This window comes from Bufo gargarizans, chromosome 3 (assembly GCF_014858855.1).
Source record: "Bufo gargarizans isolate SCDJY-AF-19 chromosome 3, ASM1485885v1, whole genome shotgun sequence".
Taxonomy (NCBI): Eukaryota; Metazoa; Chordata; class Amphibia; order Anura; family Bufonidae; genus Bufo; species Bufo gargarizans.
In genome coordinates, this window is record NC_058082.1 from 109,882,988 (window position 1) to 110,027,166 (window position 144,179).

Here is a 144,179-nt window from a genome sequence, read left to right on the forward strand (position 1 = left end):
ATTTTTTTTTAAATATAATGCAGACGGATCCGTTCTGAACGGATCCCATCGTCTGCATTATATGAACGGATTCGTCTGGGCAGACCCCAGACGGATCCGCTCTGAACGCAAGTGTGAAAGTAGCCTTAGTTGTACCAAATGCACATATTGGTGAGGATATGCCAGAGTGGTATAGTAATAAATAGCATGTGGCAAATACAATAAATACGTAACATAATAATCCGTATTAGGGGTGGGACCACAGAGCAAGCTAATATAGCGCTCACTGAATGAGGCAAAGCAGTAGGACATAGTGTCAAAAAGTGTATATATACAGGTGAAACTCGAAAAATTTGAATATCGTGCAAAGTTCATTTATTTCAGTAATGCAAGTAATTTTTCAAGTTTCACCTGTATACCAAGCCCCCGCCCTAATTAAATGGCAGCAAGAAAAACAAGTACATACGGTAATAATCCCCGGGGGGGATGTTTGTGAATTCCAGTCCATGAATGCGCACTGACTGTTCTCTTTTTTATAGGTCTCCCCAGACGACTGTTGGCTGTTCACCAATCAGCTTCATCTTCATCTCGAGCCAAGCAGCAGGATTCAGCAGAAAATGTTCACCTATTACGGGTAATATCAATAATATATGTAAGAAAAAACGTGCAAAATATAATGTAGGAAATTATGCCACTGTGCATCCCCCTCATTGCATTTTGCATTAATAGGGTCTTTTCAAGGTGGTGGACCCTCACGTGCAACAGCACTGCCATCGCTGCACCAAGGTGCTAATTAGCAGAAAATTAAAACGCAGATTTCTACACAATGGCGCCACATATTGAAATAGGACCAAGACCATTAGGGCTCATGCACACAAACGTATTTTCTTTGCTTGTCCGTTTTATTTGTGGACTGTATACGGGCCCATTCACTCAATAGGTCCACAAAAAAAACTGAAGATATTCCATGTGCATTCCGTTTCCGTATTTCCGTTCCGCAAAAAAATAGAACATGTCCTATTTGGGGCACATTACGGACAAGGATATGACTGTTCTATTAGGGGCCAGCTGTTCCATTCCGCAAAATTTCGGAATGCACACGGACGTCATCCTTATTTTTTGCGGACCGCAAAATACATACGGTCATGTGCATGAGCCCTTAAAAAGGTACTGACGAGGGTAAATTGGATTGCTAATAATGTATCTGATGACAGATTCTCTTAAGGCCCCTTTCACACGAGTGAGTTTTTTTGAGTGGGTACGATGCGTGACGTGAACACATAGCACCCGCACTGAATCCTGACCCATTCATTTCATTGGGTCCGTGTACATGAGCGTTGTTTTTCACGCATCATTTCTGCGTTGCGTGAGAATCGCAGCATGTTCTATATTCTGTAGTTTTCACGCAGCCCTGGCCCCATAGAAGTGAACGGGGCTTCAATGAAAAACGCATTGTATCCGGCTGTAACCTGGATGTAGTCCGGGTGCAATGCATTTTGCACTGATGGTTTCTAGGAGATGTTGTTCTTCAGTTTTTTTTTTACGCGTGTGAAAAACACATCAAAACTGATTGCATCGGCGTAGAAAAAACTGAAACACTGAACGCAACTGCAGACAAAACTGACTGAACTTTACTGAACGCACCCTGAACCAATCTGTATTGTTCGCGTGAAAGAGGCTTTAAATTGAAACAGTTACATTTTAAGTAGGAATGAAGGAGATATATATATATATATATATATATATATATATATATATATATATATATATACATATACATATACACACACACATATACAGTACAGACCAAAAGTTTGGACACACATTCTCAAGAGTTTTCTTTAACACATGAGTAATTATATACATAACAAAAAAGTGTGAAACAGCTGAAAATATATGTCATATTCTAGGTTCTTCAAAGTAGTCACCTTTTGCTTTGATTACTGCTTTGCACTCTCTTGGCATTCTCTTGATGAGCTTCAAGAGGTAGTCACCTGAAATGGTTTTCACTTCACAGGTGTGCCCTGTCAGGTTTAATAAGTGGGATTTCTTGCCTTATAAATGGGGTTGGGACCATCAGTTGCGTTGTGGAGAAGTCAGGTGGATACACAGCTGATAGTCCTACTGAATAGACTGTTAGAATTTGTATTATGGCAAGAAAAAAGCAGCTAAGTAAAGAAAAAAACGAGTGGCCATCGTTACTTTAAGAAATGAAGGTCAGTCCGTCCGAAAAATTGGGAAAACTTTTGAAAGTGTCCCCAAGTGCAGTCACAAAAACCATCAAGCGCTACAAAGAAACTGGCTCACATGCGGACCGCCCCAGGAAAGGAAGACCAAGAGTCACCTCTGCTGCGGAGGATAAGTTTATCAGAGTCACCAGCCTCAGAAATCGCAGGCTAACAGCAGCTGAGATTAGAGATCAGGTCAATGCCACACAGAGTTCTAGCAGCAGACACATCTCTAGAACAACTGTTAAGAGGAGACTGTGTGAATCAGGCCTTCATGGTAGAATATCTGCTAGGAAACCACTGCTAAGGACAGGCAACAAGCAGAAGAGACTTGTTTGGGCTAAAGAACACAAGGAATGGACATTAGACCAGTGGAAATCTGTGCTTTGGTCTGAGGAGTCCAAATTTGAGATCTTTGGTTTCAACCACCGTGTCTTTGTGTGACGCAGAAAAGGTGAACGGATGGACTCTACATGCCTGGTTCCCACCGTGAAGCATGGAGGAGGAGGTGTGATGGTGTGGGGGTGCTTAGCTGGTGACACTGTTGGGAATTATTCAAAATTGAAGGCATACTGAACCAGCATGGCTACCACAGCATCTTGCAGCGGCATGCTATTCCATCCGGTTTGCGTTTAGTTGGACCATAATTTATTTTTCAACAGGACAATGACCCCAAACACACCTCCAGGCTGTGTAAAGGCTATTTGACCATGAAGGAGAGTGATGGGGTGCTGCGCCAGATGACCTGGCCTCCACAGTCACCGACCCTTAACCCAATCGAGATGGTTTGGGGTGAGCTGGACCGCAGAGTGAAGGCAAAAGGGCCAACAAGTGCTAAGCAGGGAAGGGAACTCCTTCAAGACCGTTGGAAGACCATTTCAGGTGACTACCTCTTGAAGCTCATCAAGAGAATGCCAAGAGTGTGCAAAGCAGTAATCAAAGCAAAAGGTGGCTACTTTGAAGAACCTAGAATATGACATATTTTCAGTTGTTTCACACTTTTTTGTTATGTATAGAATTACTCATGTGTTAATTCATAGTTTTGATGCCTTTAGTGGGAATCTACAATTTTCATAGTCATGAAAATAAAGAAAACTCTTTGAATGAGAAGGTGTGTCCAAACTTTTGGTGTGTGTGTGTGTGTGTGTATATATATATATATATATATACACACACACACACACACACACACACGTGAACCTTGAAAAATTTGAATATTGTGCAAAAGTCCATTTATTTCAGTAATGCAAATTAAAAGGAATTAAGGTAATGCAGCTTAAAATTTGAATTTTGTGAAAAGGTTCCATATTCTAGGCTCAAAGTGTCACACTTTAGTCAGCTAATTAATCCATACCCCCTGAGCAAAGGGTACCTGAGATTGTGACTTTGGGGATTCATAAGCTGTAAGGGTACTTTTACACTAGCGTTTTTCTTTTCCGGCATTGAGTTCCATCATAGGGGCTCAATACCGGAAAATAACTGATCAGTTTCATCCCTATGCTTTCTGAATGGAGAGAAATCCATTCAGGATGCCTTCAGTTCAGTCACTGAGCGGTTTTTTGATGGAGCATGCTGCGGTTTTATCTCCGTCTAGAATTCCGGAACACTAAACAAAAACCGCAATGCCGGATTTGTCCTTCAGGTCTGCGCATGGGCAGACTGGAAAAAATGTGAAAAAAAAATATTTATATATAACGGATCAGTTTCTCCGGATGACATCCGGAGAGACGGATCCGTTCTTGCAATGCATTTGTAAAAAGGATCAGTCTACAAATGCTTTCCATTTCCGGTGACGGAACTGCTTGCTGGATCACTCTGTTGCAAATGTGAAAGTACCCTAAGCCATAGGCCTCTTTCACACGGGAGATATTTCCGCACAGGTGCAATGCGTGAGGTGAACGCATTGCATCCGCACTGAATCCAGAACCGTTCACTTCTATGGGGATGTGCACATGAGCAGTAATTTTCACGCATCACTTGTGCGTTGCGTGAAAATCGCAGCGTGCTCTACTTTGTGTGTTTTTCACGCAACGCAGGCCCCATAGAAATGAATGGGGCTGCGTGAAAATCGCAAGCAAGTGCGGATGCGATTTTCACGCATAGTTGCTAGGAGATGATCGGGATGGGGACCAGATTATAATATTATTTTCCCTTATAACATGGTTATAAGGGAAAATAATAGCATTCCTAATACAGAATGCTTACTAAAATAGGACTGAAGGGGTTAAAAATAAAATTAAAAATAATTTAACTCGCCTTAATCCCCTTGTTTGCGCAGCCCGGCTTCTCTTATTTTTTTTCTGGACCTGGGTAAAAGACCTTTGATGACATCACTGTGCTCATCACATGGTCCATCACCATGGTGATAGATCATGTGATGGACCATGTGATGAGCGCAGTGACGTCTCCACAGGTCCTTTACCCAGGTCCTGAAGAAAGAAGAGAAGCCATGTTATAAGGGAAAATAATTACATCTACACAACCTTGAACTTAAACCTGAACTTCAGTTTAGAAGTCCGGGTTCGGGTTCGGGTCCGGGTCTGGGTACCACATTCAGTTTTTTATCACGCGCGTGCAAAACACATTGCACCCGCGCGATAAAAACTGAACAACGGAATGCAATCGCAGTCAAAACTGACTGCAATTGCGTACCTACTCGCGCGGGTTTGCCGCAATGCACCAGGGACGCATCTGGAGCCAAAACGTGAGACAGAGGCCATAGTCATCCAAATTATAACAACTAAGGGCTCTTTCACACCTGCGTTCTTTTCTTCCGGCATAGAGTTCCGTCGTCGGGGCTCTATGCCGGAAGAATCCTGATCAGTTTTATCCTAATGCATTCTGAATGGAGAGAAATCCGTTCAGGATGCATCAGGGTGTCTTCAGTTCAGGACCGGAAAGTTTTTTGGCCGGAGAAAATTCCGCAGCATGCTGCGCTTTTTGCTCCGGCCAAAAATCCTGAACACTTGCCGCAAGGCCGGATCCGGAATTAATGCCCATTGAAAGGCATTAATCCGGATCCGGCCTTAAGCTAAACGTCGTTTCGGCGCATTGCCGGATCCGACGTTTAGCTTTTTATGAATGGTTACCATGGCTGCCGGGACGCTAAAGTCCTGGCAGCCATGCTAAAGTGTAGTGGGGAGCGGGGGAGCAGTATACTTACCGTCCGTGCGGCTCCCGGGGCGCTCCAGAGTGACGTCGGGGCGCCCCACGCGCATGGATGACGTGATCGCATGGACACGTCATCCATGCGCATGGGGCGCTCTGACGTCATTCTGGAGCGCCCCGGGAGCCACACGGACTGTAAGTATACTGCTCCCCCGCTCCCCACTACTACTATGGCAACCAGGACTTTAATAGCGTCCTGGCTGCCATAGTAACACTGAACGCATTTAGAAGACGGATCAGTCTTCAAATGCTTTCAGTTCACTTGCGTTTTTCCGGATCCGGTGTATAATTCCGGCAAATGGAGTACACGCCGGATCCGGACAACGCAAGTGTGAAAGAGCCCTAAAGGCTTGAAATATCTCGCTTTGCATGTAATGGTGAAACTAATATATGAGTCAAATCTCATATTAGTTTCACCTTTTAAGTTACATTACTGAAATAAATGAACTTTGCCCGATATTCAAATTTTTCAAGTTTCACCCGCACGTGTGTGTGTGTATGTATATATATTTATATATACATACATACACACGTTACCTGCTTTGCCTCATTCAGTAAACACTGGGAAACATATACTAAAATATTTGCACCTGTTTTTAGTCCAAAAAATTCTGTTTTAGGGCTCGTGCACACGAACGTATTTTCTTTCCGCTTCTGTTCAGTTTTTTTGCGGACCGTATGCGGAACCATTCACTTCGATGGGTCAAAAACAACGGAAGGTACTCAGTGTGCATTCCGTTTCCATATTTCCATTCCGCAAAAAAGTACTGCCTGTCCTATTATTGTCCGCAAATCACGGTCCAAGGTCCCATTCAAGTCAATGGGTCCGCAAAAAATATGGAATGCACATGGAACACATCCGTATGTCTTCCGTATTTTGCGGATCCATACTGTAGAAATGTTATCCCCTCCCATATTGCTTATGTGTTTGGTGATTAATAAAGTTACTGCTTCCGTTTCCAATCCGCAAAAAGACAGATCGCATACGAAAACCATACGGATATGTTTTGCAGAAAAACGGAACGTAAGAGGACTAAAATAAATAAAAAAAAAAAAAAAAGCTCAGATACGAAAAAAAGGACCGCAAAACAAATGTGTCTTTTGTGCCTTATTCAACCATTTTGATTTTTTAGACTAATTAAGAAGATTTCTAACTTTTGCAATGTTTTTGTGACCTATTTATGTGGGTGCTCTTTTTTGCCACTGAATTTATTGCAAAAACAGTCTAGTTTCTACACCACCTCAAGATACCGTTCTTTGTCCGTTTTCAGTGGAGAATTGTGACTTTTTGTGCATTAAAAGTCATAGTTTACAGGAGACATGCAACTTTTCTCCACAAAGATGTGACTTTTTTCACGTGCAAATAAATTGGACCAGTCTAAGTGAATATGAACCTGTCTAACCAAAAACAACCATCAGGGGTCAGACTAATAATACACCTGGTCTAAACTGCGGTGCGACTTTTAATAAAAAGAAAGACAAGTGAAATACCCCGTCTAATTTTGTGGCTATTTATGTATTTATTGTATTTGCCACATTATTACATTTATTGTAATATACCACTCTGGCATGTCCTCGCGAGCGATTCCACCTTTTTCTGCATACTTATTCTTTATTGTGTGTTTCTGGTACAATAAAGATCATTTTGTGTTTATTATATGGTTTGAATTGGCTTAGTTTTTTGTAGGTGTATACCAATGTAGTGTCAGAGACACACACTCTTACATTCCCTGGCTAACATTGGTACACTGGTAGATATTGGTACTATACATGGAGGAGACATTATGTGTGTGTACTTTTAACTCTTTGGCTTTTAGGTATCATCATCGTCTTGTATTGGCTGTGTCTGTGTGAATACCAACTCACTGTAGGGGAGATTTATCAGAATTGGTGCCAAGGAACACTGGCTTAGTTGACAATAACCAGTTTCCACCTTTCATTTTTCAGAGCTTCGGGCAACTAAACCAGTTTTCCTTTGCACCAGTTTTAATAAATCTCACCCACACACTTTTGACTTGGACTACCTTCATAATAGGGCTGACAAGTAGAAGTTTCTTTTCAGTAACACAAACAGATAAGCATTTAAAAGAGTCCAGGAAAAAAAAAAAACATGGCCCAACTCTTGTCTGTGGATTGTCTGGTATCTTCACTAAGCTCCATTGAAGTTTAATACCCCATTCAACCTGTGGACAGATATGGCACGGCTTTTCTAACCCTAAAAGCAGTCAAATATGAAAATCTAACTATTCATTACAAAAATTCCAATCAAACTATATTACTATGAACATTTAAATTTTATTTTTTTGACATTTCAGAAATTAAGAGGCAAATAAATTGTATGTTTTATTATGTTTGAGCTTTGAGTGGTGAAGTGTGACTATTTTTGCATTAAACGTTCCATGTCCTGGTAGACGTGAGGCTTTTCACAGCACATTGGCATCTTATAATGCGCATACTAATTAGACCTGGGAAATATGGCCCGCTCATCAGTTGTGTGCAAGGGCCCTAAGGCTACATGCACATGACTATGTATTTTGCAGTCCGCAAAAAAAAAGATTACGGATGACGTCCTTGTGACATCAGTTTTTTTTTGCAGATCCATTGTAACAATGCCTATACTTGTCCACAAAACGAACAAGAATAGGACATGCTCTATATTTTTTGCAGTGCTAAGGAAAAGACATAGGGATGCAGGCATTTTTGGTGGACCCATTAAAATGAAAAGGTCCACATCCTAGCCACAAAAAAACACAGCAGACACTGAAACACAGTACGTTCGTGTGTATGAGGCATAACTGAAATTTTAACCAGAGACCTGATACAAAGACACCTTGCCTCATTCTCCAACTGCTGTGTGACTTTTAATAAGTAGTCTGCAAAATGTGCCTCAAGGGGTCCAGATTACCAATTATTATTTACTACTCCAGCCCATTCCCCTGCAGTCTGCTGTAGACATGAATGGAAGCCAATGTATTTCAGTACAGGATTAAATTTGTTGGGGGAAGGGGGGGGGGGGGTTTGAGGGGATCAGTAGAAAAATAAAGTCAATCTGGACTCCTTATCTGCAGTGTTACTCATTTATTACTGCAGATAAAGGTGGATTTACGCAGCCCGATTGTCGGCTCCTGAGCAGCAGATCATGCTGTCTAAACAGTGATCTGCCGCCTAGAAACCAACCAGCTGTATGAGGATGAAGGATCATTATAGCGACCGCTCGTCCTCATACTGTGGTGGTGATCGCTGCATATACAGGTGAAACTCGAAAAATTTGAATATCGGGCAAAGTTCATTTATTTCAGTAATGCAACTTAAAAGGTGAAGCTAACATATGAGAGAGACTCATTACATGCAAAGTGAGATATTTCAAGCCTTTATTAGTTAATTTGGATGATTATGGCTTACAGCTTATGAAACCCCAAAGTCACGATCTCAGGTACCCTTTGCTCAGGGGATACGGATTCATTAGCTGACTAGAGTGTGACACTTTGAGCCTTGAATATGGAACCTTTTCACAATAAGTAAATTTTTGGTGAAACTCACCTGTAAAACTTTTTCTCGTCTTTTCCATTGGGGGACACAGACCATGGGTATAGCTTAGAGGTATTAGTAGGAGGGACACTATGCAAATACAAAAGAGAGCTCCTCCTCCCCGGGCTATACCCCCAGGCTCCACCAGGAGGAAGTCAGGTGTTGCAAAAACAATGGAAGCCATCGGACCAAAGGCTCAACCACAAACAGAACTGAACTGAACCCCTCCTGCAACAGGCAGAATGGGTGGGAGCTGTGTCCCCCAATGGAAAAGACGAGCGAAAAAGATTTTTACCAAAAATCTCATTTTCTCGTACATTCCATTGGGGGACACAGACCATGGGACGTCCTAAAGCAGTCCATGGGGTGGGAAAAAACCTCAGCACCGCCAGGAGAAACGTCCATTGGTCAAACAGGGACCACAGCCTGCAAAACCCTGCGGCCAAAGACAGCATCAGCCGAAGCCAGCGAATGCAACTGATAAAACTTCGTAAAAGTATGTAAGGACGACCAGGTGGCCGCCTTACACAGCTGAGACGCAGAGTCACGATTGCGCCTAGCCCAGGAAGCTTCCACCGCCCTAGTGGAGTGAGCGGTAATCCGAGCCAGGGGAACCCTACCACGAGCGCGCTAAGCCGCGGAGATAGTCGAGCGGATCCATCACACCAGTGACCTTGGGAGGCCGCCAGACCCCTACGAGGTCCCTCGGGAATCACAAAGAGGGAGTCTGCACGGCGGACGGATGCTGTAGCCGTTAGATACACCTTCAGGGCCTGGACGACATCCAGGGAATGGAAAGCGCGTTCCTTGGGGTTTGCTGGAGAAGGACAAAAGGAAGGCAGGACAAGATCCTCGTTAAGGTGGAAGGGGGAAACCACCTTGGGCAAAAAGGAGGGAACCGGACGGAGCACCACCATATCCTGGTGAAAAAACAGAAAAGGCTCCTGGCAGGAGAGTGCGGCCAGCTCCGATACCCGCCTGATGGAAGTTATGGCCACAAGGAAAACCACCTTCCAGGTGATAAAGGTCAGGGAGACCTCCCTCAGAGGCTCGAAGGGGGCCATCTGGAGGGCGCGCAAGACCAAGTTGAGATCCCAGGGAGGTAAAGGGGGGACTACGGAGGGACCGAATGCGCCACCCCCTGAAGAAAAGCCCTCACAGGACCCAGGAGAGCAAGGGACCTCTGAAAAAAGACAGCCAGAGACGAAACTTGATCCTTCAGGGAGCTCAGCGACAGTCCCATCTCGAGTCCGGACTGAAGAAACGAGAGGACCATCGGGATGGAAAAACGGAGGGGAGGGAAACCAGATTTCCCACAAAAGGCAAGGAAGGCCTTCCAGGTACAATAGTAAATCTGGGAGGAAGCCGGCTTCCTCGCTCTGATCATGGTTCTAACCACCGAATCCGAGAACCCCCTCTTCTTCAGGATGGCGGTTTCAACAGCCACGACGTTAAACAAAGTGACTGTAAATTCAGGTGGAAGAGCGGGCCCTGAGACAGTAGATCTTCTGTCGGGAAGAGGCCATGGGGCGTCCGCCAGCATCCGAGCCACGTCCGAGAACCATGCGCGACGAGGCCAATCCGGGGCGATGAGAACGGTCGGAATCCCTTCCGCCTTGATCCTGCGTAGAACCTTCGGCAGCAGAGGAAGTGGAGGGAATACATAGAGGAGGCTGAAGTCCTGACACGGAGACACCAGTGCTTCCACCCCGTACGCCCTTGGATCCCGGGCGCGAGCTAGGAACACCGGGAGCTTGTTGTTGAGCCTGGACGCCATCAAGTCCACATCCGGACTGCCCCACCGGCGGCAGCAGTCTTCGAAAACATCCGGATGCAGAGACCACTCGCCTGGATCCACCTTGTTGCGGCTTAGAAAGTCCGCTGTCCAGTTGTCTACTCCAGGAATGTATACCGCTGCCAACAACAGAACGTGAGACTCCGCCCACAGCAGAATTCTCCTCACCTCCTGCATCACCGCCCAGCTGCGGGTCCTGCCTTGATGGTTGATGTAAGCCACAGCCGTGGCATTGTCCGACTGAATCCTCACTGGGCGGCCGGCAAGGAGAGGAGTCCAATGGGAGAGGGAGTGGAAAATCGCTCTCAGCTCCAGGACGTTGATCGTGAGGCGAGATTCTGCCACCGACCAAACCCCCTGAACCGCGCGGGACAGGAGAACGCCTCCCCAACCCAGGAGGCTGGCATCGGTGGTGACGATCGTCCAGGAGAACGGGAGGAAAGATCTTCCCGACGTCAGGTGCATAGGGGACAGCCACCAAAAAGAGCAGCCCAAACCCGCTGAGACAGGCGGATGCAAGCGTCCAGACCACGAGAGGTCTTGTCCCAGAGGGAAAGGATCTCCTGTTGCAGTGAACGTGTGAAACTGGGCATATGGTACGGCCTCGAAAGAGGCTACCATAAGACCCAGGACCCGCATGCACTCCCAGATGGAGAGACACGGGGAGCGCAGCAGGTGCGACACTGCCCCCTGGTTCTGGGAGGACTTGGAGACTAGAAGAAACACTTTGGTATCCAAAACCATCCCCAGGAAGGAGAGCCTCTGGGACGGGAGGAGAGAGGACTTCTGGGAGTTGATCAGCCAGTCGAACTGTTCCAGAGTCTGAACAGTGATTCGGACACTGTCCTCGGCCTGCGGAAGCGAGGGGGCCTTTATCAGGATGTCGTCTAGGTAGGGCAGCAAAGGAATGCCCCTGGTGCGAAAAAGCGCCATGAGCTGCGCTAGGATCTTGGTAAAGACCCGAGGGGCGGTCGCTAGCCCGAAAGAAAGGGCGACAAACTGATAGTGCCGCCCACCAATGGCAAAGCACAGAAATCATTGGTGAGATTCTGCGATAGGGACATGCAGATAGGCGTCCTGGATGTCTATGGACGTGAGGAACTCCCCTGGAAGAAGAGAAACAATAACGGAGCGGAGGGATTCCATTCGAAACCTCCGCACCCGCAGAAACTTGTTGAGCCGCTTCAGATCCAGGATCGGACGCACCGACCCCTCCTTCTTTAGGACCACGAACAGATTTGAATAGAAATCTGTGCCCTGTTCCTCTCGGGGAACAACACCCCGGTCCAGAAGGGAGGAAACTGCCATCAAGAGGTCCGAGGCTCGGGCCGGATCCCCGGAACGCGAGAAGGGAAAAAACGTTCCGGCGGTCTGGACGCGAATTCTATCTTGTAACCTGATGTTACAATTTCTAGAGCCCATGCGTCCTGAACATGAGCCCTCCAAATCTGCTGAAGAGAGCAGGTGGCCCCCCCACCACGAGGGGTGGGGGCGCCCCTTCATGCGGAAGACTGCTTGGGAGCAGCAGGTCAGACCGACTGTGCCCTCTGGCGCCAGGAAGGCTGGAGCTTGAAGGAGGGCTTTTTGCGGGAGTCCTGAGACCCCCCAGCGGAGGAAGCAGACGACGTCCTACTAGAAGAGAAGCAGCGAAAGGACTGGTACCGGGAACTGGAAGACCTGGTCCGAAAGGGGCGCTTGGACCTGGGTTGGGGAAGATAAGTGCTCTTGCCCACAGTAGCGGCAGAGATGAACTCATCCAGCTGAGCCCCAAAAAGTCTGGAACACCCAAAGGGGAGATTAGCAAGGGAACGTTTGGAAGAGGCGTTGGCGTCCCACACCTTTAACCAGACCTCCCTGCGCTGAATGACCGAGAGGGCTGAAATGCGGGCAAAGAGGGAAGCAATGTCCATGGAAGCCTCGCAAAGAACCTTGGAAGCCTGAGACATCTGGAGAACCAAATCCAGTGTGTCAGCAGACGCATCTTGTTCCGCCAGGTCTTGGTCGTCCGAACGCGCCTCTAGGCGAGGGGGGGAAACAGTCATCCGAGGAGGGATGCTGCCGCTCACACTGCCTCTTAGTAGTCAGGCGTCCTCTGCGGGAACCACTGAGAGGAGATGGAGTGGTTGGCGCCACAGGATTGGAAACTGCCAAACGTTCCATAAAGGACATGGCTGCCTTGGTGACTAAGGCCAAATCAGCGGCCGCGCCGGACATGGCAGATGCCCAAGCGGTTACCGCAGGCTCAGCAGGGGGGACTGGGCTGGGCAAGAGAAGGAGGCGGAAGGATGATCCTGTCCAGGGGCAGGGAAGGAGGCACAGATACCAGTGACAGAAAGTGGCAGAAGACACTTCATACAGGACCCTATTGGGATCTGAGAAGAGGTCTTGGCAGACTTAAGGGAGGCCCCAGGCTTAGGCATGATGGCAACCACAACCAAAAAGGGCTAAAAAAGTCCTACCACCCAGGCAACAGCACAGACGTCCACCGGAGGAGCAGCCAGGAGCTTCTCAGGAAGCGAAGGAAGAAGCCAGAGCGAAGCGCTGAGGCTCCGCCCCCAGTACGCGTCATAGAAGCGCACGCTTTATGAAAAAATGCCGCCCAGCGCCGAAAAGCGGGGGTGGCGGGGGTTAATGAAGGCTGGTGCTTGTCCCCTAGGGTCGGAGGCCCTCAGAATAAGCGGGGGGCGAATCGCTGGTCGGGAGCTGCCGTGGTGCTGGCACCGGCGGAGTGCTCTATAAGAGTCCCAGCAGGAAAGATACTATCCTGGTATAGTGCCTCCAGATGCCCCTTTCAGAACGGACACCCCCCATTTCCCAGCTCACCCAGGCGCCCCATCCATTCCACAAGGTATCAGTGTCAGAAAGTTGATCAACCAGCCGCCACCGGGGGTCCCATGGGGGGGGGGGGGCGGGCGCAGAGGGGAAGCCATACTTATCTGCTTCTGCAGTCTTCTCCTTCTGTTCTGTACCAGCAGGGCTCACCTCTTCAGACATCTGACTCACCAAAGTACAGTGCTCTGGATGGAGGGCAGCAGCAGGTGACCCAGGAGCTGGTGGGATGCCGGAGCCAACAGGTCGAGCCCGGATCCGCTTGTCTTCTTGGGGGAAAATGGAGGCAGCCAGGCAGCGTCCAAAAGACGCTATGCTGACCTGTGTCCCCATCTAGAAAGAAAATAACAAACCGGAGTAGCATCACTAAAGTGTCATCCTCCATCACTGGACACTAAGCAAAGACTGACTTCCTCCTGGTGGAGCCTAGGGGTATAGCCCGAGGAGGAGGAGCTCTCTTTTGTATTTGCATAGTGTCCCTCCTACTAATACCTCTAAGCTATACCCATGGTCTGTGTCCCCCAATGGAATGTACGGAAAAACAAGATTTTTGTGAACTCACCTGTAAAATCTCTCTCGCTTTATTCATTGGGGGACACAGGACCGTGGGTATAGCTTGCTGCTGCCACTAGGAGGCAACACTAGGCTGAAAGCTGTTAGCTCCTCCCCTGCAGGCTATACCCCCTCCAGCCTGGAGAGAGCATATCAGTTTGTGCTTCAGCAGTAGGAGAAAACAGTACCGAAACAAAAACATAACTAGTAAGGACCACTGCCCGACAAAAAAACTAAAAACGAACCGGACACCAGTCCCAACCGGCAACTCTGACCCACAGGCCTCAGAACAACGAGAAAAAATGGGTGGGTGCCAGTGTCCCCCAATGAATAAAGCGAGAAAGAGATTTTACAGGTGAGTTCACAAAAATCTCGTTTTCTCGCTCATATCATTGGGGGACACAGGACCGTGGGACGTCCCAAAGCAGTCCCCGGGGCGGGAATACAAGAACAGGCCCCAACTCCCACATGGAAGACACTACACTGCGGCCTGTAAAACTCTGCGACCGAGAGCAGCATCCGCCGAGGCGAAAGAATGCACCCGGTAAAATTTTGTGAAGGTGTGCAAAGAAGACCAAGTCGCTGCCTTACACAATTGAGACGCCAAAGCGTGGTGAAGGTGAGCCCAAGAAGCCCCGATCGCCCTGGTAGAGTGAGCCGTGATACCGGGAGGAGGAACCCTGCCCTTGGAGCGGTAGGCCTCGGCAATGGCCGATCTAATCCACCGAGCAATAGTCACCTTGGAGACTGCCAAAACTTTGCGAGGACCCTCCGAGATCACGAACAGGGAGTCCGTGCGGCCACCACAGACAGGTAGATCCGCAAGGCCCGTACCACATCCAGACGGTGGAGAGCCACCTCCCTAGGATGGGAAGGCTCAGGGCAAAAAGAGGGCAGAACAATGTCCTCATTAACATGAAACGCCGACACCACCTTCGGAAGGAATGACGGCACTGTCCGGAGAACCACCTTGTCTTGATGGAACACCAAGAAGGGTTCTTTGCACGAGAGCGCCGCCAGTTCCGACACCCGACGGATGGAGGTAATGGCGACCAGAAACGCGACCTTCCGCGAGAGTATGCGGAGGGAAACTTCCCGCAGAGGCTCAAATGGCTCAGACTGGAGCGCCACCAGCACCAAATTCAGGTCCCAGGAATGCAACGGTGGCCGATAAGGGGGCTGCGGTGTGAGCCACTCCCTGTATGAAGGTCTTGACCGGGCCCAGCCCCGCCAGTGTACGCTGGAACAAAATGGAAAGAGCCGAAACCTGTCCCTTCAGCGAACTCAGAGCTAGCCCTAGCTCCAACCCCGCCTGAAGAAAGGCCAGCACCATAGGGAGAGAAAACTTCCTGGAAGGGAGATCTCTGTCCTCACGGAATTTAATGAAAGACTTCCACGTGCGATAATAGATCTTGGCGGAGGAGGGCTTCCTAGCCCTAATCATCGTGCGAACGACCGCATCCGAGAAACCCCTCTGCTTCAACAGGAAGCGCCTGAATGCCCTCCAACCATATCCTGCGAAGGATTCGCGGCAGGAGCGGCAACGGAGGGAACACGTACAGAAACGTGAAGTTGTCCCACGGTGCCACGAGAGCGTCTACTGTCGCACACCATCGGATCTCGTGCGAGACAGGAAGCACGGGAGCTTGCGATTCAGCCTGGATGCCATCGGATCCACTTCCGGGCGACCCCACCGGATACAAAGGTCCTCGAACACCTCCGGGTGTAGAGACCACTCCCCCGAGTCCACCGTCGTTCGACTGAGGAAATCCGCTGTCCAATTGTCTACCCCCGGGATGAATATTGCCGAGATCACCGGGACATGGGCCTCCGCCCACTGCAGGATCCTTGCAGCCTCGTTCATCACCGTCCCGCTGCGAGTCCCCCCTCCCCAGCCGCGGAGGCTGGCGTCGGTCGTAACCACCGTCCAAGACACTGGGAGGAAAGACTTCCCTGAGGACAGGTGGTCCGGTACCATCCACCAGCCAAGAGCCGCACGCACGGGCTGAGACAGCGAGATCCTGAGGTCCAGCGAATCCCGGGACTTGTCCCAGGAGGACAAAATGAGCCGCTGAAACTCCCTGGTGTGGAATTGGGCGAATGGTGTCGCTTCGAATGAGGCTACCATCAGACCCAGTACTCGCATACAGCTGCGAATCGACACCCTGCGTCGCTGGAGAAGCAGACGCACCGCATCCTGAATGCCTGACCTCTTGTCCAGTGGCAGACGCACCACAGCAGAACCTGATCTGAGTGGTGGGAGACGGGCACGACTTCCTCAGGTTGACAATCCACCCGAAGCGAGTGAGGGTGCTCATCGTGATCCGGAGACTCTCTTCGCATTACGACGCTGTAGGGGCCTTGACCAAGATGTCGTCCAGATACGGGAGAAGGGTAATGCCCCTGGATCGCAGAATCCCCAGAAAGGGGGCAAGAACCTTCGTAAATACCCACGGGGCCGTCGCCAGACCGAACGGCAGAGCGACGAACTGGTAGTGATCCGACTGGATGGCAAATCGGAGGAACCGCTGGTGGGCCGTGGCGATGGGGATGTGGAGGTATGCGTCCTGTATGTCCAATGACGCCATGAACTCCCCTTTCACCAGTGAAGCAACCACGGAGCGGAGGGACTCCATTCTGAACCTTTGAACCCTTAGATAACGGTTCAGAAGTTTGAGGTCCAGCACCGGCCTCACATCGCCCTCCTTTTTGGGGACCACAAGCAGGTTGGAATAAAAACTTGTAAACCGCTCCTCCGAGGGAACGGGAGAAATCACCCCCCGGGAGAGCAGTGCCTGGACCGCGTGCAAAAACGCCGCGGCCCTGACGGGATCCCTGGACCTGGGCCGGGAGAGGAAAAAAACGGTTGGGGGGGAAGGGACCTGAACTCTATCTTGTAGCCTGAGGAGACGACCTCGAGCGCCCATGCGTCCGGGATGTGGGCGTGCCAAATCTCCTGGAACAGGAGAAGACGCCCCCCCACCTGAGAGGGTGGGGACAAACCTTCATGCTGAAGGCTGCTTACCTGGGGCTGTGCGGGGCTGCTGAGCACGCAGACGCCAGGCCTGTTGGGGCTTAAAGGACGGGCCTTTTTGCCGATCCTGACTGGGCGGTCCCGCCGCTGAGGTGGGTGCTGAACGGGTGCCCGAAAAACGGCGAAAGGACTGGAAGCGAGAGGACGCAGTTCTGGACTGAAAAGGCTGCTTTGCCTTGGGTTGGGGCAGATGGGTGCTCTTCCCACCCGTGGCTTCTGAAATAATCTCATCTAGTTTGGTCCCAAACAGCCGAGACCCAGAAAACGGAAGTCTCAGCAGGGAGCGTTTAGATGAAGAATCAGCCTTCCATGCCTTGAGCCACAACTCTCTGCGTACCGAAGTGGCGAGCGCCGAAGAACCCACGGTCCTGTGTCCCCCAATGATATGAGCGAGAAATTCTAATTTTAAGCTGCATTAATGCAATTCCTTTTAATTTGCATTACTGACATAAATGGACTTTTACACGATATTCAAATTTTTCGAGTTTCACCTGTAAATGCAGAGTCTCCTTCACTGAATGAGCAGCCGACTGTCGGGAAGGAACGCTACCTTCCCGACAATCGTCCTTTTGGTTGCTGCGTGTAAACCCGCCTTAATAGTCCTAGATTGTGATGACATATTCCCTTTAAGCTCAACATCCTCAAAAAGTCTTTATTTTTGAGCTGTGGGGATTTTCGAGAAGAACATTTGTGAGGTCAGACGTGAGGAACTGGCTCACAGTATCCATTCTAGTTTATCCAAAGGTGTCTGATGGGGGTGAGGTCAGAACTGTCCCAATGTGTAGTAGTCCCAATACATGTCCAAAAAGCGTATGTATGCTAGTTTGTTTTAAAGCCAGACAATACATTTCTCTCTACCTCTACATCTTTTTGTACAGAACAGGTATCACACAGAATGAAGTTTCACACTAGCGTTTCCCAGATTCCAGTAGTGAACAGCCTGCCCGATCTCTCTGTCTCTGGCATTGCCGGAAACTACAGGGATTAACTATAATGGGGAACCCGGCAATATGCAGAGTCAGCCAGAGGGCATTGCCGGAAACTACAGGGATTAACTATAATGGGGAACCCGGCAATATGCAGAGTCAGCCAGAGGGGAAAAAAAAAAAAAAAAAAGGAATGTATATGTAAAAGCATTTTATTGTAATAAATATTTCTATATGGGGCACAAAATTATCACAAATTATTGAATCACAACCTTAAAAAAAAAAAAAAAACTCTTTCAATGAAAAAAAATAAAAAAATAAAACACACACACTTGCAAAATTGCACATTGCAGAAGAGCAGCTGAATCTCCTGTAAGCATACTACACCCAAGACAATTAACGGTTCTCCAATCACACGCCCATGGTCTTCAGTGTGGACTACACCAAGGGGGAGATTTATTAACACTGGTGCACCTAGCAACCAATCAGATTCCACCTTTCATTTTTCAGAGCTCCTTTGGTAAATGAAAGGTGGAATCCGATTGGTTGCTATGGGCAACTAAGCCATTTACACCAGTTTTGATTAAAAAAAAAGTCTCACCCCCCAAGTCTTTTTAAACCATAGAAAATATCTGAAATAATTCCTGAGCTATACAGTAGCAATACTTACATTCTTCATTGATAAAATTTAAAGGGGTTTACTGGTACTTCGATATTGATGGCCTCTCATCAGGATAGGTGAACCCCCACTGATCAGCTGTTTTAGGCAGCCACCGATGCCAGAAACCATACAGCACTGGCTGTACCGGGATACTGCAGCTCAGCAAGCGAATGGGAGCTTGGCCGCATTACACCATCACCAGAAACTACACAGCGGACGGCGGCCTTCTGTCCACTGTATAGTTTGAGGCAACGGAAGCCACCGGCAGTATAAGTCATATTTAAGGGTGTTTTCAAGCAGACTGCCCAGATCTGCGGAGGGCATGATCCTTGCTGCTGGGTTTCCGCACCTTCGCCACTGCTGCAGATCTCTGGTCTCCATGCATCAACATTCGGCTTGGTCAGCAGCGGTGGCTGACTGCATGTGTCATATCACTGGGTTAAGTGGGAAAAGTCACAGATGTAACGCATCATTGGTTGCAGCAGCCACATGACCTGCAGCAAACCGAATGTTGACGTGGGGAGACCCGAGATCCACACTAGTGGCAGGAACCCAGCAGCATGGATCTGGTTAGTAGGATTCCAGGCCACTCTAGGGGGTCAGCCCGAAAGGCCCTGGGCATGAACAACCCATTTAAGGAATGCAATTTCTATGGATAAAAGGATTCTTCCATGATAAGGTTTCTCAATCGGACATCAATGTTATTCACAATAATGGAAAAGTCGTAAAAACTAGTACAAAAAAAAAAAAAAGAATATGGCCATAGAGACCAGTCACAAATTCCAATCTGGCTTAGGGCCCTTTTATGTCTATAATGAGCGACCATAAAACAAGTCAAATGGCACTCATTTTAAAAGGCATTTTACATGTGCCAATGCAAACCATATGGGGGACGAAAGATCACTACTGCAATCACTCGCCCCAATACAGTTTGCTATTATCGACAGCACATCCCCTGTTTACATGGGGAGATGTGCTACCAACAACTATGACTTTAAGGCCTGAATACAAGATGCGACATGTAAAACCAGGGTTCTTGCGAATGCTCGTTAAGCCCTTAATCTGAAAAAAAGGGCATTTAGGAAAATAAAAGCTATAATGTGACTGGTTGCTGTAGACGACAACTCTGGTTTTCATTTACACTAGTTTTCATAAATCTTAACGTTTATTGCTATAAAACCCACTATTCCAATGAAAAGGTCTGTCCGGTTTTATGTTATGCTTAATCATTGCATAATCTAAAGTCCTGCAACCTTGTTATATACTTTGGGCCAGAGTCACCATTAGCTCAAGTCAGAATAATGGAGTGAAAAAGTCGCAAATTTTTGCGCAATCGCCTAAACCGTGCAAAAATTTGCAACTTTTATTGGCTCTGCGCTAGGCTCGCCAGTTTTCTGAAAGTGGGCGTGTTTTCTTATGCAAATTAATCTCTAGACAGATTTACTATTGAGACAATTTAAAAAGCCGCAAAAAAATGCGCACAATCACTCCAGTGCAGACCATGCTTATCTTATGCGACTTTTTAAAAGAACATGCAACTTTTTCGGAAAGACATGCGACTTTTGTAAAGCCGCTTACTGACGGATAAACTGCTACCGTCACACCACATTAATCGCAGTCTTAAAGGGCCGTCATAAATCTACCATATGTGAAAGTGCAGTGAGCCGTCAGAGTAATGATAAATCTGGCCCATTGTGTTTTATATTTTCAACTTTTGTATGGTTCTCCGCTTGCTGTTATTGAATAGAAACAGTTTACATTCGGGGGCTGAGAAACTGTGCAGAGCTTTTATTTCTCCCAAATGAATCTAGGCAACCATCAATGGGCTATATGCGGGCAAATTTGCCTCTTTTGCCATTAGTTTGCTACCATATATTTCGTGCAGCCGATTCTCAGATGGGATTGATTTGCAGAGAGTCAGCCAGTGAGCAATCTTAAGGGGAAATACTCCCTGGGCACTAGACTGACTTTTTGTCTTCCTTCTGGAGTATGCAAGTTAGATCCAGAAGAGAATTGTGTTTCTAGCGCCACCTAGAGGTAGCCAACAGGTAAGGCAATGTCTGACCTTTGAGAGGGAACTGGAGATTACAACCAAACCAAATCTGCATGATTTTTCTCCAGTAACATTTTCTACACCCTCTGGATCTCCACCAGGAGACCCTGTACCTTAGAAGAGTTTTTCAGATTTCACATATCAGTGTAGCCTAAATGGAGTCCAGACTGTTTAGAGGGATCGTGCAGTGCAAAGATATTGATGATGCATCCTCAGGACAGGTCATCAATAGGGATGAGCGAATGGAACATCCAAAGTCGATTCGCATAAAACTGCATAAATTATTTCTACTGTACAAAAAACATTTCCCAAATGGTAGCACATCTCCCCGTGTAAACAGCGGATGTGCTGCCAATAATAGCAAACTGTATTGGGGCGAATGATTGCAGCAGTGATCTTTCATCCCCCATACGGTTTGCATTGGCACATGTAAAACGCCTTTAAACTTAGCGCCATTTGACTCGTTTTATGGTCGCTCATTATAGACTGAAAATGGCCGGTGTAATTGAAACAAAAGTTTTATGCGAATTGACTTCGGATGTTTCATCCGAAGTAGATTCGCTCATTCCGTGTCATCAATATCAGATTGGCTGGGGTCCGAAACCCAGCACCCCCCGCCGATCAGCTGTTTGAAGAGATAGCTGCCCTTGTGTGAGCTATGCTTCCACCTCCTAATTACCTGTGCACGGTCTCATTCGCACTAGCGGAGCAGTGTAATTATAACTGCTCAGTTCCATTCACTTAAATGAGACGAACAGGCGAAGTGCAGGTAATTTTGAAGTGGAAGCAGAGCTCGCACAAAGGTCGCTATCTATTCAAATAGCCGATTGGTGGGGGTGCTGGGTGTCGACCCCCAGCCAATCTGGTACTGGTGACCTGTCCTTAGGATGCATCATCCATATTTTAGCACTGCACAATCCCTTTATCTCACACCAGACTTTCTAGACCAGGGGTGCACAACCTTTTCAGGGCCACATTTTCATATTGAACAAGTCCCAAGGAGCACAATAAAAAATTATAGATTTATAGCATAGAAAAATATATGCCAAAAATGTTGGACAGGTGCAGATATTCTGCTTCAAGGACTCTCACCAATTGGGAGAATGGGGGTTCTAAGCCTTCTAGAGAGGAGGAGATCTTGCAAGCATGTCTCTCTCTCTCTCTCTCTCTCTATTAGAGATGATGGGTGTTGTGGTCACGGCCTAGCACTTCACAATGCCTATAAACTGCAATGGAGAGAACCGCATTCAGACAGGCACTTCTAACTTCTATACTCCTTTTCTGGTGTGCCAAACAAGATCAGGAATCCCATTCTCCTAAAATATGTGGGATCCAGAGGTGGCTACATAGCGGACCATTAGTACTTGCTCGTCGTCTCTATGGAAACTAAATATGAGCAGGCATTTCTATGGCCAGATGATTGGGGGCGCACATTACGGGTTCTGCACCCCTGGTCTACACTGAACACATCCATCGTAAACATAAGCTGTGCACATAAACAGGCCTTCAGCATCTGGATTTCATACACCGACAGCAAACAGATATTAAAAGTATATGAATAGGCTGCACATAATAAAATAAATTAAGATTTAGTTACATAAAACCCCCCTAAAGGACACGATTCCCTCAGTGGGTGAGGAGTATGTAGTCAGTCACTTTTCTAATCTTTATCTTCAGCGGAGCTAAAGGAAGGAAACTAAAATCTATAAATACACATTTTCTTTTATTCTCCTAGTTGAGCTTTGCACGCATCCAGCAAGTCATCTAACACTGCTTTAAACTATTGCCGGCGAAGCGGAGGCCTCTGCAGATCCATCCAGGCTCGCAAACCACCATTTTCTTGAAGCATCATTCATCCCAAAAGATTTGTTAGCAGGCTCGAGTCCACGGGGCAAGATTCGAAGTCTCATTTGGATGTCCGTTCTTGTTAGAAGTCAACATCATCAGAGTCTGTGGAGGTGCTGGTGGTCTTCGAATCGTCATTATTCTGGTTCCAGACAAACCGATAATTGTCCTCAAGCTGTTGTTGTCGCTTCTGTTCTTTGTGAGCATCTTCTGATCCCTGTATCTAGGGAAAACAAACAAAAACAGTAAGGTAGATCTACTCTAGAACGCTTATAAGAGCTTCTCTTTATGTTACACATGGGACAGAGGTGTTGTATAGTTTCTGCTGCGGAATGGTTGGAGGAAAAAAACGCTGCATTTACAGTAGCATCAGAGTGAATGGGATTTTATGAAATATCATCCATGTGCTGCAGAAAGATTGAGATCCCTATGCATGTTAGGGCTCGTTCACACGACCATTGGTGACCCGTTCCCGTACTGCGGACCGCATTTGCGGATCCCCAATACACGGGCACCGCTCCGTTGTCATTCCGCATCATGGATGCGGACCCATTCATTTCAATGGGTCCACAAATCCGGAGATGCTGAACGGAAGCTCGGAACACTAAGGAGTGCTTTCTGGGGTTCCGTTCATGCTCTATCTTTTTGCGGAACGGAGGGATCGCGGACCCAGTCAAGTGCATGGGTCTGCGATCCCCATGCGCCCGCTCCACGGAAGGTGCCCGTGCATTGCGGACCGCAATTTGTGGTTCACAGCAGGGACACGGGCCACCAACGGCCGAGTGAACGAGCCCTTAGGTTCCTGCATAGTCGTCTCACATGGCCCTGTCAAACGAGGAGAGGAAGGGACTGGCCGAGCAAGCAGGAGGAGTAAGGTTGCACAGAATGACTTGGGCCCGCCCCCAGTGCACTTAACTGCTCATTTACATATGGATTAAGAGTGCTTTCTTTCTCCAGAATGAAGCAACAGATCACAAAGAGAAAGGTAGTATTACATTCAGCTGAGCTAGCCCCACATGGCATTCTTCTTATTTTAACAAACCCTTTAAGAAATCCTAAGGCAGGCATGTCCAAAGTGCGGCCCTCCAGCTGCTGCAAAACTACAACTCCCAGCATGCCTGGATAGCTTACAGCTATTAGGGCATGCTGGGAGTTGTAGTTTTGCAACAGCTGGAGGGCCGCACTTTGGACATGCCTGTCCTAAGGGAAACAATCCAGAACTTATTCAGATACAGAATGAATTACAAGGCCGGCTCAGGTCCACCAGAACTGGTGCCACTCTTACAGAGTGTTGAAGCTCAGAGGGTGTGACCATGTGTTGTCTTCATGATACCACCCCTTTAAGACCTTAGACCAGGTGACTACCAAGTGCTATAGCATAGGTCTATGAGAAGGGGGTCTAACATGTGAAAAGTGTCCCGCTAATCATTACTGGATATCTTATGCTCTGCAATAAATTTCCCTCTAGAGTGACATACATACCAATATATTGAAAAAAATATCTTTCAGGTTCCTTGTGTCCTCTTCTGAAAGCCAGTGTCCATCATCATCATCACCAAAACCACCGGTAAGTATCTTAATCTCTATTTTACCTGTTTGGAAAAAGAAAAGAACACAATCAGGACTATAACTTCTATTTAGACATTGGGAAAGGGAAGTCGGAGATTTATTTTTTTTTGCCTATATTTTCAGCAACTCCCAGGGCAGTATATCTATAGCGGACACCAGACCATGTGTTCAGTACAGTGTAATACATAATCACATGAACACTGTGGCAGGTGCCCTAGATCAGTGGTTCTCAACCTGTGGTCCACGCCACACGGTGAGGGGGTATGTGGGACTGCCCTAGCACCCAGCAATGTTTCATTCGGGGGACTATGAGGAACATTATTGCTACTATGGGCACTATAACGGCATTATTACGTATGGCACAAAAGGGGACATTACTACTATTGAGGGCATTATACTGCTAAGAGCACTCTGGGAGAGAATTATTACTATTGGTGGGACTTTTGGGAGCATTATTATTATTATTTTTGGGCGGGCGGGGGGCACCCTGGCACAGTATCAGATTAGCACAATTTTTTTTTGGGGGGGGCACTAAGTTTACGGCACCATTAATGTCAGGGTTACTATTTGCTGGGGGCAATTAATTTTGAGGGCACTGAAGGGACCCCTAGCTGTGTGGTACTAGTGTTTTCAGACTCTCTTTCTGCAGTCTAATATTAGGGGTGGCAAGATAAAGTGTTCAGTAGGTGGGGAGGATGATGGAAAAGTGTCTGTGTGACAGACTCTGCAGAGATGAGACATGGCTGAACGTTATTACTGTGGTCTGGTCCAAGAGGGGAGATAAGGAAAGAAAATAGAGGAGAAAATCACTGCATGTGAGGTATGTAGTACCGCATTCTCCTGTATGTTTGATAACGCAGAAAGTAATTTAAATAGTAAGTCATCCAAAGTAAGTCGAAATGTGCCGCCTTTTGTTTTGCTGCTGTATTCTTTCTGTCAAATGTAAAGGAACTGCTGACAGAGGCTTAGAACAGAGCCTATGACAGTGAAGTGAGAACAGCCTTATTTTGCTAAAGCGGTTATCTGGTAATTTATATTGATGATCTGTCCTTTGGATAGGTCAATATCAGATGGGCGGGGGTCCAACATCCAGGAGCCTCACCAATAAGCTGTTAGATGAGGTCTCTGGGCGCCGTGCCTTCTACCTAGGCCATGTGATGTCACCATACATCGTAAATGGAACTGAGCTGCAATACCAAGCACAGCCACTATACAACGTACAGCGCTGTACTAATCACAGCTCCGGTGAGCGGCTCCCTGAAACAGCTAAATCGGTCATCATTTTCTTTATCTGAATAACAACATTAATCACTGTTCACTTCCTTGGGGGTACTCTGTTCAAATCGCTAATCACTAGGTAATACTTGACATAAACCAAAGGAAAGGCCGCACATTGAAGAGGCACACCTCACCAAATACAAAAAATAACTAGAATAATGATTCTTTATTAAAGCAGATGATATGGACAATTAAAAACCATCTAAAAACTAGAAGACATCTCTCAAAAGACAATGAATATGGACATGTCCCAGTACATGGCATCACCCCAAATAAAGTGAAAATTTCATATGTCAAAAAGCATTAAAGACTTAGGACACCTTCGGGGCCAATTTTTTCTTTTACCGTTGCATTTGACCAATTTTGGGCTAAAAATCTTTTCTTCAACTGGTCTTTATTAAAAATACTCAACCATTGTGTCACAAAGGGTTAACTGTTTAATAGAGATAAACCTCATCTCTAATTACTAAAAGGTCATAAACACCTATTTAGGCCACATTCTTATCAGTAAGATAAGAATTGAGCTATAATGAGTGTTTACAGCAGGGATCAGCAACCTTCGGCACTCCAGCTGTGGTGAAACTACAACTCCCAGCATACACACTTGTGGAGCATGCTGGGAGTTGTAGTTTCACAACAACTGGAGTGGCGGAGGTTGCTGACCCCTGGTTTAGGGGGTCAGAGATCAGAAACCCTCAGCTGATCTGCCTGACGGAACAAAGTACAAATTCAAAGCCTGATACTAAAGAATCTCAACTTGGGAGTGCTGATCTTTTACCTCTCTCAGTCCTGAGGATAGATCATCAATAGTTAAATCCCAGAAAACCCCTTTAAAAAGTATAATGAGCAACCTAGTTTTTCTCAATAACAAGAAAAACAAACAAAAAAAACAAAAAACAAAAAGGGAAAAAATCCCTACGGATAGAAAGGCTAAACTGAGAACTGTCACCAGCAGCAACAGCATGAGACCAGGCGCAATTGCTGGTAGGGCTGCCTGAGCTGATCGGTACTGGTTTTATACTGATCCACTACACCACTCCAAAGTTACATTGCTTTTTGTAAATATTCATATTAGGTCTTCAGGACAGGTCATCAATATCAGATCAGCGGCTTTGAAAAAGGTAGTGGCGCTCCTAAAGCACCGCTTCCGCTTTAATACTGCCCACTCCTCCTCTTGCTTGTAGAGGCAGTGCAGTGTAATTACAATTTTAAGTCAAGACCGGAGACTTCATTATGCTTGATCTTTCGTTTTACTCCCAGCTGCAAAATAGTTACTACAAACCGAGAACCCCAAAAAAAAATATAATTTTTTTTTTGAATCAGCATTCAGGAGTATTCAATGAGCAGGCAGCGTAGGTTATATAAGGTTTAATCCAACATAGTAACGTCCTTCTTTCTTGCTGCTGAATGTTCCATACACATATATATATATACATACATATACATACACATATATACATACACACACACACACACACATATATATACATACACACATATTATTATGCCTGTTTACTTGGCATTTGCCCGCTTCATAATCCTGTGAAGCGCTAATTAAATTAGTAATTGTTTTCCTATGTTTCTCATATTATATGTATTTGGTCCCACATCCTGTTCTCCCCTATTAATGGCTTAATCGTTTATCTTTTTCACCGCATTTCCTCTGTTACCTTACCCTTCTTATTGCCATCACTGCTCACTTTCAGTTTACCTCACCGCTCCATCTGCAGTGCGCACACGCGGCTGGTCCTCAGCCTGCGCACCAGGCTTTATTCTAACCAGTTAGGTTTCCCGTCAGCTTCAGCGCTACAAGCTGCTTCCAACTAGGCTCATTCTCTATACTTGACTGCCACCTTGTGGTATTTCTTCATAATATCCTTTACATGTATTTCCTATTACTGTGGGCAAATTCATGACCTCTCGGTATTATATATTTTACAAACTCCCTTTTCAATATATTCCTTAAGTGTGTGTGTGTGTAATATATATATATATATATATATATATATATATATATATATATATATATATATATATATATATATATATATATATATATATATATATATATATATATATATATCTATCTATCTCCATAACAATGGTCAGGCAGCACTCCTTAATATGCAGCTGAAGCTGTAACGGTGCCCGCAGTGATCCCTCGATCCAGGACCAGTAATATAACACAGAAAAATCCGCGGCACTCCTTAAAGTAGAAAAATGTGCAATTTATTCACACATGTCAGCAAAGACAACGTTTCGGTTCTCTCACAAAACTTTTTTCAAGTCAAGTGAACATTAAAAGTGCATATGTGCATATATAAATACATCATCACATGGTGACTAATTAATTCAACAGCCAATGCAATAGCAGTGCACTCCCCTTAGGGGTAAGCTACAATTCATGTGGTCAATTCCAAAAGTTAACATGGATACCAATCTATCCTAAATACATGTAGGTGAGATTTTAAAAACATATAATTCATTGAAATCCTCATCAATGCGTACAGGTGCATATAATAAAGTGAACAGTGCAATTAAAATCATGACTGTAATACCTTCTCAGAGCAAGTTATGGAGAGAAATATAGGAAAAGGCGTCTTTGCTTGTATGGAGGCTCGCGCCACTCTTCCGCGTCTGCTACTCCCCACTGCGCATGTGTCAATCCTTCTTCCCTCGTGACGCCGTACATAACCACCCTGCGTCACGTCTGGGCGGAGTCTCATATGATGACGCTCGATCGGCCGCGTCAGCACCATCCCCGCACGCGCTGCGTGCGACATTGAGCTGCGCCAGTCGCACCGAGCCCCATCACTGGTCTGTAGCCGCCATTTTAAATTAGGGCACTCATCTGGGCAAAATATTACACCTCTGTTTTTCCATAGTTCTTCTCCAAACTTATAATCCGATATGGGCAACAGTCAAAATAACAATTTAAACAATGCCTACAAGCAATTAAGCCACATGTTTAACATGAACATATCCGTAGCTTCTATTAATTCACTATATACAGCATGCAATGCACATCAAATCACAGGACTGTGAACTTGAGATTAACTGACCATTTCTCCTGTTACCCTAAATTCAACGTTTAACCCTTTTGGTTTCAAAGTATCTAACCGAAAGATCCACCTGAGCTCGGTTTTCTTTAATATATTTAATCGATCCCCTCCTCTCACCAAAGGTTTAACGTGGTCAATGACCATAAATCTCAAGTCACTCTCCTTGTGATTTTTTTCCACAAAATGTTTCGATACAGGCAAATCAGTTCTTTTACTCCTGATGGACTGTCTATGGTTATTCAACCTGGTCTTTAAATCACATGTCGTTTCACCGACATATAGCCTTTTGCAAGGACACCATAATACATATATCACCCATGACGAATCACAGGTGAGATAATGCCTTATGTTAAAGATCTCTCCCGTGTCTGGATGCGTAAACCCTGATCCTTTCACCATCAGTTTACAGTTCACACATCCCAGACACGGGAAGGAGCCCGTGCACCTTGTCTTAAAAAACGTCTGTCTTAATTGTCCCTTTTCAGGTACTCTGGAGTGTACAACCTTGTCCCTAATGTTCCCTGCTCTTTTATATGCCATCATAGGCGGATTCTTAAAGGCTGCAATATTCGGGTGTCCACTACTCAGTAGCCCCCAATGGCGCCTCACTATCTTTTCAATATTAGGACTCAACTCATTGTATGATGATATAAAAGGCAATCTATCGTTCGCCTGTCTCTGTTTGGGGGCCAACAGCTCCTCTCGAAGTTTCTCTTGCTCTATCCGCTTGTTTTTTCACTAGCCTTCTAGGGTACCCCCTATCAACAAAGGCTTGTTCCATCTTGTTCATTGCCAGAGGTGTAATATTTTGCCCAGATGAGTGCCCTAATTTAAAATGGCGGCTACAGACCAGTGATGGGGCTCGGTGCGACTGGCGCAGCTCAATGTCGCACGCAGCGCGTGCGGGGATGGTGCTGACGCGGCCGATCGAGCGTCATCATATGAGACTCCGCCCAGACGTGACGCAGGGTGGTTATGTACGGCGTCACGAGGGAAGAAGGATTGACACATGCGCAGTGGGGAGTAGCAGACGCGGAAGAGTGGCGCGAGCCTCCATACAAGCAAAGACGCCTTTTCCTATATTTCTCTCCATAACTTGCTCTGAGAAGGTACTACAGTCATGATTTTAATTGCACTGTTCACTTTATTATATGCACCTGTACGCATTGATGAGGATTTCAATGAATTATATGTTTTTAAAATCTCACCTACATGTATTTAGGATAGATTGGTATCCATGTTAACTTTTGGAATTGACCACATGAATTGTAGCTTACCCCTAAGGGGAGTGCACTGCTATTGCATTGGCTGTTGAATTAATTAGTCACCATGTGATGATGTATTTATATATGCACATATGCACTTTTAATGTTCACTTGACTTGAAAAAAGTTTTGTGAGAGAACCGAAACGTTGTCTTTGCTGACATGTGTGAATAAATTGCACATTTTTCTACTTTAAGGAGTGCCGCGGATTTTTCTGTGTTATATTACTGGTCCTGGATCGAGGGATCACTGCGGGCACCGTTACAGCTTCAGCTGCATATTAAGGAGTGCTGCCTGACCATTGTTATGGAGATATATATATATATATATATATATATATATATATATATATATATATATATATATAATATATATATATATATATATATATATATATATATATATATAGATAGAGAGAGATATATATATATATATATATATATATATATATAGATAGAGAGAGATATATATATATATATATATATATATATATATATATATATATATATATATATATATATATATATATATATATTAGGGGTGCACCGAAATTTCGGCGGCCGAAAATGCACCTAATCTGTTTGTGCCGATATTTTTACATATCGGCCGGAAATAGCGGGGAGGAGCTGGGGGCCGGTGCGTTCACTGTGCTCCGGCCCCCAGCTCCAGTAGTTATAAAATGTTGTACAATTAATTCTATTCACGAGGCCCCCCTCTGCAGTATTACATTCAATACAGCCACTTCCTACTCACAGGGCTGTGCTGGCCGGCCGGGCAGACGAGCGGCAGCATCACGACTGACGTCACATGCCTGCGCCGCCTCCTTCATTCAGAAAGTAGGCCGGGCACATGACGTCAGTCGTGACGCTGCCGCTCCTCTGCCCGGCCGGCCAGCACAGCCCTGTGAGTAGGAAGTGGCTGTATTGAATGTAATACTGCAGAGGGGGGCCTCGTGAATAGAATTAATTGTACAACATTTTATAACTACTGGAGCTGGGGGCCGGAGCACAGTGAACGCACCGGCCCCCAGCTCCTCCTCCCAGTCCATCCCCGCTATTTTCTATTAATTGTACAATTGGGGGGGGGGGGGGGGGGTCTGTGGATGGCACTGTTATGGGGTGGGGGGGGGTCTGTGGATGGCACTGTTATGGGGTGGGGGGGGGGTCTGTGGATGGCACTGTTATGGGGTGGGGGGGGTCTGTGGATGGCACTGTTATGGGGTGGGTGGGGGTCTGTGGATGGCACTGTTATGGGGTGGGTGGGGGTCTGTGGATGGCACTGTTATGGGGTGGGTGGGGGTCTGTGGATGGCACTGTTATGAGGTGGGGGGGTCTGTGGATGGCACTGTTATGGGGTGGGTGGGGGTCTGTGGATGGCACTGTTATGGGGTGGGTGGGGGTCTGTGGATGGCACTGTTATGGGGTGGGTGGGGGTCTGTGGATGGCACTGTTATGAGGTGGGGGGGGGTCTGTGGGATGGCACTGTTATGGGGTGGGGGGTCTTTTAAAAGTATTTGGGCAAAACGGCAGTTTCGGTTTCGGTCAAGGGGTATCCTGAATTTTCGGTTTCGGTCTCGGACCAGAATTTTCATTTCGGTGCACCCCTAATATATATATATATATATATATATATATATATATATATATATATATATATATATATATATATATATATATATATATATAATTATTTATTTTTTTTTTTCCATCTGCCATGTCCGCGGAAAACCTCAATAAAATACCTAAAACTCCAGGTTCAGTTATTTAAGAGGAAGACCTTCTCCAATCCATTGTCAATGAGACAGTGGCAAAATCCGTACAATGTGCGGTCGATACCGCCATGTCGTCATTACAAAATATCATCACACAATCTGTGGCTATGGCTATTAATAAGCAAACCGTGCAAAATTCCAAAGACCCTACTACCCCGTCCGACCAATTTTGGTCTACGGAGGAAGTTTAGTGAAAGGTTTAAATAGGGGAAAAACTGCCTTAAAAAAAAAAAATTTGCTTTTTTACCGATCTCACTCAAAAAAAAAAAAAAAAAAAAAAAAAAAATGGAAGAAGAAACTTTTCACCCATCAGTTTAGATGGGTCAGGTGACCCTGGGACAATTAAACATCCTAGGTCAGGAGAATGGGTACCATTACCACGGGTATCCAAATTTGTTTCTTCATGGCTCAAAAAGCCATTAGAAAAATCAGCAAGAAACAAATTAAGATCAGAATACCCTAGACCCACTCTCTCTCATAAAATTTCAGACACTCCGGATATTGATCCCAAAAAAAAAAAAAAAATTGTCAAGATCGGGGAAAGAAAAAAAATCCCCCCCAAAAAAGAATAGATCGTTCCTTTAGGTCTATCCAAGACAAATTATTAGACGCTGTCGGTCCTTTAACAAAAATCTTAGGATTTAGCCGAACAGGCTTCCACCTCGGGCGATCCAGTGGACTTATCAGTCCTGAAAGGTTGGTCTCAAAGGGCAATATGTTTATTAGGCAACACCAATGCAACTATATGCACAGAAAGAAAGGTCTATCCTCATGAGATTAGACCCACAACTACCATACCTTGCCACTGTACATAATGGCCCAGATAATAACCCATCTTCCGATGGTTTAGTCTTCGGAGACTCTTTTGTAAAAGACAAATACAGTGGATATAAAAAGTCTACACACCCCTGTTAAAATGTCAGGTTTCTGTGCTGTACAAAAATGAGACAAAGATAAATCATTTCAGAGTTTTTTCCACCTTTAATATGACCTATAAACTGTACCACTCAATTGAAAAACAAACAGAAATTTATTTTTTTTTAATTTTTTTTTGAGGGAAGAAAACAAACAAAAAAAACTAAAATAATGTGGTTGCATAAGTGTGCACACCCACTTATAACTGGGGATGTAGTTGTGTTCAGAATTAAGCAATCACATTCAAAATCATGTTAAATAGGAGTCAGCATACACCTGCCATCATTTAAAGTGCCTCTGATAAACCCCAAATAAAGTTCAGCTACTCTAGTTGGCCTTTCCTGAAATTTTCTTAGTCGCATCCCACAGCAAAAAGCCATGGTCCACAGAGAGCTTCCAAAGCATCAGAGGGATCTCATTGTTAAAAGGTATCAGTCAGGAGAAGGGTACAAAAGAATTTCTGAGGCATTAGATACACCATGGAACACAGTGAATACACCATTATGAACAGTTCTAAATACCAGTCAATATTGGCACAAAACCTTCCGGCTTCTGCTAGAAAGCTGAACATGAAGAGGAACTTCATCTTTCAGCATGACAACAAGCCAAAACATACATCCAAATCAACAAAGGAATGGCTTCACCAGAAGATTAAAGTTTTGGAATGGCCCAGCCAGAGCCCAGACCTGAATCCTATTGAAAATCAGTTTTATCTGAAAAGGGCTGTGCACAGGAGATGCCCTCACAGTCATCATCAATTGGAGAAAATATGGCACAACAGTGACATTACCAAGAACTGGACGTCCCTCGAAAATTGATGAAAAGACGAGAAGAAAACTGGTCTGGGAGGCTACCAAGAGGCCTACAGCAACATTAAAGGAGCTACAGGAATATCTGGCAAGACTGGCTGTGTGGTACAGGTGACAACAATCTCCCATATTCTTGATATGTCTGGGCTATGGGGTAGACTGGCAAGACGAAAGCCTTTTCTTAAGAAAAACATCAAGGCCAGGCTACATTTTTCCAAAAACTCATCTGAAGTCTCCGAAAAGCATGTGGGAAAATGTGTTCTGGTCTGATGAAAACAAGGTTGAACTTTTTGGCCATAATTCCAAAAGATATGTTTGGTGCAAAAAACAAACAATGCACATCACCAAAAGAACACCCATAACCACAGTGAAGCATGGTGGTGGCAGCATCATGCTTTGGGGCTGTTTTTCTTGAGCTGGAACTGGGGCCTTAGTTAAGCTACAGGGAATTCTGAACAGTTCTAAATACCAGTCAATATTGGCACAAAACCCTCAGGCTTCTGCTAGAAAGCTGAACATGAAGAGGAACTTCATCTTTCAGCATGACAACGAGCCAAAACATACATCAAAATCAACAAAGGAATGACTTCACCAGAAGAAGATTAAAGTTTTGGAATGGCCCAGCCAGAGCCCAGACCTGAATCCTATTATAAATCTGTTTTATCTGAAGAGGGCTGTGCACAGGAGATACCCTCACAATTTGACAGATTTGGAGTGATTTTGCAAAAAAGAGTGGCCAAATCTTGTCAAGTCAAAATGTGCCTTTCAGGAATCCATCGGTATCCCAACTCCTTATTTCATATTGCAAACCCCAATTACCAGTGTCCCCAGCAACCCTAGATAGAAGGGTCTCTCAAACTATGTCCTTAGCTGGGGTGGATACTTCTCTTTTTGGAGCACACTCCACTAGAGGAGCTATGTCTACTAAAGTTAGACAAGCTGGAGGATCTTTATCTGACATTTTAAAAGCAGCCAACTGGACCTCCAAATCAACTTTTAAAAAACTTTTTATTTTCGACCAGAATCACACGTTTCCATGGTATTGTTCAATAACCAGTAACTGGGTCTTAATAATTTGTTTATAGTCATGTCTTAGAACATAAGCTTTGAACTTGCATAATGGAGTCTTCTGTCTTGACTTAAAATTTAAGATTTTCCTAGTTTTAATAATGGAAAATATAGATTTTATGAAAGACAGGAGACGAACAATATCCCACCCTATTGACCCGACCCTTGTTGTTTATCTTTTCTTTTAGTTTAAAACACCTATTATATTCAAGATAGTTTGGTTCTCAACGGGTCATTGAATCCAAATTTAGTCTCCAACGACTGTGTTTACGATGGATGTTTATCTTCCTTATTTTCCTGCTATCCTTCACCTTATCAAGAAAGAAGGGCGTTACTATGTTGGATTAAACCTTATATAACCTACGCTGCCTGCTCATTGGCTACTCTTGAATTCTGATTTACATATTTTTTTTGTTCTCTGTTTATATTAACTATTTTGCTGCTGGGAGTAAAAAGAATGATCAAGCATAATGTCCGCCTCCTGTCTTTCATAAAATTAATATTTTCCTTCATTAAAACTAGGAAAATCTTCAATTGCTCTGTCCCATGCAAGTGAATGGAATGAGCAGTTGTAAAAACACTGCATTGTCACTACAAATGAGAAGAGACACAGGTAATTGTGAAGAGGAAGCAGCACGAGCGACGGCTACTCCTCCAAACAGCAGATCGGTAACGGTGCCGGAAGTCGGAACCCCGCCAATATGATATTGATGACCTGTCCTGAGGATAGGTCATCAATATCTTTGCACTTCTCATTTTTTCATTTTCCACTAGTGTATAACGTTTGAAGTGTCTCATTCATAAAGGCTGTGGTAAAACGGACTGTAGATAAAACAGTGTTCTGGTGTGTCATGTATGAGAAAGTTATTTTAGTACTGTAGATAGAGAGAAGAGCTAGTAATCACACTTTGCAGACAGAGAACACATCCTCTGCAATGGATTCTACAGAACATGGCGGTAGAGATGCTTCCATAGCCCAGATTACACACTGTACATATACACTTTCAAGGGACGCATACCAAATGCTGCCTATAAGGGTAAAAAGCCCATTGCACCAGAACATCGTACTAAAAGGTAAACAGCACGAGGAGCCTGATCAGCACGAGGAGCCTACCTTCTGCCTTCAGGCCTTCCTTTTCAAGCAGGTCTTTAACAACATTCTCAATGTGTCTCAGTTGTGGGTTTTCGCTGCTCATTTCCTTTCTCTCGGGATGCTCAGAACTGCCCCGTCGTATCTTTGTGACCCTGACTTTTACACGTCCATCCGAACGGTCATCTAATATGAAGAAGGTGATAGGAAAATTTAACCCATCAATTTACTATTATAAATAACAGAGTACAACTAAATGGAGTAGGTAATGGCCGTTCGGGTGAGTCAAGTGCACAATGTGAGACACTTAAAGAGGGCCCATCATCTCTGCTGACACGTCTCGTTAAGTAAAAAAACTTAGTAAATTCTTGTATTCCCCATGAGAAATAATCTTGGAACATCTTTTCTTATAAATAAGTGTTGGGTGATACCATTTCTCTGGCCAAAGGGGTGTATTTTTACATAGTCTGACACGGTCAGCGCTGATTAGACAGTTTCAGAGTCTGCAGGAACACACTGCCAACCAGCAGAACTCCAGTTGTCAATGGTTTAATGGGGTGGAGGTCTGACCCCGGACACCCCCACGATCAGCTGTTTGAAGAGGCAGTGGCGCTCCGGCGAGCTCTGCGGCCTCCTCCTAGGCCAGTGATGTCACATTCATCGGTCACATGACCTACGTGCAGCTCAGTCCCATTCAAGTGAAGGTGCACACAAACAGGGTACGGTGCTGGGCTTGGTATGTTGTGAGGAAGTCCCAGCCCTTACTGGAGCACCACGGCCTCTTCAAACAGTAGGTCAGAGGTGGGGCTGGGTGTCGTACCCCCACCTATAAGGTAGTGATGACCTCCCAATATTGAACTCCCAGAAAACCCCTTTAATACATTTCTTGGAGAAATAACAGAGGAATAGCACAGTGCACAGATATAAGAAAAGATGATCCACAATTATTTCATGGGGCATACATTTACTAAAACAGACGTGACAGAAGTGGTGACCAGTCCTCTTATGAGCAGGACAGAAGGAGCAGAAAAGAGCAGGTTAAGGAAAGGAAGAGCCAAAAGCTAAATTAGAAGCAGCCTGTGTTCTGGCTCATATTACCAATCCAGAACACAGTAATACAAAAATCCCACAAGTAGTCTGCACTATGCAGCACATCACATCCATACAGAATAGAACCAGTTTATACAAATGCTCACCAGCCTGCAAACAATGCCATAATACACACAATGCATCATCACCTGTGGTTTACACAATACCCTATTTATCCATGTCAACCACACCAAGGACAGACAACAGAATTTGTATAAACCTGCTATCTAGAATCAAAACATCAAGTACCATCGGTGACCCAGTGGTGCATCACTACGATACCTTTCAACCATTTGGGGATGGAACTTTTTCAAGCAAAATCCCATGAAAACCTATGATCACCCAGACCAGATATCCCTAATTAAACCGGTCACAAGGAGTGGAGACCTCTTCAGTCAGTAAAAATCTCATTTTTAGTAACTGCCCACACAGGGAAGAGGACAAAGACTCATTTACAGAAAAGGAACAGAAATGACTTATCGGGAACGAGAACAAACTATGACAAAGAATAAATATAGATTGGCACTAACAGTCGGGACCACTAGGAAGCGGTTTAAACAAAGTTTATTAAAAGTACTAAAGATAAAAATATATTAATCAAATAACAATAATGATCTAAAAAAATATTGCATACTCAGATGACGTCCACTAATGAATGGATAGCCCCCTCTGTATAGAACTATTGGATTGCTAAAACTCCAAAAATGCATGAATAGTGAAATAAATTCCAGGCTGAAAAAGAGATAATATGTTATCAATAAAAAGGTGTTCTATAGCTGACTTCCACATTAAAGTAAGCTGATATATTAAAAATAAAATTGCGATAAATAGCTGTCTAATGTTGGTCCATAGAGAGTCTCCAATGGGTCTAATCCTGTTTTTAAACACTCTTTGGTAACATATTATACCGCTTTATGTGGATATCTTTGATGTATTGTACTGCAGTATAGATGCGTTACCGCAGTCACTTGTACAGTATATCAGAGTGTCGAAGTCTGGAATGTACGGCCTTTACTGGTTTAAGCCAGTAAGTGTCTCTTTCCAAATAATGCTCAGTAAGGGTACTTTCACACTAGCGGCAGTACGGATCCGACAGGCTGTTCACCCTGTCTGATCCGTCCTGCCGCTATTTCGCTGTGCATTATCGACTATAATGGCGCAGCGCGACAGTGCGCGGTAAGAGGCCTCCGGACTAAAAAGTCAGACATGCAGTACTTTTAGTCCGGCGGCCTCTCGCCGTGCTGTGCCGGAGCTCCGCCCCCATTACAGTTTTCTTTAAACAGCTTCCTAGTGTTCCCACACTGTTAGATTGCCAATCTATATTTAATCTCTCTTTGTCATAATTTTTGGGGGTGTATCAAAAGATTGGACCACCTTACCATAGTAGCAAGGGGTCAGCCGTTATATATATATCTTCCTCGAAGAAAATAGGCCAATGACACGTAACATTTCTAAATGCTCTACATCAAATACACATTTACATCTGTCTGAAGAGGGATTTATCTTCTTGCCTGAATCTTTACACAGCAAAAAGTCATCTTTAATTTACAGGACGACCCTGGGTACAGATGTGTCTCAGACTGGTCGGGAGAGTACTCCTGCACAACCCCTTCAAAGGGGACCTGTCATATTCAGTATCCACCACATCCCATGCACTCAGAAGCACTACAGGGCAGCCTCATATCTACTCCCCCATTGTGTTATAATGGCGGGACCATTGTATAAAACAAGCACTTTTTACCTATTGTGTCACCCCCATTTCCTCAGAGATTGTAAGCTCTTGTGAGCAGAGCCCTCATTCTTTTTGTTTTAAATTGTTGACCTGTTTGCCACTAAGTTATTTATGACTGTTTGTACTTGAACCCCCGAATTGTAAAACGTTGTGGCATATGTTGGCGCTATATAAATAAAGATTATTATTATTATATTCTTTACGCTGACCTCGCTAAAGGCAGAACAAAGTATTGACACACGTTGAATTCATTGATCTGTCACTGATCTGGCGAGAATTTACAGTTTAATGCTGACGGCATGAGCTGGAGAAGAGTCACATGCTGCCAGAGAAGAGTCCAGCTTATTCATGAGCTCTCTATCCCCACCCACTTATTAATAATTGAAATTATAGGGAGGAAACTAAGGAGAGAACTGTCAATTATCTGCAAGTGGGGGGGGGGGGGGGGTCATGTATCAGTATTAGGACTCTTCTCTGCTAGCCTGTGACTCTTCACCTAGCGCATCCCGTTTAGCATTTGCACAATTAGCTTTCCTTCCAAAAAGAAAAGCCAACCATGCCTATCTGATGTCAGCAGACTTGCTAATTTTCCAATATTTTTCCCAGAAACCCAAAGTGATGACTGGCTTACAATACTCTTAATACGTACGTGGCACTCTCCATGAGGAGAAATGGTACCCCAACCAAGTGCTCTCAGGTAGACAAGAAAAGTTTCTTTGCTCAGTGTTGTTAAAGGGTAGTTACCCAGAAAGGGCTGGATTCCTTGTATGAGCTTGCATGTCTCTTTTCCATAAAAGCATTATGCGAGGATAAAAAAATTATTATTCTGAAAAAGGACTTGTTGAAAAGATTTAAGCTACCACAGGGGAAAAAAACTTGAGAAAAAGTGCTGATTGAACAGTTCTAGGCTACCTCCAAACGCTTTGTATGTAATGTAACATATATATGTAATGTAACATTTTTTTTTATATTTCAAAAAGGACAGAAAAAGGGTATGCAAGTTAGCATCAGTAATAATTACTATTCTTATTTTTTTTCTCAGCAAAGCTAATTTGAATATCTTTCCCAAAATCCCAAAGATATGCAAAAACATTTTCCTGGGAGAAAGAAAGTTAAAAGGTAAGAAATGCATATTTTTTCCTAGAAACCAAGCTGCCTAACCTACAATAGTCATCACATATATTAAGTGGCGTCCATAATACCGTAGAATTAGTGCCCACCTAAGGCCTCTCAGCTAAAAATAAAAATTTGGTCTGCTTTGCTCGGATAAAAAGCTTTTGTCCAAAAAGAGCTGTTGGTAGATGAGAAGGCTGACTTGGCTATTGTCTTAGCCATGTTAAAAAGGAAAAGGGAGTTTGTCATACCAGGAACCCAGCACTTTCTGGGTAAAAACCCTTTAACAAAGTTGAGCAAGGAAAATTTGCTTCGCTGCCTGAGAGGCCTTGGTTGGAGTAGTATTTCTTCTTCTGAAGAGTGCAGAGTACGCATGAGGAGTAGGGTTGCTAGTAAAAATATATAAAAAAAAGCACATCTTACATCTGCTGGCATCAGGTAGGCTTAACCATTTTTTAATTTTTTTTAAGGAAGGCTAATTTGAATACATCTTTCCCAGAAACACAGAGGAGCATTGCATAGCCTACAAAAAAAAAAAAAAAAAAAAAAAAACACACACACACACACACACACACACACACACACACACACACAGCCCATGAACCCAAAGTGGCATTCTAGTCTCTCCTCCTCTCCAGTCTAGGTCCTCGGAGATCAAAGAAAGTTACATAGTAAGTTTTAGGGCGATTGGAGTATATTTGATTTGGCTAGAATCGAATTGGGTCTAAATTAAAAAAAACTAAAAATTTTGTGAATCTGGCCCAAAACAAATTTCAAGAAATTCATCCATTTCTACTGTGACTTAGTACAGCCACAGTCATTACATGCATTATACAACCTACCAGTTGGAACTTTGGCAGCAGGAATACTGTCGTCTGTCGTAAACTCATTGCTCTCAGCCTGTGTCTCTTCTTCTTCTTCCACGGCAGTATTGTCCAGTTTATCAATCAACTTGTTCAATGTTGTGGCAAGTGATTTTGAGGCTTGTTTTCTATCAAACTCGCCCTTCAACCCTTCAGACTCCAACTCTTCCTGAGCCTACAAGATTGAATAGTTTCTAAATGAGCATAACATCATGAAAAGACTATCGCCATATTCCTGCTCTGCCAGAGAATAGATCATCGACACAAGAAGACATAAAGAGGGTTACCCTGCTGTATGTAACCAACAGGAAAGACATGTGGCCCTCCAGCTATGTGATTTATTGGTACCTGTCCCAACTACTGGTCAGCAAGTATAAAGTCTTGTGTGAATCATTATCATGCCGTGTTCATTTACAGTCAGCTGCATCAATAAGTATTGATAAATGACTTCCTAAAGTCAAAACACCCATTATCTGAAGGCAACCTGTCAAGTTCTGCACTCAGACTTATCTGTGGGTGGGGTGGTGAGCAGATTCACTAACTTGTGTTCTATTCAAGTAGATCTCTGCTCTATGTTTAGGAGGCCTGTAGTTGGTCCTAATCCATGATTAACAGCCTTCCCTAGAGCCTTACAGAGAATTTTCCCAGTGGGCCAATGCTCAGGGGGCCACCTGATACCTCCTCACTAACGCTGGCCAGGTACATAATGATCTCATGCTCTCAGTGGTAATGAACACTGTACATCAGGTACTTCTGTACCTTGCCGGGAGCCCTTCTAAATTCAATTGTGTTGCAATCCTCAGATGATACAGTTCAATACTGCAGCGAGGCATGGAAGCCCCTGGCCAGGTACATAAGTATGCCCTGCTGTTGACCCCCATAGGTCACTATATGAAGCAGTGTTTAAATGGTGCAGACACATAGGCATCTCAGGCCACAGGGGAAAGACGCCTTTAGGCTGCATAAGAGGCAGCAACTTGTAGCAGGACTTAGGGAGCATACTATTGGTGGCACTAGAGAGACATTATTTGGGGAAATCCAGGCTACATGATGAAGTTAGACCTGACTTGGTGCTGTGGCCCACATCTGATCCAAGGGGGACAGAATGTGACAGCTGCTACTGAGGGAGAGCTTCTGGAGAGGTATTGTGTTGCACTTTGGTATTGCTGACCTTGCTTACTTGTTTTAGCCACATCTACTTGTGTTGCCCACCTACAACTTGGGGGCAACTTTTAGGTTTTCCCAGTCCACCCCTGGCCTTCCATGTATAAGCGTGCACATAACCAGTTGTCATTCACTGAACAGGACAACCAACTGGACTTGCATGCGCTAGATCGTGCATCACAAGATTACGGCGCTCTAGCTTAGTGACGTCGGGGAGCAGGGAGGAGATTCGGAGGATGCGGGGCGGTGCTGGCCTCTTTCACAGTGGGCATGGCTGGGCTCAGGTTCATATAGATCTTTTTTTTTTACACAATAAAAACACAGAGCTATGGGGACTGGGTATTGCGGATGTGTTAGCGGCGATCTAGCAGCCCATGTCCTCAGCTCTATACACAAAATCCCGGTGACAGGTTCCCTTTAAGCTAAAGGATTAGTGCCCCATTATGTTCAACATGACAGGTTCACTTTAAAGGCTTTGTCTAATAGGATGCATAGTCATTCAAATCTGTTAGGACAGATGATCCCTTCAATTTAGAACATATCTGAAATTGCAATGAAATTAGCGCGCGCTTCTCAGCAGCCTCCTGAAAACCTATTTGGGAATGAAACGTTAAAATATCCTGTATAGTGAGCCCTGCCACGTTTGTGTCATTTTAGAATGTCAGTTCAATGGATGCAGTCGTGCTCCCAACCTGTCAAACAACAGTGCTTTTTGTTTAACTTTTTCTAAGTTAAAGGGAATGTGTCATCAGAAAATGACTTAGTTTAAATATTTTTATGTTAAACATTTTTTTTTGGGGGGGGGGGGAGCATGGCCTGACGCTGGAGGAGAGCAGCCGCAAGTATCAGGAGCTCCGCTGATTGGGGTGCATTCTGAATTTCCATGGGGCTGACACGAGTGAAAATAACCCAGTTCCCCAACACATCACTGAGGAAGCCCTCTAAATCAAATCAGGAGAGCTGCGACTTGTCGACACCGAGAGAGGCCTGCTTTACAGCTGCACGCAGACAGAGCAGCGGGCTCGAGTGCCAATAACATCGGCCGGGAGTATGACGCTTGAAAAACACCTACCCTGCACACGGGCTATCGGCTGAGGGGGGAGACTGAAGAAGCCAGGTCCTGTTTTGTCCCTCCGCTTTGTCCTCTCCTGCTGCACTGAACCAGCAACCAAAGAGCTGTCACTATCAGTGAAGCAAGCCATTATTAGGCTGAAAAAACACAACAAACCCATCAGAGATAGCAAAAACATTAGGCGTGGCCAAAACAACTGTTTGGAACATTCTTAAAAAGAAGGAACGCACCGGTGAGCTCAGCATAACCAAAAGACCCGGAAGACCACGGAAAACAACTGTGGTGGATGACCGAAGAATTCTTTCCCTGGTGAAGAAAACACCCTTCACAACAGTTGGCCAGATCAAGAACACTCTCCAGGAGGTAGATGTATGTGTGTCAAAGTCAACAATCAAGAGAAGACTTCACCAGAGTAAATACAGAGGGTTCACCACAAGATGTAAACCATTGGTGAGCCTCAAAAACAGGAAGGCCAGATTAGAGTTTGCCAAACCACATCTAAAAAAAGCCTTCACAGTTCTTGAACAACATCCTATGGACAGATGAGACCAAGATCAACTTGTACCAGAGTGATGGGAAGAGAAGAGTATGGAGAAGGAAAGGAACTGCTCATGATCCTAAGCATACCACCTCATCAGTGAAGCACGGTGGTGGTAGTGTCATGGCGTGGGCATGTATGGCTGCCAATGGAACTGGTTCTCTTGTATTTATTGATGATGTGACTGCTGACAAAAGCAGCAGGATGAATTCTGAAGTGTTTCGGGCAATATTATCTGCTCATATTCAGCCAAATGCTTCAGATCTCATTGGACCGCGCTTCACAGTGCAGATGGACAATGACCCGAAGCATACTGCAAAAGCAACCAAAGAGTTTTTTAAGGGAAAGAAGTGGAATGTTATGCAATGGCCAAGTCAATCACCTGACCTGAATCCGATTGAGCATGCATTTCACTTGCTGAAGACAAAACTGAAGGGAAAAAAAATGCACCAAGAACAAGCAGAAACTGAAGACAGTTGCAGTAGAGGCCTGGCAGAGCATCACCAGGGATGAAACCCAGCATCTGGTGATGTCTATGTGTTCTACACTTCAGGCTGTAATTGACTGCAAAGGATTTGCAACCAAGTGTTAAAAAGTGAAAGTTTGATTTATGATTATTTTGTCCCATTACTTTTGGCCCCTTAACAAGTGGGAGGCGCATATGCAAACTGTTGTAATTCCTACACCGTTCACATGATTTGGATGTAAATACCCTCAAATTAAAGCTGACAGTCTGCAGTTAAAGCACAACTTGTTTGTTTCATTTCAAATCCATTGTGGTGGTGTATAGAGCCAAAAATGTTAGAATTGTGTCAATGTCCCAATATTTATGGACTTTACTGTAAATCCTCAGTGGAGATGTCAGTATTCAAAGGCACACAGACCGCATCTTTCCGATGCAATCCATCACTGGATTAAAATCCAGGCTTCCACTCCAACCAGTGAGTTCATATAAAATCAAACAAAATGCTTCTAATTCCATCGCCTGCACGACCCAGGTTTTGCTCTTTCCAGCTTTTCTATAAGATTTACAAGATGTTAACACACCAGCCGGATTGTCAGGAGCCCACATCTAGAGCTGCCTGGGAAAAAGAACTACATGTCAAGCTCTCTACAGATGAGAAATCTGTTGTATACCTAAACTCATGTGGCCCATCTAGATGTATCACCATGCAGGCATCCTCGTATAAAAGGTAGTCAGTAGATGGTATAAAATCCCAGTGGTATCACATGCGATGCATCCCCTTCTACCTGCATCCTGTTAGTGGTGTCAATCTGAGATAGGTTCTTACCTACATTTGAGGTGGGAATGCGCCAGGTACAGACAGTATTAGACAAGGTGTGCCCGGGATTCCCGGCTTTAAACACCAAAGATAATATTTCTAAACCCAATACCGTCCTTTTCAAATACCACTAACCACACCTTGTGGAGGCAGATGGTTCTAACAGCTAAAAGTAAGATTCCACTCTACTGGAAACAAACAATAATGCCCTCCTTGTCCCATTGGATACGGAAGGTAAATCATATAGCAAGATTAGAAGAGTTGGGGGCACAGACAGGGTTTGCGATGGCCAAATACACCAAGATTTGGGATCCCTGGCTGAGAGTTGCCAGAAGTACCGACTCACATACATTTGTGAGTGATTAATATTGGTGAGCTTTTCAAACTTCTTAGTTTGGGGAGGATTCCTCGTGCAGCTCTCTCTTTATCTAGGTCTTCAAGTAAATTCTTTGTGCCTTCTGTGTTACTTCAAGTGATATACGTTCAAGTTTGTAACTTCCTATATAAAGCCAGAGATCCACGTGGCGTTATCCCTGTGATAGTCTCCTTATTGTGTTGATACTGTACAATGTGTGTCATATTGTTAACTTATGAAAAATAAATAAAGAATAAAAAAAATATATATTTTTATATATTTTTTTTCCATGTCAATATCTATATTTAAAAAAAAAAAGTGTATATAATCCTGCAATTTTTGCACTGCCCACAAGACCTCATCATAGATCATGATTTACTGTTCTGTACAGATAACTTCAGCAGCCATTATCACCACAGGCAGGATTACAATGACAGATATCACCTATGTATAGATAACACAGGATCCACCAGTCACAGTAGGTCATATCACAGCTTTTCTACTCCCCCATGACCTCTGCACAAGTCACAGAGCATGCATACAAAAATCTCCCATAGAAGTCAATGAGGTCCCCTCCTGACCAATGTGTCTATGGCCCATGTAGCTGCTCTTAACATATTTTAGTTTTTGTTTTAAAATAGTGACATGGAAAAAAATTATAATTTTTCATATTTTTTTTTAAGTGTAACATATAAATGTTATTTATGCAATAGGTCATTTTCTGAGGACAAACCCTTTAACCCCATAGTGACCAAGCAATTCTTTCATCTCAGCATTACAAGAGCTATAACTTTTGATTTTTGCAAGACATGTTGTAGTTTTTAAATGGAGCATATATAAAACTTACTACAGTAATTAACTTTTATTAAGGGTGCTTTCACACGACTGCATGTATTTTGCGATACGCAAAAAATACGGATGCCGCCCATGTTGAACTGGACCTATTGTAATGCCTATTCTTGTTAAAAAAAAAAAAAAAAAAAAAAAACAGACAAGAATAGGACATGTTCTTTTTTGCAGGACTGCGGAACGGATATCCATTGAAAATCAATGGGTCCGCATCCAAGCCGCAAAAAACGTGGATTGTATGCAGACCAAACATACTGTTGTGTGAATGGGGCAACACTTTACCTTACTCCGTCCAAAACTTAAATTTTTGTTCTACGGAGCTATGTTAGGGCTTGATTTTTGCAGGAGGACTTGTAGTTTTCATTGGTATCATTTTGGGGTTCATAACACTTTTCGATCACTTTTATGGATATGGTGATAAATATGTGGTGAGGATTTTGTTTTTGCCATTTTTTCCCATCGAAAGTTTAATAAAACTTTTGAACCATTTACTAGTCCCACAAGGACACTAACAGGTGATATTTAGATCGCTTGTATAAAAACTGTACAGCTTATGCAGTACAGTTTATTATACTGTCAGTGCTATACAGCCTGAAACTGATATACTGCAGGCAGGCCTGGGCTTTCATTAGGCCCTAGGCTGCCATATGAATACATCGGCTCAGCATTTCTGGTACAATACCATGTACCGTCATACTTCTTGCCAGATCCAATTCTGGCTTTAGCTAAAAAAAAAAACAGTAGTGGCGATTTTCCAAACACTGTGTCGGTGAAATCACCCAAGTTTTTTCTGCCATTTTTTGCCACATTTTTTGCACCTGTGGTTTTTGATGTGTTCTGCAGTAAAAACACCAGCTCCAAATGTTTGATAAAGGTCTATGGGAACTACGAACTGCAGGACACAGTGTTTTTTGTTTTTGTTTTTTGCTACAGGCATTTTGTTCATTAGGTAAAACTGAGAATATTCTGGTGTAAAAAAAAAAAAAAAAAAAAAAAAAAAAAAATCATAATACATTTCCGGTGTATAATTCATGTGTAAAAGGAAAAAATAAAATTAGATTACTGAGCAAAATACTTCATATATAATAATAAAAGGTTAGCCATCAATATTACGCTACAAAACCGATGCTTGGAAGAGGACTGGAGCACAGTGACTAGCTGCCGTTTGCTCTTCGTATTGACTATAAGCCTATAATCACATAACGGATTTGGCACAAAAACTGCAGCACAACCATCTTCTGTCCACAAATTAAGAAGCATAAACAGTGCAGCCAGAAAAAAATGACAACGTGTCAAAGAAAAAGTCACTTAGCTTTTCTACACAATATCAGAAACACGCAGTTGGTCAGCAAGGTCACTTTCTCAGACCGTTTGATACATGCGGCCTAGCGAATGCTCCAATACTAAATGAGGTCTACTAGGGCCACCGAGTGGATGTGTGGGAGCACAAGAATAAATGAGTAAGCCTGGCTCTAAGCACAAATGGATACCTGGGATAATGTATTAGGGATGTTCATTGAAGATAATCTGTGACTAGTTTTGTAATTCATACTCCCCCCCTCTATACCACTGACAACACTAGATGATGTACTGAAGAGTGGAGTGGGGAGCGGGTTTACTGATTAATAAGCTTGTCTGGAATCTAAAAGTTGATAAAATGTATATTAAAAGAAGAAAAGAAAAAAAAGTTGACATCACCGTTTAGCTTTCCCTTCCTCTGATCCATCAGAAAAGGAGGAAAAAACAAAAACAAAAAAAACTGATTAGTTATTTTGAGCAGTTATAATCAGCCAGCACTTCAAATGACTGATCTTTTTTTTTTTTTTTTAAAACATAAGTTATGATCAGTTTGCGTCGGTTCCGTCAGAAACTAGTTGTTTTTGACAGGAGAAAAAGTACTGCATATTTTTTTTTTCTCCCCCTGTTCTTGTGACGAATCAGAAGAACAGAAAGCTTAAAGTGATGTGAACTTGGCCTTAGTGATGCCCACGGCTTACTTCCCGGTAGTGATGACTTCACATACATCCGGTGTGACTGCTGTGGACAATCACTGACCTGTGTATATCACATCATCTCTGCAGGGGAAGACCGGGAAGGGACCACCAGAATAGCAGAAGACTGAACAGTTTATTATTGTGGGTTTGTCTGCTTTCATTCAACTTTCCCCCTGTTCGTTACAGAAGGGGGAAACAATAATTAAAAATTAAAAAAAAGACATCAAGGTAATACATTTTTTTATTTTTTATTTTTATGTGAATGAACAGTTTCAAACCTTCTCCATTCCAGCACCACCAATCCGACCCTCCCAGCCAGCCTTTGTTTTAATGACTGCAGTGGAGACCTGCCCATATACTGTACATGACCGCTGCAGCCAATCACTGGCTCATATATACTGCTGAGGCCATGATGACATGGCTGCTGCAGAGGTAAGGTGGGGATGGTGGTGCTGGAGCAAAGAAAGTGTAAGACTATAAGTCACCTATATAACACTGTCAGCTGTTTGGTAGCCATCTGCATGGAGAGCAGCCAGGCAAGAAGAGGTAGGAGAAGTGTTCCCCTCATGAATACAGCCAGGTCTGAACTGAGTCCGCAGAATTCTTTGACACTGAACTTGTGTCATTTTGGTTAATAGAAGAGAATTGTCCAAGCTGTCCCTCAGACACTGGAGATGACCTCCAGCTTCTTTACACCTCTCTCATAGCTGAAAGATCAAAAGTAAGGGGCTCACCTCATCAATAATGTTACCAAATTCCTTCTCAATTTCCGTTTTCACATTTTCCTTTATCTGGGAGACATCAGACTTGGGAAGCAGAATGTTTTCCAATTCCTTCTCAAACTCCTGCATGAGGGCCTGTTCATCTTCATCCTCAGGATCCTGTGTATCAGGCACAGAGTTTGAATCGTCTCCACTGTGTAATTCTTTATTCTCAGCATCACTTTTATCATCCTGCAAGAATAGAAAACCTTGTAAACCAACAGCTAAAAACTTTATAAATCACCTGAAATCAAGTCCATCAAAATGCAAGTGTAGTGTCCAGGGATGGAGACACACAAGGGCTACAATCATATATCCTGTCCGCTATCATGCTTAGGGTCAACTCACACGTCGGTATGCAAAACACGGACAGCGGCAATGTGCGTTCTGCATTTTGCGGACCGCACATCGCCGGCACTCACATAGAAAATGCCTTTTCTTGTCTGCAATTGCGGACAAGAATAGAACATGTTCTATTTTTTTGCGGAATGGAAGTGCGGATCTGCAAAGGCGGACAGCACATTCCGGCCCCATTAAAAATGAATGGGTTCGCACCTGTTCCGCAAAATTGCTTAACGGATGCGGACCCATTTTGCAGACGTGTGAATTGACCCCAACTCTGCTAGAAAGCAGAGGTTAGGCTACTTTCATACTTGTGTTTTGAATGGAAAGTAATCCATTCATAAAAACTGAATAATCTGGAAATCCACTTACTCAGACACTAGTAAAATGTATGCCCGATCCACTGGTAGAAACTTTTTACAGTGCCTTGGTCTCACTCTCTATCAGGTAAACATGTATGCTCGGACGACCACCACCTGATATGTATGGGCAGCTTAAAGGGGTTTTAAGGGAGTTTTACACTGATGACCTATCCAACATCTGTGACCCCTAGCCGATCAGTTGTTTGAGAAGGTAGTGGCGCTCGCAACTATCCCTGGGCCAAGTGACCTCACGTTTATCGGTCATATGGCCTAGGCGCGGCTCTGCCCTATAGACGGGAATGGGGCTGAGCTGAGTTACCAAAACACAGCTGCTACACAATGTATGGTGCTGTGCTTGGTGAGCACGGATAAGGCTGCAACGCTCACAGGAACTTTACTACATTCTCAAAAAGGTGATCGGCGGGGGATCCGGGTGTCGGAATCCCTGCAGCTCATAGTACGGAATTCAAACAGCAAGAGCACCAATACTAACTAAAGCAGTATCAAGTATGCCATGCTGTACCTTTTTAGGAGTTTTCTTCAAGTCTGCGATAAACTTCACCAGGTCTTCTGGATTCCTAATTATTCTATAGCGAAGCGTTCTGGATGAACCTAAGGCAAAAATCAACCATAAAATCATCAGGGATGGATTAATTATTGTAGACTTTAGGCGTAAAAAAAAAAAAAAAAATGCTTGTTTTGAAGCCCAGCAATAAGAAGCAATCTGTTAGGATCACCACTTACAACAGGAGATGGCGCACGGGGCAAACAAAACGGCAGGGACAAATAACTATTGAAGAGGGAGGTTTAAAATATGAATAATTAGGGCTAATGTATGTAGCTGTATTACACATCTGTTAGAATCTACATTAAAGGCCATGTACACATTAGATTTTTTTAATTTATTATTGCATTGTACTCTTTTTAAACTAAAAATCATTTTTTTAATTGGTCTTTATTAAAAATAGAGCCTTTTTTTCTGTAAAGGGTTGAGATGCTCTACTAGCAGCCTCTGGATTTTCATTTTTTCCCGTCAGTTCGGGAGCTGAAGGGCTCCTCATCTCAGCTCTCTGACATTATAAACACTTATAGCTCTGTTCTTATCTTACTGATAAGAATGTGGCTTAAATAAATTTTTATGACCTCTTACGAGTTTACAGATAAGGTTTATTAGATGACCAGCACAAAGTGAAAGTGAAAGTACCAGTCACACAGCTAAAAAACAAACAGTTAACTAGTCAATATTTTTAATAAAAGCCATTCAAAGTTATTCAAAGATGAGAAAAATTGCCCCAGAAGGTGTACATAGCCTTCAAGGGGGTTGTCCAAGTTATATTTATCGATGACCTATCCTCAGGATAGGTCATCAATATCAGATCGGCTGGGGCCCGACACTCGGCACCCCCGCCGATCAGCTGTTTGAAGAGAAGGAGTGAGCCGTGCCAGCGCTGCCTCCTCTTCACTGTTTACCTGCTCACCGTTGCATCTGCAGTGGTGAGCAGGTGTAATTTATACCCAAGCTGTCCCATTCATTTCAATGGTACGGATCACTTGTATAGGAGCAATCCGTACCTTTGAAATGAATGGGACAGCTTGGGTGTAATTACACCTGCTCACCACTGCAGATGCAACGGTGAGCAGGTAAACAGTGAAGAGGAGGCAGCACTGGCACGGCGCACGCCTTCTCTTCAAACAGCTGATCGGCGGGGGTGCCAAGTGTCGGACCCCTGCCGATCTGATATTGATGACCTATCCTGAGGATAGGTCATCAATAAATATAACTTGGACAACCCCTTTAAGGAGGCAAAGGCTGACAAACAGGTGCCAAGGATCAATGGCAGGAAAGGAAAGTCCAAATAAAACTGGAAATTCCCGTTTTAGGAGCCTGTATAAAAAGTGGTACTTGGGGGGGGGGGGGGAGTGTTTAAACAAGCAACTAGCACAAACCTTCTGTTCTTCCATCTGGAGTGCTCAGACTGGGGAATGTTCCTTCCTGGAAAGAAGTAAAAAGTATACATAACTGGACCTCTATTGATGATTATCAGTATACACACATGCATCGTACATTCAATTTAAATCCTGTGCAAATTCTTCCTATTTCTAGATGTTCTCTGTAGATGTGACAATGGATTTATGACCCAAAGTTGCTGCCAGCTGAAACTATTACATCAGCCAACTGAATAGGCAATTATAGGAACAATCCATTCATTTTCAATAATTGCGTGCTCAGAGGTGAGAGCTGCATTTATATGTAGCAATCACTTTTGCTGTATTGAGACGGTCACACAATAGATTTTACAACTGAATTTTGGCATGGACAGCCGCTCTGAAATTTTGGCAAAAACCTGCTGGAGGCCGCGTCCTTTCTGCCTCCCATTCATTTTAATGGGAGGTAGTGCTAAGGATCGTGGACCTGTGGCTTAAAACCGCGGACATGCCAATGGCGACATGAGTCTCACAAATTGTTGTTGCAATGAATTCTTGTTTGTAATGATAGTCAACCAACATGCTGCGACAGGCACCAAAGAAATCTGATTTGGATGGATTTTTTGCGACTATCGCATCGCAGTTGTAGCATGTTGCATGTCAACACCATTGACTATCATTAAACAAAATGTCACACGACATTGCTGCGACACATGACGCCATGTAACCAGAACCTGAGGGGACGAGGGATCGCTACTGCAATCACTCATCCCCACAGTGAATCATGTATTATGCATGCAAGAGCCATTGAAAGCTGAAGGTGGAAAGCATTCTGGAAAGCACCGCTGCACTTTCGTGGTTTCAGCAAAGGTTTAGGTCCCATTTAAACCTATGACCTATTCATATTATTTTTAATTAGCGTTAAAAGAGGACCTGTCCACTCTCCTGACATAATCGTTTTAGTACATACTCCCATGAGAAGAATTCTGGAGCATCTTTTTTTAAGACCACCACATTGTGCCATTCCTCAGTTATTCCTCTTGGAGATTAATGGATGCTGATCAGCTGTTTGGAGAGGAGGCAGCATTCCGTGGGAGCGCTACTTCCGCGCCGCCTCCCTTGCAGCAGAAGGGCAGTGTAATTACAAGTACTTGCTCCATCCAAAAATGACCAGGGTTTTGTAGAAAAGGAGCATGGTCTAATAAAAGACTTTGCACCAAAATTGCACCACAATTTTGGCACAACTAAGCCAACCATATAAAAAGGTAGAAGTGTCTATCCCTCCAAATGTATCCATGATCCACTGTGATAAACTTGGTGCATGCCTAGACAGCCTACACAAATCTGCCCTCGTATTCTGGACAAGGCGTAATCCTGCACATCTCCTCTGTGTCCACCCAGGCTTACCGTAGGATCAGTATCTGAAGCCTGTGTTTCTGTGCCTTGTGGTTGGACTATTTTATTCCAGAGATCCGTCTCTGTCTTTTCCTGCTCTAGATTCACAGCCGTTTCATCTTCACTGTTCTCAGTCTCTAGAGGAGAGTCAGATCCTGAAAATAACACAACACTTTCATAATCTCAGATATGAACTCTAATAGAGCAATTTATACAATGCACCAATACGCCTAGCAAGGTTAAAGGGGCTGTTAATACAAGGCACTTACTAATGTATTGTGATTGAATTCAGCCAGCAAAGGAAGCAATATAGACATTTTTTCAACACATTATGCACTGCTCGTTTCCATGGTTACAGACCACCCTGTAATCCATCAGTGGTGGTCGTGCTCGCACAATATAGGAAAAAGGGTCAGCCGCTCAGGTGGCCGAGACCATCAGAGCACACATAGGCTACAGCTTTTTCCTATATTGTGCAAGCAAGACCACCACTGATTGATTGCAGGGTGGTTGTAACCATGGAAACAAGCAGTGTATAATGTGATGGAAAAATCCAGCCAGCAAAGGAGGCAATATGGACAATCACAGTACATTAGTAAGTGCCTTGTATTAACTTTCTCTACATGATAAATGCCACTTACTGAAGGGAGACGACCACTTTAACCCTTTTTCAAATGTCAATGCACTGGCTCTTTATTTGGCGAGTGATTCAGTGCCTTCTCTTCATTTTATTAATACATTTTATGTATTTATTAGGCTACCTTCACACTACCGTTTTTCTTTTCCTGCATAGAGATCAGTCCTAGGGGCTCAATACCGGAAAACAACTGATCAGTTTTATCCCCATGCATTCTGAATTCAGTTCAGCGTTTTTGACTTTTCAGGACGGAGATAATACCGCATCTCTGTCCAAAATTCCAGAACACTTGCCGGAATGCCAGATTCGGCATTATTTGACATGCGCAGACCTTTAAAAATGTGAAAAAAAAATAGAAACTGATCCGTTTGTCTGTACGACAAACGGACAGACGGATCCGTTCTTGCAATGCACTTGCGAGACGGATCAGCATCCGGATCAGTCTGCCAGCGAGGGAAGTGCTTGCCGGATCACTCTGCCGCAAGTGTGAAAACTACCCTTAAAAGGAAGTGTCCCAAGAAAAATATTCTACATTTACAACAAAAAAAAAAAAAAAAAAAGAAAAAGAAGAGCAAAAAGAGAAAAGCATGGGTCGCACATCCACATGCCCTGCATTAATCTATCATTGTTTCTCAGTACATTGAACATCGGTTCTCGGCGTAATTAGTAGTATACAACCCATAATCTACATACTGCACTCACCACAGCAAGGTGGCCCCCATGAGTGGGTACCTACTCTAATTTGGCACAGCACCACATGTCGACCACAGACGCCACAGCACTGCAACAGCAGGCAGAGTGACCCAGCAGTCTAACAGTACCCTTGCTGTCAGATCAAGCCCCAGTGGCACTGGGCCCAACCAACCTACAGGTACAGCACCACAGCAAAAACAGCAACGACGTAGTGAACGTGGCATCAGCACACCTCCCATTCCGCCAATGTGTTTTTAATTAGCAGGAGACCGTATAAGGATTAATAAATTCCTACTTGTTCTCAGTTGTAGTACCCGAGACCACATGGAAAGGTGAATGGCGCAGTACTGAATGGTTGCCACTGTTGCTGTCGGTGGGACGTAGTGCCAAGGGGGCCTAGTCTGATAACAAGGGGTGCTGTAGGACTTCTTGGTCATGCCGCCTGCTGGTGTTGTGGGTCAGTGGTCGCCACGTGCTGCGGATCAAAACTGGAGCACTGTCCAGACAGACATCGCTGGAAGCCACTACTGATGCCCGCTCATAGTTTAGCTCTATTTAATGGATCTCAAAACCTGAGGAAAACACTTAGTTTCGTCCCCATTTATTGTCAATGGGGACAAAACTGAACTGAACGGAGTGCACCAGAATGTATTCCGTTCCGTCTAGTTGCGTTCCCACGCAGGACAGAAAACCGATGCAAGCAGTGTTTTTGGGTGAATCATGAAATACGGATCAAGACGGATCCAGCATGACACACAATGTAAGTAACGGTGCCCGATCCATCTTCTCAGACGCAAAAGAAAACGGATCCAGCACCCACTGACTTACAATGGTTTTAGTGCTGGATGCAGCAAAAACACAGGTGTGCAAGTAGCCTAAACAAAGAAGTGGCTCCAATTATTAGACATAGTGGCCAGCGCGAAAACGGCAGGATTTTATCTTTTTTTGTTCAAATATATGGAATACATAGAAAAAATAAATAAATAATTCTTTAAAAATATGTTAAACATAAAAACGAAAAGTGAATTAAAACAGCAGGTTATTTTCCGATGGCAAATTCCCTTTAAATACACTTCAAAATATCAAGGGGGTCATTTACAATCAGAAATACGCCTATATTAGGTGTATTTCTGATGCAGATTGCGGCACAAAGGTTATTTGCACCGCAATCTGCAACTCCCGTCAGGTCTGAAAAACTGGATGAGTGCCGACTGGATTCCATTCCGTCTTTTGAGTGCGTGCACCGATCTTTACAGATGACGACTATACCATCTACTTTAAGCTTTGATGATGCGGATGTTACAAGGATCCTTTCACAAGTGACATCGTCCATGGACTTTTTAAATATACCTACCAGTGAGTATTAAAAAAAAAAAAAAAAAAAAAAAAGCTGGGAAAGGGAACTTAGGAGCTTGACCTCCTATGAATTGCATGCCAGCACATTAGCGGAGTATTGAAAATAGGATCCCTAGAGGTTTGCGGGTCCATTTACGTCCAACCTTTTTTCCCTGAGGACAATGAATACCGCAGCGATTTTGAAAAAAATTATCAACAAATGTTCAAGAAACTTGATGTTGTTGACAATAGAGGATTCAGAAGTCAGTTGCGGAGATTAGAGAACAGATATCAAGCACAGAAAGACAGTTGCAAGACTTTTTGATGGCTGAGGAGTTTAATAAATTGAAAGAAACAGTGGATGTTTATTGCTACGAATAAAAAGGATACTGAGGAAAAACAGAAACCAAGTTCCTGCGGGATAACGAGGATTATATCCTTAACAGGGTATATAGATGGCAAGACACTTCGGCCCAAACGCGCCTTGGATACAGAAGATTTACAAAGCCGGGGCTTTAATCCTCCAGCTCTGGGAGCGAATCGACTGGCTCACGGGAGTCACGTCCTTTTTCCCAGAGAGGCGCCCGCAAGGAGGTGTCGGAGGGCGGGCCGCAAACACCGGCGGTGCAACTGTGAAGGGAGCGAGCCAGGCGGTGAAGACCCGCTCCCAGGAATGAACAAATCATTGGCGCTAAACATATCATCTAAGGCTGGTTTCACACGGGTGTTGCGGGAAAATATGCAGGTGCGTTGCGGGAACATGCGTGATTTTTATGCACGAGTGCAAAACATTGCAATGCGTTTTGCACGCGCGTGAGAAAAATCTGCATGTTTGGTACCCAGCCCTGAACCTGGACTTCTTTACAGAAGTTCGAGTTAGGTGTTGTGTAGATTTTATTATTTTCCGTTATAACATGGTTATAAGGGAAAATAATAGCATTCTTAAAACAGAATGCTTAGTGGGGGCGTGGCCTGCTGCCGTCTGAGATGGCTGCTCAGTGAAGGAGCTCCACAATACCATCCCTGATAAAGCGTCTTACAGCACTTGGCAAGAGAGGAGCAGAGTCTCAGATCGACTGTCTAAGTTCCCTAGCATCTCAGGGACATGATGACCAGGAAAAAATCATCCCGTCCGGGCATCAGACGTCTTACCGACTTCTTCTCAGCTCAAGAGCCTGATGGCGGCTTCCCGCCATTACGACATGCCGTCTCACCAGCCCGTCTAGAAGGAGAAGACGCTGCTACTCACATAATCAGGGGAAGCGCTTCTCGTCCATCACCCAGCTGTGACGACCCAGAGACGAGGGACAAGCAAGTGCGCACGCCGCATCGATACAGCTCCAGAGGCGGTGAACGCAGGGACGATCCTGGGCTTGAGCAAGGAGCTGCCATGATATCAACATTGCCGGTGAGTGACACCATAGCCGGCTCTATGAAAGGCGTTACTCCTGCCCCAGATAAGGCCCGATCACCAAACTTAGTTACAGATGGAAGATCAGGGGCTACGATAATAGACCCCCTTCAAAGCTTTGTTTGCACGGATCAAACAGTTTCAGAAAGCTCACTTAAAGCAATGATGACGGCGGTCCACCAATCCCTCACATCACAGTTGCAGCAGGTAGCTTCCACTATTACCTCTGCCGTGGACGACTTAGGTTCCAGAGTGAATCATATAGAATACAAGATGGGGGAATTAACCAACTCCCATAATAACCTCATTGACGCACATTACTCCCTAGAGGATGAAGTAGCGGGGTTAAAAGCTAAAATGGCAGACCTAGAGGACAGGAACAGGCGCAATAACCTGAAATTCAGAGGGATCTCTGATACGATCACTCCAGCTAACTTGCAGCAGCACTTAGGAGAAATGCTTAAATTAGTGTTCCCAGACAAAGATCCTCAACTTCTTTTGATTGACAGAGTTCACCATCTGCCGAAGCATCTTCCAGCTTCAGTGCCCAGAGATGTTATTGCGCGTTTTCACTTTTACTGCATAAAGGAAGAATTAGTCGCATACATCAAGAAAAATCGCAATCTTCCAGCTCCATTTCAGGACGTTCAAATATTTGCCGATCTTTCGCAAATGACATTGCAAGCGAGAAAGCAACTTTCCCCAATTACCAGAGTCCTGAGAGATCTACAGATTCCATACAAATGGGGGTTCCCAATGAAAATTCTGATTCACAAAGATGGGAAAACAGTTATTATCAAGAACCCAGAAGAGGGTGAAGCGTTACTGAAAGCCTGGAATATTGGAAGACCGACGTCGCCGACTCCAGTTACGAAGAAAACTAATAATCATATATCCCCAGATTGGTCCTTGGTGGGGGACTGATCCGGATTGATAGGCCTAGAGTGGTCGTTTGTTCCCTTTAGCCATTTCGCTATCTACAAAAGGGATGGAGGAGTAGGGCCGGACTGTTCCCCCCCCCGATTTCTCTGGTCCAGGTTCCAGACCAGTCACCACAAGTTCTGGTTGCTAACCTTGGTTTACTTTACAGGTTGAATTAATCCTAATGTTATATTTTCTTTATCCTTTTATCTCCCTTTTTCTTTTTCTTTGCCTCTTCCTTTATCTAGATGGTCACATGAGATTGCCTCTCTCTTCTACACAACCTAGAGATGTAAAGATCATATTATGTCTACAACCTCAAGGTATTCTCCTATTTGATGGCAGTTAAGGTAATATCTATTAATGCCAAAGGGCTCAATTCCCCATATAAGAGGTCCTCGTTATGGAAAGATGTTCGCTCCTCACAGACTGACATAGTTTGTGTTCAGGAAACGCACTTTGTGAGTGACAAACATCCAGACTTCTCTAACAAGGATTTCTCTATGGTTTGGCTTGCCAACTCTAATAAGAAGAAAGCAGGGGTGGCTATAGCAATAAGAAGCTCACTGGGTTTCAGGCTGAAACAGTGCTTTGTGACGAGGGTGGGAGATATATTATTCTTGTAGGCCGGTAGCAATGACCCTTGTTAATATATACGCTCCCAATAAATCCCTGGTTAGGTTTTTAAACAAGATCCTAAAAAGAATCCGTAAGGTACAAAAGGGATGTTTAATGATTTGTGGGGACTTCAATATTGTTCCAGACAGGTCCATGGACTCCTCCAGCTCGAATAGAGTATCAGCTCCCTCGTTGGGACGGTGGCTAAGGGAAAACCAGTTGTTTGATACGTTTCGCTGTTTAAATGCGAACTCAAAAGCATATAGCTTCTACTCTGCTAGACACAGATAGTTTTCCCGAATTGATCTGTTTCTCTCAGACAGATCCCTTTTATCTAAGATCTCTAGTTCCTCGATAGGGAAAACATCTTGGTCAGACCATGCGCCAATTTCCTGTTCTATCTCCCAGATTCTACCTGTTAACACACAAAGGATTTGGAGAAATAACACTTTTCTTCTCCGTCATCCCAAGTATATTACACGTACGAAAGCAGCTATAACAGAATACTTCTCTCTCAACGACACAGGAGATATCAACACGTTTACTCTTTGGCAAGCTCACAAAGCAACCATTAGGGGGGGAATGCTTAAACAGAGCTCTCATTTCAAAAAAGCTAGGGAAGCCAAATTGACTACTCTCCTAGAAGAGGAGGTTAAACTAGAAGGACAAGTAAGATTAGATCCATCTTTAATACTCCATAAAAAATTTATGTCCCTAAGACATGAAATTCACTCTACTCTCCAAATAGATTATGATCGTCAACTAAACTCTATGAGGTTGTCATACTACAAATCCTACAATAAACCAAGTATATTAATGGCGAGGAAAGTTAAGCCATTAGCTCAGAAAATTAATATTCCCTACGTTCTAGCCCCAGATAGGATATCTAAAATCACTCATCCAAACAAAATAGCAGAGGCATTTAGCCAATACTATTCGAAGTTATATAACCTTAACAAGGACTCCTCCACATCCCAACCATCCGCAGGGAACATTGCCTCTTTTCTTCAAAAAGTCAAACTGCCCTCTCTAAGCTCCCAACAACTGGCGGAATTAAATTCCCCAATTTCTATTTCCGAAGTTGAAGCTGTGATAAAGTCGCTTAAAGCTAACAAATCTCCCGGCCCAGATGGGTTTTCCAACCAATATTATCAGATATTCTCAGATATTTTACAGCCCCATTTAGTGAAGCTTTTTAATACCGTATTAACCGGAGAACAATTTCCATCTGAAATGTTGCAAGCTACAATTGTTACTATACCAAAACCAGGGAAAGCAACAGATTCTCCTGCAAACTTCCGCCCGATTTCCCTTCTTAATTGTGACATAAAACTATATGCCAAACTGCTTGCCCATAGGCTTCTGAAAATCTTGCCTATGTTAATTCATAGTGATCAAGTGGGCTTTACAAAAAGGGCAGAGAGGCATCAGATGGTACTCTGAGGACTCTGGGTCTTTTGCAAAAAGCTGGGGCTATGGCGACGCCTTCTCTGCTTCTTACTTTGGACGCAGAGAAGGCGTTCGACCGAATACATTGGGGATTTACGGCAGCAGTATTAGATAAGTTTGGGTTTAAGGGGCATATAAAGAATGCAATTCTAGCTCTTTATACTACCCCCTCAGCTAAGGTATTGGTAAATGGATCATTATCCTCCCCTTTTTCAATTACAAATGGTACACGCCAGGGCTGCCCCCTATCACCTTTCCTCTTTTTAATGGTAATGGAGTCCTTCGCGGAAATGATACGGATGTCAGATAAGATACGGGGTATCCCAGCAGGCAATCGTCAGCATAAAATAGGATTGTTTGCCGATGATGTCATCCTCTCTGTAATTGACCCCATTCCATCCTTACGGGCTGCTACACAGATTATTAAAGAATTTGGAGACGTATCGTACTATAAGGTTAACGAGTCCAAATCCCAGATCTTAGCTATCAAGGTCCCTCCATCTCTGAGAGCGGTGTTAGAAAAGGAATTCCCTTTTCAATGGGCAGCAGACTCTATTACCTATCTAGGTGTCCAGATTTGCTTCCCTCTTTCTAGGTTAGTCAAAAGGAATTATGATGCGCTATACAGTTCTCTTCAAACCGATTTGATAAGATACTCAAAGATAGAATTGTCCTGGCTAGGGCGAGTAGTAATATATAAAATGATGGTACTCCCAAAGATCCTATATCTGTTTCGTACACTTTCTATTCCCATCCCTGCTTCAGTCATTGCTAAATTTAAATCTCAAATGCTTTCCTTTATATGGAATAAAGGCCCTCACAGAATAGCGGCCTCAATACTCTACAGCCATAGATCTCATGGGGGGCCTAGGAGTCCCGAATCTTCAGGGATATTACAACTCTTATTTTCAAGCAACTAAAAGTTTGGTTCAGCCAGGAGCAGTATCCCAGCTGGAAACAGATAGAGGTAGATCTGAACAATGGAAATTCTCTCCATTCTCTTCTTTTATTATATGCTACAGACAGGGACTTTCCGCTACCCACAGCACTGACAATGAGAGCATCTATTCAAACATGGAAACTAATGTTACAGCAGGTGAATCCTGCGACACCATTGAAAACTATACAGATCCCCATAGAGATTTTGCAGTATTACATCTCAGACTTCTCGGTGAGTGGCTGGCGGAAAGCTGGGGTACAGGTGCTGAACGATTTCTATGATGGAAATGCCATTAAATCGTTTACGAGCTTGCAAATCTCATTTGACCTACCAGACTCTTATAGCTACCATTTTACTAGGGTAGTTCATTTCCTAGCAAAAGGGCCTAAAAGAGAGGTTGAACTTCCAGTGGTTCTTCTCAATACCGCGCTTTGTACACAAGGAGTTCCACGGGTTCCCACAAGTGCACTATATAAAATTGTGATAAAAGATGAACAAAGAAAGCACATTTCCTGAATTGGGAAAGAGATCTTAAGCTCTCATTTCCTTTGGCCAAATGGCAAAATGCGATCAGAACTACCTACAAAGCTACTAAATGTTCGAATCTGTTAGACTGTTATCTCAAACGTCTCGCACGTTGGTACTTCACCCCGGTCAAACTTGCCAAATTCTACCCTAATGTTGAGAACACATGTTGGCGGTGTCAATCATCACCTGGTAACTTGTTACACATATTTTGGGAATGCGTTGGACTCCTTCCCTTCTGGGTTGCGGTTAAAAACCTAATAGAAGATGTCATAGGCCTCAGTTTTACAATGTCTCCAGCTATGGCACTCTTATTAGACATAGACATGATCCCCTCACAGTTTAGAATTTTAACCCGTCATATTCTGCTTTCAGCAAAGATCCTGATTGCTAAACATTGGAAATCATCTAAGATTCCTTCCTTGAGTGATCTAACAGAAAGAATTTCCACGCATGTTATTTTTGAACATCTATGGGCTCAGAGATCTGGTAGGTTGGAGTATTTCCATGCCTCCTGGTCCCCTTGGCTTGCAAAATTTCCTATGCCCCGTTAGTCAAGATTCCCCAATTAGATTCTTGATTGACACCATACTTTGGCCTGGTTTGGTTTAACATTTGTGGAAAACTAAATGACCATCGAATTATCTTCATCTTTTCCCTTTTTTTTTTTTCTTTTTTTTTTCCATTTCTTCTTTCTTTTCCCTTTTCCGTATTCCCGTTTCCCTTCTTGGTAAATAAATGTACTAATGTTTTGGTTCTTTTCCTTTTTATAAGTCCTACGTTGGCAGCACCCGAGCGGGTGCCGTAGGACTTCCTACATTATAAAAATGGTCAAGCATTCAAAGTGGTGGCTGCGTCCACTAAACATTTAACTCAAGTGTCTGTATCATTATTTGAGTGGTTGCGTCCACAATATACTTGTCGACATTTTACCATGCTTGCTTGACAATAAAAATTTTCTTGAGAAAAAAAAAAAAAAAAACAGAATGCTTAGTAAAATAGGGTTGGAGAGGATAAAATTTTTTTTAAATGTTTTTAAAAAAATAAATAAAAACAAAATTTAACTACACCTTAATCCACTTGTTCGCGCAGCCCGGCTTCTCTTCTGTCTGAATGATCATGTGACAGACCATGTGATGAGTGCAGTGATGTCACCACAGGTCCTTTTCCTACTGCACAGGTGAAGAAAGAAGAGAAGCCGGGCAGTGCGAACAAGTGGATTAAGGAGAGTTAAATTGTTTTTTTTATACCCCTCTAGCCCTATTGTACTATGCATTCTGTATTAAGAATGCTATTATTTTCCCTTATAACCATGTTATAAGGGAAAATAATAAAGATCGGGTCCCCATCCCATTCGTCTCCTAGGAACCGTGCGTGAAAATCGCACCGCATCCGCACTTGCTTGCGATTTTCACGCAGCCCCATTCATTTCCCCATTGTGAAAAACGCACAATATTGAGCTTGCTGCGATTTTCACGCAACTGCACAAGTGATGCGTGAAAATCACTGCTCATGTGCACAGCCCCATAGAAATGAATGAGTCTAGGATTCAGTGCGTGTGCAATGCGTTCACCTCACGCATTGTAACCGCGCGGAAATCCCGCCCGTGTGAAAAGGGGCCTAAGAAACTTAACCCTGATCAGATGAGGGCACTGCAGAAAGGTTTGACCGTTAGCCCAACTACTAACTCTGATCGTTTCCAACAAGATATTGATCTGTAACAGTTTTTTCGTGTAGTTAGACTCGAGGCCCATTTCTCTGAGCCCAGGGTGGACATAATGAACACACCAGCTAAAACAAGAGAAGATATGGCAAAAGGACAATTGAGTCTGACAGACTTAGGTTTAAGGATGAAAACCAAATTACGTACCGGTAATTCCCTTTTCATGAATCCTCCATGACGGCATACCATGAGAGATGACCCGCCTCCAACCAGGTAGGGACAGGAAGTATAAATTTGACTCTCCTCCGGCTCCTCCTCAGTGTCTTTCTGGATCGACAGCCTAGAGAGTGTTCTTTCGAATCTTTTTTTTTTTTTTTTGCACACCATCACCTATGTGTAGGCCTATCATATTCTTATGAACATATATACATTACATATTTTTACGTAATTTGGTTTTTCCCTTTCATTCTCCATGACGGCATACCATGAGATATAACATATTAACAACTTAGGGGGGGATTATAGCTTGAAGGACTTTCCTCCCAAAGGCTAGATCTTGACCTGCCTTAACATGGATTCTGTAATGTTTAATAAAAGTATTAGGGCTAGACCAGGTGGCTGCCCTACAAATTTGCTCTAATGAAGCGTTAGCCCTCTCTGCCCAAGAGGCCGAAATCGATCTCGTAGAATGGGCTGTAAAGGCTTCAGGAGGTGATTTCCCTAGCGCTTTATATGAATCTGAGATCGCCGTCTTAATCCATCTTGAAATGGTAATTTTTGTCGCTCTCTGCCCTTTGTTTATGCCAAGAAACTGAACAAACAAGGAGTCCGTCTTTCTGAAAGCCTTCGTGGCCTCTAAATATATAAGCACTGCTCTCCGCACATCCAATTTATGAAACCTCTCCTCCCCTTCTGTTTTCGGGTTGTCACAAAATGAGGGAACCAATATTTCTTCTTGCCTGTGAAAATTAGACACAACTTTGGGAAGGAAAGAGTTGTCTAATTTAAACGTAATTCTATCTGCAGAGATAACACAGAAAGGTTCATTAATTTTCAGGGCCTGGATTTCGCTAACCCTGCGGGCTGATGTAATTGCTACTAAGAACAGGGTTTTAAGTGTTATATATTTTATAGAGACAGATGATAAAGGTTCAAAGGGGCTTTCTGTTAAGCCTGATAAAACTAAATTAAGATCCCATGGTGGAGTCATAGCTTTCAATGACTGTCTCAGTCTATCTGCCCCTTTAAGGAATCTGACAACCCAAGAATGATTGGCAATTTTTACATAAAAAACTGCACTAAGGGCTGATACGTGAACCCTCAGAGTATTGGGACGAAGACCTTTCTCCAGCCCAGACTGTAAGAAACCTAGAACTGAAAATTTTTCAGGGGATACTTTTTCTTTTATACACCAGGTATTAAAGGCTCTCCAAACCTTATTATAGATCTTAGAGGTTGTCTCCTTTCTACTAGCCGACATAGTATTGATGACGGGATCTGTCAGGCCTTTAGCTTTTAAGATCAACCTTTCAGGTTCCAAGCTGCCAAATGCAGCTTTTCCACCTCGGGATGGAGAAGTGGACCCTGCGACAACAAATCCTGATCCCAAGGAAGGATCCATGGACTTTGGATTGACATGATCTTCAAAAGAGGAAACCATGATTTTTTGGGCCATAAGGGGGCTATCAAAATAACATGGGCTTTGTCTTGCCTTATCTTCTTTATCACTCGAGACATTAGTTGCAGGAGGGGGGGGGGGGGGGGGGGCATAAGCTAGATGGAACCTCCATGGGGGGGGGGGGGGGGGGGGAGGAGGCATAAGCTAGATGGAACCTCCATTTTATTGAAAAGGCATCTATGCCTTCGCTTTTGTCTCTTGGATTGAGGGAAAAGAAACGGCCTACTTTTGCAGTTTGTGGCTGATGCAAAGAGGTCTATTTGGGGAACTCCCCACTTTTGGGTTATTTGGAGAAAAAATTCTTCCTTTAGACTCCACTCTGTTCGACATATCTTGACCCTGCTTAGGAAGTCTGCTTTTACATTTAAGCTTCCTTTTAAATGGACTGCTGAAAGGGATCTTATATTTCCTTCTGCCCAGGAAAAAATATTTTCTGTTATTTGGCTCAGACATAGGCTTCTTTTTCCACCTTGATGGTTTAAATACGCTACCACTGTGGTGTTGTCTGATCTTATTTGGACATCCTTTCCCTTTATGTCTTGACTCGCCACTTTTATGGCCTCCCAAACTGCCATCAATTCCTTTTGGTTTGAGGACAAAATCTTCTGGTGGTTTGCCCAGGCCCCCTGGAAATAGTGATGAGAGTAATGCGCTCCCCACCCCCAAGGACTTGCATCTGTAGTGATGAAAACCTGTTCCTCCGTATTCCACGGAATTCCCTGGCGTAGGTGGTTTACTTGTTTCCACCACAGAAGACTCTGGTTCACCGTAACAGGAACCAGAACTGTCTGTTCCAATGAGCTTTGGCTTCTGTCCCAGCAGGCCAGTGTCCACTGCTGTAGAATTCGAGAGTGGAACTGAGCCCACTTTACTGCAGGGATGCAAGAGGTCAGGGTCCCTTGTAGTCTCATAGCCTCTCGTATCGAACAGGATGGACGACTCTGAAACCGTGAGACCTTTTCTACCACTCCAGAGACTTTTTGTTCTGTAAGAGACTTCCTCTGACGAGTGGTGTCTAGGGAGAGACCCAAGAAAACTATTTCCTGGGACGGGACTGGCTTTGATTTTTCCCAATTTATAAGCCATCCCGCTAGATACAGCGTCTGGCAGGTCACAAAGAGATTGTTCTCTAGTGACTGTTTTGACTCGCCTACTATCAGTAGGTCGTCTAAATACGGAATGATCAAGATATTCCTCCTTCTCAGGTGGGCCACTAGTTCCAGCATCACCTTTGTGAAGACCCTGGGGGCCGAGGTTATCCCAAAGGGTAATACCTGGAACTGAAAATGGAACAGATCTTTCCCCAAATAAACCGCTATCCGCAGGAATTTTTGGGACTGTTTGCATACCCTACCGGAATGTGGTAGTATGCGTCTCTTAAGTCTAGGGAGGCTAAAAAGTCTCCCTTTTTCAGCAGATTCACGGTTGATCTTATTGTCTCCATTTTGAATTTGTTGTACTGTATGAACTTGTTTAAGTTTTTGAGGTTTATTATTAACCGAAATTTCCAGTCTGGTTTTTTTACTAGAAAAACGGTTGAATAATATCCCTGACCTTTTTGAGAATAGGGAACCAGAATTATGGCCTTTTGAGCCAGAAGCTTCCGAATCCCTTCTTCCAGATTTGTTTGGAGAACAGTTGTCTTTTGAATGGGAGCTACCCTGAAAATATTTGAGGGAGGAGGAAGACGGAAAACTATTTTGTAGCCTTCTGATATCGTATTTAAGACCCAAGGGTTTGTTGTAATCTTTTCCCAGTAGTCTAAAAAAGAACTTAGTCTCCCTCCTACCTGAGCACTGGCGTCATTGCTTTGACGGTTCCGTATTCTTTGTAGAAAACAGGTACCCTCTACTCTTCTGGCTTCTTCCCCTTGACCAGCCTGAGTCCCTGTTCGTTTTCTTTGCTTGAAAGGGGGTCCCTTTTTTAACTCTCCGAAAGGGAAATTTCCTCTTCCCAGAATCTCTGGGAAAGGTCTTCTTAGAATCGGAAGCCTTTTCTAGGATGGACTCTAAATCTTCTCCAAACAATAAATTACCATGAAAAGGTAAGGTACATAATTTTAATTTTGAACTGACCTCACCTGACCAGGATTTTAACCAGAGGGACCTTCTTGCCACGACCGCTAACCCAGATGCCTTAGCAGCTATCCTGACAGATTCCGCAGTGGAATCTGATAGGAAATCCACAGCTTTGATTAAGAGCGGAAAGGAATCTTTAAGATCACCATATGTACTTCCGCCTTTCAGTAAGGATTCTAACTGCGTGAGCCATTTCTTTAATGATCTGGATACTGAAGTTGCAGCTAGGTTTAGTTTGAACAGGGCCGCACAAGCTTCCCATGTCTTTTTAAGAGTCTGATCTGTCTTTTTATCCATGGGGTCCCTTAATGACCCCATGTCTTCAAATGGTAAGGCGTTTGGACCCTTCACTAATTTAGATAGACGTTTCTCTATCTTGGGACAGGTAGTTAAAGCTTCATCTTCGCTAGAAAAGGGGAGTCGTCGCCTTATTGTCTTAGGAATGAATAGTTTCCTATCCGGGGACCTCCATTCTCTTTTAATTAAATCGTGCATGTTTTTATGTACCGGAAAGCCTCGGTTAGATCTCTGCTCAAATCCACTGAACATCTCGTCATGGACTGATCTACAGATTTTTTCGTCAGAAAGATCCATAGTGGCTCTAACTGCCTTAATTAATTCTCTGGTATCCTCAGATGAAAAGAGATAGTTTTTAAATTCTGAATCTGAACCAGAATCTTCAGACCCGAGTTCACCTGATTCTGAATCCTCTAATTCTGAATCAGATGTTTTTGTCGCTGGTCCCTGCGCTTGTTTGGAGCAGGAAGGGATTAATAAGGTGTCTGACATAGCAGCCCTGATTTCTTCCCTAATTGTGTTTAAGTTCTTCTTTTAGGGACGGAACTAAATCTTTAGAAATGTTGTCCGTGCATTTTTTACACACTTTCCTAGCAGAAGAATCAGAAAGTTTAATAGAACAGAGACTGCACTTTTTTGCCCTCTGACTAGATTTTGCTTTCTGAGCACTCTTTCTCGCTCTGCACACATACAGAAAGAAAGAAAATACATAAGGGTTAATCTAACAGAATATACTGCCTTTACCCTTGTCCTGGTACATTACTCACTGGTACGGATCCCTGAGTGTTCTCCATAATTTCACCTGGATCCAGCATGATTTTTTAGGGTAACAAGAGTCACTGTTCCCCCTTAAATAGTTTTACCTCAAGACCTCAGATCAGAGGACGACCTCCTCCATAATCCTGTGCGTTTTTTTTTTTTTTTCCCCGCCGCCGGCATGCGATCCACCGCCCGGAAGTGCTCTCAGGCCCCATACCGGAAGTAAGCTGTGGAACGCATGGCGCGCGTCCACTTCCGGTGACGACACTGAGCGCCGGCCATGCCGGATCGCAGTGTGGAGTTAAGGAAACCGACCGGAGGGACTCCCTGAGTGTCCGGCCCCACGTGGACCTGTCTGCCCGCGCCAGCAGCAGGTAAGAGACAGGTCTTTCAGAGCCCGACTCCCCCAATGGGGACCGGACTCTGCTGCCTCCTCACATGGCATCCACTTCTTTCTTCATGGTCGCCGACCATAAGGGAAAACCTATCTCCTACCTGGAGGGACAGGAAGACACAGAGGAGGAGCGTCAAATTTATACTTCCTGTCCCTACCTGGTTGGAGGCGGGTCATCTCTCATGGTATGCCGTCATGGAGGATGAAAGGGAAAAAGTACTTTCATGCCACCGAGAATATACCATCCGGTGGAGACATATATACAATTTGTTTCTAAGGAAGCTGGGAAACTGATGTATTCCATTAAGCATGGGGAATTGCAGATGTCACACAATATAACTACACAAGAGAGAAGCCATTAGAGCATTGATGGAGGACAAATCCTTAAATTTTAAAACTTGCGGACAAAGGGGGTTCCATAGTGGTTATGGACAGGAATAAATATGTGCATGAAGTGATGCATCAGTTATCGGACACTGAAACTTATGAGATCCTACAGAGAGAGATCCGATTTATTCTATAAAAGAGAAGATTGTTAAAAATGGTGAATCATTCTGGTAATGTGGGTGTCATTGATGATCAGATGCAGAGTTTTCTGATTAACCAATCACTCTGGTATTATATGCGCTTCCTAAAGTGCACAAAACACTATTGGATCCCCCTGGTCGCCCGATTGTGGCCTCGGTGGATTCAATATTGTCCCCCTTGTCAATTGTTTTGGAGAAGATATTGACACGGTTAATTAAGAACACACGATGCTTCCTATTGGATACATCACATTTCTTGAGAGCAATTGCGGATCTTCACTCTATCCCTCCTGAAAGCTGGCTGGTAACCATAGACGTTGTGAGTCTTTTTACGTTGATAGAACATAAAGTAAGGAATACTGGCAGTGGTGGATTTATTTCGAACCAGTGATTTTTCTGGCATACAACAAGGATTTTTTCTACAATTGTTGCATTTGGTTTTGTTTGAGAATTACAATTACTTGCAGCAGCACGGGACCGCGATGGGGGTCGAATGTGGCCCCGCCCTACGCTAACGCATTTATGTCATCTTTTGAGGAGTCACATCTATATAACACGGAGCAATACGTTTTTTTTGGACACCACTATAATGAAAAACGAACATGGTCATCCTTCAACTGATCTGTTCAGAAAGGAAACTGACAGGAATAGTATTCTTCATTAAACCAGTGCTCATCCTCCTTCGCTCATAAGAACGATACCAAAATCCCAATTTCAGAGGATTAAACGTGTAGTCTCTGACCCAATAAGACAGGACCTCAGATTAGAGGAGATGACAGAGATTTATTGAGAGGGGTTATCCCAAATCCATTTTGGACAAGGCAAAATTAGACCTGCAATCTCATGTCACCGTAAAAGATCAACGGCAGATAACATTTATACATAAATTTCATCCTTATAATGCTAGTTTTGATAAAATGGTTAAAAAACATTGGCATATACTGACTAAGGCTTATCCTGATGTCAAGGAATTCAAAAATCTTCTATTAATTTGCAATAAAAAGAACCCCAGTTTCAGGGATAAATTAGTACATGCTGATTTGGGAAGTAAGGAGGAGACATTGAGACCACATTGAAAAAAAAAAAAAAGGCACATCCCCGTGTTATTGTTTTCAATGTTATCATCGCGCTGAACTTCCCTATGGATAATAGGTATTCTTTGTTTATTATTGCTACATATGAAAGTGAAACCTTGTTGCCGATTTGTGTTGTGATAATTACCGCCTACTGCTAGTTGTGCTACGTCACTTGTGTTTGATCCATTATGTTTTATATAAAAGGTCATGTGTTACTTTGATTATGTATGGATTGAGAAAGGCTTTGTGCCGAAACGCGTCATATTAACCACCTCCCGTCACACCAACGCCGAAAGGCGCGACTGCGGCGGCTCCCTCAGGTCACACTAACGCCGATCGGCGTCATCTCGTTAAAACCCGAGATTTCCTGTGAACTCGGTTCAGAAGTTCATCTACAGCCTGCCGTCCGCGATCATTGGCTGGCAGGCTGTGGATTTTTGAAATGACCAATGAAATGGGTATGTCAGACGCTATTTTGAAAATAGCGTCTGATATACCTGCTACTCTGGTGGTCCCTTTTGCTTGGATCGACCACCAGAGGACACCGGCAGCTCTGTAAGTAGCACCAATCACCACACACCCCCCTGTCACTTATTAAACCCCTTATTAGCCCCTGATCACCCCCCCCCGTCACCGATCACCCCCCTGTAAGGGTCCCTAATCACCGCCAGGTAGTTAGCTACTTGCTAGGTAATTAGCGCCCAGCCCACCGCAGTCACTGATTAGTCGCTGATTAGCGTCATCGCTGTCGCTAATCAGCACTAGTACTATATAGTATCTGTAAGTGATCAAGACTGATCGCAATCAGATCTATATCAGTACATTAGGGTCACCTTAGGCTCTACAAAACGCAGTGTTCGCCCGATCAGGCCTGATCTTGTGCGCACACTTGCGTACAGTCCGCCCCACCGCAGTGACAGATTTTTTTTTTTTCTGATCACTGCAAAAACAGTAACATCGCTGCGCCGCTATAAAGATCACTTTTGAGCTTTTTGGATCTTTATTAGCGATCGCAGCTTTACTTCGCAAGCACTCCTTTTTACTAGGTAGGTTTGCTCTTTTTCCTGGGTAGTCTCAGAGGAACACCCTAAATTTAGTGAGCCCAAAATGTCAAACAAGGGGTATTCCGCTGAAGAGGCCTACAGGATTCTGGCCGTGATGGATGAAAGCGATGGGGACGCCTCACCTGCTGAATCCAGCGGTTCAGAATATGAACCTGTAGACAGCAGTGGCACTCTAACCGCTAGTGAAGATGACGAGGTTGAGGTCCCTGCTATGGTCAGGCGTACCCGACCCCATGTCAGTGTTCTGCATACCCCGCGTGATGAGCCTCATTTGCAGCAGAGTGGTGCTAGCGCGGATCTTGTTTATGGTGCGGCATACACCAGCAGCGCAGCACATCCTGGACCTTCTACCAGCACTGCCGTATTCCCTGGTGAAGTGGCAAGCACCAGAAGGGCAGTTCAAGCTGGTACGGTGGCACGTGCACTAACTCCCCTGTTGCAGCCACCACGTTCACAGGCCCGTAGAACCCTTAGTCTCCCAGAAGTGCTAGCAAATCCTAATTGGCACTCCCGTGCTTCCGCCGTACCCGTATTGCCCCCTTTCACCGCCTAGTCTGGAGTTCGCCCAGATCATTTAGGATCAGCCCTCGAGTTTTTTGAGCTGTTCTTCACCGCGGATTTCTATGACCTAGTTGTGGCAGAAACCAACCGCTGCGCCACACAGTATATTACCACCAATCCGGAAAACTTCTATGCCCAGCCTTACTGGTGGAAAACAGTCACAGTTTCCGAATTTAAATTTTTTTTTGGGCCTTATCCTCAGCATGGGTCTAACTAAAAAAAAATGTATTACGGTCAGATTGGTCTAAAGACCCAATACATTACATGCCCATGTTCTCTGCTGCAATGTCCAGGGCACGTTTTGGAGGTCATCATGTGCTTTATGCATTTCGCTGACAATAGCACCTGTCATCCAAGAGGCCACCCTGCTTATGACCGGCTCCACAAAATTCGGCCCCTCAGACCATTAGTCATCCAGATTTGCAGATGCGTATACCCCTAATCAAAACATCTGCATAGACGAGTCCTAGTACATTTTACCGGGCACCTTGGCATCAAACAGTACATCCCCAGCAAGCGCGCCCGGTATGGGGTTTAACTGTATAAGCTCTGTGAAAGGGCCACAGGCTATACATATCGTTTTAGGGTCTATGAGGGAAAAGACTCAAAACTGGAGCCACTCGGATGTCCTGACTACCTAGGGAGCAGTGGCAAGATTGTCTGGGACTTGGTGTCACCCTTACTCCACAAGGGGTACCACTTAGACGTGGGCAATTTTTACTCAAGCGTGGCCCTCTTTCGGCACTTACATATAGTCGGAATTCAATGCTGTGGCACCGCGCGACCTAGTCGCCGGGGCTTCCCCCAACGGCTCGTTAGTACCCGACTTGCACTGGGGAAGAGGGCTGCCTTGTGTGACCAAGAACTACTCGTGGTGAAGTGGAGGGACAAGAGGGACGTTTACCTTCTGTCCACCATTCACGCAGACACGACAGTGCAAATTTAAAGGGCAACTGGAGTCATTGAGAAACCCCTCTCTGTCCACGACTATAACCTTCACATGGGAGGGGGTGGACTTCAATGACCAGATGTTGGCTCCCTATTTAGTGTCCCGCCACAACAGACGCTGGTATAAGAAGGTGTCTGTATACCCAATTTAATTGGCTCTGTATAATAGTTTTGTTCTCTACAGTAAGGCTGGGAGAACAGGATCCTTCCTAAAATTCCAGGAAGAGATCATTTCGGAAATCCTGTATCCAGGAGGGTCCGTGCCCCAAGTCCCTGATGTAGTGAGCCGGCTACATGGCAGACACTTCCCCAGTGTCTATCCTGGTACCCCAACTCAACGTTCCCCCAAGAAAAAGATGTTGTGTCTGTAGCAGGGGTGGAATAGGCATGACACCACCTTTTTTTGTCCTGACCAGCCTAGGGGAGTGTTTCCGCAAGTACCACACACAGGTACACTATTAGTGTAGGGATTGCGTGACACAGGACAGGCACACAGGGGTCTTAGGGCCACAAACCTCTTTCACCTGGTACAAAGTGCATAATGTACTTCGCCACATCTCTGGGCGATTTGCTCTTTGCACATTGTCCCATGGGGAAGGAGAGGTTTATCCTCTAAGGTTATATTAAAAAAAAAAAAAAAAAAAAAAAAAAAAAAAAAAGGGTAAAGCATTGCGCTGCTGTCAGATTACACAAAAGTCGGTGTATGCGGCGCTGCAAGACGAGATTTCTCCTCTGCAGTAAAAAAGATACGGAATACCTTGGGGTGTCTTCTTTCCAAAATGGAGTCACATGTGGGGTATTTATACTGCCCTGGCATTTTAGGGGCCCTAAAGCACGAGAAGTAGTTTGGAATCCAAAAGCGTAAAAAAATGCCCTATGAAATCCTAAAGGTGCTCTTTAGAATTTGGGCCCTTTACGCTGGGTTCAGTAGGAACGCGCTGTAAAACGCTCAGGTCTGAACCCAGCCTTAGTGCACCTAGGCTGCAAAAAAGTGTCACACATGTGGTATCGCCGTACTCAGAAGTTGGGCAATGTGTTTTGGGGTGTATTTTTACATATACCCATGCTGGGTGAGAGAAATATCTCTGTAAAATGACAACTTTGTATTAAAAAAAAAAAAAAAAAAAAAAAAAAAAAAAAAAGGGAAAAGTTTTCTTTTACAGAGATATTTCTCTCACCCAGCATGGGTATATGTAAAAATACACCCCAAAACACATTGCCCAACTTCTTCTGAGTACGGCGATACCAATTTAACCAGACAAAGTTAAAAATTGTCTGGTTAAATTGGTATCGCCGTACTCAGAAGAAGTTGGGCAATGTGTTTTGGGGTGTATTTTTACATATACCCATGCTGGGTGAGAGAAATATCTCTGTAAAAGAAAACTTTTCCCTTTTTTTTTTTTTTTTTTTTTTTTTTTATACAAAGTTGTCATTTTACAGAGATATTTCTCTCACCCAGCATGGGTATATGTAAAAATACACCCCAAAACACATTGCCCAACTTCTTCTGAGTACGGCGATACCAATTTAACCAGACAAAGTTAAAAATACACTTTTTTAAAGAAAATTGCGGCCTATTTTGATTAATATGGGAAAAACAAAAATCTTAGCAGCAATCAAATAGCACCAAAAGAAAGCTGTATTTGTGAGAAGAAAAGGAGGTAAAATTCATTTGGGTGCCAAGTTGCATGACCGAGCAATAAACCGTTAAAGTTGTGAAGTGCCGATTTGTATAAAAGGGCCTGGTCACTAGGGGGGTATAAACCGGTGGTACTTAAGTGGTTAAAGGACTAAGAAATAAAAGAATATACTCTGAAGCAAGATACGGTTGCTGGGATTTTCTTTATACATTCTACGTGGCAATGTGAGCACAGGATTGAGTGCCGACTGGATTTCGTTCCACTTTGTAAAAAAACAAGATTTTTGTATAACTTACCAGTAAAATCTCTTTCTCGCTCTTTCCTTGGGGGACACAGAAGACCTTGGGTATACCTCATCTCCCTAGGAGGCGTGACACTAAGTGAAAACTGTTAAGCCCCTCCTCCACAGCTATACCCTCAGCCTGGAGAGAGAGACTGCCAGTTGCGTGTCCAAGTAGTGAGAAAAGGCAAAGTCCAACAAGTAGAAACAACAAGCCAACTACCCAACGGGTAAACAAAACTCGGAAACCGTGCAGAAAAAAACCAATGAATGGGTGGGTGCTGTGTCCCCCAAGGAAAGAGCGAGAAAGAGATTTTACTGGTAAGTTATACAAAAATCTCGTTTTCTCGCCCAATTTCCTTGGGGGACACAGAAGACCTTGGGACGTTCAAAAGCAGTCCAAGAGGGGAGGGACCACAGCACCAAGGCGAAGCACCCGAAGGCAGCAAGGAAATGCCGCCTGCAAAACCAGGCGGCCCAAGGCAGCAGCCGCCGAAGCCAGAGTACGCACTCTGGAGAACCTGGTAAGGAGTGCAAGGAAGACCATGGCCACCCTGCACAATGGCATGGCCGAAGCCCAATGCCTCCGGCCGCGGAGGCACTAACCGCTCCGGTGAAATGAACGGTGACACCAAAACAAACCCCTGACTTTGATGCAGCAATCTCAGCAACAGCCAGTTGGTTAAAGCGGAGGAAAGCACCCAGGAGCCGTCAACCTCAGCGCGGACCTCCCGGAACACAAGAGACCGAGCGTCGACAAGAGTCGGAGAAGTCCAAGCAAAAAAAAACCGCAGACACTGCAAGTAACAGAGTCCCAGTCGCACGACCAGGCCAGACTGGAGAAGACAGAATCATGGGAAGAGAAAGGCCGAGTGGGGGAATGCCCAGCTTCCTAAAGAACCCCAGGTAAGATCCGAAATCAGACAACAGAACCTGGACGAAGCACGGCCGGGAGCGAACACTAGCGTGCTCGCTGGACTCGTCTGGGCAGGCGGGAGGAAACCCAATGCGAGCAGGCGCAGATCAGTGGCACGGGCAAAAAGGTTGGTAAAACTGGTCCCGTCGGCCCCCCGAGCAACGCCGTCCCGTATCCACAGGAGTGGGGGAGCAGAAGGACAAACGGAAGGAACCGAAAGCGACCCGGCCAGCATCCAACAGACGCCAGGACAAGGCAGGCTAAAGTCCCTGTCATTATACACCACAGGAAGGTGTTCTACAGTCCCGGAGTGGGGACTTGAAGGGCAATCTTGACAGAAGAAGTAGTCCCGCCCGGTTACCGAGAAGGTAAGTCCAAGCAGGACCATTACCCAGAATGGAAAAAATAACCTGCACCCAGCGGGAGGACAGAATGCCGCAACCCGGTAAACAGGCACACAGCTAGTACCGCCAGTGTGAACAATGGAGACAGTATGAGGCCATAAGGAACACCGGAACCATCCATATGAACAACCATGTTCTCCCCAGAGGGGAGGGCCGCGAAGGAACAGCCCCTGAAGCCTGGCCGGGGCAGAAGCCACATCGGAGTAAAACCGTCTCAGCGGAAGCCAAAACAGAGCAGTCGAGAAAAAAACAGCAGAGAAGACGGATGACACCCTCCAACCGAAAGGAGGAGTGGGCAACAGGGAAGCCATAGGACCGCTCAAAAGCAGAACTCCGCTACTCCGAGATGTCCGGCTCACCAATTCGCTGAAGGCGAATACCCTAATGAACCGAAAGTGGAGGTCCCTGGGACCTGGGTAATCGAGCACCCAAGAGAAGTTGGGCGACCCGCTCGAAAAGAGCGGCTAGAACCCGGTAGCAAAACAAACCGAAGCACGGAGGGTGCAACAGGAAGAACTCATACCAAAACGCATCCAAGAGGAGGAATGGCAATAGGCGAGGGAACCGCAATCCCGCCAGAGCCAACGTAGACTTCGAGGGACGCTGGAGAAAGCACTCTCGACCATGTGACCGCTTGCGCTGGGAAGCAATGCCACAGGGGAACTAATGGGTACGCATCTAGGAACCACGAACACTCCCCAAGCGGAAGGGCCAACGAACATGGTGGACCGTCACAACGGAAACACAATATACCCTCCGAACAGAGAATGGATACCACCCAGCTCGCTGCAGTAGAGAGCAAATAGAGCCCGACCAGGTCAGGTGAACAGAAAGATCTCATCAGAGAAGAGTGCCAGGCTGGCGGCAATCATCGTATCCCAAGAGAAAAACGGTATGTCGCAGGAAGAATGGAGGCATACGTACAAGCAGCCCCGTAAGCAGTGAGAAAGCCAACCCACCTACGGAGGGAGAAGGCATACACGGCCCAACAACGCACAGAGTGCACAAGAGCGTCCGCCCACTGCAAAATAGTCACTCAGCGAAGAGGGCCAGCCACAGAGTCCCACAGAATCCACGGAAGTGCAAAGTGCAACCGGAAGGGGGGGATATACACAAGACTAGTATGGCATGCGATGGAACTCAAGCAGTCCGCCCAGAAGAGAAGGAAATGTACTTGGCAAAAAATTGCAGACAGCAAGCGTGCAAAGCCCGCCCCACAAGGGGGTGATGCCCAAGACCAGTACCTACTTCAGAGAAGTAGGTCATACCATATCCCGCCCAAAAGAGGGCCATGCACATGGCCACACAGCATCCAGCAGGACGTCCACCTAGTGAAATGGGGACATGCACAGGGTTATCCTAGCATTAAGTGAGTGCAATAATCCACCAAACACCGAATTTCGTGAGAGTACAACTACTCTGCCAATGAATGGGGACAAGTACAGGTCCAGCACAGCATATACAAGGACAGTCGTGAGTCCTGTGAGCGTACAAAAAGTCCACCCATGGAATGAGGGGTGGTCACGCACAAGGCCAGCACCGTATCCAATGGGAGTGCCAGTACTCCACCCATCTTAGAGGCCAGCAACGTATCTGGTGAGAGTGCAGTATGCTGCCCAGAAGGGGGAGCCCTGCCCATGGCCAGTATTGCAACCAGGGAGAATGCGAGCACCCCGCCATGGATGGGGGTCATGCACCTGGCCAGCAGCATACTGGCGAGAGAACAAACACAGCCAGTGAGAGTGTGTGTATGTTGCCTGAGGAAAGGAGACCTGCCCATGGCCGTCAGCGAATCCAGTAAGAGCGCCGTACACCGCCCACGGAAGGGGGAACATGTATATGGCCGGCAGCGGATTCAGTGAGTAGCAAGCACCCCACCATGGAAGGGGGTCATGCACACGGCCAGCAACATACCGGCGAGAGAACGACTCCAGTCAGTGAGGGTGTATGCATGGCGCCTGAGGGAAGAAGGCATGCCCAAGGCCGGCGGCGAACCCAATGAGAATGCAGCATACCGCCTATGGAAGGGGGTTATGCACATGGCCGGCAGCAAATCCAGTGAGAGTGCAGAATTTCGCCTACGGAAAGTGCTTTCTGGCCGGCAACGAATCCAGTGTGAGTGCAGCTTTTCCCTATGGAAGGAGGCCGTGCACATGCCCAGCACCATAACCGATGAAGTGCAGTATTCCGCCTATGGAAGGGGGTCATGCACAAGACCGGCAGCGAATCCAGCGAGTGCAGCATTCCGCCTATTGAAGGGGGTCATGCACAAGACCGGCAGCGAATCCAGTGAGTGCCGCATTCCGCCTATGGAAGGGGGTCATGCACAAGACCGGCAGCGAATCCAGTGAACGCAGCATTCCGCTATTGGAAGGGGGTCATGCACATGGCCGGCATCAAATCCAGTGAGTGCAGCATTCCGCCTATGGAAGGGGGTCATGCACATGGCCGGCATCAAATCCAGAGTGTGCAGCGTTTCGCCTATGGAAGGGGATCACGCACATGGCCGGTAGCGAATCCAGTGAAAATGCAGCGTTCCCCTATGGGAGGGGGTCGTGCACCAGACCAGCACCGTAACCGGTGAGAGTGCAGAGTTCACCTATGGAAGGCGGACATGCACAAGACTGGCAGTGAGTGCAGCATTCCGCCTATGGAAGGGGGATGTGCACATGGCCTGCAGCGAATCCAGTGAGTGCAGCGTTCTTGTGCACATGGCCAGCACCGTATTCGGTGAGATTGCAGTATTCCACCTAAGCAGGGGGCCATGCACCATGCAAGCCCGCAGCCCGAGAGAGTGCAGTATCCCAAGAAGGGAAACATGCACCAGCCGGGGAGTGCGACACCATGCCGCTTACGGAAGGAGCATGCATACAGCAGCACTACTGAGATAAGGCTGCAGCGTCTCATGCACATGGCCGCGCACCAGAAATCCGTTAGTTATCCATCTTATTTAATTCTAAATGAAACAGCCTCTCTGAGGCAGAAAGAGGGGCCACCATACAGGTGCCCAGCATCTTAGAGAAGTAGGGGAAAAAACGGGGGGGCGCAGCCATACAGGCCCATCGGGAGCCGCCGGTACCCGAAGGGTTAAGACATCCGACCTGGGGAGGGGGGAGCAGGCGGCGCCGATCCCCTGGGGGCGGGGAACCTCCAGGCGGGAAGAATTCGCGCCTGGAGAAGTTCCCGCCCCCTCCAACAGAGGCCGGAAGTTTGCGGCCTAGTAGGCCCCCTCCTGTGAAGCCGGGGCCTAAATTTTTTGCGGCACCCGGCTGACCGGGGCCGCACAGGAAACCGGAGTGGACTGCCTGTGCATACCGGCCGCGGAAGCCACCCCGCGGACCGGCGAGTCAGGGAGCCCGGGTGGAGCGACGGAATGCGGCCCAGTAGGCCCGAAGCCTGGGCCAAAATTTGCGGCGCCCGGCCGACCGAATTCGTCGACGGCCGGCCGGAAACGGTGGAGCATCGTGCTCAAGCCAAACGCCGGCCGCGGGAGTCTACCCCGCAGGCCAGAACAGTCGGGGGCCAAAGGAGCGCCGGAGGTGCGGCCCAGCAGGCCGGAAGGAGCGCTGCAGGTGCGGCCCTGCTGGAGGTGCGGCCCAGCAGGCCGGGAAGGAGCGCTGCAGGTGCGGCCCAGCAGGCCGGGAAGGAGCGCTGCAGGTGCGGCCCCGCATCGGTAAGGGGATGGTGGGACCCCGAGACTGGGTGCCTGTGCAGATGAGAGTACAGCGTTCCCAGGAGGGACGCTGATAGGTGAAGGGAGGCGATGTGGCTGCCTATTTGCAGCATTCTGCAGCTAGCGTGGGGGCTGCAATGTCCCATGAAGGCCAGGAAGGGAGGAGAGGGAGCAGGGAGTAGAATGTCGCCCTGCAGCACCCCAGGGGCCAGCCTAGGTTCAGTAGTGACAGAAGGGTCCAGAGGCCCAGTATGGGGGCCAGGCACGCAGGAGACCATTGGGTGGGGGGTGGGGGACGTAGGGCTGGAGAAGCCACTCTCTTACCACAGCCGTCTTCACCCTCGGTCCATTCCAGCAGGGTCGCCCCTTCAGCTACTGGCACCGTAGTGGCAGGACGCTGGAAGAGGGACTTGGCGTGTGGGCGACCCTTGCGCTGGCGGGATGTAGGGGAGCTGGGCTGCCCTGATCCACCTTGCCTTCTGTGGGGGAGGCAGCAGAGCGGGTGACCGGCACTGGCGCAGCTCAACCCCGGGAGAAACAGAGAGGTCTAGTGCGTCTCTGTTGTCCCTGATGATCTGGAACAAAAAGAAAAGAAAAAAAGTAAAAATCAAAATTTAAACAAGGAGAAAACAGCCCTGCAGTAGCAGGGAGTGTCTTGCCTCCTTGGACACTAAGCAAAAACTGGCAGTCTCTCTCTCCAGGCTGAGGGTATAGCTGTGGAGGAGGGGCTTAACAGTTTTCACTTAGTGTCACGCCTCCTAGGGAGATGAGCTATACCCAAGGTCTTCTGTGTCCCCCAAGGAAATTGGGCGAGAAAGTGCATGTGACGGTGAAGGGGATGGGCTAGCAGGTGGATACGCCGATGTTATGTAGAAGCTGGCGCCTCTAAATAACTTTCGCGGATCCACCACTAGCTAAAAAGGCTATTAAGACCGGTCTTAATAAATGACCCCCCCAAATACTTTACTGAGTTTTATATTAAATTCAAATAGTGATCTGTATCTTAGCACACAGAGCTGCTACCTACCAGTCTCCTCTTGCTGATTCTCATCTATGGCTTCTGTAGTCCTCAGAGGTTCTCTTTGATCTGAAGAACCTGCACTTTTGAGTGGCAATGTTTTACGATCAAGGGTCTTCAGTTCTTCAGAAAGTTCCTCCACTATACGCTTTGTGTCATCTGTAAAGAAAGTGGGTTCTTAACAGTACATATTTTTAAATCGACGTCTGAAATAAATTACTCAAATTAATCGATTAACTCGACAAAAAAAAATCCTCGATGGAAATGTTTTGCATCGATGGTTCGTTTGTGCCATGTGACAATGGAGTGTGAGCTTGCCATTACTCCCACTCCGTGGTCACCCACCTGCCCGCATAGCACTGCAATGGATCCTGACGTACACACGTTGTGAGGACACAGTGCAAATAAGCATGCACTATGACCTGACGCTATGCGACGTCAGGTCCCAGCGGCTGGGAGCTGATGGCTAGGAGGGGGAGTGGGGGAACTGAAGGCAGTGGGAGCATCTGGTGGCACTGGGGGTGAACTGATGGTGGAGGCAGAGCTGGTGGCATTGGAGGGGGGAGCTGTTGGCACTGCTGGAGGAACTAATTGCATTGGAGGGGGAACTGATGACACTGGGGGAGAAACTAATGGCACGAGAGCTGGTGAGTTTTTATAGAAAATGTTCTTTTAATTAGCTTTTTCTTATTATAAAGAAAAAAAAATGTGGGGGGAGGGTTCAGCCCGCACAACCTTGTATGCAGGTGCACATTGCTATGGCGAAATACAGATACAAACGCAAAAACACAAATGCAATCGCACTCTGCAAACCAGCACTCTGCCCTGCCTTTATGCTGGATGTTGAATAAGGCATTGGTGTACATTTTGGCCAAAGCGTAATAAGCCACTCACCGCGTCAAGGTCGCCTTCATGAGTGGTCCCTAACACTAGTCCCTACCTGTTATGGGCCACGACAGCCACACAAAGTCCAGGGAGCGCAGGTACAGCATGCACGCCAAGCACACTCTGCTTTTAACCCCGTCCGGTGCCATTACAGCTTTCATCGGATCCAGGGATGCAAGTACCAACATGCATGCTGAGCCCACTATATACTTCTCCTGGAGCCAAATGGCTACTGGTAGGTGCTATATAAGCAGACTCAGTTTTATACTGACTTTAAAACCAGCCTTCAGGGCAGATTAACTGGTCAGGTGTGCATGACTGCATGGAGATCGCCACGCCTCCAATATATACTACAAAGAGAAAAAAAAAAAAAAAAAAAAAAAAAAAAAAAAGTTGTATAGTATATATTGGAGGCGTGGCGATCTGCATATAGGCTGGTTTTAAAGTCAGTATAAAACAGAGTCTGCTTATATAGCACCTACCAGTAGCCATTTGGCTCCAGGAGAAGTATATAGTGGGCTCAGCATGCATGTTGGAACTTGCATCCCTGGATCCGATGAAAGCTGTAATGGCACCGGACGGGGTTAAAAGCAGAGTGTGCTTGGCGTGCATGCTGTACCTGCGCTCCCTGGACTTTGTGTGGCTGTCGTGGCCCCTAACAGGTAGGAACTAGTGTTAGGGACCACTCATGAAGGCGACCTTGACGTGGTGAGTGGCTTATTACGCTTTGGCCAAAATGTACACAAATGCCTTATTCAACATCCAGCATAAAGGCAGGGCAGAGTGCTGGTTTGCAGAGTGCGATTGCATTTCCGTTTTTCTTATTATAGTTGGATTAACTTGTAGAATATTTGATTACTAAAATAATCGATAGCTGCAGCCCTAGCCTAAAAGCATTACATGGTCGGGGGGGACACAACACACACGAGAACACTCTAGAATGGGAAATGATTCCAATTTTACATTTTGAGTGTTCAATAAATCAATGTCCACTTTCACAACCAGTTTTAGCCCCTTCAGGACCCTGCAATTTACTGTTTTCGCGTTTGTTTTTCACTCCCTGCCCTATTGGAGCCATAACTTTAGTTTTCCGTTCACATAGCCGAATGAGTGCTCGTTTTTGGAGGGACAAGTACTCTTTAATCGCACCATTTACTATTGCATACAATGTAGTGGGAAGCTGAAAAAAATAAAATAAAAATAATAATTCTGAAAAAAATAAATAAAATTCCTCCAGCATTTTACGTGTTGTGTTCCCACGACGTTTCCTTTGCGGCACAACTGACCTATGCCCTTCATTCTGAGTCAGTACGATTACAATAATACCATATATGTATAGGTTTTTTTTTTTTTGTTTTTTTTTTAATGTCTAAATATTGTAAAAATAAATGTAATTTTTTTTTTTTTTTTTTTTTTTTTTACACACATCATATTCTGACCCCCATAACTTTTTTATATTTTATATCTACTGAGCTGTGTGGGGGCACATTTTTTTCAGAACAATCTGTGGTTTTTATTGATACCATTTTGGAGTGTGCGTGTGACTTTTCGATTACATTTTATTACATTTTTCTGGGTAAGAGAAGCAATGAAAAAAAATGGCAAATTGGCCATTTTGACCCTTTTTTCCGGGGCGTTCTCGGACCCAGTGATGCCCATGATGTTTATATTTTTTTGTTATTTATGTATAATTCTATGGAAAAAAGGCGATTTAAAAACTTTTATATATTTTTTTTTTTTTTACTTTTATGATTTTGAAGCTCATATTTGAGCCTACAAAACCAATATTTTTTTTATTATTCTGAACCCTCATGGGTCTTTTAGACCCATGATTTATACAGAATTTATCATTACTTATGTTGGCCAAAAACTAGATTTTTGTTCTTGACATAAAATCTGTTTCTCTTCCATTCATTGGGGGACAGAGGCTTGACCATGGGAATAACGGTTGCTGCTAGGAGGCTGACCCTAAGCACACAAAGTGTAAGCTCCTCCCCTTCAGCTATACCCTTCCTACAGAGACTAAGCTAAAATCAGTTAGTGCAAAAGCAGTAGGAGGAGCAAGACACAAAGAAAATCACAGTACCAACCACACAAGCCTGAAAAGAACCATAAAAAAAGAATGGGTGGGAGCTGTGTCCCACAACGAACGGAAGAGTAACAGATTTTACGGTAAGTACAAAAATCTACTTTTCTCATCTGTATCATTTGGGGACACAGTCTTGACCAGGGGACGTTACAGAGCAGTCCCCAAGGGTGGGCATAACAAGCAACTCTCCCGTCACTCAGAGAACCGCCGTCTGCAAAACTCTACGCCCCAGAGAAGCGTCATAAGACGCAAAGGTGTGCACTTTGTAAAACGCATGCAAAGACGACAAAGTAGCCGCCTTGCATACCTGAAGGACCGAAGCCCCGTGATGCACCGCCCAAGAGGCCCCCACTGCCCGAGCCGAATGAGCAGTCACCCGGAAGGGTGGGGCCCAGTTATTAGTGCGGTACGCTTCCACAATGGCGAAACGATTCCAAATCGGGAAATGGAAGACTGATGACACCAGACCTCATCTTGGCCCCTCTGGAATCACGAACAGGTAATCCGTCCGCCGGAAAGATGCCGTCTGGAACAGATACTCAAACAGCTTGTACCAAATCCAGGGTATGGAGCGACTGCTCCCCGAGGATGAGCCGGATCTGGATAAAATTAAGGGAGAATAATCTCCTCATTTAGATAGAATGCCGACACCACCTTCAGCAGGAAGGACTGAACAAGGCTGACGAGCGAGCCATAAGCCTGGCCGCGTCCAAAGAGGCTTCACAAATATACGCACTGGCATGAGAGAGCTGCAGGGCAATATCTGCAAGTTCCCCCACGGGGACTCCTGAGTCGAGACCTGGCGTAAATTACTTGCCCACTCCCCAATAGCCTTGCTCACCCATGTAGAGGCAAATACCGGCTGCAGCATTGTGCCCACTGCCTCAAAGGCAGATTTTGCAAACGCTTCTAGCTTCTTATGACTGATATCAGAGAAAGAAACTCAATCTGCCATTGGCAAGGTAGTATGCTTAAACAAGCAGGAAACTGGCGGATCGAGTTAAGGACGACCATTTTTTTGTTAAATCCTCCAGAAAAGGATAAAGAACATTCAAGCGTTTTGGCAAGGTAAAACATCTATCAGGAAAATTCCACTCCTTGGAAAGAGGAATCAAATGCCTGGTGGTTGGGGAACCACTTGTGCGAGCGACGGGACCTTTTAAAAGAAAAACCCGAGCTGACAGACGACAATGCGGGATCCTCAACCTAAGCGAGGAAGAGGGGAAAGGTAAGCCCTGTAAGAAGAGACAAACAGCACTTATCCAGCCTGTGTCCCTCCAAGCAGCAAAACCAGCGTCAGCGTCCCGCCAGGGGCTTTAAATCCCGTAAGTGGGAGGAGCCCACTCTCCATCTGCTCAGTGCCAGCCCTCCATCACAAGCCACACACCCCCGCTCACCAGAACGCCGGAACCTTGCGCCCATCAGGAAGCTGCGCCTATCTGCACCAAAATCGTGCAAAAATCATGCAAACGCCATCGAAAGAGCAGCAGATGTGCGTCTGACCCTGCATGCCGGAACTGGAAAACGGACGCCCCCAGCACAGTGCAGGTACATGTTACAGGGCGACAGAACAGTCACCCTACATTTTGGCCGCCCCCCCCCCCCCCCCCCCAATCCTGTGGCTGGCAGGCTGGAATAGTTTTCCTCCAGCCTTGGTGTGTGCTGGAGTTGCTACAGTTCTGGATGGGTCATTGGTCCAGTTTGAGGGCCATCTTGTTGGACATACTGTCGCAGTGGGGGAAACTCCCTACCGTACAATAAGGGAAAGATGGGGTAGCAACTAGGCCTGGATGCCGGGAAAAGGGAGCTGATCACCTCCTACTGCAACCCTCATCCTAGCCTAGTGGTCCCCTGGTGTGGCGAGCTGTCCAATTCTGAAGCTGCTGAATCTTTCCTTCTCAGAGGAGATGCCAGCTACGGATAATTACAGTAACGTGGTCTCAATCTAAGAGGCTCAGCTTCTCCTTTTGAGAAGCAAAGAAGAAGCTTTCAGCTTCCAGACCACACCAGTGGTCCATCCACATAGAGGGGAGGCAAGACTGAACGCGTGTGTCTACCTTGGCACATTTCCAGAGGAGGTTATAGAAAGGCTGTTCAATAGAAACAGAAAATGGCGCAACACTAACATTACTCCTGGATTTTAAAGGCTACGAACACCTTCTAAAGCAATCATTTTTATAATTGCAATTTACTCATTTTTGGCTAAAAATTATTTTTTTTCAACTAGTCTTTATCAAATATATTTAGCCGGTCTGTCGCAAAGGGTTACCTATTTTTCGTTGTGAGAATTGTACTTTTTACTTTGTGCCGATCATCTAATAAACCTAATCTCTAAACTACTAAAAAGGTCAAAAGCTTATTTAAGCCACATTCTTATAAGCAAGATAAAACGAGTGCAATGCAATAATAAAAAAAAAGCCTCTAGGAGCAACATCTAGAGGCTTTGCTCTCTCTGCAACTGCCATGCCCTCCGCACTTTGACAGAGACAGGCAGTTAAAACATCATGCCTGGCCTTGTCAAAGTGGAGAGAGCACAGGAGTTGCACAGAGAGCAGAGCCTCTAGGTGTAACGGCAACGCCCCTGTTGCTCCTAGAGGGTCATTTGCCTATATTAAAACATAATTTCTCTCAGCAATGCAGACACATACGAACATCCCAGATGTCTTCAGCTGCCAAGCACACAAGTAACAGGTCAGCCAGTTTCATAGGTAAAAATCTGCAGGCAGATGCCCTTTCATTCCTTCCTCAAGGTGCCGATAATTCCATCATTCACAGAGTAAGGACTCTTGCACACGACCGTATGTATCCACAAAAAATACGGATGACGTTCGTGTGCATTCCATATTTTGCGGAACGAAACAGCTGGACCCTAATAGAACAGTACTATCCTTGTCCGTTATGTGGACAATAAAATCGGACAAGTTCTCTCTCTTAGCGGAACAGATATATGGAAACGGAATGCACACAGTACATTCCATTTTTTTACGGAACCATTGAAATGAATGTTTCCGCATACGGGCTGCAAACAGGAACCGCAAAAACAGAACGGAAATGAGTATTACACTCACCGGTAATCCGGTTTCCTGGAAGTCTCCATGACACCACATGCTGAGATCGACTCCCTCCTGATTGGACAGGAAAAACACAGAGAGGTTAAAACCCCCACCCCCTCCTCACATCACCAGTGTATTTTAACGAAGAACCCCAGGATGAAAGGATAATAGCTAATAGCAGAAAAAACAAAAAGGGTGGGATGTATGTGGTGTCATGGAGACTTCCAGGAAACCGGATTACCGGTGAGTGTAATACTCATTTCCCCAGTCGTCTCCATGACACCACATGCTGAGATAATATCAAAGATACCATTAGGGGGGGGGGGGGGGGGGGGACTGCCGACAGGACCTTACGTCCGAATCTTAGGTCATCATTAGCGGCTAAGTCTAGCCTGTAGTGCTTAGTGAAGGTATGAACTCTCTTCCAGGTTGCTGCTCTGCAAATCTGTTGTAAGGAGGCTGAAGCTTTTTCCGCCCAGGAGGCGGCCATGCCTCTCGTAGAATGTGCCTTTAGGGAAGCAGGGACATCTTTCCCCTGAGCTTTGTATGCTTCGGAGATGGCCATCTTAATCCATCTGGAGATGGAACTTTTCGCCGCTTTCCTCCCCTTGTTAGGACCTGAAAATTGGACGAACAAATTTTTGTCTATTCTCCAAAGACAGGTGGCTTCCAGGTACTTTAAGACCGCTCTACGAACATCTATGTGTATGGTAAGTGATTTCCTGATCATTTTTCGGGTCGTCACAGAATGAGGGAAGAACTATGTCCTGAGACCTATGGAATGTCGAAACTACCTTGGGGAGGAAAGTCGGATCTAGTTTGAAAACTAATTTGTCCTCGAATACTGCAAGGAACGGTTCTTGGATGGACAAGGCCTGTAGCTCACAGACCCTCCTGGCTGAGGTTATTGCCACCAAGAAAATAGTTTTAATGGTAAGCCATTTGATGTGGGTAGAGTCCAGAGGTTCGAACGGGTCGGAGGTTAGGCCCCCTAGTACTGTATTGAGGTTCCATGGTGCCACCATGTTTCTAATTGTAGGTCTGATCCTATCTGCTGCCTTAAGGAATCTGGATATCCAGGGATGCTCTGTTATCTTGGTATTATAGAGTGCTCCTAGAGCCGATACCTGGACCCTAAGGGTATTGGGGGATAGACCTAAATCTAGCCCTTCCTGAAGAAAATCGAGATTAGCGAGATGTTAGCTCTGTACTGGTTGAAGGCGGTTCCAGACCAATCAGCAAATTTCTTCCATATTTTTAGATACTTGTCATTGGTACTCTGTTTCCTGCTAAGGAGTAAGGTGTTCACTACTTTTTTGGATAAACCAAACATTAATAAGTTGGATTCCTCAGAATCCAGGCTGTTAATTTTAGTATTTTTAGGTCTGGGTGAGTGATGGGGCCCTGACTTAGAAGGTCCGGCCTCCGAGGTAGAGGGAGAGGAGCTTCCATGCTGAGGGCTTTCAAGAGAGAGAACCAGCTTCTCTTGGGCCAGAAGGGGGTTATCAGGATTAGTGTACATTTTTCTTTTAGGAACTTCTGTAGTACTCGGGGGATAAGCGGAAATGGGGGGAAAGCGTAGACTAATTTTGTTGTCCAGCTCTGGTTGAAGGCGTCTACTGCCCGAGGATGATCCCTGGGGTTGAGGGAAAAGAATTGGTTTAGTTGATGATTTCTCCTGGATGCAAACAGGTCTATCAACGGCTTGCCCCATTTCTTTGTGATCAGGTGGAAGGTTTCTGGTGCTAACATCCATTCCCCTGGGTCTAGACTGTGCTGGCTTAGGTAATCGGCCTGAATGTTTAAAACTCCCTTCAGGTGAACCGCTGAAAGAGATTGTATATTGTCTTCTGCCCAGGAAAAGATTTTGTTTGCCAGGCTCTGTAGTAGGCGGTGCCTTGTGCCTCCCTGGTGTTGGATGAAGGCCACGGCTGTAGCGTTGTCCGAGTAGACTAATACGTGACGACCTTCCGCCAACTGACTTGTGCGTTTCAGTGCTTCCCACACTGCCCTCAGCTCCTTGAAATTCGAAGATTGTTGTTTCACATAATTCCCCCCTGTTCCCTGGTAGGAGTTTCCCTGGACGACCGCTCCCCAACCGTGGAGGCTGGCATCTGTCGTAATGACTAGGGGGAGATCTTGTGCCCAAAAGATCCCCTTCTCTAGGTTGGATTTGCTGAGCCACCAATTTAGTGATTTTTTGGTCTCCGCATCTAGAAATATTTTCCACTCTAGAGTTAATTGTGATCTGTTCCATTTGTCTAAAATGAACTTCTGGAGCGGCCTTAGATGGAACTGTGCCCAGGCTACTGCTGGGATGCAGGCTGAAAGACTCCCTAACACCTTCATGGCCTGTCTTATTGAACAGAACTTCTTCTTGAATTTTCTCAAGGCTGTTTGAAGTTTTACTATCTTTTGGGGTGGAAGAAAGGATCTTTGGGAAACTGTGTCTAAAGTTATGCCCAAAAAAAACTTCCGTCTGGACGGGATTAAATCCGATTTCCCCCAATTGATGAGCCAACCTAGGTTCTGGAGATGATCCAGGACTAACCTGAGATGGGTTTCCAGGGTCTCTATGTTGTCTGCCGCTACCAGTAGGTCGTCCAGATAGGGGACCACACAAATTGCCTTTTCTCTCAGGGTTGTCAAGGCTTCCGCCATTATTTTGGTGAAAACCCTTGGGGCAGACGAGATCCCAAAGGGGAGACACTTGAACTGGAAATGCTGAATATTTCCCTCCAGTTCTATCGCAAACCTTAGGAATTTCCTTGACGCCCTGTGAATTGGGACGTGATAGTAGGAGTCGCTTAAATCTATTGTGGCCATCACTGCATCCTTCTTTAAGAGCTTCACTGTTGACTTCAGGGTCTCCATTTTGAATTTTTGATATCTGACGTATTTGTTTAGGTGTTTCAAATTTATGATCACCCTGGATTTCCCGTTTGGTTTCTTTATAATGAAGAGACGGGAATAGAATCCCAGCCCTATCTGATCTTTTGGAATGGGCTCTATGGCGGCCAAGGTTAACAAGTTCTTTATGTCGTTTTTTAAGGTAGTAGTTTGAGATGGGGGAAGGGTAGTGATCACGTATTTCTGTGGAGGGGAAGAGAGTAGATCTATCAAGTAACCCTCTTCTATAATACTTAAAATCCACCGGCTGTTTGTTACGTGCTCCCAAGATCCCAGAAAGGAGCTGAGTCTTCCCCCCACTGGTATGGCGTCATTGCTTGCTGTTGGATGTGGAGGCTTCAGCCCGGTTTGGGTTGAAGAGGAAACTTCTTCCCCTGCCTCCCTTCGCATAGCTCCAGCTCCCAGTCTTCCCTTTATCTTTTTTATTCTCGGGCTGAAAGAATCGGTCACGAAAGGGCTGCCTTTTTTGTTTATATCTCTCCTCTGGAAAACCCCTCTTTTTATTTGTCGCATTTTCTAGGATTTTATCCAAATCTTCTCCGAAAACGTACTGACCGTGGAAGGGAAGTGCAATTAATTTATTTTTAGACGTGATATCTCCTGACCACGCTTTAAGCCATAGTGCCCTCCTCGCTGTATTTGAGAGGACAGCTGTACGGGCGGATAGTTTAACTGATTCGGCTGCTGCGTCTGCTAGAAAGGAGGTTGCCATCTTTAACAGAGGCAAGCTCTCTAGAATTTGATCCCGCGGCGTCTTATTGACCAGATGTATCTCCAGCTGTTCTAGCCAAAGGTTTAGTGTTCTGGCCACACATGTAGAGGCTACGCCCGGTTTGAGAAGGGCCGCCGTAGTCTCCCAGGTCTTTCTTAAGAGACTCTCTGCTTTCCTGTCTAGAGGATCTTTTAGCTGTGCTGAGTCCTCGAATGGTAGCGCAGTATGTTTTGCCACCTTAGCCACTGGCGCGTCTACTTTCGGTATGGTCTCCCAGTCCGTACAGTCCTCCTGGCTAAAGGGGTAACGCCTCTTGATTCCCCTTGGGATAAAGGATCCTTTATCCGGTTTTTCCCATTCGGACCGAATTAGTTTTTGGACGCTATCTGGAACTGGGAAAACCGCCTTTTTCCTTTCCCCTAGACCCCCAAAAATTTCTTGTTGGGTAGATTTCTGAGCTTTAGGTATCTCCATCTGAATGGTAGCCCTGATAAGTTCATCAATATCTTCGGGATTAAACAGGAAACGCTTGTATTCACCCTCTTCGTCTGAAGATGCCGGGTGTTTTTGCACTGATTCGGAGTCTGAGACTGCCAGCCCCTCAGAGTCGGAATCCAGGATAAGCGATTTCATGCTACGGGCGTCCTGAGGGGGGGCTTTGGGGGGAGAAGGTTCCTTGGCAGTTAAGGCCAGCTGGACCTCTTCCTTAACTACTTTCCTAATGTCTTCAATTAAACTAGACGACTCAGATTTGATGACACTGGAGGTACATTCTTTACACAGGGGCTTGGATCCCGTGTTAGACAACCTTTTGCAGCATATACCACACTTCCTAGATTTTTTAGCTGTAGAAGCCGAATCCTTTTCTCCCTGAAACGGTAAGGGAGGAAAGGATGAGCAGACTGAACCACCTATACAAAGCATGTGCCTGAGAACAGGTTACTCACGGTCCCAGGTTTTGCTGCAGGCTCGGTTCCAGAGCCCGGCGTGAGGGGGGCACTCATTCTGACTCCCGACCGCTCCAAAAGTGCTCCGCTGTCCACGTCAGCGCGCCTTGGCTCCACCCCCGGCGTCTGACGTCACCGGCCTGCTGGACGGAAGGGACACATCACAGTGCCGATCCGCCGCGCTCCTTCTTCCCCCTGCATTAAGCCCTCCGGGACCGCCGCAGAGGGAATCTTCGCAGGGGCCGTTACAAAGGACGCGCCCGAGCCCAGGCCTGGACAGAGGAGGAAGAGCTGCCCTGCAGATCCGACCTCGGCCTGCCGATGAAAGAATCCAGGTGAGCCCAGACGAGCTCCATGCACCTCTCTGCTTCCTATCCTGATGGGACAGGAAAAACACTGGTGATGTGAGGAGGGGGTGGGGGTTTTAACCTCTCTGTGTTTTTCCTGTCCAATCAGGAGGGAGTCAATCTCAGCATGTGGTGTCATGGAGACGACTCGGGGAAATAAAATATGTTCGTGTGAAAGAGGCATAAATGAGAATGCAATACTTTTCATAGCCAATATCTATTATATAAAAGGTGAGTGAGTGAGTGAGTGTGTACCAAAAGAATCAGCACTGTCACATTTACAAAAGAATCAGCACTGTCACATTTACAAAAGAATCAGCACTGTCACATTTACAAAAGAATCAGCACTGTCACATTTACAAAAGAATCAGCACTGTCACATTTACAAAAGAATCAGCACTGTCACATTTACAAAAGAATCAGCACTGTCACATTTACAATCCCGAAATTTGGCACATCAGGTGTCCGGAAATGTTTTAAACCAGGTGTCAGCTCTCTAGGACGTACAGTTCCTGAGATATTCCCAAAAAATGCATTAGCCAATAGAAGCTCGCAGGCCATTAGCCTCCACATACAGTTTTACTCTCAGTTTCCATAACAACTCAGCCATTTATCTTCACTGCTGTAGGTGAGCTTTAAAGGAAATATGTCACCAGGATAATAGCTATTAAAGTAAAGCCATGGCCTAATAGCACTTAGTACCTTATTTCAAGATGTGCCTTTGTACCAGCAATAGATGTCTTCATCCTCAGAAAATCCAGTTTATTTGGTATGCAAATGAGCCAGTAAGGTGCCCAGGTGGGCGTCACTCTTGCAGGAAGGAGCCCAGACACGCCCCCTGCCACAATGTGTCCACCCTCAAAAGACAAACTTAAAACCCCGCCCCCAGGTCACTATAAGCCACGCCCCAGATCCAGTTAGGTCACGCCCCCTCCCAATGCTCAGCCGACGAGGATTGAAAAAATGAAGTTAAAAAAAAATCAACTTCTGTCAGCTGCAGGGGTGGGAGGGATAGTGACTGACTTTCTCTCTGCAGCTCACACTCAGACAGCACAGTGCTGCTGTCTTAGAGTGAGCTGTTTAAAAGGACATGCCTATGTCTCTCCAGGCCCTGCGCCTGACAGAGGACAGGGAGTCTGAAAGCCGGACTGTCTGGCCTAAAACTGGACCTCTGGCCACCCTAGGGGCAGGCTGCTGTGGAGGTCACAGTTAAAGGAATGGTCCGCTATGGAGATCAGTGTTAAGGGGCACATTGCTGTAAAGGCCACTGTTAAGGGGGTGGGCTGATGTGGAGGTCCAATTTTAAGGGACAGGGAGTCAGTGTTAAGGGATGGGGGGCTGTGGAGGTCTCTTAAGGGGGCGGAGTGCTGTAGATGTCACTGTTATAGTGGATACTGTCGATATCTTTTAACGACACACACAAACATTAAATAAAATAGATTAAATATACCCTTGCAAAGCCGGGTCCTTCAGCTAGTTACATATAAAATATAAATAGATAAATATCCTCAAGTGTAATTAATAGATACCACACTGCCATACTTACACACTTGTGCTTTCACATATTCTACATACTGCTCAGGGCTTAGAGCCGGATGGCATCTTATAGGCTGTGGTGTGCCATTGGAAGGGGGACGCAAAAATGGATGATTGCAGATACGGGTGGTGTGAATGGTTAGTACATATGTACAAGACTGAGGTTCATCCACACGAGCAATATAGTCTCCTGAGCCTTCTTCACACACGAACTGCAATGAAATAATAAAGTGCACATTACCTAATTTCTAATAAAACCACATAGGCATTTATAGCAAACGAAGGGCAACAACTGCATGGAGTATCTGCCTGTGAATTCCCTCCACAACTCCAATAAACATACTGTAGTTCCCTTCAAGACCTTTATACCTTACCAACCGATCATCTTAAGGGCCCACCCACCCAACCAGATTTTTCTTTCCGCATTTTTGTGGATCAGATGCAGACCCATTCATTTCTATGGGACCACAAAATCTAACAACAGAATACTGTGTTGAGCAGCCAACCCGGAAGGAGGCCATTTTAGATTTAGTATTCACAAATGGGAATTTGGTATCTGATATTACTGTAGGGGAAAGCTTGGGATCTAGTGATCACCAGTGTGGTTTACTATAAGTACAGTGACTGAGTCACACTACACAAACAAAAGTTTCAGATTTGAGAAAAACTGACTTTTCTAAAATTGGATTAGTGGTATACGAGTCTCTATCAGATTGGAACAGTTTCAATGGAGTCCAGGAGAAATGGGACTACTTAAAAGTGGCACTATTGAAGGCAACAGATAATTGCATTAGGCTTGTCAATAAAAAGGCAGAGACCACTGTGGTACTCAGCAGAAATGAGAAGAAAGAAGAAGAGCAAATTTATAAGATTAGGCAGAGAGAGGCCAAACAAGTTATAAGAGCTTCTAAAGCACAGGCAGAAGAGAAATTAGCTCAGTCAGTGAAAATAGGCAATAAGACATTTGTCAGATACATAAATGAAAAAAGGAAACTAAAAACAAGGAATTAACAAATTAAAAACAAAAGAAGGAAGGTATATGGAAGAAGATAAAGAACTAGCTGACTGCCTCAATGAATACTTCTGTTCAGTTTTTACAAAAGAAAAATTAAGGAAAGGGACCTCAGTTAGGAAAGAAGACCAATGACTCTTTTGATGCATGTGTCTTTACAGAGGAAGAGGTTCTAAGTCAGCTGTCTAAAATTAATACAAATAAGTCACAGGGGCCTGATGGGATACACCCAAAGCTATTAAAAGAGCTCAGTGGAGAACTAGCAAAACCATTAACAGATTTATTTAACCAATCACTGGCAACAGGAGTCGTCCCAAAAGATTAGAAATTGGCAAATGTTGTGCCCATTCACAAGAAAAGGTAGTAGGGAGGAATCGGGCAACTATAGGCCAGTAAGCCTGACATCAATAGTGGGAAAATTTATGGAAACCATACTTAAGGAGAGGATTGTGGAACATCTAAAATCCCATGGATTGAAAGATGAAAAACAGCATGGGTTTACTTCAGGGAGATCATGTCAAACTAATCCTATTGATTTTTTTTTATTGGGTGACTAGAATAATAGATGGCGGAGGTGCAGTAGACATCGCTTATCTAGACTTTAGTAAGGCTTTTGATACTATCCCACATAGAAGGCTCATCAATAAATTGCAGTCTTTGGGCTTGGACTCCCATATTGTTGAATGGATTAGGCATTGGCTGAGGGACAGGCAACAGAGGGTTGTAGTCAATGGAGTATATTCAGACCATGGTCTTGTTACCAGTGGGGTACCTCAGGGATCTGTTCTGGGACCCATATTGTTTAATATCTTTATCAGCGAAATTGCAGAAGGCCTCGATGGTAAGGTGTGTCTTTTTGCTGATGACACAAAGATTTGTAACAGGGTTGATGTTCCTGGAGGGATACACCAAATGGAAAAGGATTTAGGAAAACTAGAGGAATGGTCAAAAATCTGGCAACTAAAATTTAATGTGGATAAGTGCAAGATAATGCACCTGGGACGTAAAAACCCAAAAGCAGAATATAAAATCAGTGATGCAGTCCTAACCTCAGTATCTGAGGAAAGGGATTTAGGGATCATTATTTCAGAAGACTTAAGGTAGGCAGACAATGTCATAGAGCAGCAGGAAATGCTAGCAGAATGCTCGGGTGTATAGAGAGAGGCATTACCAGTAGAAAGAGGGAGGTGCTCATGCCGCTCTACAGAGCACTAGTGAGACCTCATTTGGAGTATTGTGCTCAGTACTGGAGACCATATCTCCAGAAGGATATTGATACTTTGGAGAGAGTTCAGAGAAGAGCTACTAAACTAGTACATGGATTGCAGGATAAAACTTACCAGGAAAGATTAAAGGACCTTAACATGTATAGCTTGGAAGAAAGATGAGACAGAGGAGATATGATAGAAACTTTTAAATACATGAAAGGGAATCAACAAGGTAAAAGAGGAGAGAATATTTAAAAGAAAAACTGCTACAAGAGGACATAGTTTTAAATTAGAGGGGCAAAGGTTTAAAAGTAATATCAGGAAGTATTACTTTACTGAGAGAGTAGTGGATGCACGGAATAGCCTTCCTGCAGAAGTGGTAGCTGCAAATACAGTGGAGGAGTTTAAGCATGCATGGGATAGGCATAAGGCTATCCTTCATATAAGATAGGGCCAGGGGCTATCCATAGTATTCAGTATATTGGGCAGACTAGATGGGCCAAATGGTTCTTATCTGCCGACACATTCTATGTTTCTATGTGTGCCATCCTATTCCGTATGTGCGCATAAGATAAGATAATCCTTTAATAGTCCCACCATGGGAAAATTCAGTGTTACAGCAGCACAGAGTACAAAAACTCCAAAATAAAGACATTACAATGACAGTAGATTGCAGATGATAAAAAAAATAAAAAATAATAATAAACAATAATAATAATATACAGTCTCCAATGCACTGGCAACATCCGTGCGAATTCCACAGACGGATCCAGACCCATTTAAGTTGAATGGTTTCGTGGTCCGTCCACACAGAAATAAACAATTTTTTGGAGGTGCGGAGGCAATGACAGAAACCACCGGACCTTCCAGATTGTTCCAGATTGCAGACCAATTCAAGTGAATAGGTCTGCGTTCGTGATGTGGGGTGCATGCGGCCGGTGCCCGAGGCCTAAAGGGAAATAGGGATAGGGCATGTTGAATTTCAATTCCCGATCCTTTTGTTTCCAAAGGAGAAAGGCCGTCGTCAGGTGTCTGGCAGCAGCTTACTCCCCACTATGAACTCATGCAAGCTCAGTCGTGCAAAACATGCGTGTGTACGGAGGAGTTGGGAACAATATCTGTCAGCTGAACGAGTGTTTGGCCGGCAGCTACTGAAAATGTATTAGTATCTTAAGGAGACTATAAAAACAGCTGGTACACAGGAAAGGCTAGCTCAAAATTACATATTAAAGGCGGTGTGCCGTAAAGTACTCTAAGCTCCCATTCCTCCTTGGATTATTATTTTTTTTTTAATTGACCTCATTTGCAGTTCTCTCGTATCCCCCGGGTTTGAATCCTACTTTCTGGATTGTCATGTGACTGCTGTCCTCCCATCATTCCTTATGGCAGTGAAATGCATCCTGATTAGGGTTGCACCAGGTATTGAGTTATTGATACTTTACCTGGTTCCATACCGGGATTGGGATTTTTTCGATACTAATCTGCACTTACTGGCACAGCCCCTTTAATTGGAGCACAGATAGAATAGAAGCAAGTGCAATGATTTTATTCAGCATGAGGTAGGTTATGCAATCGCATTACTTGATTTGTCAACGGGGAAAGAGGATCACACAACACAAAATCGTATTCTTACTCTAACTTCTGTTTCTCGGAGCTTGCCGGTCACATCACATTTGGAGCCGTTCACATACATCTGGCTGTGGTAACGTTTTAGTCGGTGATGTTTCGATGCCTTAACAGAAGAAAACCACATGTCAGCCATCGGGTCAGAAAGCTTCATTATCACACACGTCTAGTGAAGAGTACAGTATCTACACCATTCACTGCTTGAGGAAAGTCCTGCGATAGGACTGAAACATTGCATCTGTTCACATATGGGTGAATCAAAGTTTTTACACTTTTCATCATTCTGGAGCGCTGCGGATTTCTATTCTTCTCTACACCCCCCTCCATCAGTGACCCAGAATACATCCTCTATTGTTAAAGGGAACCTGTCATGTTAAACATGGTGTCTGAGCTGCTGGCAGCATGTTCTAGAGCAGGAGGAGCTGAGCAGATTGATATATAGTTTTATGGGAAAAGACTCAGTAAACTTGTACTTCATTCATTTAAATTCCCGCTCATTCTGGGCTTTAAAGACAAGGAGGCGGTCCTATCAGTGATTGACGGCCTTCCCTCTAAGTCTTGGTCACATGACACATCTGAGGATCAGAAGGGAAGGGATAACTCACAAATACACATAAGAAGATTAAAGGGGTTCTCTCACTTCAGCAAGTAGCCTTTTTCATGTACAGTAAGATAATACAAGGCACTTCCTAATGTATTGTTATTATCCATATTGTTTCCTATTTGGTGGCCGGGACTGTGGGAGTGCACCTAGGCTACCGCTTTTTCCTATAGTGTGCAAGCACGGCCACTGCTGCTGGATTGCAGGGTGGTCGTAACTAGGGATGAGCGAATCTACTTCGGAGCAAACATCCGTACAGTATTAGAATGTATTGGCTCCGATGAGCCAAAGTTATTGCTACAAATTAATTAGTAGTGAAAAAAAACATTTCCTGAACCCTGGTTCGGTTCCAACTGAACCAGAGTTTTTTTTTTTTTTTTTTTTTTTTACAGTACAAATTAAATGTATGAAATTACTTCGACTCATCAGAGCCAATACATTCTAATACTGTATGGAGCTCCATACAGTATTGGAACAAAGTTTTATGCGAATTGACTTCGGATGTTTCATCCGAAGTCGATTCACTCATCCCTAGTCGTAACCATGGAAACGAGCAGTGTATAAGGTGATGGAAAAATGAATCCAGCTAGCAAAGGAAGCAATATGGACAATCACAATACATTATTAAATGCCTTGTATTAACTTCCTCTACATAATAAATGCAACTTGCTGAAGTGAGACACCCCTTCAACTTCACTACAGTTTACGTCATGTACCTTTATAACTTTTATACATTTATAGCTGATATGTGCTCTGTTCAAATATTAGACAACGCAGAGAAGCACAGGCTTTTCACTTGTGAAGAGGACAGCACTGGGTAGGAACGTGAAGCTCTTACAGGCACGTATGGGGGGCAGACTGCTTTATCGCATCACATAAAACTTCTCAAAGCCCGGCCCCAGCTTGTGACTTTTATGGTAGTTTTTGATGCAGTCCCACGACCAATAGAAACATTCAAATGAATCCCAGCGGACAACAGCTTCTTCAATTCATAAGCTTGATATTTATTCCATCAAAATTTACAGTAATTGGACGCGTTTCGGCCCATCCAGCCTTAGTCAGCAAACATTTGCTGACGACGGCTGGACGGGCCGAAACGCGTCCAATTACTGTAAATATTGATGGAATAAATATCCAGCTTATGAATTGAAGAAGCTGTTGTCCGCTGAGATTCCTTTGCTACTAACTTGGAGTTCGCTCTTTTCCCGTGCGGATGATGAGTCGAGTGCCGATCCTTTCTACTAGCTACAATAGAAACATTCAGGCACAGCATAAGTGACCATCATTTGGCAGTTACAGCAGATGCTGTGACGACTTTCTGGATTTTGGCCACACAACTCACCTTCGCAGTTTCATTATTCCAGTCGAACTCAGACTGATAGTAGCCAAGATACAATATGTCTCCCTTTAGCTCAGATTCTGAAAAAGAAAGATATGCACCAATGAAAAATACATCAATGTGATTATGAACCAATTTCATTTACCCTCAGAAATCCTGCCCCAAACCACATAACCCTCTATATCACAGAGCTCGGCTTCTCTTCCCCTCTCATCTCTAGCGCTCAGACCAGGCAGCAGAGATCACCTGATTAGTACTTGTTATTAAAGGGGTTGTCCGGGATCAAGATTTTTTTTTAAAACCAGTTAAATCACTATTAATAGCGGTTTGAAGGTCCCCCCAGATGTTTTTAGGTATTTTTACACTTCAGCAGGGCTCCTACAGTCCCCCACTGATTGTTTATCTTTCTGTTTATGTGCGGCAACTTCCTGCCTCAATGCTTTCTGGGTCCCAGCGCAGCTAAACGCCTCCTTCCTTACTAAGAATGCGCCCTGCTCGGCGAGGGGCGTGGCTTAGCGCTTCTGTTGCCGCATAGTTACTGCCCCTCCATGCGCTTGGAATAATTAGAGGCTGACGGTGACGTCACCGGGCTCCATGTGAAGCGGAAGGAGAGGCTTCACTATGCAGAAAGGGACCCGGTACGTCACTGACTGTGATAGAAACTGCACTTCCGGCTGAAAATTTGTCAAGTGAAAAAGGGCCATCAGAAATGTCTGGTAAGGGAAGGACAGGCATGAATGTAATATTTAGGGGACCATTGTACATGTAGACCCATGTCCCCAATCCCGGACAACCCCTTTAAGTGAACTTACCTACGGCATACAGCCTGGGGCGTACGTCTCCCATGATGCTGCTCTGTGCAGTACCACCGTACCTTCCCTGGAATCTACAAATGCACACGACATAGGACAGCCTACTTGGGTTTTTGCTTGGCCCATTCATGGCGGCATGAGCAGCGAAGAAAGGCTTCAACCTCCCATAAGTCCATTGTTGCCATGTTTTGGATATCAAAAGCTGCAAAGGTTATTACTTGATGCCCATTCACTAAACACGTCAAAATGTTATTTCTGTCCTTTTAAAGGGGTTCTGCACTTTGTTTAAACAGATTATGTATCCTCTAGATAGATCTTTAGCATTTGATCAGCGGGGGTCCGACACCCGGGACCCCCGCTGATCAGCTGTTTGAGAAGGCAGCAGCAATGGCAGTAGTGCCGTGGCCTTCTCAATGTTTACCGCAGGCCCAGTGACGTCACGACTAGTATCAACTGGCCTGGGCGCGGCTAAGCTCTGTTCACTTGAATGGAGCTTAGCCGCGCCCAGGCCAGTTGATACTAGTCATGACGTCACTGGGCCTGCGGTAAACAGTGAGAAGCCTGCGGCGCTCCTGCAGAACTCCTTTAAATAGCAGTCTATCACAACTATTACACTGGCCTTTAAATATTAAAAAAAATATTGGGTCTCTTCCCTTGACATCATAGATTCTTAAGAGAGTGGTTCTCTACTTCCATAATGAGTTTTTTTTTCCAATCCGCACTCAGTACCCTACACACTGCATATTTTGCCCTAAATATGTTTTGATCTCGCCACTGTCCTTCCCCTGTTCTGAGCATCCATTCACCCTGAGCTTTCTCTGCCTAATTAACATGGAGAAGAGAGGTGTATGCGGTGTGATTAATGCAGAAGGATGTGTGGCAGGCGGAGCTAGCCCTGAGAAACATTACAGAGCAAAGCATGCTGGGATTGGTTAGAAACCCCACCAGGAAGTGGATGAAAACAGGAAGTTCTGCAAGTAAACATCCTGCATCCGGATGCGGTGATGCAGAGAACAGGGGAAGGAAAGGGCTGCCATGAAAAACAGGTATATATAAAAACTCCAGTGGCTCAGACAATTAGAATGCAGACAAACAAGTATCATAGCATAGGACCTATGTTTTAGAACACGTAAGGCACATTCAGCTTTGAGCAATAGTCAGGAGCTCATTAACACATTAAAAGTGGACACACACAAAACTGTAAAATATCAGTTGGCAAATACATTTTTCAGTTTGATCTGACACACTGATATTACACCACAAAACGGTCACTGTTCTGGGGATAGGATATGTCTACTACCAGCAAGCACTAGTGGTGCCAACGCCAGATTATTTTGGGGAGCCACTGCCATAAGCTATACGACTCGGTATACATCAGGACAGACCACATTACATGAAAAATAGGATTAAGGCGGCTCAACTGGTCAGTAGAATGGCTGAGGTGCTGAACTGCTGGTTTTGACTCACCCAGTCAAAAGGAGAAGATTTAAAATAAGAAGGTAGCAGGCACACTCATAGATGGGATAAATAAAGTGTTTTTTATTTTGTTAAAATCTTACATATGTTAAAATTGGGTACTGGTGTTTCAAGAAAAGGTAAGTGTAATAGTCTGGGCACTTGTTACGGGTGCCAGATGGGAGGTGACTGATATTAGGTGATCTTGGGGTAAATTCGTGGAGAATGGATGGGGGAAAAAATGGACGGTATTTAGTCCGTTGGGGTAGGTGGTGTGTTGTGATATAGAGAGGGGGATGGTCGGGGAGTACAGTCTTTTGAGACTGGCTAGAGTAGGTGGGGTAGCCTTTCCCAGTAGTTTGTGATATATGGTGTAGAATAGAGTGAATTGGGCTAAAAGGGAAAAAAACAATTCATGTAGTAGGTGAAATAAAATGGATAAAAAATAGAAAAATTATGTAAAAAATAGAAAAGAGTATTATAGTTCAGTATCCGGTGGTCCCAAAGATAGCGCTAAAAAGAAAAATTAAAAATGGTAGAGAGATAGTATGTGTTACGTATGTAACTTATTGTCCCATAAGTAGCACTTTAAACAAGATTTCAGTGAGTTAAAAAGTGATACTTTTCTGTGTAATAGAAGGCCTTATATTTGTGGGAAGATGTATAGCTCCTGTGGGGGAATTGGTGCTCTGGACCTTTTCTACTTGCAAACCGGCCCGGCAGATCCCGATCACGTGACCGACACTAGGTCACGTGAATATTACAGACCTAACTACGAGCGCGCGCGCCTGGAGACCACGAGGGACGCCGACAGCCGGAGAATCCTACTGCAAGCAACAACTGACCGGAGCAGTGAAGGAAGACACCTCCACGTGGCGGGTAAGTGATCTCTGTACCTAAGACAGTGCGGGACGCCGCACCGAGGTCCAGAGCACCAATTCCCCCACAGGAGCTATACATCTTCCCACAAATATAAGGCCTTCTATTACACAGAAAAGTATCACTTTTTAACTCACTGAAATCTTGTTTAAAGTGCTACTTATGGGACAATAAGTTACATACGTAACACATACTATCTCTCTACCATTTTTAATTTTTCTTTTTAGCGCTATCTTTGGGACCACCGGATACTGAACTATAATACTCTTTTCTATTTTTTACATAATTTTTCTATTTTTTATCCATTTTATTTCACCTACTACATGAATTGTTTTTTTCCCTTTTAGCCCAATTCACTCTATTCTACACCATATATCACAAACTACTGGGAAAGGCTACCCCACCTACTCTAGCCAGTCTCAAAAGACTGTACTCCCCGACCATCCCCCTCTCTATATCACAACACACCACCTACCCCAACGGACTAAATACCGTCCATTTTTTCCCCCATCCATTCTCCACGAATTTACCCCAAGATCACCTAATATCAGTCACCTCCCATCTGGCACCCGTAACAAGTGCCCAGACTATTACACTTACCTTTTCTTGAAACACCAGTACCCAATTTTAACATATGTAAGATTTTAACAAAATAAAAAACACTTTATTTATCCCATCTATGAGTGTGCCTGCTACCTTCTTATTTTAGACCACATTACATGATGCTAAAAAGTGGCACTGCAATTCACTACACAACATACCTTCAATGTGGTACTGCTGGATGTGCTTTCCATAGCAGAATTCGTAAGTCCACCAGTCTTTGGTCTGAAAAACAAAGTATGACATTTAATAATAGATTATTATCCCATGACAAATACACATCGGGCGAGATGTTGCCGAACCCAGCGTGGTCTTGCGAGATCTCGCTTCTTTTTCTGATAGCAGTGGAGAGGCAGCAGCCAGCACCCAATAGCTGTTGTGAGATGGCTGTTCTTTTCCTAGAACAAAACCTGTTTGCAGATCATGGATTCCTGCAAACTGTGCTTTCTAAGGCATTATTCCTGTGATTCTTAGGTATGCCCCAGGTAAGATATCAGAAGCCTCCATTCGGAGACCAGAAAACTAATGACCAACCCTCTATTAAAAAAAAAAAAAAAAAAAAAAGGTTTCTTCTGCTGGTGGGATATTTAGTTCAGTAAGGACTAATAAGTCAAATATCTTAGTTCATTTCACTTGAGATTAAACGGATTACTGTTTTTTTGTGTTTTAGAACAGAGTATTCATCCATTTAAAATTAAATCTGCCATCCTTGCTAACATGAGGCCCCGGGTATCTAGGATACTTGTAAAGTAACTAAATGACTGTCCTATAGTCAGGGCAGCCCTATTAATAGATTTTTGAATATGTAATGTAGAGGACATTAAATTCTAATTTTGTGAGGGTGACACCTCCCATTCACATCTGTCAGACCAACAGGAAAAAAAAAAAGCAGACCCGCTGCTGCTGTTTAATCCCTGACAGAAGTCGGGTCTTAAAGATGATGGAGACATAGCTGCCATATTTTACATAGCAGACACCCAGGGCTAATGTCTGCGATCAATGATAATGCCGATCACAGACATCTAACCTCTCAAATTGCGACCACGGCATTGGAGGCTGCTTTCTCTGGGAGTGCTGCCTGAACGTCCCCCTCCCCACGCAGCAATCAGGGAAGCTGTTCATTGTCTGCAATAGCCAGGTTCTCTCTGAAGAAACCCATGCAATTACAGTTGTAGTTCTTCTAGAGGACTGCAGGTGGCAGGGCTTCATAAGAGCATAGCAAATTCACCATTCATTGCAATGATAATTCTTTGCCATGTAAGGCATAAGTGAAAAAAAGTTTAAAAAAAAAAAATTAATAAAATAAAACTCTATAATAAAAATAAAGATCGCCCTCCGGGTCCCAAAATGCCCAAATTATTAAAATATAAATGCATTTATCCTGAATGGTGAACACTGTAAACAGAAAAAAATAAAAAAAATGGCTGATTTGCAGTTTTTTTTTGTCAAAATGTAAACCCTCACACAGCTCCATCTATGCAAATATAAAAAAAGTTATAGGAGTTAGAATATGAGCATAAGTAAGAAAAAAAAAATTAAAATGAATATGAAAACTGCAAAAAATGTATAGTATTAAAAAACAAGAAAAAAAAAAAAAAACTATACAAATGTTGTATAGTTATAATCATACTGAGCCAGAAAATGAAAGTAACACCGTAAAAACAAAACCCATAAAACTGACAGAATTGCTTTTTCTTCCAATCCCACCCCATTTTGGATTCCATCTTCCCACTACATTGTATGTGATATTAAACGATGCCATTAGAAATTACAACTTGTCCTGCAAAAATCAACCCCTCATACGACTATGTAAATATGTAAATGGAAAAAATAAAATAAAAAAGTGACGGCTCAGGAAAGGCAGTGAGTGAAAAATGAAAAAGCAAAAAAATATATATATATATACACACACAACCTTTGCACAACATTTTTTGGTCTGGGGGCTGCACTGTCACATAGCTCTATTTCAAGGGGCTGCTAAAAAAAAAGTTAAAGGGGTTCTCTGGGAATTAAGAAAATGAAAATACTGAAATGCTACATTAATTATGAATATGTTCCCAAATAACCTTCATTAGTTATAATGCCTCGTTTTGTCTAGGGAGCAATCATTAGGAGAAATAAAATGGCTGCCGTCCTAATCACACAGGAGGACAAGTTACTTCACAACGCTGAGCTAAAGAGCTGCCTCATCCTCCTCTCTGCTTGTTAGGGATTATGATCCTAAATACAGCTAATATGAACTCCATTCATCAGCTGAAGATCTTAAGAAGACATGAAGTACAGAGAGAAATGAACAGGACAGGCTGTGGTAATGTGGGGCTGTGGTAATGGAGACAGCATACAAGTGCTGCTGCTCATTATCTACACCCCCACTATCCTCTCTGTACTTCATGTCTCTTCATGAGCTCCATTCCTACAGAGATTCAACTGAGGATCATATTAAACTGTATTCGGGATAATAATTCCTGACAGTCAGAGCAGAGAGGAGGATGAGGCAGCTCAGTGTTGTGAATTAACTTGTCCTCCTGTGTGATTAGGACAGGTTGTGTGCACTAACAGGACGGGGGCCATTTTATTTCCCCTGATGATTACTCCCTAGACAAAACGAGCCATTATAACTAATGAAAGGTAATTGGGAATATATTTATAATAAAGTAATATTTACACGTTTTCATTTTCTTAATTCCTGGAGAACCCCTTTAACCACTACAGGACCGCCGTACGCAGGATTGAGTCCTGCCGGCGGCCCTGCTCTTCTGGGTGGACGCATATACGCGTCCTCCCGCGAGAGCCGAGATTTCCTGTGAAATCACAGGAACGGAAGGTAAGCGAGTGGATCTCCAGCATGCCAGCGGCGATCGCTCGCTGGCAGGCTGGAGATCCGAATTTTTTAACCCCTAACAGGTATATTAGACGCTGTTTTGATAACAGCGTCTAATATACCTCCTACCTGGTCCTCTGGTGGTCCCTTTTGTTAGGATCGACCACCAGAGGACACAGGTAGGTCAGTAAAGTCGCACCAAACACTACACTACACCCCCCCCCACCCCCCCCCGTCACTTATTAACCCTTTATGAACCCCTGATCACCCATGATCACCCCATATAAACTCCCTGATCACCCCCCTGTCATTGATCACCCCCCGGTCAGGCTCCGTTCAGACGTCCGTATGATTTTTACGGATCCACGGATACATGGATCGGATCCGCAAAACACATGCGGACGTCTGAATGGAGCCTTACAGGGGGGTGATTAATGACAGGCGGGTGATCACCCATATAGATTCCCTGATCACCCCCCTGTCATTGATCACCCCCCTGTCATTGATCACCCCCCTGTCATTGATCACCCCCCTGTCATTGATCACCCCCCTGTCAGGCTCCATTCAGACGTCCGCATGATTTTTACGGATCCGTGGATATCAAAACACATGCGGACGTCTGAATGGAGCCCTACAGGGGGGTGATCAATGACAGGGGGTGATCAGGGAGTGTATATGGGTGATCACCCGCCTGTCATTGATCACCCCCCTGTAAGGCTCCATTCAGACGTCCGCATGCGTTTTGGTATCCACGGATCCGTAAAAATCATGCGGACGTCTGAATGGAGCCTTACAGGGGGTGATCAATGACAGAGGGGTGATCACCCATATACACTCCCTGATCACCCCCTGTCATTGATCACCCCCCTGTAAGGCTCCATTCAGACATCTGCATGTGTTTTGCGGATCCGATCCATGTATCCATGTATCCGTAAAAATCATACGGACGTCTGAATGGAGCCTTACCAGGGGGGTGATCAATGACGGGGGGGTGATCAGGGAGTCTATATGGGTGATCACCCCCCTGTCATTGATCACCCCCCCCCCCGTAAGGCTCCATTCAGACATTTTTTTGGCCCAAGTTAGCGGAAATTTTTTGTTTGTTTTTGTTTTTTCTTACAAAGTCTCATATTCCACTAACTTGTGTCAAAAAATAAAATCTCACATGAACTCACCATACCCCTCACGGAATCCAAATGCGTAAACATTTTTAGACATTTATATTCCAGACTTCTTCTCACGCTTTAGGGCCCCTAAAAAGCCAGGGCAGTATAAATACCCCACATGTGACCCCATTTCGGAAAGAAGACACCCCAAGGTATTCCGTGAGGGGCATATTGAGTCCATGAAAGATTGAAATTTTTGTCCTAAGTTAGCGGAAAGGGAGACTTTGAGAAAAAAACAAAAAAAATCAATTTCCGCTAACTTATGCAAAAAAAATATAAAAAATTCTATGAACTCGCCAGGCCCCTCATTGAATACCTTGGGGTGTCTTCTTTCCAAAGTGGGGTGACATGTGGGGTATTTATACTGCCCTGGCTTTTTAGGGGCCCGAAAGTGTGAGAAGAAGTCTGGGATCCAAATGTCTAAAAATGCCCCCCTAGAAGGAATGTGGGCCCCTTTGCGCATCTAGGCTGCAAAAAAGTGTCACACATCTGGTATCGCCGTACTCAGGAGAAGTTGGGCAATGTGTTTTGGGGTGTCATTTTACATATACCCATGCTGGGTGAGAAAAATATCTTGGTCAAATGCCAACTTTGTATAAAAAAAATTGGAAAAGTTGTCTTTTGCCAAGATATTTCTCTCACCCAGCATGAGATTGCAAAGTTCTTCTCACACATTTGGGCCCCTAAATTGCCAGGGCAGTATAACTACCCCACAAGTGACCCCATTTTGGAAAGAAGACACCCCAAGGTATTCCGTGAGGGGCACGGCGAGTTCCTAGAATTTTTTATTTTTTGTCACAAGTTAGCGGAAAATGATGATTTTTCTTTTTTTTTCTTTTTTCCTTACAAAGTCTCATATTCCACTAACTTGCGACAAAAAATAAAATATTCTAGGAACTCGCCATGCCCCTTACGGAATACCTTGGGGTGTCTTCTTTCCAAAATGGGGTCACTTGTGGCGTAGTTATACTGCCCTGGCAATTTAGGGGCCCAAATGTGTGAGAAGTACTTTGCAATCAAAATGTGTAAAAAATGGCCTGCGAAATCCGAAAGGTGCACTTTGGAATATGTGCCCCTTTGCCCACCTTGGCAGCAAAAAAGTGTGACACATCTGGTATCGCCGTACTCAGGAGAAGTTGGGGAATGTGTTTTGGGGTGTCATTTTACATATACCCATGCTGGGTGAGAAAAATATCTTGGTCAAATGCCAACTTTGTATAAAAAAATTGGAAAAGTTGTCTTTTGCCAAGATATTTCTCTCACCCAGCATGAGATTGCAAAGTTCTTCTCACACATTTGGGCCCCTAAATTGCCAGGGCAGTATAACTACCCCACAAGTGACCCCATTTTGGAAAGAAGACACCCCAAGGTATTCCGTGAGGGGCATGGCGAGTTCCTAGAGTTTATTTTTTGTCGCAAGTTAGTGGAATATGAGACTTTGTAAGAAAAAAATAAAAATAAAAAATCATCATCATTTTCCGCTAACTTGTGACAAAAAATAAAAAGTTCTATGAACTCACTATGCCCATCAGCGAATACCTTAGGGTGTCTACTTTCCGAAATGGGGTCATTTGTGGGGTTTTTCTACTGTCTGGGCATTGTAGAACCTCAGGAAACATGACAGGTGCTCAGAAAGTCAGAGCTGCTTCAAAAAGCGGAAATTCACATTTTTGTACCATAGTTTGTAAACGCTATAACTTTTACCCAAACCATTTTTTTTTTTGCCCAAACATTTTTTTTTTTTATCAAAGACACGTAGAACTATAAATTTAGCGAAAAATGTATATATGGATGTCGTTTTTTTTTGCAAAATTTTACAGCTGAAAGTGAAAAATGTCATTTTTTTGCAAAAAAATCGTTACATTTCGATTAATAACAAGAAAAGTAAAAATGTCAGCAGCAATAAAATACCACCCAATGAAAGCTCCATTAGTGAGAAGAAAAGGAGGTAAAATTCATTTGGGTGGTAAGTTGCATGACCGAGCGATAAACGGTGAAAGGAGTGTAGTGCCGAAGTGTAAAAAGTGCTCTGGTCATGAAGGGGGTTTCAGCTAGCGGGGCTGAAGTGGTTAATCAGCGCTTGTTTGCATCAGTCTATTACACAGGCTGTTGCAATGTGAATGGGAAGTAATGATCACTACCACAGTCATTCCTCCCACATTCACTTCTATCGATTGACGGCTGCACATCCCTGATTACACAGAGAGGTGCTGACGATAATCATACATCTTTCGTCTTGATAAAAAGTGCAAATCAGTCGACAAACGAGCGATTCCTTGTTTATCGGCTGATCAGCAGCCCGATTATACAGGTCAGATATGAGCGTTCCTATAAACACTTGTTGCCAGTAATTGTCCTGAATATCATGCAGTGTAATAAGGGCTTAGAGATTTCCTGGTAAACAATGACTAAACACGGTCCTGGCGCATGGCCCTGAAACAAGAGATTCATACTTTCCTGCTCCATGCCGCTCCCGCTGTCTCCATCTTCCGGTCCCAGCGCTGTTTACATCCGACTGGCTATGGACAGTCACTTGCACTGCTCCAGCCAATGGCTGGCTCCAGTGGTGATGTGGCCACAAACAGCGTTTCACCGCTGAAGTCATTTGCTGGAGAGAAGCTCCGGAAGATGGAGACAGCGAGAGCAGCATGGAGCAGGAAAGTAGGAACCTTCCGTTTCAGGGGCTATGCTACAGAAACTTGTTAAAATATAATATTTACTGGGAAACCCCTTTAAGTGGCGACATTGCCTTCCATCCTGCCTCCTATTCACAAACGAGCGCTTTCCTTCACTGGTTCTTCTTCTTTTTGTAGGTGCCCTGCAATAACCAGTAGGCACTTTCCTTGAGGGCTCATGCACACGGCGATTGTTTTGGTCCACATCCGATCCGCATTTTTTGCGGCTCGGAGGCGGACCCATTCACTTCAACGGGGCCACATAAGATGTGAACAGCACTCTGTGTGCTGTCTGCATCCATTGCTCCGTTCCACAAAATGCAGAACACACATGGCTGGTATCTGTGTTTTGCAGACCACCAAACACGGCACGGTCGCGTGCATGAGGCCTTACTAGTGGGGTAAGCACTTTTAAAAAAAAAATATATTTCTAAACTGCAGAGCGCTCCTTGAGGAGAAGGCAGAAGCACTGAAACTGCATCTGCCTTCTCCTCGGCTTCCCCGCTCCCACTAACAACCGGGGACCCACCCTGCTCCTGCTACATTGCAGGAGCAGTCATCCATCGCTGCGCAGCACTCCAGGAAGAAACACAAGGGCCGCAAACAATGGTTCTAGGGGCCGCATGTGGCCCGCGGGTTGTGCATGCCTGCTCTAGGGAATGCCTTCCCAGTGAAACAAAAACACAGCAGCATATATTTCTGGGGCAATTAGGGCCTGAGTGCCAGGTAAGTTTTTTTGAGAACTAAATCATTCTTTTTTAACCAAAGAGTCAGATATAGGTCATCTGTGTGCAAACAATCTAGATGGAGGGGTTTGCTAATCAAACAGTTTCAACATGTGCAACCCGAGGCCTGAATCCCAGTCTGCTTCACAATGGGATTTGCAGCATTCATGTTGAAATATTTAATTTGAGGCAAATGCTTCGTTTCTGCCATGTTAAAACATGCTCAAATGACCCATACTTGAAGGAGCCGGTGGCCTCTTTATTTGACAAAAACATCTTCGCATGTTCTTCATAGTTCCTTAAATGAGATATCAGCTTTTTGTGAGGAGATATTACCTCAGAAAATGAGGGTAACTGCTGAAATTATATATATTTATCCCGCCTCAAACAAATGTCAGCTTTCTCTGGGGGAATATCAGGGCTCTTAGGCCTCTTTCACACAACCGTTTTTTGCGTTCCAATGGTTCCGCAAAAAAAACGGAATGTACTCTGTATTTCCGTTCCGTTGAAAGATAAAACATGTCCTATTATGGCCCGCAAATCACATTCTGTGGCTCCATTCAAGTCAATGGGTCCGCGAAAAAAATAATAATAATACACATAGCACATACGGAAATGCATCCGTATGTCTTCCGTATCCGTTCCGTTTTTGCAAAACCATCTATTGAAAATGTTATGTCTAGCCCAACTTTTTCTATGTAATTACTGTATACTATATATGCCATACGGAAAAAACGGAACAGAAATGGAAACACAACAGAAACAAAAAAACGGAACAATGGATCCGTGAAAAATGGACCGCAAAACACTGAAAAGGCCAGACAGCTGTGTGAAAGAGGCCTTAAAGTTATCTGTTAATATATCGCTCCACGGAAATGGAAGCCACCACAAAGCAGATGTCCGCCTCGATCATCAAGGTGGTGAGGAAAATATCTCCCCTAATCTATCTGGGGCTCTCTTGGCTGACTAAAATGATGTCATGTACCCAGCAAAATAGACGCCGCTACATAGAGGGAGCTATTTTCCCTTTTGATCTTTGGGAAAAATTAAATACAGTCCAATGGATCTGGAAAAAACTGCTTTCGGCTTGCATTCCTTTCCAAATGCCTGCCGTATCCGAACGGCGCTGGTGTGAAAGTACCCTAAACTATACCTTTGTTACACAAGGTGCTGCCTCCATGGGTTTCAGAAGTTCAGATATTCCAAGTCCTGAGTAGGTCTGAGGGTCGTCTTCCTTCTCCTGATGAAATTTCACAGCCACGGCAGGCAGCTTACATTCATAATTCTGCTTGTATTTAGAGGCGATGGTAACAATGTTGTCAGCTTTGCTCTGCAAAAATAAAATAATGAAATTGAAACTAATGAAAGTGGTTAAATATATATATAAAAAAAAAAAAAAAAAAAAAAAAAAAAAAAAAAAAAAAGAAGGTTCATTTCTATTTGTTCTCATTTTTGGGCACGGCTTCCATTATTAACAGAACCATGACTGCACGCGCTGCAGTTGTCTACAGATCACCAATGAACGAGCAAACTAGGATTCTACTAGATTGAAACTAACTCTAGGGTGGGTTCACATCACGCTTTTGTCATATGTTTAACGTACACAAAAAAAGTATATATCCTAACGGATGCCATACTGTGGCGTCAGTCACCGCAGAGTTCCACTGTAACAAAAAACACAATTTAAACCCAGCCTTAGGGTTGTCACAATACCAAAATTTTGATTAAATTTCGATACTATAAAAAAGTATTGCGATACTTGATACCACACGAAACTGGACAAGGTGCCAACTATGGAATTAGTAAGGCCTCTTTCACACTTGCGTTGTCCGGATCCGGCGTGTACTCCACTTGCCGGAATTACACGCCGGATCCGGAAAAACGCAAGTGTACTGAAAGCATTTGAAGACGGATCCGTCTTCAAAATGCTTTCAGTGTTACTATGGCACCCAGGACGCTATTAAAGTCCTGGTTGCCATAGTAGGAGCGGGGAGCGGGGGAGCGGCATACTTACCATCCGTGCGGCTCCCGGGGCGCTCCAGAATGACGTCAGAGCGCCCCATGCGCATGGATGACGTGCCATGCGATCACGTCATCCATGCGCCTGGGGCGCCCTGACGACACTCTGGAGCGCCCCGGGAGCCGCACGGACGGTAAGTATGCTGCTCCCCCGCTCCCCGCTACCATGGCTGCCAGGACTTTAGCGTCCCGGCAGCTATGGTAACCATTGAGAAAAAGCTAAACGTCGCATCCGGCAATGCGCCGAAACGACGTTTAGCTTAAGGCCGGATCCGGATCAATGCCTTTCAATGGGCATTCATTCCGGATCCGGCCTTGCGGCAAGTCTTCAGTTTTTTTGGCCGGAGCAAAAAGCGCAGCATGCTGCGGTATTTTCTCCAGCCAAAAAACGTTCCGGTCCGGAACTGAAGACATCCTGATGCATCCTGAACGGATTTCTCTCCATTCAGAATGCATTAGGATAAAACTGATCAGGATTCTTCCGGCATAGAGCCCCGACGACGGAACTCTATGCCGGAAGACAAGAACGCAGGTGTGAAAGAGCCCTAAGACTGATCAGGATCCTGATCAGCCTTAAAAATGCCTGATCAGTCAAAAAAATGCACTGAAATGCCGGATCCGTCATTCCGGTGTCATCCAGCAAAACGGATCCAGCATTATGGAAAAAAAATGCCGGATCCGACATTTAGGCAAGTCTTCAGTTTTTTTGGATGGTTATAAAACCGTAGCATGCTGCGGTTGTATCTTTTGCCTGATCAGTCAAAATCACTGAACTGAAGACAACCTAAACGGATTACTCGCCATTCAGAATGCATGGATCAGTTATTTTCAGGTATCAAGCCCATAGGATGGAACGCTATGTCGGAAAAGAAAAACGCTAGTGTGAAAGTACCCTAAAATAACTACTTGTCCTATTCACCCTAATAGAGCTCTATCAGGGTGAATAGGAGCTCACACTCTCCCTGCTGCCCTGTGCTTTGTGCACACAGCAGCAGGGAGCTTACCATGGAAGGCTTCAGTAGCGTCTGGGCTGCCATGGTAACCGATCGGAGCCCCACCACTGCCACCAATTAAAACACTTTGGCCCCTTTCACATGGTCATCCCGGATTTGCTCCAAATGCGTTGCATGTGCATTGCGGGAAAGCCGTGCGAGTAGGCACGCAATTGCAATCAGTTTTGACTGCGATTGCATTCTGAGGTGCCTTTTTTTCCGCACGAGTTCAATGCGTTTTGCACGCGCGTGAGAAAAAAAACAGATTTAAAACCGATTTTTTTTTTTTTTTTTTTTAAAGAATAATGCAAACGGATCCGTTCTGAACGGATACAAGCATTTGCATTATCAGCGCGGATCCGTCTGTGCAGATACAAGACGGATCCGCACCGCACTTAGGCTGTAACAATGGTTTCATCAACCTGCTGAGATGTCAAGGTGTGCCCACACGGCCGTACAGGTTGCTAATTACACTAATGAAGACCGCACTATTTAGTCGGTCTGTATTGTTAATGGTACAATGGCACCTTTAATACCCCTCTGTGGTTACCCCTATAATGATGCCCCAATGCCGGGTCCTCTCATATAGGATATACTTACCCAGCTCCCCGGCACCAGCGCCACTCCTGATCCCTGCACAGCCGCCGCATCTTCCTGTCATGCAGATCAAAACATCCAGAGACGGGGGTGGGTAGGGGCTGTTGTTGATGGGCTCCAGCCAATAGCAGCAGGGGGTCTGCTACCTCTGCCACACCAGCCGTTATTAAACTACAACTCCCAGTGTACCCCATGAAGGCTCTGAAGGGAGTCTGCTACCTGTCACACCAGCTGTTGTGAAACTACAACTCCCAGCGTGCTTCATCCACTTCTACAGGAGTACCAATGATGGCAGAGCAAGTGTAGTTTCACAATAACTGAAGTGGTTGGGGACCCAAGGGTTACAGTAATACATCCATCCCTGAACAACGGGATCTAACTGGATTCAAAAGGACGACATTGCGCCCATGAAACAGTGCCAAGCATCACTACACAGCGGCACAGGGCACCCCTCACATTGTATCACCGCAAACATGAACATTTTACCACCATGACTGAGAGAGCAAAACAAAATAACACCTGTTTCCCTCCTCAACAGTAGCACAGCGCACTTCCCTTTTTTCATTTCATTTAAATTTAGATACCAGAACATCTAAAAGTAAAATCAGTGCAGGTCAAAGAGCAAACGCTCTGTGGTCTCCTGCATGGACATGGGGGACACTGGTATCCTGTCCATCCACACTGCTCTGACTATAGGTTATACTTATACAGTGTCTGGGGCAGGTACATGCGGACGGCAGCTGCCAGGGAGACTGTATTAAAGGGGTTGTCCAGTGAATAAACATCATCGGCTGAGCGGCATTTCCTGTGCGTCGAGAGGGACCAGGAAGCAGAGACCCCGAACCAGGAAGCAGAGACTCCAGACCGCGTCAGGTGTGGAGTGGGAGTATGTTTTCTTCTTATTTAGTTTTTTTTTATGCCATGGTGACCTGGTTTAAAAAATATATATATAATTTGCTGGACAACCCCTTTAACAGTGCCTAGGACAAGACTGAGACATTAGTTTATCACCAAGATAAAAATATTTCCATTCTCATAAGCTCCACCGTACATAGAGATGTCTCATCGGAAGGAGGACCAGATGTCTGCACCTGGGAGAAGGAAACCATTGTCTAAAGCAGAGATCAGCCACTATCCGCACTCCAGCTGCTGTAACACTACAACTCCCAGCATTCACACTTACTCAACTGTTCCTGTAACTCACATAGAAGTGAAAGCGGATTCTGGGAGTTGTAGTTTCAGAACAGCTGGAGAGCAGATCCCTGGAAACGTAAAGGAACGGTTCCCCTCTCCTTGCTCCGGGATCTGATCCGCCTTTTGAACACAAGAAGCCATACAGGAGATCATATTTCCCAAACTTTACATGCAAGTGGCCTTGGGCCTTGTTCACATGACAACAATCACCTGCCTTTGACGTACATCTCTTACAGAGGCCTAAGATGTATCTCGCTGTATAGGCACCCAGTGGGATTCATCACTCAGACAAAAGTGGAAAAAAATATCCAATAAAGTGTATACATCTTATGTGTATTACTGTATTGATTGGTGCATTCTACTATACCATGTTAGAGCTTTTTTATGGTATAGTGACATATAGTGGCCCACTGAAGGGCACCAGGACAGTCTTTTGGCCTCTGTCAGGTTAGGCTACTTTCACACTTGCGTTCAACTTTTCCGGTATTGAGATGCGTCATAGGATCTCAATACCGGAGAAAACGCTCCCGTTTTGTCCCCATTCATTGTCAACAGGGACAAAACTGAACTGAACGAAGTGCTCCAGAATATATTCTCTTCCATTTGGTTGTGTTTCCATACCAGTTTTCTGTCCGGCATGGCACGTGGAGCAAATCCGCCATGACTCACAATGTAAGACATGGGTGCCGAATCAGTTTTCTCAGACACAATAGAAAACGGATCCGTCCCCCATTGACTTTCAATAAAGTTCATGACAGATCTGTCTTGGCCATTTTAAAGATAATACAACCGGATCTGTTCATAAGATATTGATGGAGGTTTGACTGACACCAAGCAACTCGACCAATCAGTTTTGCGCGGTTGTCAGTGACGGAAACTATGGAGCAGACAGAAAGCTCCACCACTGGGGTTTCTGGCACCAGCGTACCTCGGCTCAGCTTGAATGGCCGCTGCACAGTGGATGGACCCTTTTCTTTCCAGTTCTGTCCAATGTATGGTGTCCGGCGGCTGATCGATAGGGGTGCGGAGTGTCGGACCCCACTGATCTGATATTATAGACCTATCCTCAGGATAGAGCCTCAATATCCAAGTCATACACCAGCATACGGGCCATCAATACTGTGAACAGGGCTCTGACCGATCTACTGTGACTCCCAGCAAGCAGCGGTCGGCACCTGTATCTCATCCATCATGTTCACGGCTTCACTGCTAGGTCACGGTATCACCATTCCATCGGAATTATGCAACGGCCAAACTTTTGAGAGGTGCCAGATAATTGATGCCAACCCAGAGTCATCATCTCCCTGGGGCATGCCATTGTGCCAGTGTGACTGCATGGAGCCACGCACTTCAACCTTCACAGCCGCCACTTTACACAGTGAAGAATTATTCATGATGGAAACTTTCAGGAAGTCGTCATTATGTCATTGGTGACTTGCTGGACCAATCGTTGTGTAGTGGCCATGATGCCAGTGTGAACAGACCCTTAGCCAGCTGCCTGTACGACATCGGGTGCGGTAGAAGGCGTCGTGGCCAATAGCCCACCATCAGTACCTGGTAATCAGGCAAGGGGGGGGGGGGGGCATGCTACTCCACAAAATCTGACAGCAGCACCCCCACCTGTAACACATGGCACAGAATGAATGCACATTACACGTGACACCTAAGATCAGGTCAGCACATGAGGAACACAAGCCCCACAGACGGATCCCTCCCATCATATGTAATAGGGCTCTGTACACACAGGTGACAGCTGCTGCACCGCTCCCCTGCATTACCTGGCCTTTAATCACCGGTTCCGACAGAATCTCTATCCCGTACTTCATCTCCGTCAGCTCCTCTAAGTTCAGGAAGCCTATGGAAGCCGACACCACGCCAAACAGCAGCCATAAAGCTCCAAAACCGAAAGCACAAACCCCGGGTACCGCCATCTTCTCTCCCTTCTTACAACAACATGCGCCTTCCTCTAAACTCCCAGACCCCGCCCACTGGCCATCTGCTTTAGGCTGACTGGCCAGAAGGTTGACAGGTAAGGCTCCTATTGGCCCAGAGACCTGTCAATCACATGTAACCTCTCACAGAGCATTTCCTTATCTATGCCCCGCCCGAAGACTGGGCTTTGGCATAAACCTGTATTTTGATTAGTTAGTTGTGCTGTCAATCACTCCACTCTGTCACTCCTGATTGGCGGAGGGAGAGCCGGCGTGGGCTTGTTTTGGCTCTCCAAGACTGAGGCTTTGATAGGCTAGACAGTGTGATGACTTGAACCAATAGGAGCAGGGGGGGTTCGCTTTAACCCTTTAAGCGCTACGAGAGTCTCGTCGTACTGGGAGAGAAACAAAAACACCTGCGTTTAGAAATGCTGCGGTTTTGGTCACACTCATTGCCCTTGTGGAATTGCAAAGCGCAATAGTTGAAAAATAAAACGCACACCTTTGCTAAAACCAATACAATTGAATAGAATTCTGTGAATTTTCATGACATAAAAAAAAACCACAAGGTGTGATCACAGCCTTACGTCAGGTGGGGGCGCCACCACCAGGGTTGCCAACCAGAATTGTCTTTTTTTTTCTGGACAACTTTTAACCTAAAATCACGGGAAGGCAAAAGTGTTGGTCGAGCACTTGGGTGCTCGGGTAGAACACCTCGGGGTGCTCGGTGGAAGTCAATGGGAGAACCCGAGCATTTAACCAGGCACCCCCTGCTCTGAAGAGGGGAGGGTGTCTAGTTCATAGGATAACAGAGACGTGCACACATAGGGCTCAAAGGGGGCTTGAGCCCCTGCCCCTTTAATACCCCCTTATTTTTTTTTATGTTGACCAAAGCCGACACACTACAAATGAGCCGCGAGAACGCACGCGCACCCCCCCTCCATCCCGCTGGTGGCAGCGCAGTTTATTCACCAGTACAATGTATTCACCAGACCGCCCGCTCACCAGTGCAGGGTCAGGGTGACAGGGTCCCTTAAGGCTAGCGCAAGGGCTGCCTGCGTGACGCACGTCTGCTACGTCATGTGACCCCCCCCCAGCGGGATTAAGCGCCGGCCTGTGTGAGTCCGTCTGCTGCCTAAGTTCCTTTAGTGCCTGTCTGCCCTCAGTGCCCGCCCTGGTAATATATTGTATATCATTTAAAGTCCAGGAACAAAACAAGTATGCAAAGGAACAATAGTTGTAGTGCTTTGCCCCTTTGCATACTTGTGGTTGTAGTGCGTTGTCCCTTTGCATACTGGGGGTTGTAGTGCTTTGTCTCTTTGCATATTAGAGTCTTGTAATGACATCACTCATTTTACCATAATATGTACGGTGAAACCAAAAAAGTAATACTTGTGGGGGAAAATATAAGACAAAAACGCAATTTTGCAAATTTGGGGGGGGTTTGTTTTTACGCAGTTCACTTTTCGGTAAAAATTATACATTATCTTTATTCTGTAGCTCAATGCGATTAAAATGATACCCAATTTATATATTTTTTCTATTTGTACTACTTTAATAAGATGTCAAACTTTATTGAACAAAATCAGTATATTTAAAGAGGACCTTTCACTTGTATAAGCGATGTGAACGGAGTATGCTGCCATATAGAGCGGCGCCCGGGGATCTCACTGCACTTACTATTATCCCCGGGCGCCGCTCCATTCTCCCGTTATAGGCTCCGGTACCTTTGCTCCTTAAGTTATAGTAGGCGGGTCTGCCCTTGTTCTGCTGGGCGTCTCCTTCTCCTAGGCTGCAGTGATGGCCAATCGCAGCGCACAGCTCACAGCCTGGGAGAAAAAAACCTCCCAGGCTGTGAGCTGTGCGCTGCGATTGGCCAGCGCTGCAGCCTAGGAGAAGGAGACGCCCACAGGACATGGGAAGACCCGCCTACTATAACTTAAGAAGCAAAGGTACCGGAGCCTATAACGGGAGAATGGAGCGGCGCCCGGGGATAATAGTAAGTGCAGTGAGATACCCGGGCACCGCTCTATATGGCAGCATACTCCGTTCACATCGCTTATACAAGTGAAAGGTCCTCTTTAAGGCTACTTTCACACTCGCGTTTTGTACGGTTCCGTCTTGTATCTGCACAGACGGATCCGCACTGATAATGCAAACGCTTGTATCCGTTCAGAACGGATCCGTTTGCATTATTCTTAAAAAAAAAAATCCTTTTTTCAATTGCACCATATTGTGTCAGTGAAAACGGATCCGTCCCCATTGACTTACATTGTAAGTCAGGACGGATCCGTTTGGCTGCGCATAGTCAGGCGGACATCAAAACGCTGCAAGCTGTGTTTTAGTGACCGTCTCAAAAACGCAACAGAGACCAAACTGATGCATTCTGAACGGATCCTTATCCATTCAGAATGCATTGGGGCTGAACTGATCCGTTTTGGGCCGCTTGTGAGAGCCCTGAAACGGATCTCACAAGCGGAACCAGAAACACCAGTGTGAAAGTAGCCTAAAATTGTCCTCCTTTGACCATATAACATTATTATTTTTTCATATGCAGGGATGCATGAGGGTAATTTTATGCGCCATGATCTGTAGTTTTTATCATTAGCATTTTTCTTGAGATGGGACTTTTTGATCACTTTTTATACTTTTTTTTTTTTTACGTGTACACTATTAACCGTGCAGTTTAATTAACATTATATTTTAATAGTTTGGACGTTTTTCGCACGCAGCAACACCACATATATGTATATTTATTTTGTTTGCATTATTTTATTTAAAAAATAGGAAAAGGGGGTGATTTACACTTTTATTAGGGGAGGGGCTTATAATATTCACCCCAAGAGGCCCACAGAGTGCCTAAAGCTCTATAGTGCGTAGTTATAGGGATTATTTAAGCTGACATATATAGAAGGCCGTGTGTATGGAGTTCAGGGTGTTGTGTCTAAATTCAATGCCGAAAAAAAGTAGTGTGTCACGGCTTTGATGAAGGTATTTGATAAACGGATGCATTATGTGAAAGCACTTCTGAAAATTTACTATATATATATATATATATATACACAGTACAGACCAAAAGTTTGGACACACCTTCTCTTTCAAAGAGTTTTCTTTATTTTCAGCACTATGAAAATTGTAGATTCACACTGAAGGCATCAAAACTATGAATTAACACATGTGGAATTATATACATAGCAAAAAAGTGTGAAACAACTGAAAATATGTCATATTCTAGGTTCTTCAAAGTAGCCACCCTTTGCTTTGATTACTGCTTTGCACACTCTTGGCATTCTCTTGTTGAGCTTCAAGAGGTAGTCACCTGAAATGGTTTTCACTTCACAGGTGTGCCCTGTCAGGTTTAATAAGTGGGATTTCTTGCCTTATAAATGGAGTTGGGACCATCAGTTGCGTTGTGGAGAAGTCAGGTGGATACACAGCTGATAGTCCTACTGAATAGACTGTTAGAATTTGTATTATGGCAAGAAAAAAGCAGCTAAGTAAAGAAAAACGAGTGGCCATCATTACTTTAAGAAATGAAGGTCAGCCAGTCCGAAAAATTGGGAAAACTTTGAAAGTGTCTCCAAGTGCAGTCACAAAAACCATCAAGCACTACACAGAAACTTGCTCACATGCGGACCGCCCCAGGAAAGGAAGACCAAGAGTCACCTCTGCTGCGGAGGATAAGTTCATCCGAGTCACCAGCCTCAGAAATCGCAGCTCAGATTAGAGACCAGGTCAATGCCACACAGAGTTCTAGCAGCAGACACATCTCTAGAACAACTGCTAAGAGGAGACTGTGTGAATCAGGCCTTCATGGTAGAATATCTGCTAGGAAACCACTGCTAAGGACAGGCAACAAGCAGAAGAGACTTGTTTGGGCTAAAGAACACAAGGAATGGACATTAGACCAGTGGAAATCTGTGCTTTGGTCTGATGAGTCCAAATTTGAGATCTTTGGTTCCAACCACCGTGTCTTTGTGCGACACAGAAAAGGTGAATGGATGGACTCTACATGCCTGGTTCCCACCGTGAAGCATGGAGGTGTGATGGTGTGGGGGTGCTTTGCTGGTGACACTGTTGGGGATTTATTCAAAATTGAAGGCATACTGAACCAGCATGGCTACCACAGAATCTTGCAGCGGCATGCTATTCCATCCGGTTTTCGTTTAGTTGGACCATCATTTATTTTTCAACAGGACAATGACCCCAAACACACCTCCAGGCTGTGTAAGGGCTATTTGACCATGAAGGAGAGTGATGGGGTGCTGCACCAGATGACCTGGCCTCCACAGTCACCGGACCTGAACCCAATCGAGATGGGTTGGGGTGAGCTGGACCACAGAGTGAAGGCAAAAGGGCCAACAAGTGCTAAGCATCTCTGGGAACTCCTTCAAGACTGTTGGAAGACCATTTCAGGTGACTACCTCTTGAAGCTCATCAAGAGAATGCCAAGAGTGTGCAAAGCAGTAATTAAAGCAAAACTTGGCTACTTTGAAGAACCTAGAATATGACATATTTTCAGTTGTTTCACACTTTTTTGTTATGTATATAATTCCACATGTGTTAATTCATAGTTTTCATGCCTTCAGTGTGAATCTACAATTTTCATAGTCATGAAAATAAAGAAAACTCTTTGAATGAGAAGGTGTGTCCAAACTTTTTGTCTGTACTGTATATACACACACACATATCCTTGCTAATGCCCCATGTGCCTTCTTTGTTTTGCCCTGTTGCTGTCGGACTGTTCTTCATGATAAAATAAGTCTTTTCTCTAATGTGTAAACCGCACTGATGTGGATGCTTATTGGGGGGCTTCTGGGCTGTGGCATTAATTTGTAGTTAGAGCTGTACCAACTGCTGCCAGGAATGATTGGCCCACTCTTCTGCCTCAATTGATGTATACCTATAATAATACCATTCACTGTTCCACTGGGTATACACCTTAGGGTACTTTCACACTTGCGTTTTTGTTTTCCGGCATAGAGTTCTGTCAAAAGGGCTCTATGCCGGAAAACAGCTGATCCGCAATATCCCCATGCATTCTGAATGGAGAGTAATCCGTTCAGGATGCATCAGGATGTCTTCAGTTCAGTCGTTTTGACTGATCAGGCGAAAAAAACTAAAGACTTGCCGGAATGACGGATCCAGCGTTTTTCTCCATAGGAATGCATTAGAGCCGTATCCGTCGCAAAGATTTATTATTAGGACTACTACCCCTAGCATCCACTATGTACTTGCACCACATGCATTGCCTATGCAAAACTACATAGGCACTGCATATGGTGCAAGTACATAGTGGATGGTAGGAGTAGTAGTCACCAGGACTACTACCCCTAGCATCCACTATGTACTTGCACCACATGCAGTGCCTATGAAAAACTACATAGGCACTGCATGTGGTACAAGTATATAGTGGATGGTAGGAGTAGTAGTCACCAGGACTACTAACTCTAGCATCCACTATGTACTTGCACCACATGCAGTGCCTATGAAAAACTACATAGGCACTGCATGTGGTACAAGTACATAGTGGATGGTAGGGGTAGTAGTCATCAGGACTACTACCCCTAGCATCCACTATGTACTTGCACCACATGCAGTGCCTATGTAGTTTTGCAGAGGCAATGCATGTGGTGCAAGTACATAGTGGATTCTAGGGGTAGTGGTCTTGATGACTACTACCCCTAGCATCCACTATGTACTTGCACCACATGCAGTGCCTATGTAGTTTTGCATAGGCAATGCATGTGGTGCAAGTACATAGTGGATGCTAGGGGTTTTAGTCATCAGGACTACTACCTCTAGCATCCACTATGTACTTGCACCACATGCATTGCATATGCAAAACTACATAGGTACCGCATTTGGTACATAGGGGATGTTAGGGGTAGTAACATGGTAACTCTCCCTTTTTTTTTTTTTTTTTTTTATGTAGTCAAAAAAATATTACAAAAAATATTTGTATAACCAAAAGAATTCCAGTTGTGACCTGCTCGTAAAAAAAAGCCAGAGAGAGAAGCCAGCCCGACATCTTTTTAAAAATGTAAAAATTTTCGACAAGAATTTCAAGTAAGTATTAATTGTGTGGATTTTTTGTAGTAATAATAGTTCAAATCTAATTTTACTTAATTTTTTTCTACAGGCTTATCATCTTCTACTGAGGCCGGGACCTCTCCTCCAAGACGTCGTCGTAGACATGATACGGTAAGAACATTTTGGAAGCATTATAATATTATGAACACATTTTAAATATTTCACAGTCATCAGAGACCGTAGGAGAGGAGGAAGTATGTGGTGGAGGACGGCAAACGGTAAATTTTTTAAATATTTTTGTAATTTTTTTATTTTTTTTAGGCTCAATAATATGATTTTTTATATTTGAATTTTTTTTTGTCATATCAGTGAGTGGCTTAACAACAGAGGAATAATTCAAAATTAACTTTCTGTAATATTTGGCAAAACCCAAAAACCGCATCAGCGCCTTCTGATTCTCAGGAAGCTCCCAATCAAGCACAGCGCAGACCTTCTCAGGGTCCATGCGAAAACCAGAAGCGGAAGGAAGAAAACCAAGAAATTGAATCTCCGGAACCGCAAACACACATTTTTCCAGTTTAGCGTACAATTTATTCTCCCGCAGAATCAGCAAGACCTGACGTAGGTGGTGTCGATGTCGATGAAATCAGGCGAAAAAATCTAAATGTCATCTTCAATTTCCGCATCAACCTTGCCAATAGTAGCAAATGTAAAGTTTTTAGAGGGTTTTTTTCTTTTTGTTTTTGTTTTATTACCCTCTGAAAATTCCAAATGATTTATACCCCCACAACAGAAACAAACCCTCCTCTGAGAGCTGAATCCTCTACTATCAGAGGCAAGCAAACCCAGCTGCATGGCCTCCTCCTCAGAGGGGTTCGAGAGAGACTGAGACCCCTGGGCACTGAATGAGACAGCCCCACTGTCCTTGGGCTGAATATGACAGGAAGGAGTAGTCTCCTCGCTCTCTCTAAGACGCCTGTCAATACGAACAGCTAGAGACATGGCAGACTCTAACGAGGCTGGTCTCTCATGAAAAGCAAATGCATCTTTCAATCTTTCCGAAAGACCATGGCAAAATTGACTTCGGAGTGCAGCATCATTCCAACCAGTATCCGCTGCCCATCTCCAAAATTCAGAACAATATATCCCTGCAGACTTTTTACCCTGGCATAAAAGACGCAGTTTAGATTCAGCCAGAGCAATACGATCCGGGTCATCATATATCTGCCCCAGGGCTACAAAAAATTCACCCACTGATCGGAGGGGCCGTGCCCCCAGCAGCAGCGAAAAGGCCCAAGACTGAGCGTTTTCTCTGAGCAGCGAGATGATGATCCCCACCCTCTGCTCCTCATCATCAGAGGAATTGGGAAGTAGGCGAAAATTGAGTTTGCAAGCCTCTCTAAAGCCTCTCTAAAGTGAACATCTCACTACCCCTGGAGAATGTATCTTAGGCTCGGAACAAACTCCATGAATGCTAGCAGAATCGGTCACCTGAAACTGAGACACAGTTTTACGGAGATCTGCTACCTCCAGTGAAAGACCTTGCATGCGGTCAATCAAGGCTGAAACCGGATCCATGCTTAAGACATTTATGGCGGTTTATAATGTCACGGATGATGTTGCAGAAAGCTGGAACTTATAAATAAACATCCGACTGGCTTGATCCCAAACTAAGGAGCATATGGGTGAGCCATATAAAACCCCTAGAGCTCTCCCTGACTGCTATGCCCATGCAAGGGTCTCTATGGTAGACGATTGCATGCCCACGTACCTAATACTGTGTGGCACCTGAAAACCCTATAATAGTGAGGGGACACGACCACCAGCTCCCTGCACTAAATATGGACAGAGTCAGGGTCACCTAGAATCAAACCAGCAAGGAAACACAAATAAAGGAAAAATACTTATCTGAGGAAACAGCAGCAGCAGCCTCCAGCAGTGAACACCGCATCCAGGAAGTAGTATAAACTGCAAAGTGAGGCAGTATGGGAGGGAATATAAAGGGAGACTAGTAGTCTAAATAGGTGACACCTTGGAGAAGGAAAGGAGATGACAAAGTGAAACCAAAACAAAGAACGTCATGCAAGAGGTAGAGAAGAACGTCTGCCAGACCTTCTCACAAAACTGGCGGTAAAACCACCGAGCACTTTTCTCAACACTTTCTCCTTCTCCTCCTCATTACTTTCCTGCTACCAGTTTCACCACTCCTTCTACTCTTGCTCGGTCAACTCCTTCTCCTGCTCCCCCATCAAGATTGCATACTCCCTCTGTTGTGCTTCCCCCAACACACACTTATATGTCCACAGGGGCACAGGACCAGGAACGAGGGGGACCAACCAGTGTTCGCCCCTCCACCAACCAACCTTCTACTCCCACCGGTCCTACCTACAGGCATTTGTAGCCTTTTTTTTTTAAAATATATTATTTAAATATATTTATGTATTAAATAGCATATTTTTTGTTTCAAAATTTTATTTGTTTTGTATTTATTAATTTAAAAAAAATAAAAGTTAACATCTCACATCGCTTTTGAAGCGACCTATACTCGGTTCGCTCCACCAGAGATGGGAGATAACGTTAGGGTATGTAGAACAGGTCTTTAAAGGGAACCTGTCACCCAAAAATCGTCTATCAAGCTGTTTACAGTACCTTATAGTGCTGTGTCCTCGTTTCTCGATGCACTTTTTCTTCGTTTTGCCGCATGTCTGCTCATTCAGAAATCGTAGTTATATTCAGCTGCTGCCCCGTGCTGCAAGTCAGGCTTGAAGTCACGGGGGCAGCGGCCTCGGCGTCTTCCATGGCCCTCTCCCCGCCCCCTGCCTCTGTGACTGACACCCGAACATCCGAATCCGGGACCGCGCTCAACGGCCGCATGCGCAGTAAAGGGCGGCAGGAGCGCGGTCCCGGCTGCCGCGCGTACTACGCGCCGTCTTACTTTCGCCGCACTGCGCATGCGCCCGACATCCTGTATCAAACGCGCCCGCGCCCAGATGCCGGGCGCGGGCGCGTTTGATACAGGATGTCGGGCGCATGCGCGTTTGATACAGGATGTCGGGCGCATGCGCAGTGCGGCGAAAGTAAGACGGCGCGTAGTACGCGCGGCAGCCGGGACCGCGCTCCTGCCGCCCTTTACTGCGCATGCGGCCGTTGAGCGCGGTCCCGGATTCGGATGTTCGGGTGTCAGTCACAGAGGCAGGGGGCGGGGAGAGGGCCATGGAAGACGCCGAGGCCGCTGCCCCCGTGACTTCAAGCCTGACTTGCAGCACGGGGCAGCAGCTGAATATAACTACGATTTCTGAATGAGCAGACATGCGGCAAAACGAAGAAAAAGTGCATCGAGAAACGAGGACACAGCACTATAAGGTACTGTAAACAGCTTGATAGACGATTTTTGGGTGACAGGTTCCCTTTAAAAATGTCCAATCGCTCCTCTAGCGTGGGTAGATTTAACCTCACTACATAACAGGCCTGATAAAATCTACCAGCGCCAGTGGAGCGACACAAGTATGTGTCACTCCTCTCGTGGGGGGAATAAAAATGAGTCTCTATAAACATGGCTCACATAATATACCATCGCCAGTGGAGCAAAGCAAGAATGTGTTTCTCCTCTATCGTGTGCAAATAAATATATTGAATGAAAATTTCAAGTATGTTGAAAAACAATATTTATTGAACCACAAATCAAATTGAAAACAAATATAACAACAAACTGTAACCACAAACAAACAGAAATTAACAGTTATTTGAAAATTAATGGCAAAATGTTTATACAAATCGGTCCTGCCAGTCCACCCTTCCTGCTTCAGAGCAGAAATAATCAGCAAAACAGTCTCTCTCATACGTGAAACCGCTACACTTGACCGAGGTCCAAAACTTTGAATGCTTGCCATCTCACTGTCCTCTGGTATCTGTTCCAAATTGAGTGGTTCTTTTTTTAACCACTTCAGCCCCGCTAGGTGAAACCCCCTTCATGACCAGAGCACTTTTTACACTTCGGCACTACACTCCTTTCACCGTTTATCGCTCGGTCATGCAACTTACCACCCAAATGAATTTTACCTCCTTTTCTTCTCACTAATGGAGCTTTCATTTGGTGGTATTTTATTGCTGCTGACATTTTTACTTTTTTTTGTTATTAATCAAAATGTAATGATTTTTTTGCAAAAAAATGACATTTTTCACTTTCAGCTGTAAAATTTTGCAAAAAAAAACGACATCCATATATAAATTTTTCGCCAAATTTATTGTTCTACATGTCTTTGATAAAAAAAAAATGCTTGGGCAAAAAAAAAAAAATGGTTTGGGTAAAAGTTATAGCATTTACAAACTATGGTACAAAAATGTGAATTTCCGCTTTTTGAAACAGCTCTGACTTTCTGAGCACCTGTCATGATTCCTGAGGTTCTACAATGCCCAAACAGTAGAAAACCCCCACAAATGACCCCATTTCGGAAAGTAGATACCCTAAGGTATTCGCTGATGGGCATAGTGAGTTCATAGAACTTTTTATTTTTTGTCACAAGTTAGCGGAAAATGATGATGATTTTTTTATTTGTTTTTTTCCTTACAAAGTCTCATATTCCACTAACTTGCGACAAAAAATAAAAAATTCTAGGAACTCGCCATGCCCCTCACGGAATACCTTGGGGTGTCTTCTTTCCAAAATGGGGTCACTTGTGGCGTAGTTATACTGCCCTGGCAATTTAGGGGCCCAAATGTGTGAGAAGTACTTTGCAATCAAAATCTGTAAAAAATGGCCTGCAAAATCTGAAAGGTGCACTTTGGAATATGTGCCCCTTTGCCCACCTTGGCAGCAAAAAAGTGTAACACATCTGGTATCGCCGTACTCAGGAGAAGTTGGGGAATGTGTTTTGGGGTGTCATTTTACATATACCCATGCTGGATGAGAGAAATATCTTGGCAAAAGACAACTTTTCCCATTTTTTTATACAAAGTTGGCATTTGACCAAGATATTTTTCTCACCCAGCATGGGTATATGTAAAATGACACCCCAAAACACATTCCCCAACTTCTCCTGAGTACGGCGATACCAGATGTGTGACACTTTTTTGCTGCCAAGGTGGGCAAAGGGGCACACATTCCAAAGTGCACCTTTCGGATTTCACCGGTCATTTTTTACACATTTTGATTGCAAAGTTCTTCTCACACATTTGGGCCCCTAAATTGCCAGGGCAGTATAACTACGCCACAAGTGACCCCATTTTGGAAAGAAGACACCCCAAGGTATTCTGTTAGGGGCATGGCGAGTTCCTAGAATTTATTTTTTTTTGTCGCAAGTTAGTGGAATATGAGACTTTGTAAGGAAAAAAGAAAAAAAAAGAAAAATCATCATTTTCCGCTAACTTGTGACAAAAAATAAAAAATTCTAGGAACTCGCCGTTCCCCTCACGGAATACCTTGGGGTGTCTTCTTTCCAAAATGGGGTCACTTGTGGCGTAGTTATACTGCCCTGGCAATTTAGGGGCCCAAATGTGTAAGAAGTACCTTGCAATCAAAATCTGTAAAAAATGGCCGGTGAAATCCGAAAGGTGCACTTTGGAATGTGTGCCCCTTTGCCCACCTTGGCTGCAAAAAAGTGTCACACATCTGGTATCGCCGTACTCAGGAGAAGTTGGGGAATGTGTTTTGGGGTGCCATTTTACATATAACCATGCTGGGTGAGAGAAATATCTTGGCAAAAGACAACTTTTCCTATTTTTTTATACAAAGTTGGCATTTGACCAAGATATTTCTCTCACCCAGCATGGGTATATGTAAAATGACACCCCAAAACACATTCCCCAACTTCTCCTGAGTACGGCGATACCAGATGTGTGACACTTTTTTGCAGCCTAGATGCGCAAAGGGGCCCAAATTCCTTTTAGGAGGGCATTTTTAGACATTTGGATCCCAGACTTCTTCTCACACTTTCGGGCCCCTAAAAAGCCAGGGCAGTATAAATACCCCACATGTGACCCCACTTTGGAAAGAAGACACCCCAAGGTATTCAATGAGGGGCCTGGCGAGTTCCTCGAAATTTTTTATTTTTTGCATAAGTTAGCGGAAATAGATTTTTTTGGTTTTTTCCTCACAAAGTCTCACTTTCCGCTAACTTAGGACAAAAATTTCAATCTTTCATGGACTCAATATGCCCCTCAGCGAATACCTTGGGGTGTCTTCTTTCCGAAATGGGGTCACATGTGGGGTATTTATACTGCCCTGGCTTTTTAGGGGCCCTAAAGCGTGAGAAGAAGTCTGGAATATAAATGTCTAAAAATGTTTACGCATTTGGATTCCGTGAGGGGTATGGTGAGTTCATGGGAGATTTTATTTTTTGACACAAGTTAGTAGAATATGAGACTTAGTAAGAAAAAACAAAAACAAAAAAAAATTTCCGCTAACTTGTGCCAAAAAAAATGTCTGAATGGAGCCTTACAGGGGGGGGGGGGGGTGATCAATGACAGGGGGGTGATCAATGACAGGGGGGGGTGATCAATGACAGGGGGGGGTGATCAATGACAGGGGGGTGATCAATGACAGGGGGGTGATCAATGACAGGGGGGAAATCACCCATATAGACTCCCGGATCACCCCCCTGGTAAGGCTCCATTCAGACGTCCGTATAATTTTTACGGATCCATGGATCGGATCCGCAAAACACATGCGGACGTCTGAATGGAGCCTTACAGGGGGGTTATCAATGACAGGGGGTGATCAGGGTGATCACCCCCCTGTCACTGATCACCCCCCCTGTAAGGCTCCATTCAGACATCCGCATGATTTTTTACGGATCCATGGATACATGGATCGGATCCACAAAACACATGCGGACGTCTGAATGGAGCCTTACAGGGGGGTTATCAATGACAGGGGGTGATCAGGGTGATCACCCCCCTGTCACTGATCACCCCCCCTGTAAGGCTCCATTCAGACATCCGCATGATTTTTTACGGATCCATGGATACATGGATCGGATCCACAAAACACATGCGGACGTCTGAATGGAGCCTTACAGGGGGGTTATCAATGACAGGGGGTGATCAGGGTGATCACCCCCCTGTCACTGATCACCCCCCCTGTAAGGCTCCATTCAGACGTCCGCATGTGTTTTGTGGATCCGATCCATGTATCCATGGATCCGTAAAACACATGCGGACGTCTGAATGGAGCCTTACAGGGGGGTTATCAATGACAGGAGGTGATCAGGGTGATCACCCCCCTGTCACTGATCACCCCCCCTGTAAGGCTCCATTCAGACATCCGCATAATTTTTTACGGATCCATGGATCCATGGATCGGATCCACAAAACACATGCGGACGTCTGAATGGAGCCTTACAGGGGGGTTATCAATGACAGGGGGTGATCAGGGTGATCACCCCCCTGTCACTGATCACCCCCCCTGTAAGGCTCCATTCAGACATCCGCATGATTTTTTACGGATCCATGGATACATGGATCGGATCCACAAAACACATGCGGACGTCTGAATGGAGCCTTACAGGGGGGTTATCAATGACAGGGGGTGATCAGGGTGATCACCCCCCTGTCACTGATCACCCCCCCTGTAAGGCTCCATTCAGACATCCGCATGATTTTTTACGGTATGGTGAGTTCATGGGAGATTTTATTTTTTGACACAAGTTAGTAGAATATGAGACTTAGTAAGAAAAAACAAAAACAAAAAAAAATTTCCGCTAACTTGTGCCAAAAAAAATGTCTGAATGGAGCCTTACAGGGGGGGGGGGGTGATCAATGACAGGGGGGTGATCAATGACAGGGGGGGGTGATCAATGACAGGGGGGTGATCAATGACAGGGGGGTGATCAATGACAGGGGGGTGATCAATGACAGGGGGGTAATCACCCATATAGACTCCCGGATCACCCCCCTGGTAAGGCTCCATTCAGACGTCCGTATAATTTTTACGGATCCATGGATCGGATCCGCAAAACACATGCGGACGTCTGAATGGAGCCTTACAGGGGGGTTATCAATGACAGGGGGTGATCAGGGTGATCACCCCCCTGTCACTGATCACCCCCCCTGTAAGGCTCCATTCAGACATCCGCATGATTTTTTACGGATCCATGGATACATGGATCGGATCCACAAAACACATGCGGACGTCTGAATGGAGCCTTACAGGGGGGTTATCAATGACAGGGGGTGATCAAGGTGATCACCCCCCTGTCACTGATCACCCCCCCTGTAAGGCTCCATTCAGACATCCGCATGATTTTTTACGGATCCATGGATACATGGATCGGATCCACAAAACACATGCGGACGTCTGAATGGAGCCTTACAGGGGGGTTATCAATGACAGGGGGTGATCAGGGTGATCACCCCCCTGTCACTGATCACCCCCCCTGTAAGGCTCCATTCAGACGTCCGCATGTGTTTTGTGGATCCAATCCATGTATCCATGGATCCGTAAAACACATGCGGACGTCTGAATGGAGCCTTACAGGGGGGTTATCAATGACAGGAGGTGATCAGGGTGATCACCCCCCTGTCACTGATCACCCCCCCTGTAATGCTCCATTCAGACATCCGCATAATTTTTTACGGATCCATGGATCCATGGATCGGATCCACAAAACACATGCGGACGTCTGAATGGAGCCTTACAGGGGGGTTATCAATGACAGGGGGTGATCAGGGTGATCACCCCCCTGTCACTGATCACCCCCCCTGTAAGGCTCCATTCAGACATCCGCATGATTTTTTACGGATCCATGGATACATGGATCGGATCCACAAAACACATGCGGACGTCTGAATGGAGCCTTACAGGGGGGTTATCAATGACAGGGGGTGATCAGGGTGATCACCCCCCTGTCACTGATCACCCCCCCTGTAAGGCTCCATTCAGACATCCGCATGATTTTTTACGGATCCATGGATACATGGATCGGATCCACAAAACACATGCAGACGTCTGAATGGAGCCTTACAGGGGGGTTATCAATGACAGGGGGTGATCAGGGTGATCACCCCCCTGTCACTGATCACCCCCCCTGTAAGGCTCCATTCAGACATCCGCATGATTTTTTACGGATCCATGGATACATGGATCGGATCCACAAAACACATGCGGACGTCTGAATGGAGCCTTACAGGGGGGTGATCAATGACAGGGGGGTGATCAGGGAGTGTATATGGGTGATCACCCGCCTGTCATTGATCACCCCCTGTAAGGCTCCATTCAGACGTCCGCATGTGTTTTGCGGATCCGATCCATGTATCCATGTATCCGTAAAAATCATGCGGACGTCTGAATGGAGCCTTACAGGGGGGTGATCAATGACAGGGGGGTGATCAATGACAGGGGGTGATCAGGGAGTGTATATGGGTGATCACCCGCCTGTCATTGATCACCCCCCTGTAAGGCTCCATTTAGACGTCCGTATGCGTTTTGCGGATCCGATCCATGTATCCGTGGATCCGTAAAAATCATACGGACATCTGAACGGAGCCTGACAGGGGGGTGATCAATGACAGGGCGGTGATCAATGACAGGGGGGTGATCAGGGAGTTTATATGGGGTGATCAGGGGTGATCAGGGGTTTATAAGGGGTTAATAAGTGACGGGGGGGGGGTGTAGTGTAGTGTAGTGTGGTGTTTGGTGCAACTGTACTGACCTACCTGAGTCCTCTGGTGGTCGATCCTAACAAAAGGGACCACCAGAGGACCAGGTAGGAGGTATATTAGACGCTGTTATGAAAACAGCGTCTAATATACCTGTTAGGGGTTAAAAAATTCGGATCTCCAGCCTGCCAGCGAACGATCGCCGCTGGCATGCTGGAGATCCACTCGCTTACCTTCCGTTCCTGTGAGCGCGCGCGCCTGTGTGCGCGCGTTCACAGGAAATCTCGCGTCTCGCGAGATGACGCATATATGCGTGACTGTGCGCCAGCCTGCCACCTCCGGAACGCGAATCTGCGTTAGGCGGTCCGGAGGTGGTTAAGGAGGTAGTTGTGTAACACCACAGCAGACTTTACAACCTCGTCGACCGATTTAACCTTCATATGAATTGGTTTAGTGAAAATCCTCCATTTTGCAACCAAAATTCCAAATGTGCATTCAACCATTCTTCGAGCCCTGGTCAAACGGTAGTTGTATGTGCGTTTTTTTATTAATCTAATCCGTGACTTGAATACGGTTTCAGAAGATTTACACACATTTGGAAGGCCTCATCACCAACCAATACAAACAGCAATGGCGGGGCATCAGTACCTGGCAGTGAGTAGTGGTTGAGGCAGAGGAAAATCAAATTGTCTGTTATATAGACTACAGCCCATATAAGAATTTTTTTATACCATTGAATCGTTGGTGTGTCCATAGGCCCCTACGTAGACGGCAGGAAAACGATATTGGGCATCTGCGATGGCCATTAGTATAATCGAAAAATATTTCTTGTAGTTGAAAAACTCTGATCCGGTTCCTTGGGGCTTGATAATCCGAATATGTTTCCCGTCTACCGCACCTATGCAGTTGGGAAACTGACAAATGACCCAACATTTTTCAGCTATTTCTGTCCAATGCTGTCTAGTTGGATGTGGAATAAATTCATCATGCAGTTGATGCCACAAAATACGGCATGTCTCCTTCATAGTTATGGAAATAGTTGATATGCCAAGGCGAAATTGAAAATAGAGTGAGCTGAAACTTTCTCCACTTGCCAGAAACCTAAAAAATAACAAATATTAGGGTATTAGATTTTCAAATAACATAATATACAAGGTATATCAATTGAAGACAATTCTATGGGACCTTATTTCAATATTTTTGTTTGGACAACATTTTTTATGTGGCCAATATAATTTTTTTGAAAAAACAACGATAAAGGTTTCTTCTCCATGGTGACCGATATTGATCACAGTTCATTCTACATCGTGAATGACCATTATATGGATTAAAACTTTAACATACAAGATGTAGAACTAAAAATAATAATGCTGAGCATCAATTGTGGCCAAAATTAGGCACTTTGTACAGTGATCCCAGAAAAACAGAGCAAATTTGGGTTCAAAAACTTTTATGGTTTCACACTACCTAAAAGAGCAGCTTTAACAAATTTTGACAGAAATTAATTGGTACTATATATAATAAGTATGTACTTTACCTTATGGTCAACAATAGGCATTCTGCTGGGGAAACACAGCGGCGGAAAGTGGTGTCTTGTCTTTGAATGTCAGGTGACAAACGTTGTAAAAGATCATCAAAACTTTCTACGGTCATCCGTAAGTAATTAAATAATTTTTCAGGATAATCCCTCAATTCAGGAAACAGAGTTTCAAAAACTCCCCTTCTTATTCTTACAGAGGTTATTGGATGCACCCAATAGCAACGCTTACGACGCCGTCTTCTCCAGCTTGAAACCAGAATTAGAGCCTGAAATCCAAAACGAATATGGTCCGGCATCATCTTTGCAATCTGCAGAAGGAACTTCTGAGTGGTAAGTGACCTTCGGTTGTCTTTTATAGCCACTGTAGTATTTGCTTAATAAATTGCATCTTTTTATCTAAAAATTATTATCCATTACACTGAGCCTACCACTAGGGGGAGACAACACATCCCATATATATAGCCCAGCTCAGCCCTAGTTAGGCAGAGTGTGTGTCTTCAGTCTTCAGCCCTGAGCTGAAGTGGTCCACATCCAGCTCAGAACTCTGCTAAGAGTTAGTGGACATCAGCTAGAAGTTTAGCTTCAGAAAAGGATATGAATCCAGAAAGCACTAAGGAAACAGAGACCCAAAGGGTTACGGCTATCGCTATACATGCTTTAGGACCTTTGGAGTTAAAAGTGAAGGATTCACCAGCCTCCGGCAGCCTCACTGACCTGCACTGGGATAACAGGGACCAGCGTATAAGTCCTCTACCAGTAAGCATAAAATCTATATCATTAATAGCCTGAGAGACAGACATCACACCTGTGAGCAGTGGACCTCTTGCAGCTTTACCTCTGTCCCTCTTAAGCTCTTAAGGACACAGGGCGTACAGGTAGTGTGGCGGTGATCGGAACAAGGTGCCTGCTCAAATCATTGAGCAGGCACCCTGGGACAATGCACAGGGGGGGTCCTGTGACCCTCCTCCCCCCCTTGTCGGCGAGTGCAGCAAACCGCAGGTCAATTCATACCTGCGGTTTGCTGATTTTCAAGGATATTCGGGTCTCTGGGGACCCGATATCCCGGGACAGGATGGTGATCGTGGTGTGATAATACACCACCAATCACCATCCTGCGATTCTGAGAGGTGATGGTGACATCACCTCTCAGGATCGGCTCTGATTGGCTGCAGAGCGGGCGGGCGGTTTACATTATTGCAGTGCTCCTCTCCTCCTCCTTTCTGTGTCCAGTAGCAGAGGAGAGAGGCGAGGAGCTGCATCGATCTCCAGAGCCAGCACCCCCATCTGTCCCTAGCACCCCCTTCTGACCCTCCACAGTGCCATCTGGCACTAAAAGGTATTTAGGGATAGGTTAGGCAGAGATATTTAGGGAAAGTTTAAGAGTTGTTGCATTATCCTAATTGGATGTCTGGGGTCCACAGCACAGCTGTGTCACCCTAGACCCCCCAGGGGTGCTGCAGCTTGACCCCCTGCCCCCCCACACACGTTTTTTTATTTTATGTTCTGCATACGCTAACTGTGGCCGGCAATCTTAGCATCTGGCCACTGTTAGCGCTTCGCACACCCCACTGCTGATCAGCTTCGGACTGCTGATCAGCGAGTTTGAAATGTATTTATTTTTTCACATTTTTTTGCCTTTTTTTAATTAGTTTTAGGGTAAAGTCCGCAAACACCCGTGCCCCCACACACGCACACTAAATAAAGATTTCCAGGCACACACACACACTCCCCTATGGCCCGCCGGATGTTCTCGGCCAAGGAGGCATACGCCCAGCTTGCCTCAGACTCCGAGAGCCCCAGTGAGGACAAGGATGACCCCACTTTCCTTTAGTCATCCGCTTACTCCTCATCATCTAGCGATGATGATGAGCTCCCAAGGCGGCTGAGATGCCGCCAGGCTGAGCAAGGGGACCGCCATGCTAGTGTAACAGGGTTAAATTCAGACTTCCCAACAGCACAAAAACATAAGGCTGTCACTAGAGGGAGCTCTAACATGATTACACTGGTGGAGGAGAGTTAGGGCCTGGTGCTGATATTAAAGTTGGACATCAACTGAGCCACATGTCATGTCTCTCCTGTGTTAAAACAGGTTAGTGTTATAACTATAGATGGAATATAAATGTTGTTATGTTAACCTATAGGGTTGCCTATTTTCTGTATATTATTACAAGATGCAGATATTAAAGTTGGACATCAACTGAGCCACATGTCATGTCTCTCCTCTGTTAAAACAGACGCTGTTGGCTGCATCGTGGCACTAGTCTGCACTACCACCACAAACACGGGTAACATTTGGGGGCTCGTCCGGGATATGTAATTATTGTGCAAGACAGTCACAGAGTGAGAAGGCTGCCATTACAGTAAAGGGAGAGAGGAGGCTTCAAGCAAGCTATACAGGATCTAAGATGGTGGACGCAGCATCAGTGAAGAAGCTGCAGTGGCAGATCCAGAAGCTGCTGCACACATTGTCTGAGGATCAGTTGCACTCACTTGCTGTACAGATTCAGGGAGACGCTAGAAAAGAAGTTCCCCAAGCTACAGGTTCAAGTGAGCAGGAGATTTGTGAGTACATCCTGGGACATTTACAGGGAGAAGCGGTGTACAGCATGGAGGACAGTGGCAAGGCATATCTGCTTGCTAGGAGAAAGACACTCTGACACTCCACATGGAAGTGTGAACAGAGAGCACAGCACAATTCACACAAAGGACAGGACAGGGCAAATGGCAGAAAGTGGGTTTACATTAAAGGACTTAGCAGCTTACCTGCCAAGAAAGGAGTTTAAAATTCATGGTGGGCGAATTTCAGACTGGGACTCTGAACTTACATATAGCAGTGTATGTAGACAGATTGATGAAGGTATACAAGAAAGATACTCAGAGTCAGAAATCATCAGAACTGTGCTGAAAACTGTGAAACCAGGAACTTTTAAGGAGATGCTGGTAAACAAGGAGGATCTTTCTGTAGCAGAGCTGAGAAGGTTTCTGCGCTCATATCTTCAGGACAGGAGCAGCACTGACTTGTTTCAGGAACTGATGAACGCTAAACGGCATGATAAAGAAACTCCGTAGCAGTTTGTGTATAGAATTATGGGGCTAAAACAGAGAATTTTGTGGTCTTCCCAACAAGTTGGTGCTGCAATTACTTATGACAAGAATTTGGTACAAGGAGTGTTTCTTCACACGTTATATCAGGGGTTAAGTGAGAAATATAGTGAGATTAGAAGAGAGATTAAGCTATATATTTCTGACTACAAGTGATGATGTGCTGCTAGAAATAGTTACCAAGCTAGCCAGAATAGAAGCAGAGAGGCAAGCCAGATTGAGTGGCAGTTCCAGGCTGACTACTGCCAATGTCATCCAGACACAGGATGGAAGAGAATCCAGACACCAGGCTGGTGACAACCAACCCTCTCTGGTAGAGCTGACAACACAAGTTGCTGCTCTCACAAAGAATGTACAATTGCTGCTACAAGCAGGGGCATTACAAAAGAATGAACATGGGCCGGGGAAGGTAGTGAATGACAGTGTTAAACCCAAGACTGTGCCTAAATGTAAGCAATGTGTGCATGAGGGGAGAGAAAAATGTTGGCATTGTTTTAAATGTGGTCAAGAAGGTCACAGTGCACGTGGCTGCATGAAACAGAAAAGGTTCTCGGGAAACGAGGAATGGTCACAGGTGAGGGACAACCAGTGATCAGTTCTCAAGACAAGTCCCACAAAGTCACAAAACTTAGTGAAATGCCCCTCCAACCAAAGAGTGGGGACAGGAGGAAAGTAGCCAGGCTGATAGGGGATAAATGCTTGCTGACTTGCAGTTTGGGAGGTGCGTCCACAAAAGCACTTGTTGACACAGGGTCCCAAATCAGTATTGTGGCTGCAAGCTGGATAAAACAATACCAGCAGCACGCTACAGTACAGCCTATTGGGAAATTGTTAGGAGAAAACGAATGCTTAACAATTAAAGCGGCAAATGGGTCTGTTATTCCTTATGATGGATGGGTTGAGCTTGAACTAAAAATTGAGAATAATAGAGAAAAGGTTACTATGGTTGTACCCATGCTAGTTAGCCATCATTGCCCCTTTACCCTAATTATAGGGTTTAATGCAATTGAAGAATTGATTAAAGAAAATGCTGACAGTGGTAACTCTGATCAAAGTAGTGTCACCATACTATTAAGTGAGGCATTACATGTAAGAAAATGTAAAGCAAATGCTTTGGTGGGTCTTGTATTGTCACCCATGAGTAAAGATAATGAGTTGGTACGTAGCATATATACAGGTAGTCAAAGCATTAGGGTCCTGAAAGGGAAATCATGTGAGATTCGGTGTAATGTTGGTCCCTGGCCTGGCGAGGAAACAGTGCTGTTTGAGCCACTATTGCCCGGTCAATGTCTTGAGGGTCTGGAAGCATTCCCTACACTGGGGACGAACAAAACAGATAAAGATTCCCGTTCAGAACACCACTAAACATACTGTATACATTCAAAAAAGGACTGTGTTAGGCATGATCTACCCAATTATGGAAGAGATCCCTGTGGATGACATTAAACCTGCAAAACAAACGACACAAAAAAAAAAAATAGGAATACAATATCCATGATGCAAGCAAATGCCCAAAGCTTACAAGGCGAGAAATGGAATCCGCCAGTAGATCTACAGCATCTCACTGAAGAGGAGCAGACACTTGCTAGGCAGATGTTGTGGGAGGAGGCTGACATTCTTGCAAAAGAGGAGGAAGACATTGGGTGTATTCCTAATCTGAATCTGCAGATCAATTTAACAGACAAGATACCAGTGCAGAAGTCCTACAATTCCATACCAAAACCCTTATATCAGGAAGTAAAAGATTATATACAGAAGCTAATGAAGAGGGGGTGGATACGCAAGTCAAAATCATCTTACTCCTCACCTTCGGTATGTGTACGGAAAAAAGATGGCAGCTTGAGACTGTGCATTGACTTCAGAGAATTAAATAAGAAGACTGTACCTGATAGGCATCCCCTACCACAATCTCAAGATCTTTTAGATAATCTGAGTGGATTCTCATGGTTCTCTATTTTGGATCAGGGAAGTGCTTACCATCAAGGGTTTATCGCCAAAGAATCAAGGCACATGACAGCATTCAGTACACCATGGGGGCTACATGAATGGGTGAGGATCCCTTTTGGCTTGATGAATGCCCCAGCAGCATTCCAAAGGTGTATGGAAGAGACCCTGGAAGGTCTGAGAGATGAATGTTGCTCACCTTATCTTGATGACGTTCTGTGTTATTCTAAGACTTTTCCAGAACATATTGAAAGTTTAAGAAAGATTTTTCATAGAATACATGCATATGGGATTAAGTTGAGACCAAATAAGTGTGAACTTTTCAAAAGAGAAGTGAGGTTCCTAGGAAGACTTGTGTCGGGCAATGGGATTCGACTGGACCCAAAAGATACAAAAGCAATTCAAGCAGTCAGAGAGAAAACACCAAGGACAGTGGGAGATGTGAGAAAACTACTGGGGTTCTTGAGTTATTACCGCTGCTTTATACAAAACTTCTCCCGAATTGCGAAACCTCTATATGACTTGCTGCAGACAAAGAAAGAATCCAAGAAGACAAGTAGAAATAATTTAGCGAAGGAGAGGCTGCATGTAAAGGCAGGAAGAACACAACAGTTACCCTCAGGAACCTCAGTTCAATGGACAACAAAGCATCAGGAAACCGTTGACAAGATAATAGCGTTGCTAACCAAACCCCCAATTCTTGCTTATCCGGACTTTAACCTGCCATTTATTTTGCATACTGACGCATCACAGGACGGGTTGGGTGCAGTGCTGTACCAACATCAGGAGAATAAACTACGTATTATTGGGTTTGGTTCACGGACACTGACACCCACCGAGAAAAATTATCACCTGCACTCAGGTAAACTGGAATTCTTAGCCTTGAAGTGGGCCATTTGTGATAAGTTCCAGGACTATCTGTACTATGCTTCGACTTTCACAGTTTTTACCGACAATAACCCCCTGACCTATGTCCTCAGCTCAGCAAGACTAAATAGCGTGGGACACCGATGTGTAGGGGAGTTAGCTGATTTCTGTTTTGATATTAAATATCAAGAAGAAAAATGCAGATGCTGATACTCTGTCAAGGATGCCATTGAATACGGCCGAAGATGAAGATGAATTTACAAAGGTGATTCCATCACAGACTATCTCTGCTATATGGAAAGGAAGCAATGCAAGGGTTGATAAAGCAGATCTTTGGGCCATGTCACTAGCCCTAGAACCAGAAGTTGAAGAAAAATTTCGAGCTATTGATCCTCAGGAAATTATAACAAAGGATAAGCTCAGAACTGCTCAGGCAGAAGACAAAGCTATTCGAGTGGTGATGGATCTGAAACTGAAGAAGGACGTACCCTCAAGGGAAGACAAAACGGACCTGGGAAGGAGAGGGAAACAACTTATACATGATTGGGGCAAACTGAGTGTGAAAGATGACATTTTACTACGGCAGAACAAAATAGTGGTTCCAGAGAAACTAACCCCAATAGTGTTGAAACACTTACACAATGACATGGGCCACTGTGGAGCAGATAAAGTGATGCAGCTTGCAAGAGAAAGATTTTACTGGCCTTTCATGCAGAAAGAGATAACAGATTATGTCACTAAAAGATGTAGCTGTCTCAAACAGAAGCATCCAAAAGTACCAGACCGGGCACCTCTGGGTGCTATTAAAACAAGTGCTCCCTTTGAACTTGTCTCAGTAGATTTCCTTCACCTGGAGAAGAGCAGAGGTGGCTATGAATACATACTGGTAGTCATGGACCATTTCACCCGTTATGCCCAGGCATATGCTACTCGCAACAAAGCGGGAAAAACAGCTGCAGAGAAGATTTTTGACAATTTCATCCCTGTATTTGGATATCCTGAAAAATTACATCACGATCAAGGTAAGGAATTTGAGAACCACCTCTTTAGAAGGTTGAGACAGTTGTCAGGAATAGCCCATTCTAGGACTACACCGTACCACCCACAAGGCAACCCAGTTGAGAGACTGAACAGAACACTTTTGCAACTGCTTCGGACGTTAGAAGAAGAAAAGAAAACTCAGTGGAAAGAGTATCTCCCGCACATAGTCCATGCATATAACTGTACCAGGCATGAGGCAACTGGCTACGCCCCTCACTACCTGCTATATGGTAGGGCACCTTGTCTACCAATAGATCTGATATTTGACCTGGATAATGGAAACGGAGCAGCTTCACCTCAAGACTATGCTGAGAAATGGGCTTTGAAAATGAAGGAAGCGTATAGAATTGCATCTGAGACCAGCCAAAAGTCATCTCAAAAGGGGAAAAAGTACTATGACAGGCATGTCAAAGGAGTCGCTCTTCAGTCTGGTGACCGTGTTCTTGTAAGGAATTTGTCAGAGCGGGGAGGGCCAGGGAAACTCCGCACTTAGTGGGAAAAAGATGTATACAGGGTGGTTGAACATATAGGGCCAGAACATATTTATAAAGTTGAATCAGAAAAAGGCAATAAACCAACAAGAGTGATTCATCGCAATTTGTTGCTTCCTGTCAGAGATTTACCTCTGGAAAACACACCAAGAAAAACAGGGAAGAGGATTCACACCAGACCAGTAGCTAGACCTGAAGTAAACAGCAATGCAGAAAGCACAGACTGAAGTGAAGGGTATTACTACTGTCCTGAACTGTTTAAATACAGTGAGCAAGGTATCACTCCTCAACTACGAGCTGAGGCTGAAGAATTTCATCCTAGGGATCGCAATGCCTCACAACAACAGCGGGAAAATCACAGTATGCTTGAGGAAAATGTTCAAGACCTGCCTGTAGAACTTGCAGAAGAACAACTGAAAAGCCATCGCTCATTAGATGAGGAAGTCCAAGACTTGCCCATAGACTTTACAGAAGGGTCTGTAGCACCATCCTCACAACAAGTAGATTCATGGTGTGACAAGGATGCAGTTATACCAAACGATCCTGAAGAACAGAGACATGACAGTCCTCCACGACAATCAGACTATTCTCAGAGAACAAGAATACTGAAGAAGATATTCACATATGAGACCCTGGGAAAACCATCTTTCCAAAAATGGAATGTTCATGCAGATGTGATCGAACAGCACTGTGATTCCCCAGAGGTAGAGGGGCCCATCTATATACCCTCATGTTCATACTTTTTGCCAGCAACATATGCCGATTGCGATGATCTGAACTATGGTTGCTTCCATGCATAAATGTCAGGAGACACTTATTAAAAAAACAGGGGGAGTGTGTAACAGGGTTAAATTCAGACTTCCCAACAGCACAAAAACATAAGGCTGTCACTAGAGGGAGCGCTAACATGATTACACTGGTTGAGGAGAGTTAGGGCCTGATGCTCATATTAAAGTTGGACATCAACTGAGCCACATGTCATGTCTCTCCTCTGTTAAAACAGGTTAGTGTTATAACTATAGATGGAATATAAATGTTGTTATGTTAACCTATAGGGTTGCCTATTTTCTCTTCTGTATATTATTACAAGATGCAGATATTAAAGTTGGACATCAACTGAGCGACATGTCATGTCTCTCCTCTGTTAAAACAGACGCTGTCGGCTGCATCGTGGCACTAGTCTGCACTACCACCACAAACACAGGTAACACTAGGGACCCTGTGGTCCACACTAGTACGAGATCCCCCCATAACAGTGTCACTGTGAGTGAATGATCCCCAATACACTGCGCATGCGCAAAAAAGACGACTTGGCGCAGGCGCAGTAGAGGTTAACAAAATGCAAACAAAAATAAAGGTTAACAAAATGCAAATATCTAGACCTTTTCAGCACCTCTGTAACGTTTAATTGACAGTATTATGTCTATATCGTGGAAAATAGTTTTAAGGAAATGAAATAAAGATTTAAAATGTTATATTAGTCAGCACTTCAAGCTAGACGCAATGTAAAACTATCTCCCACGATATAGACATAATACTGTCAAGTAAACGGAACACCGGCATCTGGTGTTGTAATGGCAGCGGGGCCCGGTGCAGTGACTGTATTCTATTACACCGGGCCCCGCTCACTGTAATACTAATATTCCTATGTGAACAACTTGAAATCCTCTGCGATCCTCTCCCTCTCTGTACTCACAAACTCAGTAGCAGGCCTGCTCCTCCCACTTTATGAATGAAGCAGGCGGAGCAGGCGCGTGACGTCAGAGAGTTGCGCTGCCGCCCGGCCTGCTACTGAGTTTTAGAGATGGGAAGTTCGGCTCTTTTTCATGAATCATCTCATTTGAATCAGTTCATTCAAAAGAACCGATTCATGAATCGGATCTTCGGTTCACTTCCTGAGACGGCAGAAGCAAGTGAACTGAAGATCAATGCGCATGCTCAGCTTATCGAATCTTCCGTTCACTTGCTGAGTTGGCTGTCAAGTGAACCGAAGGTCTGGAGGGACTGGCTCCTGGCAAACACAGCTCTGCTGCAGTGGAGCAGACTGATGTAATTGCACTGTATAGTTATTGCAGGGATTTAGATAATGGTCTAAGAATTTATTAGTTAAAAGAATCAAATGAGTCAGAGACTCATTTGATTCTTTGAGTTAAAATAATCCTGTCACCGAGTCCCTGCCAGGCTTCCTGCTCTGCTACATTGCTGCAAGCACCCTGTACACACACAGCCCTGCTACATTGCTGCAAGCACCCTGTACACACACAGCTCTGCTAAATTGCTGCAAGCACCCTGTACACACACAGCTCTGCTACATTGCTGCAAGCACCCTGTACACACACACAGCTCTGCTACATTGCTCTAAGCACCCTGTACACACACAGCTCTGCTACATTGCTGCAAGCACCCTGTACACACACAGCTCTGCTACATTGCTCCAAGCACCCTGTACACACACAGCTCTGCTACATTGCTGCAAGCACCCTGTACACACACAGCTCTGCTACATTGCTGCAAGCACCCTGTACACACACAGCACTGCTACATTGCTGCAAGCACCCTGTACACACACAGCTCTGCTACATTGCTGCAAGCACCCTGTACACACACAGCTCTGCTACATTGCTGCAAGCACCCTGTACACACACACAACTCTGCTACATTGCTGCAAAAACCCTGTACACACACACAGCTCTGCTACATGGAATACTATACCCACCCTGACGGAAGCCTGGCAGGGACTCGGTGACACGTCTCTGACTCATTCGATTCTTTTAACTAATAAACTCGGACGATTCTCTTAGTCCCTGCATGACTCCCCTGTGCTGTGAGTCAGGGCTGGTTGCCTCTGATTGGTTGGCGGGCGGGGAGGGGCGGGGCTAGCTTCCACTGTCGGCTCCTATTACACTGTCTGCTGCTGAGTTTGTGAGTACAGAGAGGGAGAGGATCGCAGGGGATTTCAAGTTGTTCACATAGGAATATTACTATTACAGTGAGCGGGGCCCGGTGTTATGTTATTCTGGGACGGGCCCCTATCCCGGCCGGGCCCTCGGACCATGTCCGAAGTGCCCGACCGGTCAGTCCGCCCCTGGTGTCAGGCATTACTGGAGTGGGGACGTCCTCCACCAGACCCCACTTTACAGTACGGCCATGACACGTACCCGGTTAGAGGCCATCCGGAAATGCCTGCATTATGCAGCTAATGCAGCATGTTCCCCCAAGGTGATCCTGCCTATGATCGTCTGTACAAAATCAGGCCGGTCATCGATCACTTTGGGGCCAAAATTTTGGAGGCCTATGTTCCTGGAAGAGAGGTCGCGGTTGAGGAGTCTTTCATTGCTTTCAAGGGGAGACTCATTTTCCGCCAGTATGTTCCCTCTAAGCGGGCGAGTTATGGCGTGAAGCTGTACAAACTTTGTGAGAGTACCTCAGCGTACACTTACAAGTTTTGTGTGTACGAGGGGCGATATTCCCGTATTGAACCCCCAGAATGTCCCCCCGCTCTGGGTGTTAGCGGGAAACTTGTGTGGGACCTTATGCACCACTGCTAGATAAAGGTTGCCACCTGTACGTGGATAACTTTTATACTAGTATCCCCTTGTTCCAGTCCCTCACCGTCAAATCCACGTCCGCTTGTGGGACCGTTGCGGAAAAATCAATGCAACCTCCCTA

The 144,179-nt window shown here is 45.0% G+C and overlaps 1 protein-coding gene across 2 annotated transcripts; it reads right to left on the minus strand.

Moving 5' to 3' along the window:
* Positions 1 to 22,457: 22,457 nt before the first annotated feature.
* Positions 22,458 to 115,926, minus strand: OS9 (OS9 endoplasmic reticulum lectin). 2 transcript variants are annotated; one of them, XM_044284636.1, is made up of 15 exons: positions 115,746 to 115,926; positions 110,319 to 110,495; positions 101,940 to 102,003; positions 98,036 to 98,112; positions 96,100 to 96,198; positions 92,257 to 92,458; positions 79,777 to 79,926; positions 52,275 to 52,417; positions 50,889 to 50,934; positions 49,465 to 49,553; positions 48,211 to 48,429; positions 40,201 to 40,396; positions 35,449 to 35,610; positions 24,081 to 24,190; positions 22,458 to 22,821 (listed from the first exon to the last, which is right to left on the minus strand). In XM_044284636.1, exons 1-15 carry the CDS (start codon positions 115,896 to 115,898, stop codon positions 22,681 to 22,683), a joined length of 2,028 nt encoding a protein of 675 aa, XP_044140571.1. In that variant the 5' UTR covers positions 115,899 to 115,926; the 3' UTR covers positions 22,458 to 22,680. The 2 variants fall into 2 exon arrangements, with proteins under 2 accessions (XP_044140571.1, XP_044140572.1); XM_044284637.1 differs by lacking the exon at positions 35,449 to 35,610.
* Between the last annotated feature and the right edge of the window lie 28,253 nt (positions 115,927 to 144,179).

Excerpts from the sequence above, each read along its gene's own strand:
- OS9 (XM_044284636.1), bottom strand. The coding sequence starts at position 115,898 with ATGGCGGTACCCGGGGTTTGTGCTTTCGGTTTTGGAGCTTTATGGCTG. Across the intron at positions 110,496-115,745 it reads AACCGGTGATTAAAGGCCAG|AGCAAAGCTGACAACATTGT; the intron begins GTAATGCAGGGG and ends TTATTTTTGCAG. Across the intron at positions 96,199-98,035 it reads GGAATAATGAAACTGCGAAG|GCATCGAAACATCACCGACT; the intron begins GTGAGTTGTGTG and ends TCTTCTGTTAAG.